Here is a 143,888-nt window from a genome sequence, read left to right on the forward strand (position 1 = left end):
AAGTGCAACTTTTAATAAAAATGCCTTCACGTTAAGATAATCCTGTTTATTGTCATGGTTTTTGCTTTTCTATCTTCAATTTGTTTTCCAATTGTAGCAGAATTAGATTAGACTATCATTGAACAAAATTCTTTATGTCTGCTGGAAACCCCATTATGGGCCCTCCATGGTAATGCTAAATAGTTCTTGTAGTATAATTTATGTTGTAATATATACATTTCCTTTCATTTACTTTAATTCACTAATATCCCTTGTATACAATAGCAGTATCTTCATGTAGTTCAATGTCAGTACTGTGTATGTTATGTCAACTGAGTGGCCTTTTCCTGGTGATATCATCAGTTTCAGTTAAAATCTTTAGTTTTTCCTGGCAACTTTCCTGTTCACAATTTCTCAGAAACTTTTAGGCCAGTGAATTCCATCCCCCCCCCCTTTTTTTCGGAGCTATGAGGAATTTTAAATTTACATGTAATTTTGAACTTCAGAACTGTGAATCTGGATTTAGCACCTTTCCTAAATTGTTATCCTGAAAACTGATATGACATGTCCTTTATTTATGTTCATTTGTAAATTTTTAATTTTACACTTTAACTGAGATGGTCTATTTTTCTTCAAAATCCATTATATATACTTATCATTTTATTATTGTTCCTATTAAATGACAGTTTTACACACTGTAGTCACAATATGATTTCCATTTTACCAGCTTTTGTATTTGTTTCTTGCCTTTGAATTAGTAAGTATCACATATGTATCATTAATATCCCAGAGAAAGGCAATGCTGCTCAACCATCTTGCTTTGCTTCTTCATTGTCGAGGTCATCATTACCAAACTGCTATCTGGTGTGCTCACAGCTTTCTTATTTTGATTTGTCTACACCACCTTTTGCAAATTGATTTATTTTTCCTTCTAGGTCATAAATTTTGTGTTATTCCAGAGATTTCCAAGACTACATCAACTTTCATCTTATCTTTTCTTTTCTGTACATTAATGTTGAATTTGAAATGTGAAGCTCATATTTCTAGTATTTTCCCATTACATTATCCTGAAAATTTGCATAATTTTTGCTTTATTTATCTTTGTTGATATGCTCTTTTATTTCCAATTTCAAAATAATCATAATGGACTACTTTCCACCAAATATCAATTCCTTATAATTTCTTTTACTTCATCTTTTTTTCTAACAAATAAATTCTCACAGTAAAAAAAATGTAGTTTTAATTGTATCAAGTGCTTTCATATCATATTTTGCTTGTGTTTGAAAATCTCAGGGATACAGATATGATCCAGCATATGCAAATCAATAAATACTAAATATTAACTAAATGAGATAAAAACCATATGATTCTTAATAGACTTAAAGAAAGTATTTGATAAAATACAATCTTCCTTCATGACAAAAATCTAAAAAGTTGGGTATATACAAAATGTGCCTCAACACAATAAAGGCAACCTATTGAATATTGGATGTGGAATATTGAATGGGGAAAATCTGGAAGCATTCCCGTCATGAACCGGAACCAGACAGGAATGTATTCTCAAAACACTTTTGTTTTTCAATGAATTGCTGTTAAAATGAGAGAGGGAGGGGAGAGAGAGAAGAGAAAGAGAGAGAGAGAGAGGGAGAAAGGGAGAGGGAGAGAGAAAGAGAGAGGGAGAGAGAGAGAGAGAGAGAATGAATTATGAGAGGGATGATAATTTGGCACAGTGGTTTGAACTGTCTTCTGTGATGCCAGCATCCCGGTCAGAGTGCCAATAAAAGTTCTAGTTACTCCATTTCTTTTTTTTAAGATTTATTTATTTATTTATTTGAAAAGGAGAGAGAGAGAGAGAGAGAGAGATGAAGTCTCCCATCCACTAGTTCACCCCCCAAATGACTGCAATGGCAGGAGCTGAACTGATCTGAAGCCAGGAGCCAGGAGCTTCTTCCAGGTCCCCGACATGGATGTAGGGGCCCAAGGACTTGGGCCATTCTCTAGTGCTTTCTTAAGCCATAGCATAGAGCTGGATGGGAAGTAAAGCAGCTGAGACTCAAACTGGTGCCCATATGGGATGCCAACACTGCAGGCAATAACTTTACATACTATACCAGAGCTGCAGTCCCTGGTGATTTGACATCTGAGCTCACTTCCTTCAAATGTTTTTGGAAAGGTTTTCAAAAATAACCCAAGTAGCACTAGTTTAAATTCCAGCTGTTCTACTTCCATGCCAGCTACTTGATAATGTGCTAGATATGGTAGTTGAAGATAGACCAAATATTTGGACCCTTGTACCCATGTGGAAGACCCAGCTAAAGATCCTGACTTTGGCCTCATCCAACGTTGGCCACTGTGTACATTTGGGGAGTGCACCAGCAAATGGAAAATCTCTCTCTCTCTCTCTCTCTCTCTCTCTCTCTCTCTCTCTCTCTGTTATTCTGACATTCAAATAAATAAATAAGCTTTAAAAATAGCCCAACTGCTTCAACCCTTGTCACCCAGGTTGGAGACCTGGATGGAGTTACTCAGTTTTGGACTCAGTCCTGTTCAGACATGGCTGTTGGGGTCATTTGGGAAATGAAACAGTGGGAGAAATATCTCTATATCTCTCACTATATGTCTCTTTTTGTCTACCTCTCAATGAAATAAATAAAATTTGAAAAAAGCAACTAAGGAGATACAAATTAGAAGTAAGTAAATCAGATTATCTCTATTTGCATAAGACATAATTCTTTATATAAGGGCATAAAAGATCCCACACTATGATTAGTAGAGAATTCAACAAAGTTTCAGAATACAAAATCAACACACAAAATTAATGTAATTCTTAGACATCAAAAGAAATCTGGCTGAGAAAGAACTTATAAAAACTATTCTAGTCTAAATAGCTAGATAAACTTTAAATACATTGGGATAAATTTAATCAAGGATGTGAACGATTTCTACAATGAAAATTAAACATTAATTAAAAATGTAGAAAAAATACAAGAAATGGAAAATATTTCCATGTTCCTGATTTGAAAGAATTAATATTATTAAAATATCCCTAATACCAAAACCAATTTACAGATTCAAATGTGGTGGAGGTGAGGCCTTTGCCTGGGCTGTGGGGCTTCAGCCTTTACATCTGTCACCTCAGAGAGCCCAGAGGCTAAGGAGAGTGGGCGAGGGGCTGGCACAGTGCTAGGGCGGGTTCTGGGCTGGCCACTCAGTGCTGTCGCCATTGGCCCTGGAACCTCCCTTCTCCCAGCTCTAGGCTCCCTGCCTCCTCTGGCCAGGCCAGGCGGGCCCCAGTGGTCCCTGCACTTTGGTCCTGGAGCGCCTTTGTCCCCAGGGCTGCGCACAGAGTTGCTCAGCACATGGCCAGGCTGGACTTCGGCTCTGGACAAAAGCCAAAGGAAGAGATACTGAGCCTGCTACGTCGCCTACGAGGGGGCTGGGGCAGTGGCTCCCAGCTAACAGGCATTTCTCGTCCATGCCTGTTTACATAAAGCACTGTGGAAGACATCAGAACAGCCTCAGGTTCTTGTTAATATGCAATGACGGGGATATGTCAAACTGAACAAGACGGTTTTGGCATAAGTCCGTCCAGGTGATCTTGACGCTAGTGGGAATGCAAGTGCTTTACACATAGCTCCAGGCATCCATCAGATAGGTCTTGAGACTTACACAAGACGTGGAGTTGGGAACCTTGGCGCCACAGCTACCTGTGACTTTACACCAGGACAAGTTGAGCATTTTCGTATCCTCCAGAAGAAGCCCTAGTACCCGTTAGGCAGTCACTGTCCACTCCCCCATTCCCCTAGCTCTGTGCAGCCACTGACCTGTGAAGATTGCAGGTTGGGAATTGTGCTCCTGGTCCAGCAGTTGGTAGAGATCAATCTTCCAGGATGGCAGCCATCAACCAGTGGACTTCCTGGGATGCCTTTACAGACCAGACTTGGGGGATGGCAACTGCTGACCCGTGGCCCTCCTGGGCTCTGTGTTCTCAGGACCCTGCCTGGCACAGGGACGGGAACCCTGACGAAGAGAGGAGGACTTCCAGGCTCCAAAAGCCCCTGTCCAGGAACCAGTAACCTTCAAGGAGGTGGTGGTGGACTTCACTCAAGAAGAGTGGGGCAGTACGACCTTGTTCAGAGGACTCTGTACTATGATGTGATGCTGGAGACCTATGGACATCTGTTGTCCATGGGAAATCAGATCACCAAGCCTGAGGTCATCTCGCTGTCTGGACAGAGAAGAACCATGGTCAGTGGAGTAAGCATACCCTAAAGCACTTGTCCAGAATGGATGAAAAATATTGAAAATAAAACATTGGTCCCAATACAAAGCATATTTGAGGAGGAAAAATCCCATGAAATGAGGTTGGAAAAATACGTATGGGATGATTCTTGGTTCTCCAGGAAAGAAGTTTTAGGCGGTAAAGACCAATTAGAAATATACCACATGAACCAGAGTACAGCTATGAGACAAATGTTCCTTATGCAAAAGCAAGTGCTGTTTCAAAAAGGCTCAGGATTCTGTGAACTTGGGTCAGAGTACAGCCAGAACTTAAACTTTGGTCCTTCACAGAGAGTTTCTCATGTAGAACATTTCTATAAGCCTGAAGCACATGCTGAAAGCTGGAAATGTAACTCAGCCATAATGTATGCAGATAAGGTTATCTGTGAAAATAATTATGACAAATCCTTCTATCAGTCCATTAACCTATTCACACTGCAAGAATGCAAGCTGTAGATAATCTTTTCGAATGTACTGATGCTGTTAAATCTTTCAATCATATAATACATTTTGGTGATCATAAAGGGATCCTTATCAATATAAGGAGTGCCATCAAATTTTTAACCAGAGCCCAACATTTTGTGAACATCCAAGATTTCATATTGGAGAAAACCAGAATGATTACAAAGAATATGAGAATATCTTTTACTTTTCATCCTTCATGGAACATCAAAAATTGGTACTATAGAGAAAGCATATGCATACAAGGAATGGGAAAAAGTCTTTGGATTTGACATTCCCTACTCAATGTACAAGCACTTACAGTTCTGAGAAACACTATGAATATAATGAATGTGGGCCATCTTTCATCTGGAGCTTGTGCCTTATTCAATGTAAGAAATCTCATACTGGAGAGAAATCCTACGCATGTGATAAATGTGGAAAGCTTTTTAGGAATCATTCAGCCCTGACTAAACATGGATGGACCCACACTGGAATAAAACCCTAAGAATGTAATAAATGTGGAAAAGCCTGCAGCTGGAATTCTCATCTTATTGTACACAATAGAATTAATACAGGAGAAAAACCTTTTGTATGTAATGAATGTGGGGAATCTTTCAATTGGAATTCTCGTCTTATTGGACATCAGAGCACTCATACTGGAGAGAAACCTTTTGAATGTACTGAATGTGGGAAATCTTTCAGCTGGAGCTCTCATCCCATTGCCCATATGAGAATGCATACTGGAGAGAAGTCCTTCAAATGTGATGAATGTGAAAAAACCTTTAGGGATTACTGAGCCATTAGTAAACATGAAAGAACTCACTCTGGAGCAAAACCATAAAAATGTACTGAATATGGCAAATCATTCAGCTGGAACTCCCATATTATTGCCCATCAGAGAACTCACACAGGAGAAAAACCCTATAACTGTCAGGAACGTGGCAAAGCATTTAGAGAACACTCAGCTTTTACTAAACATGAAATCATTCATTGTGGAATTAAGCCCTATGAATGTAATAAATGCAGAAAATCTTGCAGCCAGATGGCTCACTTTGTCAGGCATCAAAGAACTCATACTGGAGAAAAGCCTTATGAATGCAATAAATGTGGGAAGTCTTTCAGTCAGAACTGTTACCTTGTTGCTCATTGGAAAATTCACACCAGTGAGAAACCCTATAAATGTAATCAATGTGAAAGATCCTTTAACTGTAGCTCTCATCTCATTGCACACCAGAGAACTCATACTGGAGAGAAACCCTACAGGTGTAATGAATGAGAGTTCTTTCCTTATTGTACCTGAGAAACCAGACTGGAGAAAAATCCTACAAACGCAATCATTGTATATCTATAAAATGTATGTGTATGAAGATCTGAAAGATCCATGAAGAAATTAACCTGGTTAAGATTTTTTCTGAAGTTTTACAAATAGTGCTTACCATATGCTAGGCTTTGTTTTAAATGTTTTTCAAATATTAGCCTTAACTCAATGAGATAGGTACTGTTATTGTACCAGTTTTACAAAGGGGGAAACCAAACGACACATCTAGTAAGGAATGGAGCTAGGATTGTTTGACTCCAGAGTTCATTTTTTAAACTGCTGTGTTATGCTTCCTGTCCAGTGATATTTTTCCTTAATGTTTTTGCCTTTTTGTTTAGTGTTCCTATAGTAGATATTTGGTAATAAAAATCAAGAAAATCCTAAGCACTGAGAAATAAAGTTACCTGGTTCCTGTCTCATGAAGGATTTTTGGTAACATAAGAGCTGAGATTCCTATGGAATATGAAAGAGTCTGAATTGGACATTTAGAATCACATCATTTTCTGGGTCCTGGTTTCCTGGAATTTCATTGCCCACAACTTGGAATTATAGGGCAGCAGGACCAGAACAGTTACTGGAGATTGTGGTAAATCTGAAGAATACTGCTTGACAGGTTTAGAATGCTTCTCCATGAAGCCATGGGCAAGGCTGCGTGTTCTTTTGCACAGACTCTGTGATGTGTGAGAATAGCCTTTCTGAAAGTCTCCCTTGAATTCAGTGTTTATTATTATTTTCACAAGGTAGACAGGTTATTTGATAGGAAGAAGGATTCAGAAGGGGATGGAGTTCATCACTAGTCCACCCCTAGAGTTAGCAATTCTCTGAGTATTCACAAGGGAGAAGGAGTGAAGCTGCAGAGGACTTGGGTGGCTTCTCTCTAGTTCATAAAATATTCCTAAAGTAGGGCTGTATTTAGGGGGCAAAGATTCTTCCTGGATAGGCCCCAGAGTATTGGATGAATAGAAGGTTCATCTAATTTCTCAAGATCCATGATTCACCAGTGGTTGAGAAATAGTTGCATATTGGAGTCATGGGGAGACTGTGTTTACTGTCTGGCTACTGTAGCTTGAGCTCACTGAGCTATGTAACATTTGATTCCTCACTTCAGAGAAGAATGTAATAGTGGTCACCTGACAGATGTTGCAGGAGTGAATTAATGTTTTCCTGGGTTTCTCATGGGATTAATGTAGAGAATAGAGTTAATATTATCTCTGTGAGAGGGGCTGGTCAGCACTGGTCAAGTGTACCTGTGTGTACTGCCTGTTTAGAATGGGGAAGGGATGTTTTGGAGACAGCTTGTTGTTTTGAAGTGGATAAAACCCAAGAGTTTGTACAGATCCCTCCTCCTCCCAGAGAAGACAGGCTCTTGGGTTTGTTGTAAAGTGACTGCTGCATCGATAAAGCTCTTGGCTTCTTAGTAAAAAATAAATAAATAAATAAATAAATAAATAAATAAATTGAAAAATCCACAGTAATCTGTTGTGCAGTGAACTTAGTGCTAAGAAGATAAACAGATGCAGTAATCAAAACATTTGCTACAGTAATAGATTTGTGAATTCTGGGAATGTATCTTTCAGATGTATCACTTAATCTTATTTACCAACTTTGGCTAACTCAACTTTCATTTATGGTCTGATTTCCTTAAGTTGAAAAACCAGGTCACAAGTTTACAACTCAGTCCTCTCAGCACTGCTCTTCCAAGGGGCCTGAGTCAGTTTTCTTGTTGCCAATAACAGAAAAGCACAGACTCAGTAGTTTAGAAAGAAATGGTATTTGTCTCATGGTTTGGGTCCAAGATTTGAGGGCAGCATCTGATGATGGTCATCATGGCAGAGGCTTGGGGTGGCACATAAACCACATGAACAGGTAAGGGAAGTGCAGGAGAGGCAAATACAAAGTGGCTCCCATGGCAGACATCTGGGGATAAGCCAGTAACCCATTAATCACATGAGTGGATTTATCCTAATCACTTCTTATAGGTTCCACCTGTTTGCACTGATTAATTTCTCATAATTGGAATTAAATGAACCCATGAGATTTAGAGGGTGATAAATCTGGAAATAAATCCCTAAATGATTCATGCAATCTGGATTCTCTTAGTTTTATGTAGAGAGTATAAACTTTGTAAAGGCCAAGGAGCAACACACAACCCCAGCTAACTGGTGTGAGCCCTGAGGAGAAAATGCATTGTTGGCACACAGCACTATCATTTTGCATCCAGAGTTGGTTTAGTCAGATCATAGTTTGCACCACTTGAGAATATCTGGGAAGATCAGATTCTGCTGGATGCAAAAGTGTTTTTAAATTTGAGAGTTTATTTGTCACTGGTATAATAAAATAAACTTTTCTCCTCAATTCCTGGCTCCTGGATTTTAAGACCCAGATATGTCCTGAGTGATAGGAGTGGCTATGATTCTGTCAAATTTCAGGCAATAGCTAAGCTTATGCTAGTGAGATAGCTGTAGATAGAATCTCTGGATAACTTCAGAAAGGGGACAGGGATCAGAAAAACAAATGCATACTTTTCACTGATATTTGCCTGGAGTTGTGTGGTGGGACTAAGGTCTGAATCTGTAGCCTTTACTAACACTATATAATGTCAGAATTGAACTGTTTGGAAATTTATAGGTGTTATAGGTATGTTGTTTAATAGTAAACAAACCACACACATTCAGTGTTAGTGATGACAAAAAAGACTGCATACATCACAATCTTAAACTGATTTTGAGTGCTTGATTTCTGGTGATAATTAAGACCTTGGAGGAAGGAGCCAATGCATACTGTTGGTAGGAAAAAGTAGGAAATGTGGAACTCCCAGAATTAAATTTTCTGGCTGCTGAGGTTTGCCACAATGCCTGGGATTGAAACCTCTTAGTCTGCATGTCCTCAGTGTGATCCCCAAAGTCTGGGAACCTGGGGGTCTCCTGGGTCAGTGTTCCCTTGTAAACTTTGGGAGAAATTGTCTGCTTCTGGGGATGGCACCATGGCCCACTAGGTTAATCCTCCACCTGTGGTACCAACATCCCATATAGGCACTGGTTCTAGTCCTCGTTGGTCCTCTTCAAGTCCAGCTCTCTACTGTGGCCTGGAATAGCAGTGGAGGATGGCCCAGGTACTTTGGCCCCTGCACCCACATGGGAGACCTAAAGGATGCTCCTGGGTCCTGGCTTCAGATCAGTGCAGTTCCATTGCGGCTATTTGGGGAGTGAGCCAACAGAAGGAACACCTTTCTCTGTCTCTCTCTCTCTCTCACTGTCTGTAACTCTACCTGTCAAATAAATAAAGAGAATGTTTAAAAAAAAGTCTGCTTCCCAAAGCTGTTTTTTTTTTGATGTCTTGTTAGAAACTTGTTGCCTTTGAATTACACTTTGCCCACTTAGTTAGAAATTGTGTGCCATGATTTCAATGATAGACATGTATATTCTTGCATTGAATCTTAAGATTATCCAATGAAAGGAAAAAGAACTGTTGACATCTTTGTTTTCTTCTAAATTTGAATAAGTAGGTTAACATCCATAGAGTCAATACCGAGGATAATAAATAGACCTTGTCAGTCCAAGTGTTTTCCCAACTTCTTCTACTTCTGCCACCACTGAGGACCAAGACGTGGTTCTTTTTGATGCTTTTGATTGCTTGCATTCTATTTATCTAAACCATGAGTTTGCTTGCTTTATGTTTGATATTTGTGACCATATCTTTCTTGCTTTGTGTTCCTCATCTGCTAATTCTTGGACTTTTTTTATTGTGGAAAATTTCTGTCAGGTTATAGATTGTGGATAAACTCTGGTTTTGCAGGAAATATTGATAGTACAGCTGGATTGTCTATCTTTTCATTCATATAAACTGATTTTTGTGATTTTTCCACTACTTGGGGTGACTTTATTTGTTTTCTCCATTTAGTACTATCTGACATATCTGCACAATGACATATTGATAACTACACATTACCCCTGGTTGGGTATTTATAACACTGTCTTTATCTATACTTATCAACACTGACCAATCTTTGCAGTTTTGTAAGCTTCTTTTCTTACATAATTTGATGCTCTATCTTGGAACACTGATATGAAGTAATGTCTCCTTATAGAACCCTGCTCCTCTCACTATAAAACCCTTGTAATTTTTCTGACATAAATTCTGATTAACCTAAAATGCATATTACTTTTCCAGGCTTCATTGTGCTAATGTTATAATGGACTGTGTTTCTGCATATTTTTCATTTAATCAATCTATATCTTAATTTTATTTTATTTTTGAAATCCATATATATGTATCTTAAGTTTGCAAAAATGTAAGGTACTTAGGAAACTTCTGTAACAAAACACAGAAATTTTTCTTGGGGTTAAACAGAGGCTTTTAGAAAGAACATCATGGGCTAGCACCATGGCAGAGCAGATAAAGCCAGCAGTGCCACATCCCACACGGGCCACCCCCTTAAACACTAGCATCCCACATGAGCACTGGCACTATGGCACAGTGTATAAAGCCACCCCCTGCAGCTCCAGCTTCCCACGTGGGCACTGGTTTGAGCTGGTCCTGGCTGCTCCACTTCCAATCCAGCTCCCTGCTAATGTCTTTGGGAAAGCAGCAGAAGATATGTGGGAGACCCAGATGAGTTCCAGGGTCCTGGCTTGAGTTACCAGCCTTGGATATTGGAGCCATTTGGGGAAGTGAGCCAGCAGATGGTTTTCTGTTCTCTCTCTAACTCTACCTTTCAAATAAATAAATAAATAAATAATTTAGATAAATAATTACTTATCAATAAACATTTGCACATGTATACACACACATATATATAAAAACTTGTACCTGGATGAATCTCAAAAAAACTCATCTGAGGGGCTGGTTCTGTGGTATAGCAGCAGGTGAAGCTACTGCCTGTAATGATGGCATTCTATGTGGGCGCAAGTGTTGTTTTGTGCTGTGTTTTTTTTTTTTTCTTCTTCTTCAGATCTCAAATTCTTTGAGGTGGCAACAAAGAGCATGTGGGCCAGAAGATGAGTGAACTTGACCAGTTGCGGCAGGAGGCCGAGCAGCTGAAGAACCAAATCAGAGTGTGTAGTGTATACTGCCTGGTCTCCTGGGTGTGGAGTTGAGGGCAGGTGTTACCCGTTTCAGGACAGGTGGTTACAGAGTGGTGGGTGTTGACAGTGAATTTGGGTCTCTCTTGGCCCAGTGAATACTAATTATAGATCCAGATACTTGGCCTAGTACTGTCTAGGGGGTTTTATTTTTCTGTGTAATTTGTTATTTGAATCTATGTGAAATGTTTCCTCAGAACTCGGAAATTTCTTTTTGTACTGTTGTCTCATGGTCACTATATCAGTGTGTGTTAACTGCCTTGCTCCCCTTGAAATGATTGCAACTTTTAAGTTGAGGACAGAAAAGCTATTTTCTATGGTGTTGCAAGACAGTGGGTTAAACCCCTGCTAGCACCCGTATCAGAGCACTGGGTCTGGTTCTGGCTGCTCTGCTTCCATCCAGCCCCCTGCTAATGGCTTGGGTAAAGCTGGGGAGGATGGTCCAAGTGCTTGGGCCCCTGCCACCCGAGGGAGAGCCAGATGGAGCTCCTGACTCCTGGCTTCAGCCCAGCCCAGCCTCAGCTGTTATAGCCATTTGGGGAGGGAACCAACAGACGGAAGATCTCTCCCTGTCATTCTGCCTTTTAGATAAATAAAAAAGTCTTTTTTTTTTAAAGATTTATTTATTTATTTGAAAGTCAGAGTTAGAGAGAGAGAGAAGAAGAGGCAGAGAGACAAAGGTCTTCCATCTGTTGATTCACTCCCCAAGTGGCTGCAATGGCTGGAGCTGTGCCAATCTGAAGCCAGGAGTGTCTTCCAGATCTCCCACATGGGTGCAGGGACCAAGGGACTTGGGCCATCTTCTATTGCTTTCCCAGGTCACAGCAGAGAGCTGAATCAGAAGTGGAGCAACCGGGACTCGAACCGGCACCCATATGGGATGCCGGCACCGTAGGGAGCAGCCTTACCTGCTAGACCACAGTGCTGCCCCCCCTACAACTTTTTAACGACACCAAGAAGGGGCCAGCACTGAGATACCAGCCTCCACCTGAGGTACCAGCATCCCTTATGGTTGCTGGTTTGTGTCCCGGTTGCTCCTTTTCCAATCCAGCTCTCTGCTTATGGCCTGAGAAACCAGAGGAAGATGGCCCAAGTGCTTGGGCTCCTGCTCCTATGTGGGAGGCCCAGAAGACGCTCCTGGCTCCTGGCTTTGGGTTGGCCCAGCTCTGGCCATTGCGACCATTTGGAGAGTGAACCAGTAGATTGAAAATCTCTCAGTTTCTGTGTCTCTTCCTTTCTCTCTGTAACTTTGCCTTTGGAATAAAATAAATAAATAAAAAAAAAACTGAGCAGCAGATCTTCCCCACAGGGCTTGACCAGACCATAGCTGGGAGCTCCATCTGGGTTTCCCACGTGGGTGGCAGGGACCTAAGAACTTGGCCATTGTCTGCCTCCCAGGTGTGTTAGCAGGGAGCTGGTCAGGAGCAGAATATCTGAGACTTGGCCTAGCAGCTTGCTGTGGGATGTGGGCACCCCACACAGCATCTGAACCACTGCACCACAACACACACCCACTGAAGCAGCCATGAAAGCCTGAAAGTAGTGTCTTAAACTCTAGTGTGGTTTGTTCTGTTTTAATCCATTTCTTTCTTTAACAATTACATGTGATTCCAAAGTTATTCATAAATATAGGACTCGGATCCATTCACAGTGGTTTGGCAAAGAGGAGAAGACATCCAGATTTAAAGAATAAGATGAAAGAGAGATTACTGCCCTGCCTGTCTGTCCGTCCTGTTGTGAGGCCCGGCTGTCCACGTGCCCAAGCCCGCTGGACCTGCAGGGACATCAGGTGGTGTCTTGTATGTGCTCTTGTGGCCCTCTTTAAAGTGTAAAAGGAAAAGGTAGAATTAATCTCAGCAAGTTGTATTAAGCCAGCATATGTTAAATATCATTTCAGCATGTAATATATATAATTTACTGAAACATTTTGATTTCTTTTTTGGTACTGTCTTCAAAATTCACTCTGTGTTTCATATGCGGCACACTCCAGCTGTCCTTGCTGCGGTCCCCGTGCTCAGCAGGTTCCCATGGGGACAGCGAGACCACGTGCTGGGAGACCTGACGGCATCTTCCCCACAGACAATGTGCAGGTGCCAGGCTGGCTCCTTCCTGAGTTCACTTCCCCAGATGGGAAAGCAACACATCTTTTAAAATAAAAGTAAAGCACAGATTTGTTTGTTTTCCTGACGGCCTAAAGAGCCTGCTCATTCAGCATTACAGAGCACGGTGAATCGGGCAGGAATGGTGGATGCTGCTGCTGGGCATTTTCTTTAATAGATACATATTTTTCATTCTTTTGATTTTATTATTGAAGGGCCACAAACTCCTTGGGACAACACTTGGAGTGGCTGATGGGGCAAGGAAAACTCCACAAAATGGGCAGGCTTTTTTTTACGATGACAGACCAAGCCCCTGCCAGAGAGCACACCTGCCTTGGGTGACGGGCCAGCTGCTCCAGTCTCCCGCACTCAGCAGGACCCAGACTGGGCCTAGGGAGGCCTCCTGAGCATCCTAGGTGTTGGGGATGTGGGGCGCACTCAGATGGCAACACTGGCGGGGTCATTGGAGTACCAGCCTGGCTTGGGTCTGGAGGAGGTGGAAGGATTCCATGGGTAGGGGTGGGCGTGCCAAGGAAGCAGCCACAGAAATAACCAGTCCATCTCAGTCTCAGAGGTGTGTGTTCTGGGAGGCGTTACAGCCACACACACACTTGCCTCAACTGAACACCAAGTTCCTGTTACCTGTGTTCAGTTTTCAAACAGCTTTGCCTTTTGCTTATAGTCTCAGCCTCTTACGAGGGTCATCAAAAAAGTTCATGAGACATGCATATTATGTGGAAAGCATGCATGGGTTTCAAAAAGTTGTTTTGCACAGAAAGTAGCATTTTTCAGTTCCACTTTCCCAAATGGCTCCAATGGATGGAGCTGGGCTGACCCAAAGCCAGGAGCCAGGAGCTTCTTCCAGTTCTCCCATGTGGGTGCAGGGGGCATTGCAGAGAGCTGGATCAGAAGTGGAACAGCTGAACAGCCAGAACTCAAACCGGCGCCCGCATGGGATGCTGACACAGCATGGAAGATTTTTCCATTTTTTGGTATCCTCTTTTATTTCTTTATTTAAGGTTTTGTAATTCTCTTCGTAAAGATCTTTAACATCCTTGGTTAAGTTTATTCCAAGGTATTTGAGTGTTATTTTTATAAATAGAAAGCTTTAAGGAGCTGGCACTGTGGTGTAGCAGATAAAGCTACCATGTTAATTTAAGATTTCAAAATTGTCTAGTTCCTTTGTTCACTTGATGGTAGTAAAATATTATTATTAGTGATGGTGTGTCCTTCCGCAGAGTGTATTGGCTCGTTGAAGCATTTCATCATTTCATGGATAAGAAGGCAGATTGGCAGCCAGGAAGGAGCCAGAAAGTTTCATCTGAATCTATAGTCTGATCAGACCCCTTGCTCTTTTCTGTAAGATTTAAATCCAACAGAGTAATTAATGTTCCCTGGTTATTAGGTCCTTACCAGACCGTTCTCACTGGGTGCCAGCCTCCTGTCCTCCTTGGGTCAGCTGTGCAGGCACTGAGCCAGCGTGGTAGCTCAGAAGCGTTGAAGGCAAAGGCAGCCCCAAGCCCAGGTGCCCTGCCCCAGTGGTGTCCCAGTGCCAGGTTCCACGGTTGCTGTGCTGAAAGAGTCCGCTGTGTTTGGAGTGGCCGAGTGCGGTGGATGGTGGGTGTCGGGGCGGAGGGGGGGTGCTTTCCTTCCACAGTGATGCTGTGAGTCCTAGGTTGCCCTGCCTGGAATACTGCTCATCTCTCTTGTGTTGCTTCCTAGGATGCTAGGAAAGCATGTGCAGATGCAACACTCTCTCAGGAAAGAGCTGGTGTGTGGCCTGGACCCTCTGGAATGAGCTCTGCCTGTGCAGTTGCCAAACCACTGCGGGAGGCATTGTCTTTGCGGAGTTGTCCAGACGTGGGAGGAGACAGTGGGTTCTGTGTATACATCGTCTCTTCAGCCTGAGTAGTGTTCCCTGCCAGAGGCAGAAGCACTGCTGCTTACCCTCAGGTGTCATGTCGCTGCCTTCATGACCAGTCTGCCTCAGAACTGGACGCTGCAGGCCTGCCTGACAGCGCCTGAGACACTTGAACAGCAGCTCCATGGCTCCTTGGGTACCCAAAAGGATTAAAAGCCGGCGTTCAAGCATGTGTTCAATAGAAAACGCACACCCAAGACCCGTTGATGTCTGAAACCTTGTGTACACAGACCCTACAGGGGGGAACATTGAGAACTAATAATAGAATAATCATAAAAACAACACTGCAAGAAATCTATGCATATGATCTGTCTCAAAAAATTAATCTTTCCGTACTTACACTTGTGACAACGACACCTGTGTGAGTAGATGCAGTGAGGCAGACAACACAGGGCTGGGATGCAGCTTAGGTGATGGCACCATGATCTGATAACCTCAATGGGTATAGCATGGGTCCACTGGACAGAGGGCTGATTCACACCCCAGACAGGACAGAGCAGGCCAGTGTAGGATTACATCCTCCTGCTCAGAACGGCTCACAACTTAAAACTTAGGAATTGTTCGTATCTGGAATTTTCTATTTAATAGTTTCAGACTGTGGCCAGCAGCATGGCTCACTAGGCTAATCCTCTGCCTACAGTGCCAGCACTCCGGGTTCTAGTCCCAGTTGGGGCGCCAGTTGTGTCCTGGTTGCTCCTCTTCCAGTCCAGCTCTCTGCTGTGGCCTGGGAAGGCAGTGGAGGATGGCCCAAGTGCTTGGGCCCTGCACCCGCATGGGAGACCAGGAGGAGGCACCTGGCTCCTGGCTTCAGATCGGCGCAGTGCGCCGGCCATGGAGGCAATTTAGGGGATGAACCAACAGAAGGAAGACCCTTTTCTCTGTCTCTCTGTCTCTCTGTCTCTCTGTCTCTCTCTCTCACTGTCTAACTCTGCCTGTCAAATAAAATAGTTTCCGACTACAATTGACCACAGGTAACTGGAGCCATGCATAGCGAAACCAGTTAAAGGAAGATGGCTGTACCCAGTGTTCATAACATCACTGCTCACATAGCCAAGGGAGGAGACCATTCAACTCTCCATAAGTGGATGAGTGTACAAACACGTGGTGGTGTGTTTGCCCAGTGGGATATTATTCAGTGGTGAAAGGGATTGGAGCCACATGCGTGACCTCACAGATGATAAGAAAAACAGCCAGACATGTGTAGCTCTGTGTTTGACAACTCTGTGTGTATGAAATACCCAGAATGGTTAAGTTAAAGACAGGAGATTGGTGGGTGCAGGGATTGTGGGGGTGAGAGGAGGAGGGTGGCTGCTGGGTGGGTAGGGAGCTCCAGATACAGATGAGGAGCTGAGCAGTGGTGATGGCTGCACAGCATGCTGGGTGTGCTGAGTGCCCGAGTGGAGCACTATAACAGAGTTTTAAAAACTTAAAGAATTGAACAGAATAGTGAAAGAAAACTTAGATTCATCCACTGAAGATGACTCAGTTTATCACACTATCCAGACACTTAAGGGGATGCACTTTAAGAAGAAATTTATGGGGCCAGTGCCACGGCTCACTAGGCTAATCCTCTGCCTGTGGCACCAGCACCCTGGGTTCTAGTCTGGGTTGGGGAGCTGGTTCTGTCCCGGTTGCTTTTCTTCCAGTCCAGCTCTCTGCTGTGGCCCAGGATGGCAGTGGAGGATGGCCCAAGTGCTTGGGCCTTGCACCCACATGGGAGACCAGCAGGGGGTGCCTGGCTCCTGGCTTTGGATAACCACAGTGCAGCCATTTGGGGGGTGAACCAACAGAAGGAAGACCTTTCTTTCTGTCTCTCTCTCACTATCTAACTCTGCCTGTCAAAAAAAAAGAAGAAGAAATTTATGAAGCATAGAATTATAACTGTCAGTTCTTGGGCACACTTTGGACTGTCCATTTTTTAAGACTCATTGTTGGGTGTGCTTCGCCCATTTGCCAACCTGGAGTCATTACTGTTGGTATCTACCCTGTGGGGTGGGTGCTGGCATGCAGACACAGATCCTGAATGTTGTCCAGGCCCACACGTGGCCTGAGGTGGGAGCAGCACTGCAGCTGCTAGAGGCTATCCCTGTGGTGGCCCCCAGGCCCCGAGACAGATGAGCAGAGCTGGGCACAGGAAAGGAGCTGCCTTGTGTGTGCACGCCAGGGAGACAGGTGTGTCCTTATGACCCATGGAGATAGTAGATCTGTTCAGAGTCCCAAGGGACCCAGTGGCCCTGAAGAGCTGGAGGATGGCTGGGCCCTGGTGGGTGGGCCAGGAGGAGGGCTCTGGGAAGATCATGTGGTCACAGACGTTAACCTCAGGAACCTTCGTGTTCAAGATCACAAACAACATCGACCTGGTGGGGAGGATCTAGGTGCGCACCAGGAAAATGCTGAGGGTGCACCTGGCAAAGATTTACGCCATGCACTGGGGCACAAACTCCAGGTAACACACAGGCCTCAGCAGCAGCCGGTGCAGGCTACGTAACCGAGTGCTCTGTTGTCTGGGAAGGTCACCCTGATTCATCTGCTGTACTTTGTAGAGAGCAACACGAGGAGGAGGAATAAGATGAGCAGGCCAGGTGTGGCATGTGTGCGGGTCTGTGCTCCATCCGGGGTCCTGCTCACCTGGCCCATTCTGCTCTGCTGTTTCCTCTCTGCTCCAGGCTGGCTTGTGTGACTCAGGTCCTTCTCCCTGGAAAACTCCACCTTCCCTCAGCTCTGCCGTGCTCTGCCGTGACCTTGGGAAGTTACCTTCCTCCGTCCCTGTGTGCTGCACTGCTCAGCTTATTCTGGTGGCTGCTGGCCCTCCTGTGATTTCAGCACCTGCTCCGGGCTGCTGGAAGCCCAGTGAGATAGCCTTAGAGCAGCAGCCTGTGGGGCTGGTGCTGTGCCTGGGTTTCTGTGGTTGGGGCCCACAGCAGGTGCATGGATGTATGTGTTTGCTGTCGCCATCACCCCTCACCCGGTCTTTGTGCCTCTCTGCGGTGTGTTCATTGTCCCAGACACAGCCCCTTGCGGCTCCTGTTTTTCCTCTTCCTGGGATTCTTAACTTCCTGTCCACTCCCCTGTCCCGTGCTCACCCTCTGCTCTGCCTCCGCCCTGCCTCTGCCCACACCTGCCTTGGGCTGTGTGGCTTCACTGTGGGCCACTGTAGAAAGGACATCTGTTAAGCTCTCTTTTCCTGTTGTTTTAGAGGTTCCTAAGTCCATCTCTTACTTTTTCTTTGCAAATGAAGGAGATGCTTTTGATTTGTGGACTGTAGCCTCCTCTTTGAAGTCTGACATGTGATTCTTGACATGCCTGTCTTTGAGTAGCAGCTTTTTCTTCCTTGAGTTGTCAGAGTGGAATTTTCTGCTTGGCTTTCTCTTTTTCATGGAAGTGCTTTGGAGTTAAAGGCTGGAGAATGGAGAACAAAAGATTCTATCTTTAGTTTGTTCTATACAATATCCCATACAATTTCATATGCAAATGACAATGTGAGCCTTTTAATGAGGCTGTAGTCAGAAAGCATAAAAAAGGAAAGGGGAGGAGGGAGAAGGGTGATGTTCAGAGGGCACAGACCACCAGCTGGAAGATGGCTGCATGCACAGGGCTCCGGGCAGCAGTTCAGAACTATTAAATCTCCAGGACTGCTCTGAAACTTGCATTTACTTGAAACACAGCAAGAGAGACAGAACTCTCATCTGTCGGTTTACTACCCAATGCCTGCAATGATCTAGGCTGGGCCAAAGACATTGGCCAGGAACTCAGCCCAGGCCCCCAACTGAGTGGCCTGAAACCCTTTTGATGAGTCTTCAGCACTGCCCAGGGGCTGCGCTGGTGGGAAACTGGGATCAGGAGCCAGGGCCTCATAGCTCAGTTCACAGAGTAAATGCTAAATGTTCTTACCATACACACACACACACACACAAAAAAAAAGGGTATAAGGTGGTGGATGTGTTAACCAGCTTGATATAACTATCCCATAATATAAACATACATCAGAACATCACATTGTATCCCATACGTACACACAATTATTCAATTAAAAATAAAATATATTCAAAATAAATGAGTAAATCAGCAAAATTGTGTTGTGCAAACTTACCTCTTTCAATTTTTTTAATGGTGACTTTTTTTTAGTTATTTGTTTATTAAAAAGCAAAGTTACAGAGAGGTAGAGGCAGAGAGAGAGGGAAGTCTTCCATCTGCTGGTTCATTCCCCAGATGGTTGCAGTGGCTGGAGCTGCGCCAACCAGAAGCCAGGAGCTTCTTCCAGGTCTCCTATGTAGGTGCAGGGGCGCAAGGACTTGAGCCATCTCCTACTGCTTTCCCAGGCCATAGCAGAGAGCTGGATCAGAAGTAGAGCAGCTAGGACTTGAACTGACGCCTATATGGGATGCTGGCACTGAAGGCAGTGGCTTTACCAGCTACTCCACAGTGCCAGCCCCTGAGAATTGGGCTTACACTTGCTCTTTAAGCTGGACAGTTAGATCTCATGCTGCAAGATCACAAATGAAAACCAGGAGGTAATATTAAGGAGGATCTGTGCTGTCCAGAGTATCTTAGGATCATTTCTTTCTTTATTTATTTTTTGAAGATTATTTGAAAGACATAGTTATAGAGAGAGGTAGAGACAGAGAGGGAGAGGTCTTCCATCCACTGGTTCACTCCCCAAATGACTGCAATGGCCAGAGCAGAATTCAGTTGGAATTCAAGGGCCAGGAGCTTCTTCCAGCCCTCCCAAGTGGGTGCAGGGGCCCAAGCACTTGGGCCATCTTCCACTGCCTTTCCAGGTGCATTAGCAGGGAGCTGGATGGGAAGTGGAGCAGCTGGGACACAAACTGTTGCCATATGGGATGCTTGAGCTGCGGGCCTGAGCATTAACCTGCTGAGCCATAGCGCTGGCCCCAGATTATTTGTTTTAAACAGTTATTTTCTGTGTAGGTCTGTGGCTGTTTATTTAAAGCCTAAAATAGTTGTTTTGGAGTTTTGGGGAATGTGTGTTTTCCTGAAGTCATCTTATTTCCTGCCATCATAAACTAAGGTTGTCACACAGACTCTCACACTTTTTCATGGCTCAGGCTGTCTTTTATGAATTGTGAACACTTTGACTTAAGACTGTGGCAGGCCAGGCTGGCACCATGGCTCACTTGGCTAATCCTCCACCTATGGCGCTGGCATCCCATATAGGCACCGGGTTCTAGTCCTGACTGCTCCTCTTCCAGTCCAGCTCTCTGCTGTGGCCCAGGAGGGCAGTGGAGGATGGCCCAGGTGATTGGGTGCCTGCATCGGCTTGGGAGACCAGGAGGAAGCACCTGGCTCCTGTCTTCAGATCAGTGCAGTGCCAGCCATAAAGGCCATTTGGGGGGTGGACCAACAGAAAGAAGACCTCTCTCTCTCTCTCTCACTGTCTAACTCTACCTGTCAAGTAAGTAAAAAAAAAAATCTATGGCAGGCCAACAGTGTTTCTTTCAAAACCACACTAGGGGCCTGTGACACATGCTTGTGTACACACAGATATACAGTATGTAGTAGGAGTGTATCAATATAATACATTCAGGACTGGTGTTGTGCCCTATTAGGCTAAGCCTCTGTCTGCAGTGCCAGCATATATGGAGTGCCAATTCATGTCCCAGCTGCTCCTCTCTGATCCAGCTCTCTGCTATGGCCTGGGAAAGCAGTGGAAGATGGACCAGGTACTGGGCCCCTGCACCCACATGGGAGACCCGAAAGAAGCTCCTGGCTCCTGGCTTCATTCAGATCAACCCAGCTTTGGCTGTTGCAGTCATTTGGGGAGTGAACCAGTGGATGGAAGATCTCCCTCTGTTTCCTACTCTCAATTATACCTCTCAAATAAATACACAAGTCTTTAAAAAGGAAGGAAGGAAGGAAGGAAGGAAGGAAGGAAGGAAGGAAGGAAGGAAGGAAGGAAGAAAACACATTCATTTATACTATAATCTGATTCTTTTAAAAAAGTTATTTACTCAATACGCAGAGTGACAGAGAGACTTCCTTCTGCTGGCTCACTCCCCCAGATGCCTGCAACCCCCTGGGCTGCACCACGCCAAAACCAAGAGCAAGGCACTTGTCTGGCTTTCTCCTGTGGGTAACAAGGCCCCAAGCACTACTAACTCCCCCGGTGCACAGCAGCAGGAAGACAGGGTGGGAATTGAAGCCAGAAGGTGAGCTAGGCTTTACAAGGTGGGAGGCAGGTGTCCCCGTGCCCACCCTTGGCTCTGATTTTCAGTGGCACTTCAGGTACCCTCTCAGTCGCATGGGTCCGTGCTTAGATTTGCTGTGGAAGTCCATGCCTGGGATGGAACACAGCTCTGTGTGGGGTGCAGGGCCCCAGGCGTCTGGGCCATGGCCGCTCCTCAGTGCCCTGGAGCCTGCTGGCGTACTTATTTCTCTGTGTTCTGTGTGGTAGCCCTCAGGGAACTGCCATGTGAACAGGCAGGGCTCCAGGAGGCAAAGTGAAGCCAGGTCTTGACTGGGGGAGGAGGTGTCTCCTGTCACCTTCCGGGGAATTAGCAGCTTATTCCCCCACTCTGACGAGTCAGCACTTGCTGAGCCCTGTGACCAAGAACTCTCTGAAGTTGACCCTACCTGGATGATGAGCTGCTCTACATGGGCTTGGGTTCTGCCTCAGGCTTCAGAATGGCTGGACAAGGAGAGCAGCAGAGGGAGGTGTCTTCACCTACAGGACTGTTGATGACTGGGCTAAGAATTGCATCTAGGGACTGGCACTCACAACACTGGCATCCCACAGGGGTACCAGTTCGTGTCCCAGCTACTCCACTTCCAACCTGTATCAGAGTGCTCTGTGTGTGTGTGTGTGTGTGTGTGTGTGTTTAACATTTTATTTATTTGAGAGGTAGAGTTACACAGGGAGAGACAGAGAGAAAGGTCTTCTTTCGGTTTATTCCCCAAATGGCCACAATGGCTAGAGCTGCACTGATCTGAAGCCAGGAGCCACGAGCTTCTTTCCAGTCTCCCATGTGGGTGCAGGGGCTCAAGCACTTGGGCCGTCTTCTACTGCTTTCCCAGGCCACAGCAGAGAGGTTGATTGGAAGAGGAGCAGCTGGGACTAGATCTGGAGCCCATATGGGATGCCTGCGCCACAGTCAGAGGATTAGCCTAATACGCCACGGTGCTGGCCCCAAGTGCTGGGATTTGAGTCCCAGATCCAGTTCCTATTCCAGCTTCCTGACAATACATGCACCCTGGAAAGCACCAAGTGGTGACTAAAGTCCTTGGTCCCTGCCCTCCATTGGGGACGTCCATGTTGAATGCCAGCTTCCTGGCTTTGATGCCACCCAGCCCAGCTGTTGCTGGCATTTGAGGAGTAAGCCACCAGATGGAAGATTTCACTGTGTCTCTGTGTCTATCTTTGAATAAAATGAGAAATAAATAAAAGCCTTTTAAATTTTTCTGTTGTGATTTCTTAAGTTTTTGTTTATTACTGAGGCGTTCCTTTGCTTCCATGAGTGTGGGGCTCCATGGGATGTGCAGCCATGGAGCCCCCACGTCAAGGTCGGTCTGATAGCTGTTGCTGTGTCTTTATCACAAGGCAGATGTTGCTAGTTTCGGTTAGGGCAATGCTTTCCCACGGTCGGGACTTTCCAGAGGAGTTGAGAATGTTGTAAACAACAAGATGGCGCCGAGGACTGTGCGGTGAGCCTACCTGCTGTGTGACACCTCATCTGATTGGCCCGAGGACGCGTACACACTGCGTGAACAGACAGCGGATTGGAGTGTTCCGTGCATGGACTTGAGCCCGCTTGCAATTGGCCAGATTTTGTATATAAGCTGTGTGCTGAGGAAGGAGGGGGCTTTTCTGTTCACTCTCCTCACTTCATTCTTTCTCTGTCACTGTTATTTTCTCATTAAAAGTCTACTGAAGACCGATAAGCTGTGAACAGTGTCGTTCCTTTGCGGGCAAGGGAGCGGCACATGAGCACAGTTACAGTAGCTGCTGTCGGCTCAGCTTCTGCTGACCTGCTGCAGTACGGGCTGGGAAAGGACATCCTCATGCCCCCTGCCTCCTGGTAAGCAGAGGGATGCAGAGGAAGAAAAAAGTTGTTAGCTAATTCCAGCATCTCATCTTGAGGTTGGTCTTTGGGATGACATTTTGCCAATTTTTCCCATCCTCCCAGGAGGACAGGGACTGCATTAGCTGAGCCATCCCTCTGCCCTCCAGGTCTGCATTAGCAGGAAGCTGGAGTTGGGAACTGGAGTAGGAATCAATCCCAGACGTTCTGATGTGGGATGCGGGCATCCTAGCTGGCATCTTAAAATTAAAAAAAAAAAGACTTATTTTTATTTATTTGAAAGGCAGAGTGAGAGGCAGTGGGAGAGGCAGAGAAAGATCTTTCACTCACTGGTTTATCCCCTGAATGGCCACTCCAGGGTGTAGGTGCCAAGAACTCCATCCTGGTCTTCTGCATGGCTGGCAGGGGCCCAGGTGCTTGTGCCACCTTCCCCTGTCTTCCCAGGCTCATGGGAAGCCAGGTCAGAAGTGGAGCAGCCAGGAGTCAGGTCAGCACCATGATACAGGATGCTGGTGCTTACATGGTTTCCTCCTGCAATGAGAAGCAGGACATTGTGTGTATTCGTGAAAGACAGGATGCAGAAGGAAGCTGCTGCCCTGTAAAGCATCCCCCAGCAGTCACCACTAAGTGACTGGTTATTTCTGTGGCTGCTGCCTCGGCATCCCCACCCCTGTGCTCTTCCGATGCAGTCACAGATGGCCTTGGGCCTTTCCCATGCTTCCCCCATCCCTCGGCCTCCCTCCCAGCCTCCCTTCCATCCGACCAGCATAACAGATACAGCAAAGAAGGAATTTCCCTTCCCTGGGCCCAGAGGGGTCTCAAACCACCTGGGAATCCTTCGGATTCCTTCGTTGGCATGACGTTTTCCACAGTTGTTCTCTGTTGGCCTTAGTGCTCTCTCTGATGTTTCTAGCTGGGGACCTGCAGGCTGTTCTGTCATCTCTTCCTTTCCTGCCCACCTGTGCTCCCCAGCTCCCCTGTACCCCCTTCCCTGCAGGTCTTACTGACAGTTCTTGTCTTGTGTGCAGCCCAGGTGCTCTGTGACATCTGTTAAGTCTGACTCCCTCCAAGTGGCAGTGCCTGCGCTCCTTGGCCTGCTTGCGGGCACCCAGTGGGCTTCCCCAGCTGGGGTCTCTTCCTCGCTCCTCAGCAGATGGGGCTGCTCTCCCAGGTGCAGGCCAGAGTGTAAGCTCAGTGCACATTCAGTGTGGATGTTTTACAAGAGAACTCTGAGTATCTTTCTTTTGTTTTTCACCTACAATTCCACCCAGAACTACGGTGTCACCTTTAAGAAGTTTGGAAAGTTCCATCGTGTGGTTTGCCAACCTGGCCCTTCTGTTGGGCATGCAGGCATTTGCAGATCTCACCGCTTTCTGTATCCCTGCAGCAAAGGCTGGTGTAGGTGGATGATTCTGAAACCCACATTCATGTTATTGGGGCGAGTGGTCTGAGGGGCTGCATGGAGCCATGCTTCCAGGACAGCAGCCCTCTGCACTTGGATATGTGTGTGTGTGTACAGCCCCCTGCACACGGTGTGTGTGTGTGTGTGTGTGTGCGTTTGAGCAGTCCCCTGCACACGGGTGTGTGTGTGTGTGTGTGCACAACCCCCTGCATATGGAGTGTGTGGTGCTTGCGCAACCCCCTGCACACAGGGTGTGTGTTTGTTTGTGTGTGTGCAAGCGCGCACACTTGGGTTATTTTCTTTGTTCCAGTCCTGGTAACTCAGCTTCCTGGGTGGTCCCTGCTACCTCCTAGGAAGGCACCTTCATGCCCCTTCTGCTTCCCACCCTGCCTCCCTTCAAGCCTCATCCCTGTATCTGGTGGGCTGCATGAGGCTCGGAACCTCCACGTGTGTGCAGGCACCTGTGCTCCTGCTACACACCTGCTTTTCTGTTTGGTTTCCATCTGCCCTGCACCTCTGCAGGTCCATGGAAGGCACCAGCATGGCCTTTCGCTGGGGCAGGGAAGGGCCACTTCCCACCTGATGTGCTCCTGCCTCCATCCCTGGGAACATGTTCACTGCTCAGGGGCACCAGACATCACGGCTGCCTCCGTTGGCTGAGGACTTGGGTGGACAGACAGCTCTGCACCTCTCCACAGTTGACACAGGGAGGTGGGGCTTGGGAACAAACCCTCAGAAGCCTCCTGCTAAGAGTGGAGCCTGGAGCCCCTGTTCCTCACCACCGCCTGCCACTGGCCAAGAGGCCCCTGTGGGAAGCACCGAGAGAGAGGCTGGACTCTGCACCCCAACTGCTGCCTGCTACCCTGTGCCATTCTGGGGCCTTTGTTCCCTGGAAGGAACAGCTTTTCTGGAATTATGCAGGACGATGGTTTCCCACCCCTCAAGTATCCACACTTTGAGTCCCCTCCCTGGTGTCATTAGAAGCAGTGTTTGTGTTTTGAAGGCTCTCACCACACAGAGTTACAAAGAGACACTAGAGCAGCCTTCCCAGCCACTCCTTGGCCGCACACCTGGTTCATGTGCCTGACAGCCCCAGGCCACACAAGTGCTGCAGTGCTGCTTCTGGTCTTGATGTGACGTGGCTCACAGGTGGGCAGCACTCGTGCTGTTTGAGGACCACTCCAGAGACCCTCAGGAGTTCTCATGGTTGGCTGCTGTGGGGGAGGGTGTGGTCCATAGAGCCTAGGCCTCTTTCACCTGAGCTGTGGCTCCTGGGTGACAAGTTGGTGGCCATGAGGCCAGCATCCTGAGGTCACAGTTCTTTCCTGCCCTTCTGTGCTCACCCAGTAGGAGTGACACTGTGAGTGACGTTCGAATGGGAGCCTCCTAACCTGGCATGGGGATGCAGGGATTGTTCCCAGAAAGAATTGACAGCTGCAATTGACAGGGAGGAGTGAGCTGGGCACAGGGCTGCATGAGCTGTAGAGGGTGCTGGCTCACCACCAGGCCTGGTGTTGCACATGTGCTTTCCTAGGCACGTAGCTGCTGTCTTGAGATCACCCCTCCATATATCAGTTCTCTGTCCTTACACTCCATGCGGGCTTCTCCTTTCTACATGCTATGTTTCTGCATTTTGCTGATCCACACGGTGTTGCTTGCCTTGGCTGGTGTGCCCCAGCCCTAAGCGGGTATGTCCCTGACAGTGACCAGTGTCCCCAGAATACTCAGGAGGACTGTGCTGGCTCCCACTCTGGCTGTGATAGCTGTGCTGTCCCTGCCCTTTGAGTCCTCGGTGAGTTCTAGGTGTTGGTAAGTGCACTGGTCCTGTGGTCACTTGGACGAGAACAAGAGTGTGAAACAGTAGTAAATCCTGCAAAATCATGACGTGTGGACACGTCCACATTGCATTTCTGTCTTTGCTGTTGCTCATTCCAAAGCTGCTCAGGGCAGGGCTTCTGGGTGTGTCCCATGTGTGCAGAGCCCCCTGGACCTGGTACCCCTCCTTCCCAATGCCCTCTTCCCCCACTGGGCACAGTGTCACTGCCAGAATGCTGTGTTTTCTTTTCCTGTTGCTTTGTTGTTGTTTTTTAAAGATTTTATTTATTTATTTGAGAGGCAAAGTTACAGACAGGGAGAGGGAGAGAGAAAGGTCTTCCATGTGCTGGCTCACTCCCCAAATGCCTGCAAGAGTCAAGGCTGAAGCCAGAAGCTTGGAACTCAATCCAGCTCACCCACATGAGTGACACAGACTCAAGTCCTGAGCCATCATCTGCTATCTCGCAGGGTCCACATTAGCAAGAAGCTGGAATCAGAAGCACAAGTTGGGACTTGAACCCAGGCCCTCCAGGGATGCAGGCATCCTGAGTGGTGTCTTAACCACTGCACCAAATGCCCACTCCTGTTGCCTGGAGGATCCCCTGGGGCCTAGGAGCCCTGGCTACCCTGGCCCGAGGCTCCTCTGGCCTTTCATGCTTGGCACCTCCTTCCCTTCTCAAATGGTTGCCCTGCCCTGCCCTGCCCTGCCCTCACCCACAGGTGGACACATGCTGTGATGGCATCTTCCTTCTCTGCCCCTGGAGTGTGAACTCCAGGGAAACAAGAAGTGTCTCCTTCGTTCAAGAATATGTCCAGGAGGCTGGAAGCTGCGCAGCAGACCTGGGTCAGTTCTTGTTGAGTGGGAGAACAAGTGAGCCAATGAGGGAGAGGAGAGGCTCCCTCAGGGCTGTCTGTTTTCCCAAAAGATCAGAGGAAAGACTATAGGTGTTCTGTAGGTGTGGGGTCCGTTTGAGGCACTGTCACTGTCCTGCTCTCCAGCCTGGCCATAGCCTCAGCCCTGCCTGGCAGTGGTTGCTGACCTGGCCCCATTGTTTGTTCCTCATTGTGCAGGAAGGAAACACGGGGCATCTGTCTGAACTTTGAGATGTGTTCATGACGCCTCCCTGGTTTCTGTGTCTACTAAACCACAGGGTTAGGGTTTGCTTGATACAGGACATCATTTGGATCTGCTCTTTGGCAGGTTACTTGTCTTGCTGTTGATTCCTGGATGACAATCAAATCATCACCAGCTCTGGAGACACTAAATGGTGAGTACTCGAGCCAGGCCTGTTGTGTCTTAGGGTCATGGTCAGAGCCAAAGATTTGGACACAGGAAATGCCATCCTTGACCTTAGCTGGACCATGCATATCATCTGAAATGGCCTTGGGGTTCAAAACACAAAATAACAATGGGTGGACAGTCATACTGCTTGTAGGAAGTGCAGATGTTTGAACTGTAGCTGTGTATCAAGTATCTGCTTATTTTGTTTTTTCTCTGCATATTTCCTTTTTTTAAAAAATTTATTTGTTTGAAAGGCATAGGGGCCAGTGTTGTGGCATAGCAGGTAACATCATCACCTATAGTGCTGACATCCCATATGGGCGCCGGTTCGAGTCCCGCCTGCTCCATTCCCAATCAAGCTCCCTGCTAATGCAGCTGGGAAAGCAGAAGAAGATGGCCCAGTGCTTGGGCTCCTGCCCCAACAGGGGAGATCCTGATGAAGCTCCTAGCTTTGGCCTGGCCCAGGGCTGGCTGTTGTAGCTATCTAGGGAGTGAACCAGTGTCTGGAAGTTCTCTCTCTCTCTCTCTCTCTCTTTCAAAAAATAAATAAGTCTTTAAAAAAAAAGCATAGAGAGACAGAGACAGAAGAGACCCTCCTTTTGTGGGTCACCCCAAAGCTGCCCACAACAAACCAGGGGGACAGGCTCAGTCTGAGTGGCAGGGATTCAAGCACTGGGGCCATCACTGGCTGCCTCCCAGGAATAAGCAGAACTGAGACTCAAATCCAGGCAGCATCTCACCTCCATCACTCACCCACCCCAGCTCTCACATTCTCCCTCCATGGGTGTTGTTTGTAGTCCTGGGAGGAAGCCATCTCTCTGTGAGGCTGAATGCAGCTTCAAATGTCAGGTGTTGCCATCCAAGGGAATTGTTCTCAGCCTTCAGTTTTCTGGAAACCCACGTATATAATCTCTCAAATTTTTTCATTTGTATATAAATGACCAGCATTTAAGTCAGAGTCATTTTAGACAAACTGCCCTGGTAGATTTTCTTTTCCTTCTTTCCTTCTTTCCTTCCTTCCTTCCTTCCTTCCTTCCTTCCTTCCTTCCTTCCTTCCTTCCTTCCTGATTTATTTGAAACAGTAACACAGAGAAGGAGAGGCAGAGAGAGAGAGAGGTCTTCCATCCACTGGTTCACTCCTAAATTGGTCGCAATGGCTGGAGCTGCACCAATCCAAAGCCAGGAGCTTCTTCCATGTCTCTCATGCGGGTGCAGGGGGCCAAGGACTTGGGCCATCTTCTACTGCTTTCTCTGGACACAGCAGAGAGCTGGATTGGAAGTAGAGCAGCCAGTACTCCAACTGTTGCCAGGCAGTTTCTGTTGTCAGCGGCCATCTTGGCATGACCTTTTCACCTCAGTGGCCATCTTGATATGACCTTTTCACCTCACTCTACCACAATGACTCATTTTCCCAGTCACAGAGTCAGCACAGGGCCCAAGTCATCTGCTTCCCTCAGCAACAGAGGAGTTGGTATTACGAAGTGTCAGTCATGTTGATCTCATTGATTTATAGAAGACTTAGAATCCAGAGTCAGTCTCCCAATACTGTATTATTAGAAAGTATGTTGAATTAACCCTTAGGTCTGAGTCATTTCTTCTGACTCCAATGTGGGACTTCCTTTCTGCAGTCCCCAGGCCCTAGAGAGGTAGCTCCCTGGGCAGTAGATGTTGAAATCTTTGGACTGGGTTTGTGTTTTTGGGCTGAGCCAGGTTTTCCTGGGAAGCGGAGATGAAGGCACAGTTTCTGTGGTTGAGGCACAGAGACAGCCCATGACTTTGGCTTTTGAAGCAGATGCCTACCCTGTGCAGGTGCTGTTGCTGTCTCACCTGTGGCCACCCTGAGTCACTGTGCCATGTCCTTTAGCAGGTTTTCTGGAACTCCAAGAGGGGCAGTGTGGGGCCTTAGAATTCCTCTGAGCTGTCTGCTTCCCTAGCATTGTCCCTCAGGTGCAGAAAAGCATGGAAGTGGCTGGCATTGGGAGGCTTCAGGAGCCTTGAGGAGCAGCTGTGGGCAGAATTGGGTTCTCTTTCTGGTCCAGGGCCTTGGTCAGCAGCTTCCTGCTTCCCACTTCCCTCCACACACCTGTCTAGGAGCCCTAGCATCCTTTGTGTGCAAGATTACAGGGTAGAGGCTTGTCTTGAGCAAGCCCTGACATTCTCGAGGTCCTGGGTGGTTGAACATGTGACTCTTGTCTGTGATCATCAGTGCCATGCCCACTTGTCCATTGCTCCTGTTCCAGTGCCCTGTGGGACATTGAGACTGGCCAGCAGACGACCACATTTACCGGACACACTGGGGACATCATGAGCCTGTCTCTTGCCCCTGACATCAGGCTGTTTGTCTCTGGTGCTTGTGATGCCTCAGCCAAGCTCTGGGACATCCAAGAAGGCATGTGCTGGCAGACCTTCACAGGCCATGAGTCTGACATCAATGCCATCTGTGTGAGTCTGGGGGCCGTGGCATACTCTGTGGTCTAGCCTGCAAGCTGTCAGCTATTTTTCCTCTCTGCCATGTAAACGCAACCTGACTCACAGAGTGGGGTACAGAAGACTTCCGACGTGACCCCAGCCAGCTGCCCATGTGTCGGCCATTGCTCTCAGGCATTGGTGGCATGGCAGTCTTGTGACAGGCCCTGTTCCTACGCCTTGCAGGCCCTGGCAGGATGTCCTGGAGCCACTCTGGAGTCCTCTTGAGCCCCTTGGCTGAAGGCAGTGCTTTTGCCTTGCAGCCCCCTGGAGGTTTTTAGATGTGTCTGGATGTATCTGGTGTACTGCAGAGTTGTCCGTTGCCCTGCTCAGTCCCTCCCTCATGCCTGAGTTCAGGCTGAAGACTGGCGGCCACAGAGGAGTGTCAACTGACCACATCTCACTGTTGGGTTGCAGTGAATGCTGCTGTTTGGGGACAGCGGCCGTGGTGTCCCCACCCCGCCCCAGTTCCTGCCAGAGCCCAGCCCTGCTTAGCTTCCTGCTGTGTCCGCGTTGCTGTGTCACTGAGCAGTCACATGCTGCCATGGTTTTCTTCCTCTTCTTGTTCTTTCCAAATGGCAATGTGTTTGCCACCTGCTCAGATGACACCACCTGCAGGCTGTTAGACCTTTGTGCAGACCAGGAGCTCATGACCTACTCCCACGACAACATCATCTGTGGGATCACCTCAGTCTCCTTCTCTAAGAGCAGGTGGCTCCTCCTCCCTGGATACAATTTCAACTGCAACATCTGGGATGTGCTCAAGGCTGACTGGGCAGGTAGGCGGCCGGGGCTGTGACTGACATACATGGGCTGAAGCATTAGGTTTGTGTTGCTCAGGCTATGCATGATGGGGTGGTGGTGATGGAGATGTCCACCATGTCCAGGCCCTGGCCCCTGCCAGTGCTGGCTCAAGGAGTACCAGAAGTTCCTCCCATGTGTAGCTGCAAGCAGAGCGTGGCACAGCAGAGCAGGGACCCTGAGCCCTGGGTGGTCCCTCTGAGCTGCCAGGCTGGAGGGTGGTAGGGCACCCTCTGTTTGAAGTCTTTTTGTTAGATACATGTTTTTATTTTTAAAATGAATTAATTTATTTGAAAGGCAAAGAGACATAGAAAGGGAAGGAGATCAGAGGGGAGAAAGAGATCTTCCACCCACCAACCTATTCCCCAAATGGCTGCAACAGCTAAGGCTGGGCCAGGCCGAAGCCAGGAGCCAGAAGCTCCATCCTAGTCTCCCTTGTGAGTGGCAGGGGCTGAAGCACTTGGGCCATCTTCTGCTGCCTTGCCAGGCACATAACAGGAATCTGGGATCAGAACTAAAGTAGTTGGGATGTGACACTGCAATAAGGCAGCCCGCCTAACCCATTGCACCATAGCACCAACACCCAGTGCATGTGTTTGTTTTGTTTTTTAAGTTTTATTTATTAGAGAGAAGAGTGAATGCCCCCCGAATGGCCTCAGTGGTCAGGGCTGGCCGAAGCCAGGAGTCAAGAGCACATCCAGGTCTCTCATGTGAGTGGCAGCAGTCCAAACACCTGGGCCGTTGTCTGCTGTCTTCCAAGGTGCATTAGCAGGGAGCTGGAATGGAAGCGTAGCAGCTGGGACTGAACCAGCTCTCCCAAGGGTGCCAGTGTTGGAAGTGGTAGCTTAAGCCAGTGCACTACAGTGCTAGCCACTTACTTACGTGCACCACAGTGTGCTCAGGGGCCAGCACGTGTCGCGGGGTGTCACTATGTGTCGGTGCCTTTCCCAGCTCTTTCCCCCACCTTGGTGACCGAATCAAGGCCAGGCCCTGGAGTGTGTGTCCCTGGAGTGTTGTCTTTGCAGAGGAGCAAGGTGCTGTTTGCACCCCTTGGACATGACGGGCACCATTCCTCCTGGCTGCCTAAGGTGTTTTGGGCACACGTGTGGTGACTGTGGCTGTTTGTTCCCTCCCAGGTGTCCTGGCTGGTCATGACAACCGCATCAGCTCCCTGGGAGTGACGGCTGGTGGCATGGCTGTGGACATGGGGTCCTGGGACAGCTTCCTCAAGATCTGGCCGGTAGGTAATGCTGAGCCCGGGAGCCTCCCTGCGGGCTGTGCGTGCTGGTCGTGAGCGCAGGTGGCCCAGTGAGGCTGCGTGCCCCAGCTGCAAACTGCGACGCTGTGCACTGGACTTGGAGTTTCCATTTCTCTTGACACTGATTTGTGCTCTGTTTAAAGCAGCAGGCGGACACAGTGGTGACTGGAAGACCATTCCAACCTTGAAGCATCACAGTGATAGTGCATCCTGTCCAGCCACACTCACGTGGACACCCACACCCCTCAGCAATTCAAAAGGGCAAAGATCTTTTTCCTTCACCTACTGCTGAAACCAAGAGTGCAATCCCCACTCCTAGAAGGACATGTGCCATCAGCCATGAGCCATGCATTCCTCCCGGGGCCATGTTCTTTGTTTTCTTATTTGTCTTGAATGAATTTTAAAAGGAAATACTGTAATAAAAATGTTACCCTGAAGGTAAATGAGTGTAATTGTGAGACAGACACACCTTTTGTTAGTTTGTTTTAGACCAGTGACCCTGTTCTGTGATGTCCACGCAAAACGCGCTGAGGACTCTGCCGAGCTCAGTCCCCTCTGGGTCTGCAGCTGTGAGAGGGGTTTTGGAAGCACCCGTGGCTCCTTCCAGATGCGTCCCCTGAGCCCCTGGCTTTCTGTTGCTTGTCTGGTGTCACCGACCTTTGTTGCACACGAACACACTGAGCAGTGAAGTAAGCAGGCACATGCTGCTGATGGCAGGGGTCCTGGGCCCCCTCCCCTCCCTGCTCTGTCTTTGGCCTCATGGAGGGGGTTCCAGATGGGCCCACACTCCCCGCCAGCTGCCTGCATCAGGAGCGTGTGTCTGCGAGATGCCTGTCAGGTGCTTGGATAGTCACTTACTCACGTCTGAAACAATGTAGAAATCAATGTTTTGAAAATAATGATCTCAGACTTTCTAAGTTAAATTTTAAATAATTGATTGTTTTCCATATCGTATGCTGTAGAAATGCTCAAACGTGCATATAGGATTAAGTCCTTAGATGTTCTTTTTCTTTAAGAAATACCCTCTAAAGTTGTACCCATGGACACCGTGCCCTCACTATCGCCCCTCTGCACACTTCAGAAGCAGCACAGTAGCAGCTCTGTACACTTGGCTAGCGGGAAAGTCCCTGTCTTCTTTATTTCTTAAAACAAACAGAAAGCAAAAAGCCAGTTCTGTTGCAAATGGTTGTCGTTGGATTCTGAGGGAGGGAGAAGGGTGGGCCTGTTGTCCTGGGTGGGTCCCTCGTGCCTCCTCCCAGGGGTCCAGCTGGGCCAAGGTGAAGCATTGCTGTAACTCAGAGCCTCCTGCTCCCACAGTACCCATGTCCACAGTGCTCTGGACCCCTCCCGCCCCCACAGCAGCAGTGGCTTCTCCCTCCTGTGTTGTTCGACCTCTTGTACAAGCCTTTGCTGTTCTGCCATAGGCCTGGACCTGGCAGGGAGAATACAACCAAACCCCTCCCTTTCCACACCCCACAGCTCTGTAGAGCTCTGAACCCTCTGCCCTTTGACCTTTTGTATTTAAGTCTGTGTACTGCAAGGAAGCCCGATGTCAGGTAGATCTGTTAGAGTGTGAGGTTATTTAAGACGTAATAAAGCAGTTTGACATAAGGGGCTCCTGTCGTGATTGCTTACCATCTGTGTCTGCTCCTGGAGGCTGTGCCTGGGCCAGAGGCCACCCTGCAGTGTGGAGAGCCCACCTGCCACCAGACGCCGGCCTCAGTTTCTGCTCCCTCTTCCCCTCCCCTAAACTCTCAGGGTGGGGTGGACTGTGTCTTACTAGAAAAAATGAGCATTTGCCTCAAGAATGTGAATAAAACCAGAGACTTCATGTGTCACTGAGCTGCTTCCTCACAATTGGATGACAGGATTTCCCTGAATCCTACGGAATCTGCAGGACCCACAAGAGGTCCCTGGGGTTTTCGTGGCTCAAAGTGCTGGTCTCAGTGCAAAGCGTCCCCACTGGGGTATCCCAAGGGAGGAGGGGGTCCTGGCTGGCTCTGCTGCTCCAGCTGGGTGTGAGGGGCTCCCTCAGCCACTTAGTTGTCACAGCCCAGGCTGTTGGGTTCATTTGAGATGGGACCCATGCTATAAAGCAGCTGTTCGGACAGGTGAGCATCAACTGTGCCTGCGTGGGGCCACCTGTGCTATTTGAGGCTCTCAGGGTGGGGGTACTTGGCAGGCTGGCATGGGTGGGTTCGCCTGGCTCCGAGCTCCTCCACTTCTTCCTGAAATAACTGTTTTTCATAGATGTGTGGGCTTTAGCCCTGGGGCTATCTCAGAAGAGCCCTGTGTAGAAGAGAGTGTCAGGGAGCACCTGAGGTCCCTCCTGACCCTGCCTGGGCAGGGTCATGCCTTGGGGCAGTGTCTGAGCATAGCTGGTGGCGCTACTAACCACTTCCTCTTGGAATTTCTCCGTCCCACAGCCCAGCTCTTGTCCCTTCCTTCCCCTTAGCTCTGACCTAGGACAGCAGGTGCCTTAGCTCCCCTTAGCAAAGCAGCTGGTGAAACTGGTCCCAAATATGGCATTCAGGCAGTGGCACCTGGCGAGGGCGGGGTGGCAAGGGGGGGGTCGTGGCTGAGCCACACCTCAGGTGGAGGATTCAGGCAGTGGCACCTGGCGAGGGCGGGGTGGCAATGGGGGGGTCATGGCTGAGCCACACCTCAGGTGGAGGATTCAGGCAGTGGCACCTGGCGAGGGTGGGGTGGCAAAGGAAGGGTCGTGGCCGAGCCACACCTTGGGAGCAAGATTCAGACTTCCACAGGTTGAGGGGGGCTGGGAGCCCCTCAACACGTCCCACATGTGCTGCCTGCACCCTGAGTGCCAGGCACCCCTTTTCCTTCCCCATCCCAGTCTGCCTTGCAGCCCCCACAATGCTCGAGAACCTGGCCCTGCCCCACCTGTGGAGGTGTACATACCTGTCAGGTGCTGGCAGGTGCAGGTGAGTGCACCTCCCCTGTCCCTAGCATTTTTCCCCCAGCCTCTTCAGCCTTCTGGCCACTCCAGACTGCCCTGTGTCCTTGGGGCATCTCCGAGGGCCACATCAGCTCCATGCTAAGGATTCTGTGCTGACCCCTGTTGCCCTGCCCCTGGCAGAGCCTGACCCTCAGCAAGGAGCCCACAGCAGGGGCACCCCGTGCTACCCACACACATGACACAAACATGCCACTCAGTGTTGCTGCAGCCACGCCAGTGGTTGGGTTGCCAAGAGGGCTGACCCAGGGCAGCTGTGTTCCTGGGAGAAGCAGGCCTGGCCACACTGCCCCATCCCCCAGCATGGCTCCTCAAAATCCAGGGTAACTTTGGGCAAGTTACTGGGCCTCTGTACCTCAGGATCTAAAGACTTGCTTCATGGGGTAAAGGAGGGGGGCTTGTGGAAATCGCGAGCCCTGCCCAGCCCAGGCACTTGCCATTTGGAGGGATGCTGGTCCCTGGGCAGCCCTGGTCAAGACCGTGCCCCTCCGCTCCCCCTCCTCACTCCCTATGGTCTGCTCCATCCTTGACCTGTCTCATCTGCTGAGCCAGGCACAAGGCAAAGTGTGCCACGACCAAAGCAGCCCAAACAGATGCCTGTCCCATGTGCAGCTGTGGGTGAGGGTCCCAGAGGAGGGCCTTGGGCCTGGGAAGCCGGTCCCAGCCTGGTGACCGAGGGGTGCGCTGACCTGGGGGAAGCTCCTGGCACACCTCCATGGGGAGCCTCAGCCCCTCCTCCTGGCTACTTCCTTTTCTGGGTGCTGAGCCCAACCAGCAGAAGCTTGTTGAGTACAACCCTGAGCTGGGAGTACAACCCCAAGGAAAGCCATAGCCTAGAGAGCCAGGGGCGGCCCTTCCCCCACCCCCACCTCAGCCTGAATGACAGGAGCCAGCACCTGCACCTCCCCCAGCCCCAGGCCTCCAGAGGACAGGCCGAGGTTGGTTTGGTTTGGAGTGTACACGCCCTAGTGCCCATCCCTAAGAGCAGCTCTGGGGCTGGGACCTGCTGCCCCTCCCTCGAAGTCCCTGGGGGGAGGCCCCGTCTCCTCCGCAAGTCCTTGGCCTCTGAGGACTTCCGGGTGCTCCGGTGGCGGCAGCGTGAGCGAGCGCAGGTCGAGTGCCAGGGTGGATGTGAGCCCCTGGCCTCTGAGTCCAGGACCCGGGATTGCGCAATTGAGGTCTTCGGAGGAAGCCACAGCCCTTGTTTTCTCTGAAGTGGGAGGGGCTGCCCTGGCAGCCTGAGACCCAGGGTGGACAGCTCCCCTGGTCAGCGGCCGGGCAGCGCTCCTGCGTCCAGGAGCACGCTGGACAGGTAGGTCATTGGGTAGAGCCCCGCGGCGGCGGCCTCTGCAGACCTTCAGAAGTCTCTGGTGGCCGGCCCCAGTGCCCGTCCTGGGACTAGCCATCCACAAATGCGGCTCAGGGATCCCTCTGTGGCAACGCCGGTGGTCAGCCTGGAGAAGTGGCCGAGTTTACACAACCAGCCAGGGAAAGTTACGCTAAGAAATCCCCCGGCCACCCTCGGTGCCCCTGCTGCCCTTTGGTCCTGGGCCCCGGTGCCCTCAGGGAGACAGCACCAGGCCCAACAGCCTCTGGTAGGCGAAAGCCTGACCACAGCAGGTACGGGGCGGGGGCGGCCCGGGGCTCAATCAGGGAGCGTGTGTGTGTGTGTGTGTGTGTGTGTGTGTGTACGCGCAAAGGAATATTTGGAGGCGAAGCGGCCCTTGGGCATCCGGGCCCAGCGGGTTCCGCCCCTGGCCAGGCGGGGTCCGCAGTTCCACAAGAAGCTCCTGTGGCCTAGTCCGCTTCTTCCCACCTCCAGAGTCCTCCACTCTGCGGACTGCGCATCCCAGAGAAGCCCCAGGCCCAGGGCAGGCGCGGCCAGTTGCAGCCACACAGACCCGCCAGCCTCAGAGAGCCAGGGACCGGCGGGCGCGCACCGCACCCGCACCTGCTCGCCGGCACCGGCCCACATGACCCGGACCTTACCCTGGGATAACGGTCTGCCGGCCAGCGGGGCCGGCTCCTCAACGCGTTGGGCGGCAGGAGGCTCACTTCGCACGCGCAGAGTATGGCCCCGCATCCCCTGGCCCTGCCTGCCCCCGCCCCCGCGCCCGCCCGCCGGCCATCGCCCCTGCTCCTCTGCCGCTCCCGCGCTCGTCCACCACGGCGGCGGCCCCACGTGCGCGGCGGCGCGGCAGGGCGCATGCGTGGGGGGCGCGCATGCGTGGCGGGCGTGCCCGCGCACTCGGCGGTCGCGGCGCAGAGCTGCTCCGCGGCGGCGGCGCCGGCGCCGGCGCCGGCGTTAGGTCCGGGCGGCCTTGGGGCGGCCGGCGGAAGGCGGCCGGAAGGAGGAGGGCCAGGTAGCGGCGGCCGAGCCTGGGGACGGCGCCGGCGGTGAGCGGTGAGCGGTGAGCGGTGAGCGGTGAGCGCCCGAGGGCGCGGGAGCCGGAGTTGGCGCCGGGCAGGGCCGGAACTGGGGACAGGGGGCGGGCCCTGAGGCGGCCGCGGGGTCCCGGAGTGGGACGCGGCGGGGCGCACGGCGCGGCCCCGAGCGAGGTGTCGCTCTGGTCTGGCCCGGCGCGAGGTGGAGCGTGGTCGGCTCCCGAAGGGGCGTCCCCGGACCCCAGGTCGCTCCTGTCCTGGGCGCCTAGGCCGCAGCCCCGGGGACCCTGCCGCTCCGCTCCGCGCAGCTCTGGCCCGGGCTCCCCGCACTCCGCCCGCGTCCTAGGCGGCTCCGCAATCCGGTGGGCGCAGCAGGTCCTGCCGCTCGCGATGGCACCCGGAGCGGGGTTCTCGCTGCTCCCCGTCCAGGCCCTCTCCGTGCCCTGCTGGGTTTGCAGGGCTCCCGCCGCTCCCAATGGAGGAGATGAAGCAGGCCCCGTGTCCTCGGCGGTGGCACTGGACTGTGACGCGCAGTGTTGGCTGCAGGGCCCCCGCAGCCTTGAGACGCCAGGGTTCCACTTTCGCTGTGTGTGCGCCCCTTGTCACTTGGTTTCCTGTGTATGCGCGCTGTGCTCCCGGGGCTCAGTTGTGGGGTAGGTGAGCCCACGAGCACCTGTGGGTGAGCTCATGGCCCGGAAGCCGCCTCAGACACCCAATACCCGCAGCTGGCTGGAGGCGTGGGTGCAGAGCCCGGAACCCCTCAGAGGTGGGGGTGCTGCCCAATGCCACCTGCCCCTGGCCCTCCTGAGAGTGACCTATCTGGGCCTCAGAGCTTGAAGTTCCTGAAAAACTTGTCGGTTCAGGCTGGCGGTGGGGTGGCGGGTGACTGTCTACACACCTGCCCGTGCCTTCCCATAACCTAGGAGAGTGCCAGTGTGCAGGCTGTGGGGCGGCACGCTTGGGCTCTGTGGTCACGTTGCCGTGGAACTGTTCAAATGGTCTCTCTCAGTTGAAATGTAATACTTACTTATTCTTACTTGTTTGGAAGGTAGAACTGCAGAGAGAGAGAGAGGAAGAGAGGGAGGTTCTGTTCGCTGGGTCTCTCCCCAGGTGCCCGGGGCAGCCGGGGCTGCGCCAGGCTAGAGCTGGGAGTTGCACCCTGGTCTCCCACCTGGGTGAGGGTGCAGCTGGGACTCCGTGGGGGATTCTGGTGGTGCGCGGGGGGGGGGGGGGTAACCAGCACGCCAGCCCCTGGACTCGTGTTGAGAGTGTGGGGCTTGGGTTGGGGTTCGTTGGGTGCCTGGCATGCCTGGTTGTTCCTGTGTCTAACCCAACCTGTGTCAGGAAGTCGTGGGGCCTGTGTGGGGGCGCCTCTGGGTCACCTCTCTCTCTCTCTCTGATCTGGGGTTCCTCTGTGGGGGTGAGGGAGTGGCTGAGCTGCAGCCTGGTGTTCCAGTGTGGGCCCAGCACCTCTGTCCAGGATGACTGGCGCCTGTGATGGGGGATCTCCGTTGCAGAACTGCCTCTCTTTGCTCCGGCCTGGGGGCGACACTGTCAGCCCCACTTCCTGTATTCCCGGCCCTCTAACTGCTCTGTGCTCTGGGTGTGCACACAGGGCTCATCAGTGCCGCTTCCTCGGGGCGCTCAGCACTGATGTAGGTCAGTGTGCAGGTCTGGACTGTTTTTAATGCGGTGGTAAAGGATATTTCAGGTCTCAGTATGTAGGAATACAGTTGATTTTTGTGTATTGGATTTGCCTCTCCCGTATTAACTCCAGTAGCTTTGGGGTGACGTCGTGGGGCCGTGTGTTGGGCTGCTGCTTGGGTTGCCTACGTGCTATACCCTGGGCCCTGAGTCGGGGCCAACTTTCCCATCCCTCTTCCCGCTGTGCCCTGGCACAGCACTCTCTCCCTATGTGCCTTGGGCTGCATCCCAGGACTCCAGGGTCGTGACCTCCAGGCCTTCTTATCCGTCCTAGGGTCAGCATCTGTCACCTCTGTGCAGCAAGCTTTCCATCTGTGGTCTTGCCCCTGTGCTACGCCTGCCACCACAAGTGCCACCACAAGGTGCCTTAGCCAATTTGCTGGTTCCCTGTGTGTGGCATCCATCACATCACTGAAACAGTTTCTTCATTACAGCTTCTCTTTGATTCTTTTTTAAGGCTTTATTTTATATTATTTTTTAAAGATTTATTTATCTATTTATTTGAAAGTCACAGTTACACAGAGAGAAGGAGAGGCAGAGAGAGAGAGAGCGAGAGTGAGAGCGCGAGAGCGAGAGAGAGAGAGAGAGAGCTCTTCTATGCACCAGTTCACTCCCCAGATGGCTGCAACAGCCGGAGCTGGGAAGATCAGGAGCCAGGAGTCAGGAGCTTCCTCCAGGTCTCCGATGTAAGTGCAGGGGCCCAAGGACCTGGGCCATCTTCTACTGCTTTCCCAGGTCATAGCAGAGAGCTGGATCAGAAGTGGAGCAGCTGGGACTTGAACCAGTGCCCATATGGGATGCCGGCACTTCAGGTGGAAGCTTTACCCACTACTCCACAGCGCTGTCCTCCAAGATTGTATTTATTTATTTGAGAGATATAGTGACAGATCTTCCATCTGGTGGTTCACTCCCAAACTGCTGGGGCTGGGCTGGGCCAGAGCCAGGATCCGGAGCTCTTAGGGTCTCTGCTGCAGCTCAGGCACAGCAGCTGTGAGCGGCCCCTCCCCTGAGGCATAGCCAGCTGGCGCGTATCTCACCACTTTTGTTCTCGGGACTTTGAGCCTGGCATTAACTGTGAGTAGACTTTTGCTTCAGGTCGGCATCTCCCTCACCTTCCAGGTGCTCTGTGGACTGGCTCTGAGGTTCACTGTTGGCCCTTACCAGGATCGGGAGTGAGTTCAGGAACCCTGTGGTGGGAGTGTGGGGGCCAAATGGCTTTGTCACACTTTTATTATTGTGCTTTTTTTTTTTTTTTTCAAGATTTATTTACTTATTTTGAAAGGATTACAGGGTGAAGGGGATGTCCCATCTGCTGGTTTACTCCCTACATGAGTACAACAGCCAGGGCTGGGTCAGGCCAAAGCCAGGAGCCAGGAGCTTCCTCCAGGTCTCCCACATGGGTGCGGGGGTCCAAGGGCTTGGGCCATCTTCCACTGCTTTTCCAGGCTGTAGCAGAGAGCTGGATGGGAAGTGGAGCAGCCAGAACTGGAACTGGTGCCCATGGGATACCGGCACTGCAGGTTGCAGCTTTACCTGCTGTGCCCCAACGCCAGCCGCACCCTGTTTTTCTTGGCTCTGGGTTCTGCTGTGTTGTGGGCTGAGAGGAGCTTCTCTTCCTTCACCTCTTTTGGAATTTGAGGCTTACCCTGGGTTCAGTATAGGTCGACTTTGGTGAACGTTTCATGAGTGCTGAGTTTAAATGTAGCCTGGTGCAGGGCTTTCCTGGACTGACAGGCACTGTGCAGGGCACTATGTCCTGCCCCGGGCACTGACCCTGTGCCTGGTGTGTGTCAGCAGCGCCGCAGCTCTGGTTCCAGTGCTCCTCTCACTCCTCAGCTTCCATGGCTTCCAGACCCTTTCAGAAGCCCCGGGTTCATGGCTGAGGTCTTTGTTCTCTTTGGGGTGGAAACAGCCTGTTTTCAAAAAACTTTGGTAAATCAGAAATCAGCAGCTTTTCCCTAATGTGTGTGTGCTTTATCACTGTTTCGTGTATCTGTGTTTATTTGTTAATTTATTAACAAATAGACATCAGTGTTTTTCTGTCCAAGGTTATTGCTTACGGGCTACAGAAATGGAACAAGAAAACATAAATGGAAACAAGGAGCTAAGTCCAGACTCCACCACCTACCATTGCTCAGTGTGCCATGGGGATGAGACCTGGGGCCATGGTCTCCCCATCCGGGGCCGGACCAAGTCATGTAGCCTATCGGCCTCACCTGCCTTGGGCAGCACCAAGGAGTTCAGGTATGGGCGTGAGGCCTCTTCCCCTCCCGTTCGTGATGTGATTTATTAATATGGTCATGAAGAATACTCGAGAATTGAATATTGAAGCCGACCAGTGCTACTAGTGTGGTTTCTTTCCAGAAGGTGGACCTAGGTGGCCACCTCCCGAGTCAGTCCAGACCACCCAGCTCAGCTCAGCCCACATTGATTATTGATTCTCTCTCTCTCTCTCTCTCTTTTTTTTTTTTTTAGTGTCAGAGGTAGAGAGAGGTCTTCCACCTGCTGGTTCACTCCCCAGTGACCACAATAGCCAGAACTGAGCCGATCCAGTGCTTCCCCTGGGTCTCCCACATGGGTGCAGGGGCCTGAGCACTTGGGCCATCTTCCTCGGTTCTCCTAGGTCATCAACAGGAATGGGAAGTGGACCAGCCAGGACTGGAACCAGTGCTCATGTGGGATTCCAGCACTTCAGGTGGAGGCTCAGCTGACTGCCTCACAGTGCTGGCCCCCACACTGCCTTTCAGTATTAGACTTGGTGAGGAGACCTCTGTGTTCCTGGTCCTTTAGAGAGGCAAGGGCCGGAGGGCACACCTGGGCAGGGCCTGTCACATATGTGTCTGCCCACCTGCCCCTCCTGTGGGCCACGGCTCTGCTCTTGCTCAATGGTGCTTGGGCAACAGCAGCCAGACCTCGTGTCCAGGAGGCCTGACAAGCATGCGGCTGTGATGGTGACAGTGGAGGCACTGAGCTCACCAGGCCCTGCCCCTCAAGGAGGGCTCACACCTGTGCCAGCCAAGGAAGAATTCTTTGGTGGAAAATGGTTGTAGTTTTTGTTTTGTTGTTTGTTTTTAAAGATTTTTTTGGAAGGCAGAGGAAGAGATCTGTTTTCTAGTTCACTGCCCAAGTAGCCACAATACCCAGGGCTGGGTGAAGCCAAAGCCAGGTGCCTGGAACTCCAGCCTGGTCTCCCACATTGGTGGGTGGCAGGGGCCCAGATACTTGGGCCATCATCCACCACCTTCCCAGGCTCATTAATAGGGAGCTGGATCAGAAGCAGAGCAGCCAGGATTTGAACCCATGCTTTTGATATGGGAGCTGGCATCACAGGTAACAGCTAACCTACTGTGCCACAACCCCAACCCTGGAAAGTGTTTTGTTTTTTTGTTTTTTGTTTTTTTTTTTTTTTTTTTTTTTTGACAGAGTGGACAGTGAGAGCAAGAGACAGAGAGAAAGGTCTTCCTTTTGCCATTGGTTCACCCTCCAATGGCCACCACAGCTGGTGTGCGGCGGCCAGCGCACCGCGCTGATCCAATGGCAGGAACCAGGTGCTTCTCCTGGTCTCCCATGGGGTGCAGGGCCCAAGCACTTGGGCCATCCTCCACTGCACTCCCTGGCCACAGCAGAGAGCTGGCCTGGAAGAGGGGCAACCGGGACAGAATCTGGTGCCCCGACCAGGACTAGAACCTGGTGTGCCGGCGCTGCAAGGCAGAGGATTAGCCTATTGAGCCACGGCGCCGGCCTGGAAAGTGGTTTTTAAAGCAGGCCACATTTGGGGACCAGACTGGAACTTGGTGGGCAGCAGCAGCCGGTCTCTGGCAAGGGTCCTCATGGCGTTGGCACAGTTTGCCCCAGAGCAGCTGCTGTGGTATTGAAACTTGGTCCCTGGTACCTCCAGGCCATGGCGGTGCTCTGGCTTATGCCCCGACAGAGCTGCTTTTTGCTTTTGGTTTCTGTAAGTTTTTTGGCACTGTAGCCTTCCTGTCAGGACCCTGGACCTGGGGATACAGACAGCAGTCAGAGGCAGCCTCTGGAGAGCCCTGAGTGAGACAGGGGAGGGGAGCCAAGCCCCCAAGGTGCCCAGGATGAGTGGAGGAGCCACACACCTGGTTTCTGGTTGTCTTTTAAGTTCCTGGGTCCAGTCTGTGTTTTGCAGTAGTACACTTAATTATCTTTAGAAGACATACGTAAGCCCAGAGCACGCTCGGTCCAGAAAGGCCCCAGGTGTGGCCACAGCCACCAGGTGTCCGCTCTCCAGCGTAGACACTGGGACACTGGTAGTGGTTGAAGACAGAGAGCAGTGGGAAGCTCCCTTCTGGCCGTCATGTCCAGTGCCCCTGGAGCATCCTGCTCCAGTGGTCAGGAGGTCACAGGTGTTGCCTCAGCCCATTGACCCCTGCAAAGGAAGGAGCAGCAGCCTGGGGGCCTTTTCCCAGGATGCCATGAGTCAGGTCACTTTTCACCTGTTGGAAAAGTTGTGCCCTTCAACTGCTGTCTTCATATAGTTCAGGGTAAATGTTTTTGTTAACATTAAGTTTTTTTTTTTTTTTTAATTTTTGTTTTTGAAAGGCAAACAGAAACACACAGAGGTGGGCATAGTGATGTGCCATCCTCTGATTCACTCCTCGGATGCCTTGCAGCAGCTGCCATCCAGGTCTCCCATGTGGGTGTCAGGGGCTCAGGGTCTTGAGTCATCCGCTGCTGCCTCCCAGGGAGTGAGCAGAAGAGGAGCCAGGACTGAAACCCAGGCACTGTAACCCCCATGCCAATGCCTTCCCCTCTCCAGGCCACCTGTGGGTAGGTTCTGACCTCTTGGACCCAGAGACAGGTTCTGGGAGACCTCCAGGAATGCAGACCCCCAGGCTCATCTCAGAGCTGGCATTTCCCTCGTCTGGGCTGGGAGTGTCTCCTTCTGCGCTGAGGAGCCCAGGGCCTCCAGGGCTGGCTCTGGTGCTCCTTGGAGTCTGGGTTGGCCCCTGTCTGTGTCTGTGGCTGCACATGCATGTTCTGATGGTGGCTGCACTGTGTGTGCTCTCTGAAGAAAGACACTCTCTGCATGGCCCATGCCTGGTGACCACTTTTGGACCAAAGGCCTGCATGCTGCATAACCCCAGACCATCATGTGAGTTGGGGTCTCCAGGAGGGTGTGTATCATGGGGTGGCTGTGGTGTGGACAGAGCAGTGTGTGTTTCAAGTCACTTAACAAAGCCACACAACAACCCCGAGTCCTGCTGGCTTCTCTGGTGCCTTCAGAGTGGCGTGAGCCAGCTTCCACCGAGCGCCAGCGTGTCCTGGTTTCTGACTGCTCTGATCTTGGGTGCAGGGTGTAATTATTCTGAAGATAGAGAAACACTAACTGTTTCTATCTGATTGTGCTTGTTTAGAAGATACTCTCTGTCTTGTGGGCGCTGCTTTCACATGCTCTGTGGGGCCACGGGAGGTACTGGCCTGGTCTGGCTGCCTGGTGTTTCGATGGACCAAGGCCTCTCGTGTCACTGGCCTTGACAGCATCCTTAAGGACTTAGCAGTAGTGCTGCCTCATGACACCGGCCGGCCGTCGCCCTCCTTCAGTCTGCTGTGTGCTTGACAGTTCTGCTCCCATGTCCCATGTACCGGTCCTACTGCGGTTTGTGTTTTTAAGGGAAAACTACCAAAGTGATTTAAACATCAGCGTTCCATCTTGGCTCAGAGAGTTTTATTTCACAATTTCTCCAGAGAAATCCTTGGTCTGTGAGCCTCTGGCATTGAGGGGTCGTGTTCTTCAGGCCCGTGTGCAGAAGCCCTGGTGTCCCTGCAGGGTCTCCTTCAGAGAGTTGGGGACAGATCGGGGAGGTTGTGCATGCTTGGATCTGACTCTGTGAAGAGAGGTGTACGTGAGATGCGAGAGGCGCTTTGACATGTAGTGGGGGCTGGGGCTTTGCACCCGGGACCCCCTGGGCAGCACCGTGCATCACCCATTGGCTCCTTGGGGTTAGGACCTCACCATTGGGCTGGATGGGAGCTGTTTGTGGGGCTCTTTAGGCTGCCCCCTGCAGGCTGTGCCCCACCTCGCCCCACTGCAGGGCTGTCCAGGCTTCCTGCTACCCAGTGACAGGGCAGGAGCTTTCCCGCCCCCGTCCATGCACAGCTCCTGTTATTTTGACCCCAACCAGGGAGGGCTGTGTTGTGGGCAGGCCAGCCCTCACCACCTCAGCTCCCAGCTATCTGCTGTGACTCCATGTGGCAGACACGCGGGTCCTCAGGGGCCAGTGTTCCCCAAGGCCAGAGCTGCAGCTTCTCTGTTGCTGCCGGCCTTGCTCAGTCTGCATGGCTATACCACCCTCCCATGTTTGCTCCTGGCCAAGAGTGGCCCCTCCCTGCACTTCTTGGTCTGGGCAGAGGCACCCCCTGGTCACCATTTCATGAGTTAAGTGGTCTTTACCAGCTCAGCTCCTGGGGCCAGGCTCTGCCTTAGGAGCCTGCCCCTGAGATCCTTCGGGCTGAGGTACAGGGTGCTGGGAGCTGCCCCTAGGATCTGTGGCGGCCAGGCCAGTGGCTTGCTCTGCCCACCTCTGGCTGTGCCCTCACTACCTGCCATGGCTTCTGTGGCTGTGGCAATGACTCCCTGGGGACCTAGCCTAGTGGTTTCCCTGAAGGCAGAGGCAGGTGTCATGGGCAGGACAGCTATGAGGAACTTGGACTTCCTGTCTGAGAACCAGCCTAGATTTCACCATGAACTTGGGTTTTTTGTTGGCTGTGCTGTGAGAAATTGCCAGGTCATCTCAGTGGTCAGAACAGAGCTGTCCATGCCGTTGTGACCCCGCTCTGCCTGTCCCGTACCCACAGCTATGGCCCTGCAGGGTCAGCACCCCACATTTCAGATGACCCAGCAGGAAGCAGAGGATCTGGCTGTTGGTCCTCCCCAGGAAGTCCACTGGAGTCAGAGCTTCACTTGTGACCTGGGCGGAGGGCTGCGAGCCACCCACAGGCCCCGAGGCCACTGCCCAGTGCAGATCGATCGAGGGCTGGGGAGTGAATGCCCTTTCACCTGCCAATGGCCTGAGAACTCCCACGGGCTGGGCCAGCTCTACAGGCCAGATGGAGGCTGGCAGAGCTGGGAGGCTGCACACTGTGTGCCACAGCTGGGCCCAGAGCTCAGCAGAGAGCAGGGTAGCTTGTGGCCTCTTGCTTTGTCTGTTTTCACTTACTTGAGAGCCATAAAAGTGGAGAAATCTTCCACCTGCAGTAGCTCAGACCAGCCAAAGCTGGGAGCTGGGAACTCCATCCAGGTCTCCCATGTGTACGGCGGAACCCAGTCACTGGAGCCATTGCTGTGCCTCCCAGGGTCCAGGTCAGCAGGGAGCTGGAGTCCAGAACTGGAGCTGGGCACTGAGTGCAGCTCTCTGATGTGGGACATGGGCATCTTAGCTGCTGGGCTGAACACTGTCCAGACACTGCTTTTCTCGGCAGGTAGGGGATGAGGCAAGAGGACTACGTAAGCAGCAAGAATACTTTATCTTGTTTGATTTTTATAACTTCAGGGACCTCTTGGCCTGTGTTTAGAAGACCTCACCTTTAACAAGCTGCTCTGTAGCATGCTGCTCTTGGTGTTGATGGTGCAGACACTGGGCTGGAAGCGTAAGATGCGCAGTCAGGAGAGTGCTGGTGTGGCAGGGTTGTGCGTGCACCTGTCATTAGCAAAATGTGACCATGATGCCATGGACAGATTGGCTGTCTCCTGGAAGGGGGCAGTGCCTTGCGAACCATGTGACTGACGGGGTGGACAGTGAAGCCCACGGAGGTATCATAGGTGGCTCCACACCCCCCAGAAATGCCTGGACATGGTGAGTGCTAGGACCAGGTTCCCATGGTCATTGGTTCACTGAACATGGCCAGACACTGCTGCTGCCATAGGCGTGTCTTTGTTGCTCCCCTGTGGGGTGCATCAGCACTTTTCCCCACCAGGACAGCACTGGGAAGGAAACTTCCTGCTGGTCTACACTGCTGTTCTGAAACCCAGACAGGGAGCCCCAGTCCACTCCTCCCTCAGCTCCTGGACAGCACGGGACACAGGTGCTGCTCCCACTCATATTCCTGGTGCCCTGGACCTGCACGATAGTGGGATCCCAGCAAGATGGGAGGCCGGGCTCACTGCACGGCGGTTGGCCATCCACACGGCATGGATGGCTGGGTCAGGGCAGTGGCGCTCACACCAGCACTTCCACTGGCTTTAAACCAGAGGTCCTCACTGTGAGAAGTGCAGGGAGCTAGGATAGCACTCTGATGTGGCAGTCAGGCCCTGGCCGGGGCAGCAAGTGCCTGTCCTAAGGGGCCTGAGCGCAGTGTCCCCTACCTGCTGGTTTGGATGTTTTCAGGGGAGTCATTGTCCCTGACGGATGTAGGGTTGCCAGCCACAGGATTCCCCTCAGTGGGCTCTGTGAACAGTTGTCCCGAGGAGGCATCAGGGGCATCACTGAGGGACTAGCAAGTGCTGGTGGGGTTGGGGCTGCTGAGGTGAGTGATGGGCACCGTCAGTAACTGCAGTCTGGTGCGGCTGAACATGGGAACTGAGTGAGCAGGGCAGGGTCTTCCTGCTGGGCCGAACCCTGTGCCTGTTCCCATGGGCCAGGGCTGCACTGCCAGGGACTGCCAGTGAGTGCATTTGTCCAGGGGTGTACCATGTGTCCTGTCCTGTCCTGTCTGAGGGGCAGTATGTGGCTGGCATGAACCCTTACCTCTCCCCAAAGGCATATTCAGGACCCTGCAAGCCAGCAGTTGACGTGGAACAAGCCCCCAAAGAACGTCCTTGTCATCAAGAAGATACGCTACACCCGCCTGCTGCAGCTCTTCAAGGAGTTCTGCGTGTACCTGGTGCAGGCAAGTGAGGCGGGGGCTGGGGACCCCGTGCACTTTGTCCCACTGAGGGCACGCCCAGCCTGGCAGTGGCTCATTTTTTATAGATGGTGTATCCTGGATGTGGTTCTGAGGGTCGCGTCTGGTGACGGCCTTGCTGCCAGAGTCCCAAGGTGGTGCAGGGTGTCATGTGGGACCCATGTCTGCCTATGTCAGCTGGTCTCTCGCCTTACAAAGCCGCACCCTGATGGCTTTATCTAGGCCTGATTGCTTTGCAGGGCTGCACCCCTGTGCCCTGGGCAGGCTGTGGTTCCACCGTCCCACTGCTGCACAGCAACTCTGATGCCCTGACAGCTCCCTCCCAGCTGTGAGTCCTGGTCCGGCACCCCTGCAGGGCAGGCCTCACCTCATTTTTGAATGTTTTTTTTTTTTTATTTGTGGGAGGCAATCTGTACAGACAGTTCTTGCATCTGCTGGGTCCTCAGTGACCTGCAACAGCCAGGGCTGCATCAGGCTGAATCCAGGAGCCAGAGAACACTCTGGGCCTTCCAGCAGGGTGGATGGAAACATTGGAACTGTCATCCCAGCAGGGTGGACGGAAGCGTTGGAACTGTTGTCCCAGCAGGGTGGATGGAAGCGTTGGAACTGTCATCCCAGCAGGGTGGACAGAAGCGTTGAAACTGTTGTCCCAGCTGGGTGGACCAAAGTGTTGGAACCACCGTGGCCGCCTCCCAGGGTGCACATTAGCAGGAAGCTGGGGCCAGAGTCAAGGGCATTTTGCTACGGCATCTGGGTGTCCCCAGCAGTGTCTTCACCCTGTACCCAGCACCACCCTGGGCATCTTGTGCACCAAGAGGTGAGGGGAGGCCCCTGCAGCTCTGCTGGGCATAGTCCCACCTACAGCTCCACTAGGTGTTGCCTGCAGGATGACTGCCTGCTGTCTGGTGGAAGCCACCATGGCCCTGTAGCACTGGCCTTCCGGAAACCATGTGGACCCCAAGTGTGCAGTTGCCACCTGGGCCTGCTTGAATGGCTGTGGCCACAAAGTGCCAGAGTTTCCATTGCACGGTGGCTCTGGGTGGTGAGCCAGAGAGGGGGTTGCAGGCCTCCCAGGACCCTTCTTGGAACAGTTCTGCATCACAGGTCCCTGGCTGGGGCTTCCCTGTCCTGGCACCCACTGACCGCTCTGCAGGAGGCAGCTTGGCCTCACCCACCTGCTTTCCTTCGCTCTGCTGCTTGGCAGGCTTCAAGGTGTCCAGGTCTTCATGCTCTGCCTCCCTTTGACCTCAGATTGCACTGAAGGCAGCCAGAGCCACCCACACAATCCTCCTGAGTCTGTCAGATGCCTCTCTGGCCAGGGTTGCAGCTGTGCCGAGTACCTGATTGCAGAGTCCTCATCCAGGGCAGGGACTTGGCTCCTTCAGGCTGGCCTCTGCTCCCACTCCCCTCCCCCTGGGTCTCCACCCACCCCAGACCCAGCTTTGCCTTGGCCCATGCCTTGCTCCTGACAGTGATCATCTGTCTCCAGGAGGTGTGTTCTGCACTCAGGCTGGGTTTTAATGGATATAGGTTTGCTTGGCCTCCGGTTCTGGTCTGCAGCCCCTTGGCCATACCTGATGATGACCTGGCTGGTGAAGTCCTGAGGCCATATGGGGCCTCATGTGTCAAGAGTGGTCATGTGGCCTCTGGTTCCCTCTTCATGGGGAGCCATGAGACCACATCTCATCCCAATCACCTCCTGAGGCCCTGCCTCCTCCCAGAGGCCCCACTTCCGCACGCTTTAGTTAAGTTTCCACCCTCTTAGCACCACTCATGGTTGTTCACACCTCATGGTACTGGCTGGGCTGGTGGAGGTTGTTCACACCTCACCTCACTGGCTGGGCTGGTGGGGTTGTTCACACCTCACAGCACTGGCTGGGCTGGTGGGGGTTGTTCACACCTCATGGCATAGCCAGGCTGGTGGGGTTGTTCACACCTTATGGCACAGCCGGGCTGGTGGGGTTGTTCACACCGCACGGCACAGCTGAGCTGGTAGGGGTTGTTCACACCTCATGGCACAGCTGGGCTGTGGGGTTGTTCACACCTCATGGCATAGCTGGGCTGGTCGGGGTTGGGGTTGTTCACACCTCATGGCACAGCTGAGCTGGTGAGGGTTGTTCACACCTCATGGCTACATCTGGTCAGGGTTGTTCACCCCTCACAGCTGCATCTGGTCAGGATTGTTCATACCTCACAGCTGCATCTGGTCAGGGTTGTTCATACCTCACAGCACAGCTGGACTGGTCAGGGTTCACACCTCATGGCACAGCTGGGCTGGCCAGGGTTGTTCACACCTCACTATCTCCTTTCTAATGATGTATGCTTGTTAAACTTTTACTCGGCCTATGTGTTTGGGGTCCCATGCACTATTTGTGTTCCCCTCAATAAAAAGTGCTGGCTAAGAGCCATCATCCTCATTGCTCTTCTGATGGAGGCTCCCATGCCTTGTCTTTTCATTTGAAAACCCAGCGATCATATACTTGTTTTACATAATGAAAATACTTACTCTTGTCTTAATTATTCTTATAATAAGCCATGTTATAATTAACTGTTGCCATCATGGTGTACAACAGACCTCTTGAACTTATTCCTACTATGCAAATGAAATGTGTTCTCCTTTGACCAAAATAACTTCAAATCCCCTCCATGTGTCTTTACGTTTCAATGGTTTTCCTATAGACAGCACAAAGTTACATCTTGGTTTAAATTTTCCTATATAAGTCTCTGTCTTTTAATTGCCAATTTAGAAAATGTACATTTAAAATGATTATTGATATAATTGGTATAGTATGTGTTATATTTGCTATGATTTTTTTTATCAGGATTAGTTTTTATGTCTTATTAATTATTCATTTGAAATGCTAAAATGCAAAGGGAAAGAGATCATCCAGCTACTGTTTCACTCCTCAAAACTTTACAACAGCTGTGCTTTGGCTAGGCTTAAGGCAGGAGCCAGGAAGTGCATCCAGGTCTCCTCATGAGTGGGACGGGTCCAAACACTTGAGCCATCAGCTGTTGCCTCCCAGAGGGTGCATTACAGCAAGTTGAATCAGGAGTCTTGTGCAGTACATCTGTAGTAATAGAAAAATAGTGAATATCACCCAAATACTTTTCTGTAGCATAGATTTTATTGACAACATTATGGTTTTTTCTGTGCTATATGGCAACTTATTTGAGCAATCATTCTTAAAATAATAAATCACTTCTTGGCAGCAACATTTTTCACAAAATAAGTAGGAAATGAATGTTTCCATTAACATAAGGATCACTACGTGCTTAACCATTGCCAATCAATGTAATTGTTAGTGCTTTTCAAGGAGGCCTTCCTTGGCCCTTGTCATGTGTAAGGCACTATTCCTGCCCAGGGAAGCTGATGGGTTTTGTTTCTTTAACAAATATATCTGGTATTCTGTATTCCTTTCTATCATGACCTAGCTCCTAGAGTCTAGGAGCAAACCGGACAAGTTCTTTCACACCTCCACTCATCTTCTCTTCCAAGCACCCACTACATGTTTCCAAAGGCAAAGCAAATGAGCACACATCCAGTAAGCCATTTATTTCTCAGTTCATTTTACATTGTGATGTAGCAGCTTTGGAAGATTTTTAATTAAAATGGGGAAAATGAATATGTGATAATGTAAAATTGTCATGATTATGACATTAGAGCTATCAAACCTGATAGCAAATTTGTCTCCAGGTTTTTTGAGGCTATAACCATGACATACTTGTTACATGATTCAAATTGGAACTTAAGAGTTTTCTAAATTTTTGTGGGATAGGAAGCCTGAAATTCTAAGTATTGGTCTTAAGGATGATATGGTGGAAGTGGTTTAGTATGAACCTGGAAATAAACACTCAATATTTTGCAGAGATAGGAGTTACCTAGTGCTAAAAAAAATTACTGAATAAGATATTTTTGTGAATGAATTGCTAAAATAGTGTGGCTCCTAATAGCATTTTGGAGGCTGAATGGGATTCATGGGCAGGACCAGGGATGTATAGAGAATGGAATCAGATACATGTTCTTTTTAAAAATATTTATTGGTTTATTTTAAAGGCAGGGTTACAAAGAGAAAAAGAAAGAGAGATAGATAGATGATAGATTGATAGATTGATAGATGATATATAGACTGATAAAATGAAAAAAATGAGAATGAGGAGGAGGATGAGAATCATCTGCTAGTTCACTCCCCAAATAGTCACAATGGCCAGGATTGGGCCAGATCAAAGTCAGGAGCCAGGAGTTTCATCTGGGTCACCCACCCAAGGACATGGGCCATCATTCATTGCTTTTGCTGGAACATTAGCAGGGATTTGAATTGCAAGTGGTGCCAGTGGGATTTAAACCGTCATCCATATGAGATGCCAGGATTGCAGGTGGTGGCTTAACCTGTAATGCCATGATGCCAGCTCCAGTGACAGATTCTTAAACAGCCTTACATATAATTCTACCAGCCAGGCTATAGATTTAGGTTGTGTTGCAGACTTTCGAAAGTTACATCTTTAGGCAAATCATTCCATTTTCATTTGTACTTAATGAGATTCATATTAGTTTCAATTAAATTATTCATGAAGTATAATCAAAGCCAAAGGCAGTTTTCTAGGTTTTTCTTACTTGAATATTCTTCCACATAAAAATGAATTATATATTTGAGAAGTAGAAACACACAGAAAGAGTGAAGATAAGAAAGATAGCACCATTTTGGCATAATGAGTTAAGCCACTGCCTGCAGTGCTGATATTGCATATTTAGACCAGTTCAAATTCTGTCTGCTTCACTTCCAATCCAGCTTCCTGTTAATGCACTGTGGGTACCAGCAGAAGGTGCCCCAAGTGTTTGGGCCCCTGCCACACACTTGGGAGTCCTGGATGAAGCTCCTGGCTCTAGGCTTCATCCTGGCCCAGCCTTTATTACTGCGGCCATTTGGAGAGTGAACCAGTAGATAGGAGCCCCCCCACCAAAAAAAAAACCTGCTTTTCAAATCAATAAAATAAATCTTAGAAAAGGAAACACAAATGAGAAAGTCACTTAAAAACTGATTCACTCTTCCCAAATATCCACAGTTGCCCAGGCTGACACAAGGTTAAAGCCAAGAGACAGGAATATACTCCTGGATTCCAAAATTGGTAGCAGAAGCCCAGTTACTTGAGCCATCACTAATGCCTCACAACACCTTTATTAATAAAAAGTGAATCAGGAACAAAACCTGGGATCAAACCAGGTAATTTGAAGTAGAATTATTGTGACAAGGAGATATAAAAAGGAAACTTACTGAAAAATAATTCATCACAATTACATAAAAATTGAAAATAAGAATACATGGAAATATATAAAAAGCCATGACAATAATCAGGAAAATTTTCAAGTGAAGTTTCTTGTATCTAGAAATACTCTTTAAAATTTAACAATGGAAGGTGCATTTATTGTTTCATAGAAATCAGGAATATACAAAATATATGTGGGCCTTTAAAGGTAAAATAATCACATAGGATTATGATGTTTCTGATACATGTTTAAATGAAAGTGAACAAGAGAAATTAGAGAACAGTAAGCTCAGGGACCACAGAATTAAAATGTGACAAAGATGCCCTATGATTCACAGACCTAGGAATGGTTGACAGTAGAACAATTATGATGTATAATCTCCTGGAAATAAATTCAAAACAAACCTAAAAATATGGTTATGATTGGCTTTCACTAGGACATTGATGATTTATATAGGTGATAGTAGTAAATCTAAATAATAAAATAAAAAGATATATCTGTTATAAATCATATGCTAATTACTAGAAGTAGTATCCAGAAATAGTATGGGAGCAATAGTAAGGTAGTGGCAGAAAATGGGAATTTGCTGAACAATACTCAGTTACAATTAAATAATAATTAGATGCAAAAAGGCCAAAGAAAACATCAGGCCAGTTATCAGGATAATATTAAAGATACACAAATCAAGAACTATAGCCATTAATTTCATAATTCATAAGTTATAGTCCTATGAAAAAGTAAAGAGTACATCATTTTGAAAGAGAGAAAGGTTACATCTGCTTAAGAGAATGTGTACAGGGTTGATACCCTGATGCAGTGGGATAATCTGCTGTTTGCAACGCCTAGATCCGACATCAGAGTACCAATTGGAGTCCTGGGTACACTTCTTTGGATCCAGATAACTTCTGATGTGCCTGGGCAGGGAGCAGGTGATAAAGTTGTCACATACCTGCCACCACTCATGTGAGAGGGCTGGTGGATTTCATGGCTCCTTGTTTGGTCTGACACAGTCATTTGGGGAGTGAAAGATTAGATAGGAAATCCCCTTCTCTCCCTCTCTCTCTGTATCTCTCTCATTCTCCTTCTTTCTCTGTAACTCTTCCTTTCAAATAAATAAATAAATAAACATTTAAAAAATAAAAGAACTCACATCTAGAAAAGTGTATGCACTCCAAAATGGATACTTATATATAGGATACTAAGTTTCTGGATATAGAACATGGGCATTTTCAGAGACAATGGTCAATTTAGTGTTCCATAAAAATCTTTAGCATATAAAAATATATATGAGCTAGGGGCCGGCGCTGTGGTATAGTGGGTAAAGCTGCCACCTGCAGTGCTGGCATCCCATATGGGTGCTGGTTTGAGTCCCAGCTGCTCCACTTCCAATCCAGCTCTTTGCTATGACCTGGGAAAGTAGTAAAAGGTGCTCCAAGTCCTTGGGCCCCTGCACCCACATGGGACAACCTGGAGGAAGCGTCTGGCTCTTGACTTTGGATCGGTGCAGCTCCAGCCATTGTGGCAAATTGGGGAGTGACGTATGGATGGAAGACTCTCTCTCTCTGCAGGCGTGCACCTTCCGGATAGGTTAATGCCGGCGAGACCTCGGAGACACCAGACGCGTTTATCGGCTTTTCAGCTTCCACTTTATTTTTTCAGCAGACTAGTGTTACATGTCACATACGCCCGCCATCTTTGCCTCCTCCAACCCTGTTATATATCCCACCGTCCACCTGCTTATATATGATTCGCGGAAAACATGTTACCAACTCAGCAAGAAACAAAACTTAGTAAGTGTGGGAAACATGCAATAACAGGATGCTTAAAGTCAAAACAGGATCTTGCAATTAGCAACGGGCAGGGTGGAAAAAGCCCAGCACTAAACTTCTTGTGCTTGTACATGTCGGGAGGGGCACAGCTGGCCAGGCTGTCCCGTTCCCCGACATCTTCCCCTTATTTCTTTGCAAAATGGAGTGGTACTGTGCCTGTCTTAGGTGACCAAGAGCATCTATCGGGCTTACCCGTCATTGGCACATGAACATGAAGTGTGGAGGGAGCGTTCATGCCCTGTGTTAGGTTGCCTTGAAGACCTCCCAGAACTTACCCGTCTTTGACTACCATTCCAGCAGATTCAGCCACACCTGAATCTGTCCATTTTGCATGGGGTACTGGTTATTGAATGTTAGCTGGCTTGTTTAACCACCATTTGCATATTAACAGCCCTTGCAAAATCTGAACAATAATTGATCCTGTTATAAGCACAATAAGAGCCAACCCTATTATGGTGGCCCATTGTTTAATTGGATTCCAACTACCATTTAACATGCTACCCAAAAGACGGGACTGATTAGCGGCAAATGAAAAGTGGTTGTAGGGGTAGGTGGTAACGCAAACTGCAGTAGATCGAATAACACAGGGTATGCCAACCAGGCCTAATCTTGCAATAAATCCATTCATTAACAGCTGAATAGCAGTATATCATCAAGTGCCTGGGCGGTAGATCTTGTGATGCTATCAAGTGTGGACAGTGTGGAGGTTTGGCTCACGGCCATGCCAATAGCGGCCGCACCAGCTGATAACGCCGCAATTACTGCAACAACGACCGCAGTGACTCCAAAGTCTCTCCTGTGTTGAACAGCCATAGAGAAGTCCTTCTCAGACACCGCAACTGGTATAGGAACCCAAATAGGAATCCGCACAACCACCAGTGTTTCCGCTTCACTTAATTTTCCTTTAACACATGAGGAAATAACTCCTGTAGTGCAAGTATTATTAGCAGCATTACAGCGATACCAAAAGAAGGGAGGCTGAAGGCAAACGGGATGATACATGGGTTTCCTTGGGTGACGAAAAGGCAAATCAAGAAGGTGCAAAGAAATTAACATTAAGGAGCAACAGGGAATCGATCAGAGGTGGACAGGCATCTGGAGAATTGGGGGCGCCTGAGGAATGCAAGAAGGAAGTGGATTGGTAGGAGGGTAAGGAGCAAATGGTCTGTGACACTCCTGGCACCTGAGAGGTAGCGACTCAGATCGAAAGGCTTTAAGTTCCCCTGTAATATTGGCTGTGTAAGAACTACCTGACTCATTCCAGTTGATAACATCTCCCATGGAATAAGTGGCCAAATTAATACATGGTGTAGGAAAGCCAGTATAATTATAACCACAAAGATCTGCACCAAACTTAGGCTTATGGAAGCATAGCGCTCCTGAAAGGTGGATGGATAAGTTAACCTGGCCCTGATGGGAAGAATCGACAAGACTGTTGTAAGGCACTCCGAATCTTTCACCTATGGTAGAGTTACGCAAATACACAACTGGCAGAAGGTTAGAAGAATTAGAAACAGGTAGAGGGAGAGGTAGGGCTCTCAAGAGACCCCAATACTCATCCAGCTTGGCCATCGTCGGTGACAGTGGTGTCATTATTAGTAGGAGTAGGATCACGATCATCTTGCCACTCTATTGTTCTTGTCCGTCTTTGTGGAGTCCAGATTGGATTTTTTTCTTCCTGTGGGAGAAAACAAACAGCGCCTCGTAGCCTTCTTATTAATGGGTATGGGCCTTTCCATTTGTTATCTTGTGGGTCTTTCCACATAATCATTTTTCTAACATGTGGCTGAGCTTCTGTCGGTTCATGGGGTTTATTACTATTGGGGGTCTGTTCCAAGATAACATGACATTCTGCCGGGGTGAGACCATCAGCTTTTTTATTTAAAAAATTTATGGTAAGTAAGGCGAGGTTGAGAATGTCTTTAGGGGAACGGGATAGTGCCCCTATTCCCTCTTTTTGTTTTAATACAAAATTTTTCAGATACAGATTAGTGCGTTGCACAACGGCTTGTCCAGTAGGATTATATGGGATGCCGGTTAAATGAGACATATGAAAAGTTGCTAAAAACTCAGCAAAAGCCTTATAAGTATAAGCAGATCCATTATCAGTTTTTATTATATTAGGAATTCTCCAAGAAGCAAAACATTGTAACATATGTTGCATTACATGGGAGGTGGACTCTTTGGTGGTGGCGGTAGCCATAACTACTCCTGAGTAAGTATCCACCGTAACATGGACACAGGATAGCTTGCCAAAGGCAGGGATATGCGTTACATCCATTTGCCAAATGTGACATGGATAAAGGCCCTGGGGATTAGCTCCAGTGGGCATAGTAACAGGCTGATGAATAACACATTTTTCGCAATTTTGGACAATAGATTTAGCTTTACGAATAGGGATATTAAACCTCATACTTAAGGTCTTACTATTAACATGCCAAAGTTTGTGATATTCTGTTGCCTATTCCATGGCAGTGCAAGCTAAAAGGAAGCGGGAATGTTGATCGGCAAGGGTGTTTCCCGCGGTGAGAGGACCTGGCAGGGAGGTATGTGCTCTAATATGGGTGATAAAAATGGGATCTGATCTCCTAAATAAAGCGTGCTGAACAAGCTCAAAATAAGGAAACACTGTAGAATTTTTGGATATTAACGAAGGGGAGCCTAGCCTCTTAACAGCATTAACAACATATAAGCTATCAGAAATGATATTAAGAGGACCCTCAACCATATTTAATAACTTAGCCACTACAGCTAGCTCTGCATGTTGAGGTGAGGGAGACGCAGTAACTGCATGATGCACCTAACCTTGTAAAATAGCCACCCCGGTACCTCCTTTTGCTCCATCAGTAAAAGCTATGGGTGCTTTGGGAATGGGATTAGAATAAACTCTTTTAAAATAGTGTAAGGGTACCGTGTTGCAAAATCTAATAAAGGAATGATTGGGATAATGGTTATCTACACTTATGTCAAGGGTGATGGTGATGTGGGACCATTGCCAAGTTTCCTTAGCCCACTCCTGAATGACTACAGACTCTAATGGAAGAATGCAGGACTGTGGTCTTCTCCCTGCAATTTCTACGACTCGGTTGATGGCTTGTAAAATTAAATTTCCCATAGCCTCCGCACAGGAGGTAATAGATCTGGGCATATGGTTATGTGGGTATATAAACAACAATGGTCCTTCTTGCCAGAGTAAAGCATAGGGATAATGACTTTGTATGAACACCAAAATACTTAAGGGCATAGTGGGGTCACACCGCTGCATAGCGGTGCTCTTAAGGCGCTGTTCACAATTTTTTAATACTGCTTTTGCCTCCTTTGTAAGTTGGGTGAATTTAGGCATGCATCACCTTCCAGAAGTCGGAACAAAGGGTGCATTTCTTCAGTAGTCATTTTACAATAAGGCCGAATCCAGTTTAAATTTCTGCACAATTTTTGTAAGTCATTTAAGGTTTTAACATGATGAGTGGAGATATTAAAATCAAGAGGCTTTACTGTGGTAGGGGTAATCCGTAGTCCTAAATATTGTACTGCAGGAACTCGTTGAATCTTTTCAGGGGATAAGATAAGATTATAATTGTTTAGGGATTGCTCTAACGCAAAGAAGGCTTTATCTAATTCTTCTTGGTTAAGAGCAGCCAATAGAATATCATCCATGTAGTGTACTATTGTCATTTGTGGAAATAATTTTCTTACAGGTGCAATAGCCTTAGCAACATATATTTGACATAATGTGGGACTATTAGTCATTCCTTGTGGCAATACCATCCATTCAAAATGAGCATTGGGTCCTATATGATTTATAGAGGGAATTGTAAAGGCAAAATGTTGTCTATCTTCCTTGGCTAGGGGGATAGAGAAAAAACAATCCTTTATATCAACTACTATTAGTTTCCATTCTCTAGGTAGCATGGTTAAAACGGGGAGGCCGGGTTGAGTGGCCCCCATAGGTTGCATTTGTTTATTTATATCTCTTAAATCATGAAGTAGGTGATATTTACCTGATTTCTTTTTAATCACAAAGATAGGAGTATTCCAAGGAGAAGTAGATGGCTGAAGATGTCCTGCCCCTAATTGTTCCTCTACTAAGGTTTTTACAACAGCCAATTTTTCTTCTGTAAGGGGCCACTGCGAAATCCACACTGGCTTAGAGGAAAGCCAAGTTATAGTGATTGGCTGCAGTGTGGTGGCCCCTCCTGGAAACCCAGTCCATGCCTGTCCTTTTCTCCTTTTGGACTAATGGACGTTGTAATACCCTGTTCCCTAGCTCCCAGGCTTCCACCTTTATATCCCATTTGTGTCATGATGTTCCACGCAGCCTGTGATCCTTGTTGTTTTCCCTTTTCATTAGTCAAGGTAAGTCTTAGTTCCTGTAGGACGTCTCGTCCCCACAGGGTAACTGGCAGCTTACAGATATATGGTTGGAACTGTCCAGAATGGCCTTCATTGTCAGTCCAAGTGAGGATGCTGGCACTCCTAGGTGGAGCATGGGTAGTACCCAACCCTACCAGTGTATTTTCTGACTCTTGTGTTGGCCAGGAGGGAGGCCAGTCATCTGCGGCTATAATACTTACATCAGCCCCAGTATCTAACAAGCCTTGTATTGTTTTTCCCTGAATGACAAGAGGCCAAAGTGGTCTGTTTTCCAATGATAAAGAGAGTGCTGCAAAATTACTTCCTTGTTTAGCTCTCTGATCTCTAATTTTTTCCCAGCATAGTAGTTGTGCTAGGGGTCTGTCATTATCTACAATAGCTGCACCTAAGGTGGCTTGAACGATAACTTTAGGTTTGCATGTGGGGAAAGTTACTATTGCTGGCTGAATTTGGAGTCCGCGCTGAAAATTGGTGGCTCATCCAATCACTAGTCTGAAGCCAGTATTGGGAAGAGAATTTTTAGTAGGGACTACATCAATGATTTGAGGACCCATAGCTGGAGTTAATATTTGAGACTCCGTTGGCTGCAATTTGAAACAGCTTACTGTTCCTGATCCCCTTTTTTGATTGCTGGCGCACCCAATTTTGCTTCGGGCCCTGGTGTGCTGGGGCTCCTCTCCCGGTTTTTGACTCTTGGGGAATGGGGTTTCCTGCTCTATCAGTCTTAGAATAACAATCACTGGCCCAATGATTACCTTTCCCACATTTAAGGCATAATCCTGGCTGCCGTTTGTTGGGCTTACGTTGTCTACATTCCTTTTTTACGTGTCCGGGTTGGCCGCAAGCGAAACATTTGCGGTCACTCGCTCTATTGGCCTTAGCCATTGCCATAGCAGCATGAGCCCCAGAGGCAACATCATCCATGACATCTCTGCAAATTTTCATAAAGGTAGGGATGTCCTTATGTTGCCAAGGCCTTAGCGCGGAGCGACATGTCTTATTAGCATTTTCATACGCCAGTCATCTCAGCAAGGGTGCGGCCTCTTCAGGAGACTCAAACAGATTGCCTGCAGCTTCATAAAGGCGGTTAATAAAATCTGCATAAGGCTCGGTTGGTCCTTGTATTATCTTAGTTAGACTGTGTTTAACTTCCCCTTTTTTTGGCACTACCTTCCAGGCCCTCAAGGCTATATCTCTTATTTGTTGTAATACCTCCCGGGGACACCAAGCTTGCACCGCTTCTGCATGGAATGCTCCCTCTCTGTTTAACATGTCCTCATTCCAGGCAGGTTGTCCATCAGCTCAGTTCTGCGCCGCCTGAGTACGAGCTAGTTCCCTACAAGCGGCTGACCATAAGAGATAACCTCCCCCTGAAAGGACTGCCTTGCAGACATTTCTCCAATCTTCAGGGACTAGGCCCTGAGTGCCTAAGGTTCCTAGGATAGCTTTGGTAAAGTTAGCATGTGGCCCGTAGAGAGTCACTGCCTTTTGCAACTCTTTTAATGCTGTAAAGTTGACCGGAGTCCACCCGCGATTTCCTTGGCGGTCTTCGATCACTGGAAAGATCTAATGGGGGTTAAAGAACTCTGCCCAATTTGGTTTCAGGCGCTGCGGTGGGTGGGGAGTTGAATCCCCAGTATTTATTAAAAAAAGTGGCTTCATCGTCATTACGAGCACTTTCGTTTTCAAGTATTTGCCTTCTAGTCTGTTTCTCTGGCCCAGACTCTAAAACTATGGGCCTCATCTCGCTTGAAGCATTGCTGGCAAAACAGCAACAGTGCATAGGATGAGGGGGTGGTTCGTAAGGAGGAGCAGAGGGCATTAAGGGGAACTCCGGGTAAAGTGGAGGCAATTCCAGCGTCTGCGGATGTTTCGCTTTTGGTCGGGCTCCTCCGCTTGCTTCCATCCTTTGTTCCTCTATATTGTCTCCTTTTTCGCTACTATCACAGGAGTCTTCGCTGAGCTCCTCCAGTAGTTCAGAGCCTTCATCTAAGAGTTCCCCAACCTGGTCATCCTCCGACCATAAAGTAGTATCTATCAGATACCACAAGCGGATCACTCCCTCCTCGACTCCAGCGTTTCGCAATTCACGTCCCACCCATCTCCACCGAACCTGTGATAAATCTCCTTCTTCAACAAACCAAGGAAAAATTTTATATAGTATCCTAGTAAAATTGCACACAGCTACACTCTTTGCAGGTGTCCCCGTTGCCTTTAAAAGGCGGCTAATCAATAGGTGCATTTTCGTGGTGGACTGTGTTCCCCATTGTACCGCGGTATTCCTAGGCTTTTTCCCCTAGACTCCTGTCTATAGACTTTTTTCTTACCTTCTTTCCGCATTGCAGCGATCCGAGTCACGGCACCAGTTGCAGGCGTGCACCTTCCGGATAAGTTAACGCTGGCGAGACCTTGGAGACACCAGACGCGTTTATCGGCTTTTCAGCTTCCACTTTATTTTTTCAGCAGACTCGCGTTACATGTCACATACGCCCACCGTCTTTGCCTCCTCCAACCCTGTTATATATCCCACCGTCCACCTGCTTATATATGATTCGCGGAAAACATGTTACCAACTCAGCAAGAAACAAAACTTAGTAAGTGTGGGAAACATGCAATAACAGGATGCTTAAAGTCAAAACAGGATCTTGCAATTAGCAATGGGCAGGGTGGAAAAAGCCCAGCACTAAACTTCTTGTGCTTGTACATGTCGGGAGGGGCACAGCTGGCCAGGCTGTCCTGTTCCCTGACATATCTCTCTCTCTCTCTCTCTCTCTCTCTCTCTCTCTCTGCTTCTCCTCTCTGTGTAACTCTGACTTTCAAATAAATAAATAAATCTTTAAAAAGTATATGAGCTTCATAGGATTAATCACTACACTGGAAATAAAGACCTCTGATTACTGGGCTTGTGAGAGATGTTAGTGCAAACCAGAGCATTTTCAGTGAGCTCATTATCCCCCATAGAAAAAGCCAGCCAAATTGTTTGCATATTAAGTGCTAGGATTGGCACAAATTGTGAGACTCATGGTGTACACAGGTGATACTAAATAGGACAAGACAAACTAAAAATGAAAATGATTTACATCTTCATATATAATATATATTGTAATCACTGTCAGTAGAATTGAGTATTTTGGTAGGAACAATAATAGAATAACAAAGTGGTATTAAAACATTAGACAAGAAATGCTCAATTAAAATTACAGATATGAAAGAATATTGCAAGATTCCAAGATTTAAAATCAGAAAACATCATTCCTCAGGTTAAAGGAAAACCTTAAAGCAAAGACAATAATATCTGGAATGATACTGTGGAATATTTAAGAATCAAAGTTAAATTGAATCTCATCATAATGCACAAACAGTAAAAGAAAATCAACTTGAATGGGTGAAAGAATATACAAGTCATAGTCAAGAAAAACCACCCATGAATATGACCAGGAAAATTTGGGCATTTTCACTGAGCTAATAAACTCTCAATAGTAGCAATAAACAATCCTACTACTTGCTTGCATTAGCATACTGATTATACACACTAGTGGCAGCAATAAAAATAGAAAATAAACAGTGATGCTTATATAACTGTATAAATAGTGATTACTTTGTGTAGAGTTTAGTGGCTTGGTAGGAGTAACTACAAAGTTCCAAGAAAATATATGGCAATTTAGTGAACATAGTTTTTTTAAGATATGTTTAGAAGACACTATATATTATAGTAACTTAAATCAACAAAAGACAATGCCACTTTACAGAAGAATTTCAAGGAAAAGATTCCCTCATGTAGAATAATACTCTGAAAAATTTAATCACCAGTGATAAATTTTCAGTTCCCTAAAAACCCACAAAATTGAAAAAAGAATGTGATTCTGGTAGCATCATGTAGTACATCAGTACTAGACTACTCAAAGATACTGTGTACATGAGGGATGCCAAGAGAACTTTAAAAATTTTCAGGGATTGATAATCTTACAATATAAAAAGATCAGGGTATCTATGGACTCATAATATTGAGACCAGGGCCAGCACCGTGGCTCAATAGGCTAATCCTCCACCTGCGGCACCAGCACACCAGGTTCTAGTCCTGGTCGGGGTGCCGGATTCTGTTCCAGTTGCTCCTCTTCCAGTCCAGCTCTCTATTGTGGCCAGGAGTGCAGTGGAGGATGGCCCAGGTCCTTGGGCCCTGCACCTGGACGGGAGACCAGGAGGAAGCACCTGGCTCCTGGCTTCGGATCAGTGCAGTGCGCCAGCCACAGTGTGCCAGCCGCAGCAGCCATTGGGGGGTGAACCAATGGAAAAGGAAGACCTTTCTCTCTCTCACTGTCCACTCTGCCTGTCAAAAAAAAAATTGAGACCAATATACAATAACAAAATTCTATGTACTAGGCTGGTGCAGTGGCTCACTAGGCTAATCCTTCACCTGTGCACCAGTACTCCAGGTTCTAGTCCCAGTTGGGGTGCCGGTTATGTCCCAGTTTCTGTCCCAGTTGCTCCTCTTCCAGTCCAGCTCTCTGCTGTGGCCTGGGAAGGCAGTGGAGGATGGGTCCAGTCATTGGGCCCTGCACCAGCATGGGAGACCAGGAAGAAGTGCCTGGCTCCTGGCTTTGGATCAGCACAGTGTGGTGGCCATTTAGGGGGTGAACCAATGGAAGGAAGACCTTTCACTCTTTCTCTCTCACTGTCTAACTCTGCCTGTCAAAAAAAAAAAGAAAAGAAAAGAAATTTTATGTACTTGAATGCACTGAAAGCTCTGAGTGACTATTTTGGTAGGACCAATGAGTGCCAAGAAAATATGAGCAAATATAATGATTAATTATCCATTATTGCTCCATGTAAAATTATATAAAATTTTAGGAACTGAAATCCAGAAATAGCATCTTTCCTGAGTGATCTTAAAGGAACAACACCAACATCTAGAACTATACTATTGAACATTTCAAAATCAATGGGAAACATAGTCCCATAAAAATCCATAAATGGTAAAATGTGTCCTTATAAGAATAAGAGCACCCTGGTCTAAGATGGCTGAGAACTTTTTAAGAGTAAAATGGCTCAGATTTCTTACATTATTTTGAGTGAATTAACAACAAAATGAAAAAGTAAATGTCACAGAGCTAGCACTATGTAAAAGTTTATATAATTTTACAAATTTTATAGAAAATTATATAAAATTTTATACTATATGACATAGGTAATGTTCATAAATTGAAATGCAAAGTAAAGATTAAAAATATTTCTCATATTAGGGTATAAATGTGAGTAATGTGATGAAAGCTATTTTGTAGGAGCAATAATAAAGTGATATGCATATATAATGGAATGTGTTGGAAAACACTGCACTAAATTACCTTTGAAATGGAAAATAAGGAAAAACTAAACAGAAATAAAGCAAAGATCTTGGCAATTACCAGTAAAACAATGAAGGAGAGATATTTGTTTCTACAGTTACACTTTGGAAATTCAAAATGAAAATGTAATTTATAGCCTTCTAGAATTCCAGAAAAACTAACCTAACATAATCCTCAGAAATTGAGAATGATTGAAAAGATCAAGGTGGCTGCAAGAATTTGGGGACATGAAATAGTTACAATTTACATAATTTCTATCAAGTTGTCACAAAATGTCACCCAAAAAAAGCCTAAACTTTAATACTATTGTCTTATAATAGTCTGCTGGTGCTATAAACAGGTCACACTAACAATAACTGAACAATGAATATTTTAAATATAAATATCATTTGGTAATTGTAACAAATTGAGCAAGAATATAGGATAAATAGCAGGGTGATTGCAGAAATAAAGAAATTTGGTGAACAATATTCCCGTAAATCTTAATTTTTTTTCTAAATCAAGAAAAGTAAAGAAAGCAAAGTTGAAAAGCAAAGAATTTTCATAAAATTTATTAAGGTACATTGAAATTGTTAGCCATTTTGAGCTATGGGTCTGTTAGGATTAGCTTACATTGTGAAATATGTGCAGAGAATAGCTGTTCCCACGGATGATTCCTGGCTGCAGGCAGAGAGCCCAACTAGGTGTTCAAATCCTATAGACCTGACAATTATAGCATTTAGAGCAGGTTGGTGAAAGCACAAGGAAAAAGAAATCCAAGATGGTCATGGTTTCTCAGTGCTAGTGTTGGCATAACTAGGTTAATAATGATAGATATGAGTGGCCATAACAAATTCAAAGATATAAAAATAAGAATCTATGCACATGCTACATAATGCATTGTGCTGTGATGATTTTGAGCAAAAATGCATCCTCTGTCAGAAGCAGTAACAGATTCATAAATATTGATGAGGACATTTATGAAAAGCAGTCCTGAAATAGACATTTGGAAATTTGATGATTGTTTACAGACATTGTCTCTTCCATTGAGGAACAGTTTTTTTTTTTCTTTTTTTTCTTTCCTTTTCTTTTTTTCTTCATACTATTTGTTGAAATCTTTTATCGAGGGTAGGGATCTTTAAGTAAACTGAAAATAGATTTTTGTAAAAATTAACAGTGGAATGCGAGAGGGATGAGAAGTAAGATTAGAGTGTGGCAGGCAATGCCATGGCCGAGAAAGAACTTCTAAGATCAATCCCATTCACAATAGCTACAAAAACAAATACCTTGGAACCAACTTAAGGACGTCAAAGATCTCTACAATGAGAATTACATTTTTTTTGACATGCAGAGTTAGAGAGAGAGAAAGGTCTTCCTTCCATTGGTTCACCCCCCAAATGGCCGCTACAGCCAGTGTGCTGCACTGATCCAAAGTCAGGAGCCAGGTGCTTCCTCCTGGTCTGCCATGTGGGGTGCATGACCCAAGGACATGGGCCATCCTACACTGCCTTTTCGGGCTACAGTAGAGAGCTGGACTGGAAGAGGAGCAACCAGGACAGAACCGGCACCCCAAAAAGCACTAGAACCTGGAGTGCTGGCACCGCAGGTGGAGGATTAGCTTAGTGAGTCACAGCGCCACCCAAGAATTACAAAATCTTAAAGGAAGTAATAGAAGTGGATACGAAAAGATGGAAAAATCTTCCATGCTCATGGATTGGAAGAAACAATATCATCAAAATGTCCATTCTCCCAAAAGCAGTTTATAGATTCAATGCAACATCAATCAAATTACCAAAGACATTCTTCTCAGATCTGGAAAAAATGATGCTGAAATTCATATGGAGACACAGTAGACCTCAAATATCAAATAGCTAAAGCAATCTGGTACAACAAAAACAAAGCCAAAGGCATCATGATACCAGATTTCAGGACATACTGCGGGGCACTTATAATCAAAAGAGCATAGTACTGGTACAGAAAAAGATGGATAGAACAATGGAAAAGAATAGAAACACAAGAAATCAATCCAAACATCTACAGCCAACTTATATTTGATCAAGGATCTAAAACCAATTCCTGGAGTAAGAACAGTCTGTTCAACAAATCGTGCTGGAAAATCTGGATTTCCATATGCAGAAGCATGAACCAAGACCCCTACCTTACACCTCACACTAAAATCCCCTCAACATGGATTAAAGATCTAAATCTATGACCCGACAGCATCAAATTATTAGAGAATATTGGAGAAACCCTACAAGATATAGGCACAAAGACTTCTTGGAAAAGATCCTGGAGGCACAGGCAGTAAAAGCCAAAATTAACAATTGGGATTACATCAAATTGAGAAGTTTTTGTACTGCAAAATAAACAAGAAAGTAAAGAGGCAACCAACAGAATGGGAAAAAATATTTGCAAACTATGCAACAGATAAAGGTTTAATAACCAGAATCTACAAAGAGATCAAGAAACTCCACAAAAACAAAACAACCCACTTAAGAGATGGGTAAAGGACCTCAACAGACATTTTTCAGAAGAGGAAATCCAAATGGCCAACAGAAACATGAATAAATGTTCAGGATCACTAGCAATCAGGGAAATGCAAATGAAATCAACAACAAGGTTTCACCTTACCCTGGTTAGAATGGCTTACAAACAGAAATTTACCAACAACAGATGCTGGCGAGGATGTGGGGAAAAAAGGACACTAACCCACTGTTGGTGGGAATACAAACTGGTCAAGCCACTATGGAAATCAGTTTGGAGATTGCTCAGAAATCTGAATATAACCGTACCATACAACCCAGACATCTCATTCCTTGGAATTTACCCAAAGGAATTAAATTGGCAAATGAAAGAGCTGTCTCCACCTCAATGTTTATTGCAGCTCAATTCACAATAGCTAAGACCTGGAATCAATCTAAATGCCCATCGACAGAAGACTGGATAAAGAAATTGTGGGATATGTACTCTACAGAATACCATACAGCATTAAAAAAATGAAGTCCGGTCATTTGCAACAAAATGGAGCAATCTGGAACACATCATGCTGAGTGAAATAAGCCAGTCCCAAAGGGACAAATATCACATGTTCTCCCTGATTGGTGAAAACTAACTGAGCATCTAAAAGGAAACCTGTTGAAAGGGACACTATGAGAAACAGTGACTTGATCAGCCCTTGTCCTGACTTTGGAGGAACAACTTACTGCTTTATTCCTTGTAGTATTTTTTTCCTACTTAATACTATTGGTTGAACTCTTTAATTAACACACAATTATTCTTATGTGTTTAAATATAACTGAAAAGTGGGAATAAGAATGGGAATAAGAGAGGGAGGAGATGTACAGTTAGGCTCATGCTCACTCGGACTTACCCTTAATGGTAGAGTTAAAAACGTTCCAAAGTATTCCAATCCCATCAAGGTGGCATGTTCCAATGCCAGCTCACTAGTCAAAGTGATCAGTTTCAGTTCATAATTAATCGTAATGATAGGATTAAGTGTCAAAGGGATCACATAAACAAAACTAGTGTCTACTAATACTAACTGGTAGAATTAAAAAGGAGAGAACAATCCAGCATGGGAAGCAAGATACTCAACAGACTCATAGACTGGCAGATGTCATAAACAACGTTCTGGCTTCAGAATCAGCCCTTAAGGCATTTGGATCCAGCTAAAAAAGCCCATGAGAGTATTTCAGGCATGAGAAGCCAAGACACTGTGGCAAAGAAAAAAAAAAAAAACCTAAATGAAAGATCTCTCTGAGTGAGATCCCAGTGGAAAGAACTGGTACCTTTCTCTGAAGGGAGGAGAGAACTTCCACTTTTGACTATGGCCTTGTCTAAATAAGATAGGAATTGGCAAACTCAAGAAGCTTCCTTCCATAGCCTTGGCAGCTCACGACAAGAGCCTCAGGTGATTACTGACGTCATAAATAAGAGTGTCAATTGTTAAGTCAACAGTGGGAGTCACTGTGAACTTACTCACTATGTAGGATCTCTGTCCTTAATGTGTTGAGCTGTGTGAATTAACAGTATAACTAGTACTCAAACAGTACTTTATACTTTGTGTTTCTGTGTGGTTGCAAAGTGTTGAAATCTTTGCTTAGTATATAGTAAATTGATCTTCTGTATATAAAGATAATTGAAAATGAATCTTGATGTGAATGGGATGGGAGAGGGATCAGGAGATGGGAGGGATGTGGGTGGGAGGGAGGTTATGGGGGGAAAAAGCTGCTATAATCCAAAAGTTGTACTTTGGAAATTTATATTTATTAAATAAAAGTTGAAAAAAAAAGAATCGGAGTGTGGGCGGAGGGAGGGTAAAGGGAGAAATATCATTAAGCTCCTAAATATGTATATATGAAATACATGAAGCTTGTATAACTTAAATAAAATATTAAGAAGTCACTTTGAGAATACATGTGAATTGCAAGAAATTAAATCTAGAAAAGTGAATGCTTTGTAACTGAATAATCACAAAGGAAGAATACCAACCTAAAGGATAGATAATTCCATAGTCAATGGCTAAGATGGAATCCAATAAATATAAAAAACTGTAAAAAATGTATATATGGTCTGAAAGGGTGAAAGGTGTCACTATCCCTATGGTTTGGGAAATGATACTTGAAAGTAACTAGGAAAACTGGCATATTGTGAATGACTTGAAGGTCTCACAGTGTAAACAAGGAAGATAGCAACAGGTTTCTAATGTTACCTCTGGGATGAACTTTATAATTAATGCTATCCATAAGACAGAGTAATAGATTCAAAAGCAAAACAAAAATTAATAAGAAATGTAGACATTAAGAGATTTCTTGAATTTTGATTGTGAGCAGAAATGAACATTTGAGATGAACTTAATAAAATGTCAAGCAAGAGGACTTTTGTGAAAAAGTTAAGTTTATTTAAAAGACGTTGTAAAGATAATGTTTGAAAATAAGAAAGGATCATGTCATGTGACAGAACAATCCTATAAGAAAGCTACAAATGAAGAATGGCTTGGTGCTTGCTCTATGGCATAGTGAATAAAGCTGGTGCCTACATTGCTGGCATCCCATATGTGCACAAGCTCAAGTTCTGACTTCTTTTCTGATCCAGCTCTTAGTAAGGTCTGGGAAAGCTGTAGAATATGGCCCACATTCTTGGGCCCCTGCACCCATGTGGGAGACCTGGAAGAACACCCTGACTCCTGGTTCCTGGCTTTGGATTGGCCCAGCTCCAGCCATTGTGGCCATTTATGGAGTGAACCAGAGGATGGATGACCCCTGCCTCTTCCTCTGCCTCACTGTAAGTCTGAATTTCAAATAATTAATAAATAAATCTTAAAAATGTTCCCTCGAATATTTTGAAAAATCAAATAATTTGTGGGTTCATAAAACTCCAGAAAGGATAACACTAAGTACCACTAGCAAAGGAGAAGAATGTCAATGGATATGAGTGATTGAGATTAATTGCAATAAATTTAGTGGCTAGAATGACAACCAGAGTTTAGATGCATTTGATGAATTTTTAATAAAGTCAACAAAGATGGCCACCACCTGCCATAATAGTATTGACATTAACTAGATTATTGATGATCAAAGGCAAAAGTAATAAATTCAGGGTCAAAGAGAAAAATAGAAAAGGGATACACATCCTATCATTTACATTGAATTTTCATTTTTGTAGGTAGAAATAAGTAATTTGGTTTGAACACAACTGGAGTGAAACATATTTATAATATCATTGGAAAAGATATCTCTGACAATTAACTCACATTAAAATAAGGCAAAGTTTCATGCACTAAGTCCAAAAAATATGGAAGAATAAGCATAAAGGTGAGATCCCATTATCTCAATCTCAGTTACATCAGATTTAAATTCAATATTGAAATCCAGCTACTCATGATTTTAATTAAAGAAATTATTAAAAAAAAAGAAAATATGATTTGAAGGGCTGAAAGGAGTCCATAGCCTCAAAAAGGTTTTGAGAAAAAATGTATAGATACAATTTAATAGAGTATATTATGGAACTTGAAATGAATTGATGCACTCACAATGAAAAAGCTAGCAGATATACACGTTTTCATGGATATAAAGCCTTGCAGTGAGGCATTAATGACAAAAACAGATAAAACTAATAAAATTGAAGACAAAAAAGATAAGTGGTAGTGGCATGACAAGAAAAATGGTTTTGTGATTCATGTGAGTGGAGCAGTTATTTAGTAGTAGCTGTTAGGAAACTGGCACAGTTTTATCTATGGTGTGATCTACACTCTGATTTACATCCTATGCCGCAGTTCCCGCCACCATTGCTGAAAGGCAGGTAGCCACACGGCCCAACCACTGGTGTCAAGCTCCACCCCATCCTAAAGGGATTAGATATTCCTACTTCCCTTCCCACCCTCTGGCAAAGTTTTAAAAGGGCCTATTCCTGAACACGTGGCTCTCTAGGCTCTGGTCATCTGCTCTCCTCTCCCCCTCTTGTCTCTCTTCTCTCCTCACTAGCTCCTCTCCTCTCTGTTTCTCTCTTATACTTTCATTTTCTCTCTTTCTCTTCTTCACCCCTTCCCTCCAGCCTGCTGGGTTTCCCCAATAAACCCTTTCCCTTACTCCGGTATTTGGTGTGTTTTGTGATGGCCTAACAGAAATACATAACAGTAGGAATAATAGCATGATAAACATGAATAAAGAAATTAGGTGAACAAAAAATAGGGTCTGGCCTTGTGGTATAGCAGGTAAAGCTGCTGTCTGAAAAGTCAGCATCCCATATGGAAACTAATTCAAGTCCCAGCTGTTCCACTTCCAATCCAGCTCTGTGCTAATGCACCTGGGAAAGCAGTAGAGGATGCCCCAAGGGAATGGGCTGCTCCTACCCACATAGGAGACCTGGTTTAAGCTCCTCACTTCTGCACAATTTTGGCCATTTTGGCCATTTGAGGAGTGAACCAGCAGATGGGAGATTTCTCTGTGTCTTCTCTCTCTAGCTTTGTTTTTCAAACAAATCAATAAATCTTTTTAAAAAAACAGACTGTAAAGACAATTTCTAGGTGTGGTGCTGGGGCTAAGGCATAGTGGGCTAAGCCTCCACCCACAGCAGGTACCAGGTAAGGTCCAGACTGCTTCTCTTCCAATCCATATCCTTGCTTATGGCCTGGGAGAGAATAAGATGGCCTGAATCTTTGGGCCCCTGCACCCATGTGGGAGACCTGGAACGAGCTCCTGGCTCCTGTCTTCAGAATAGCTCAACTCTGGCCTTTGCAGCCATCTGGGGAGTGAACCAGCAAAAGGAAGACTGTTCTCTCTGTCTCTCCCTCTCTCTGCAACTCTACCAAATAAATAAATAAAACTTTAGGAAAAGAAAATTTCTGGAAATTAAATGAAGGAAATATGTCATGGAATACTTACATGGAATATATTGTCATGAATATAAAATATTAATTATCAGTGCCATAAGATCCAGAGAAGAATATCCTGCAAAGGAGAAAGATCATTATCCCTGGATGATTCTGGGATGTAGTAAACATGAAAGTTTCTAGGACCAATTGCAGAATTTAGATAAGAGTTGATGACCTAATAATGAAAATTAAAATCCAGGTAGCCACAACCTCCTTGGGTTTGAATTGGAGTCAAGGAATTTACTCATGATACACATGGGTCATTGTAATAAATTAAAAGAAAAAATGAAAAATAAAATAGGTATATGTTATTATATATTGTTCAGTGATAATTCTGAGTAGAAATGAATAATTAGGTAGGGCAGTAATAGATATACAAGCAGACATAATAAGCATTTATAAAAGGTAATTCCCAAATTGCTCTTACTGATTTAAGAGTATGCATATCTGTTTTGAGTCTCATGTATGGACAATATATTGGAATTCAACTAGAAATATAAATTCTGAGACTATAAAATGTACTGCAATGTACAAGATTTTAAAATATGTACAATTATGGGTAAATAGTGGTTAGACTACACATTCATGAATATAGGGCATTTATGTTTTATTCACAGTATGAGACACACAATAGGTGCTCAATTACTGGGCTCATTTTTGTGAAACTAAGGCATTATATAATGTGGAGTTTTTTTCTTTGTAAATTCATTTTAAAAATTAAAATATATACTGTTTTTCGTCTACTAGGAAGACAAAAATAAAAAATATTTGATGGCACATAGGGGGCAAATCTGTGCTCTCATGAACATTGCCAGAGAGAGGACCACCAAAGACAGCTGAGCAGCTTGTGCACTGAAAGCCACCATGCCTGGGGTGTGATGGAAGTGGGGAACAGGGCATATGCAGCCAGGGGACAGCTTATGCAAGCTGAGTAAATCCTGGAAAGGATGTCTTCTGGTAACTTTCAGCCTAGGAGGGCAGGAAAGCTCTTTGCTGCCTTGCTGTTATGGTAGAGGTTTTATATAAGAGTGTGAAGTAGGGCAAGTTATTTCAGAGCAATTTGGAAAAAAATCTAGCAAACTTCAACATCACTCAGAAAAATATTTTACATGTATTCTTACATTTGTAAGTGGAAAGATATGGGCATAAACATTCCTGAGGATAGAAATAGTCTGTAGGATTATAGAGTGATTGCTGATTGGAGAGTATGTACATAATTATTATATTCTGTAAAATTATAGACATAGCAGGGACTACTGTGGAGTGAATCCATAAATGCAAACACATATTCTTTAAAAGATGTTGAGTTAAACAAGGTATAGAAGAAACTTTTCTAATGATTGCATTTCTTAATCAAAAATCTTAAAAATATGACATTGAATTTTAACTTTAGTACTGACAACATTGTATATGTACACATGTACTTGAATATAGATTACTCAGATAACTAAATCTAATTCTATAGGACATTTAGAACATCTCGCACATATCACCACTAAATTTCATTTTAAATGCAAAGAATTGTGTTTTTTTTTTTTGAAGAAAGTAGAAGCATATTACTAATAGAGGTGATTAAATTACTTTTTTTTTAAAGATTGATTTTATTTATTTGAAAGTGAGAGTTACAGAGAGGCAGAGACAGAGAGAAAGATCTTCTATCCACTGGTTCACTCCCCAGATGGCTGCAATGTCCAGAGCTGCGCCAATCCAAAGCCAGGAGCTAGGAGCTTCTTCCAGGTCTCCCATGTGGGTGCAGGGGCCCAAGGACTCGGGCCATCTACTGGTATCCCAGGCCATAGCAGAGAGCTGGATCGGAAGAGGAGCAGCCAGGACTAGAACCGACACCCATATGGGATGCTGGTGCTTCAGACCAGGGTGTTAACCCACTGCACCACAGCGCAAGCACCAAATTACATTTTTCTAAGTTAAATTTTCTTAAGCTTCTCTTTTCTGTCTTGTATTACCTTGAAGTACTTCTCCACACTTCTCACAAAGGCAATAAACAACTTATATCATTGTAAAAATTAAAAGAAAGGGTAAGAAAGGAAGGAGGAGGGAGAATGGAAGTGAGACTAGAGTGGGAAATTCACTATGCTCCTAATTCTCTCTATATGAAATTTGCTCACCTTATATAAATAAAAACTTAATAATAAAATTTTTAAAAGATTTTCACCAATTCCATCTAATTACCTTTCAGTAGCTGCCTGGGCCAGGTTATTTAACATCAATCATAATTTGAGGGGAAAATGTAATTGCTTTTGAAACAGTCTCCATGCCAGGAAGGGAATCCTCAATTTTGAGAAATTAAAAGCAAGGTTATTTTATTGGATAGAAGCAATAATCGGTCCTCTTATTGCTCTCCCTCTGCGAACACATAATTTTAATTTTTCCTCAAATGTAAGCCAAGAGTTAAGTGGAACAGTGTTTTTGCATCCAGGAAGGTGTAGTAATTAGAAAGGACATAGGCATGAAAGGGCAAGCACTGAGTAGCACGTCTATATTCAACATTTTATATATGTATATGTGTGTGTTATATATCCAGCTGATCACTGGGTAAGCATTATGCCTTTTCTTGTTTCAATGTTTAGCCACAAAAACTCAAAATCCATCACATTTAGGGTTTCCTTTCAGTTGCTTTCACATCCACCTAGGTTTAACATTGTTCAACACATCCAAGTCCATAACTGGCTAAGTTTTTTTTTTTTTAATTTAAATGTGTACACAGAATTAGTGCAACTAGGGGAATAAAATTATTTGTTATACATTGTCTACATGATTTTTATAGGTAATGTACATTTCTTAGGGGGAGGCATGGACTTTATTTTTGTTGCAATGCACACTTAACTTGCATCATGTGAAGCAACTAGTGTTCTTTCTTGGATTACAGCTATTGCTTCACATGATGCAAGTTAAGTGTGCCAGTTATGGACTGTGGAAGTGGCTGTTAGGGTTGTTTATAAATGCTGTCAAGCAGAAAATCAGCGAACATCTTCTCCCAGGGTTATTAGGTCAAAAGTTACCTTAGTGGTTAGCCCAGAGTTAGTGGAAATGTGAATTATGTTTACAAAACATGCCTACTTAAAGGGTTTTGCTGCTGCAAAGATGAGCTTGAGATTATATTTAGAAGGTTTAGAGGAATTCATGATTATTCTTGATATATTTCATTTAAAAAACACTTTTGATTGCAACAAGCATGTTAACAGCCACTTCCACAGTTTCATTTGCAAAACTGCATCTACGTCATTATATATATATATATATATATATATAAAGCTCATTCATTCTGCAAAAGGTAGATTCAATCTCTGTATTATTTACACCTAATGCTTTCACTCAGACCTTCAAACAGAGATTTAAAAGAAAGATCCCAGGAGCTAAAAGTTCACATCCACGTGGGGCCGCTTCCTGAGATCCCAGCCTTCATGGCCAGGTCCCTTCCATTGTATTCATTCCTTCTCTGGGGCTTCCTCCCAAGCTAAAAGGCAGGCGACCCGGCCCCTCCAGGGACCAGGCGTAGCTCGCTCAGGGCCCATTGGCAACCCTGAATCCCTGGGCTAATGGGATTTGGCTGCTGCCTTTTTCAGTGGGCTGGGCAAGACTGGAGTCTGAAGACACACACGTATTCTCCTGTACCTCACAGGGGCCAAACCAGTGGTGAGAGGCCCTTGACCCCAGCGTTGCAGACTGAAACAGGTGTCCCCTGTATACAGCCAGGGGTCCCGGTCGGCTGCGCCATGTTCAGGCACAAGGCGCACAGAGAGGCATACCTGGCAGGCACACACGTACCTGTCATGGTCCCTGGGCAGGAGGAGGAAGCTAGGCAGGGAGGGGCATATGTGCCTGCCACCCCACAGCCCCTCTCACTAGCTGTGCAGACATGTGAAATCCTGCAGGCCACCTCACTTGTTGCCCAGCCTGAGGATATGCAGGCGCAGGTGCCCCGCAGCCAGAGCCATCCAGGGAGTCCTAGTTTGGAGAGGTAGTCTCTCCTAGCACAGCACACAGCTTCCCTGCTCTTTCTAGTGGGAGGCCAGGGTAGCACACGTCACAGAAGGCGGGTCTATTGCCTGCCACATTGGTGAGCTGCTTAGCATCGGGGAGGCCCAGCTTTGGAAGCTCTGCAGCTCTAGCAAGGATTCTGCTGCCTTCCTGCCCCTGGCCTCTCTAAACTCCCTTCACACAGGAGCTGCCCAACATCTGGATCATCCTGTGCCCTATGAGAGGGTGAAATTTTACAAATAACACGCATTTTTACATTTTTGCAGACCTCCTGCTCAAAACCATGAATTCCAGTGTTTCACTATACTCTTTGTGAGGACAAGACCACTTCTAGGAAGATGGTAGTGGAGACCCTGAGATCGAGCAAACGCCCTGACAGGATGCTGAAGAGGACTAAGCTGCTGTCACTTTGGGTGCTGTGGGAGCACCAGCCTCACTCCTTAGTTTCTGAAGACTTCACAGTTAAACCATGGTGAAAAACTGATTTGTAAGTGATTTTCCTGAATTGAATGTGCTCGCTCAAATTTAGGGGCCACGAGATACAGAGATTTTCCGCCCTGGGATGATTTCTGAGCCAATTTCCTTGATCATCTTTGACAAAAATTACAATTATTCATGTGCAACAATGTGTTCCTGAAGTAGCACCTTGACGGTAGGGGCTCCATTTTGGAGCACTTGAGACTGCATTCTGGGAACGTAACCCCCCCCCCCCCCCCACTGTGAGACTCTGGTCTGAAACTATGATCTCAAATAGTCAGACAATAGCAGTGCACTACATCATCCTTGACAGAGCACAGAAAACACCTAGCATGATTGCTCAAGCTTGAAAGTAGAAAGGTTGCACCTGGGTTAATGATAAAGATGTGATTTGTCTATGCCTTACATATAATTTGGATTAATGTCAAGATCATAAATGATAATTGTATGATTGTAACTGGTGTTGTCAAGATTATGATGGATATTAATTTCACCTAGGTCTTAGGTTATGTTGACCCCAGTAACTATGTGCTCTCTTTTTGGCCTTAGCAACCGTGTATAGCAACCGTGCATTCCCCCACTCCGGATTTTGTGTTTTTTGCCTTTATAAACCCTATGCTGTAGATCCTCGGGTCTGCTCTGTTCTGGTTTGATCAGAGAGCCCCAGCATGCTGGAAAGGAAAAAAAAAAAAAAAAAAAAAAACTTTTGCAATTTGCATGAGAGAGGTCTTTTGGAGTCATCCCTCGGGCAGTGGGCGTTCTCGACCTTAACATTCCAAAACTAGCCCCAGTTGGCAAAGGACCTTATAGAAGGCAAGTTCTTTGCTTTGAGGAACTTGAAAAGTGTAGCATGAGCTTATAGACAACTGAGAATGTAAACTCATTAAAACATCCACAATAAGAAATTTCATCTATTTAACCTTAGAAATTTTAGAGTATCCTAGCAGTTACTCTAACAACATTCTTACAAAATGGTAGCAGCTGTGAGAATACTGAAATGCAACTCAACATGAAACATGTCTCCTGATAGTCCTTGCACATGATATCTTTTAAAGATTCCAAGCTTTATTTCAGGTATCTCTGCCTTTTAATGCAATGCATATTTCCTTTCTATTGTTTGTGGTAATAAAAATTATTCTCAATACTGTTAAAGGATATTTAGGATGCACACCTGGTTTAGCTGCGTGCAGAACAGGTTATTTAAAAAAAAATCTTAACATTTGTTACATAGTTTTGAATTTGGCATGCAAAAGCAGATTTTGGCGATTAAACACCTGAGTGAGAAGAAGACATTAAATAAAGAAGTGCAGCTTTCAAATTTTTATAATTGACACCTTTGGAGGATCTGATGCATTACACGCTAACTCCTTTGTGAAATGAAGGAGTGAAATGAAGTTTCCAGTGTTATATTATTTGTTTTATTTATATGTTGCAAACATAATACTTCATTACTAAACTATGAAATGTTATTGTAAACCTTTAGATCAAATTGGCTTGCTGCTACACAAATTGATAGTCTCACTTTGGAAATGTATGTCATTTGATATTATTTAGCATTATTGGGAATAAATTAAAATTCATTCTTGGTGTAGTAACTGCATTCCTTTTTCATGGAATTTTACATGAATAGGCTTTCATGACAGTCAAGTTTATTCAGCTCTCAGAATACCATAAATATTCAAGTTCATCATTCAGTCTTTCTTTTACACAGTATTTATAATTATAATTTTACAGATTTTTCAATGTTATATTTTAACTTCAAAATTGTGTAAGAAAATTGATCACTTTTTCTAGGCACATGTTCATACCTTTCTAAATTAACAATTCAATAGCATAGCCTTACATCTAAAGTCATAGTTCTGAAAAACCAAGGATTTTAGTATTGCCAGACATGATAAATATGTCTCCAATATTAAAAAAAAGAATATGAAGCAGTTTTCCATATAGTTAAGTTATCTGAGATTATTATCTTCTTCCTTTTTTCACATCATGAAGGTAAAATCTCTTAGTGTTGATACCTATCTCTTACTGGGTAAATTTACTGGGTAAATCCTTTATAACTTTTTCATAAATCATAAAATTTGGATGTAAATATTATTTGCATTTATTCACTCAATAACTATTTTAAACACCCACTGTTTACTAAGTACAGTGTGGGGATTTGGGATCAACAAACATAGTCCTCATCCTTAATACTTCAAGGAAAAACAACAAAACCAACAACAAAGTCTTCATAAGAGAAAAAACACTAAATATATAAAGCAACTTCAATGTGACAAGAAGTGAACATTTTTTTCCTATCCAGTATTTACATTTAACCATTTTTGTATTCAGCAGTGTAGACTTTTCAGCATTACAAAAGAAAATATTTCTATCTCTTTCTGAAGGCCTTTTTCTGTTCAGAATGTGTATGCCAATTTCCCACTTGCCATAATTATAGTCTCTTCTTCCCAAGGACACCATGTTTCCAGGGAAACGTGAATTCTGTCAAAGTACAGCTAATTAATTATATTAGCACCATTCTAATGGTTTGCTACACAAGATAAGTAGAACTATACACACTCCCAATATTTTCTTTGAGGGTGCTAATAGTATACAAATATTCAAGCTAGATCAAAAATAAATTTGGTCAAATGGGGTATGCAAGCATAAATCTATTTAAAGTGATAATCTTTAGGTAAGAGTTCAAAATTACCTACCAAAATAATGATAAATGTTAATGGCAAGTTTACTAAAATTGTGTGCCTATTGTTGTTTTTAACAGTGATTCTTTTTTAAAGAAATTTTTGTTGCAATCTATATGAAAACAAGTATCCCAAAAGCTCTAAAATCAGAGAGTAATATCCAAATTAATGTCATCAAAGTATTTTCCTATAAAGAGTGATATGCTCCTGGTTGAGGGAATGGGAGAAATAATATCCGTGCTACATATGTTTTGATCTCAGGATACAAACTGGGATCACCTGGGAATCTCGAAAACACTGATTCCTGGTCCCAACTTGAACATTTTGCATTTAATGTTCTTAATTATTCTTAAGTTTATTTAATGAGACTTCAATTCAGGGCTGATGATATTTGGGAAATAGTATGATACAAATATATCAAAAAACTTTAGATAGCTGTTCAGTTTTTTCAAAAATGCTTATTTAACAATGTTCTATTCCCCACTGCTTTGCATATTCTTTTAAAATCATATTTCATCAAAATAGAACTATTTTAGAAGAATTTAAACAAATATCAATTCTATTTATTAAAACTTGGTAATTTGTTTTAGAATTAGACAAACTGTTTTTGCTGTTAATTCAGATGCAGAATGTTTGTTCTAAATCTTAGAATTTTACCAGTTTAATTTTTGAAATTACTTTTTAATATACCAAACCAAACATACCTTTGATGTTAAAATTATCATAAAAATGTCAATGTCTAATTTATAGTAATATAATTTATCACTCAATCTGTTTTCCTAAGGAATTGTATATTTCATTTATAAGAAAACACCTCAGAAGACATTATTTTAGTCAAGTATTTCAATTATATCTAATATATTTTATTTAAATTATGTTCTTCACAATTTAAAAAAATTTACACATTCAAAATATTGGAATATAAAATAGGTATGTATTCAACACTGAGATGTAATAAATGATGTTTTAATAAATTTCTACTCTTTTAAGTAAAAAAGAATAAACATTTACAAAGGGAACTACAGTCTTATTCTTTCTTCATCCTCCCAGAAGAGTAACCTCTAACTGATAATATCAGTTATAATCAGTATCAGTGGGGTCTATGAGTGTCACAGTTGTCTAGTCTGCAGCAGTTCACTGCAGTGCTAGAGTGACTTTGACACAGACATGTGCTTTGAAAGGTGTGTGTTTTCAGTTAACAGAGTTAAGTGTCAGAAACCTGAGGGTTGTGTTAGCTGTAGCCACGATCGTTGTGGTGTGGTATATAGATGGGGTTACCTTGTCCAACTAGGAAAGCCCAAGTGATTCTGGGACTTGTGGCAACAGCAGTTATTGCCCTCAGATTATGTGATGAGTATGGGATCTTCTCCAGGTCCTGTTGGGTGGCCATGGGTAATGCTGGGGTTTATAACACAAAAGCCCTAGTCCCAGCATAGACAATGTGAACAAGAACTTGCCCTGGTCCTACAGGGTGAATACATGTTTTCTGCAGATTGTGTGCCTGAAGAAGTGGAATTCAGATAACATCTTTTCTAGGTCCTGCATTCCAATGACTCTGGGGAATATATTATTAACAGTAATGGTCCCAGTGCTTCAGGGGAGGAATGGTACCTTGTTCAGGTACCATGTCTTTATAAAACTACCTTTTATAATATTTTCAAAAGTTATGGTACTGTATGTTCTCAAGCATCTTATTACTAAAGATCAGCAATTTTATAATTTAACTGTGTTAGTTCATGTTTATTGAAATTATTAATGCTTTGGTTATAAAGTTTCAAAATTTGGGGGGCTTCTTAAAATTTTTGACCATAATTTGTCCCACCCACTTCATTATTTCTCATCAGCCACTTGCAGAACAGTGATTATTCAGGAATATATGTCCTGCTATAGAAGCAGTTGCATAAAAGCTGTTTATCTGCTGTACTTTATTCCATTGTATGAATAAACCAGTCTGTTACTCAGAGATTGTAAGATTGCTTTTTTTTAAAAGGTTTATTTATTCATTTGAAAGTCAGAGTTATAATAGAGAGGAGAGATATATAGAGAGAAATCTTTCATCCACTGGTTCACTCCCCAGATGGCCTCAACAATCAAGGCTGAGCCAGGCTGAAACCAGGAGCCAGGAGATTCTTCTGGGTCTTCTACATGGGTGCAAGTGCTAAAGGACTTGGGCCATCTTCCACTGCTTCCCCAGGCACATTGGCAGGGAGCTGGATTGGAAGTGCAACAGCTAGGACTCAAGCTGGTATCCACATGGGATACCAGCACTGCAGATGGAGGCTTAACCTGCTGTGCCAAAATTCTGGCCCTGTGGTTTCTATGTGCAGTTCCACAACATCTTTTTATGTGACTCTATGTTCATATTGGCCAAAGTACACCAGATTTAGAATTACTGATTGTTAAGCTATAGCAACAACTTTAATAATGTTCATCATACTTATGTCCAAATAATATGTATATATGAATATTGCTACCAGGAACTAATGAGTATTCTTGTTTCCCAAATTATGATTTTGTGGTTTCAGACCAAGAATTGTGACAACCTGAAGGATATCAATGGCTGTGTTGTTTTAATTTTGTAATTCTCTGATATTTTCTTCAGAGGAATTTAATTATAGCAGTACTTCCTCTGTAGTGGAGCCTTTCCCGAGCTTTTTTACTAATTTTTCTATCCTTTTCTTATTAATTTATGAAATGTTCTCATGATTCGGATATGTCTGAATATTTTCTATACATATGTTGCCATGGTCTGTGACTATAAGTTTTTATGCACATATTTTTTTTTATTCTTTTGACAGGCAGAGTGGACAGTGAGAGAGAAAGACAGAGACAAAGGTCTTCCTTTGCCGTTGGTTCACCCTCCAATGGCCACCACAGCCGGCGTGCTGCGGCCAGTGCACCGCGCTGATCCGATGGCAGGAGACAGGTGCTTCTCCTGGTCTCCCATGCGGGTGCAGGGCCCAATGACTTGGGCCATCCTCCACTGCACTCCTGGGCCACAGCAGAGAGCTGGCCTGGAAGAGGGGCAACCGGGACAGAATCCGGAGCCCTGACCAGGACTAGAAGCTGGTGTGCTGGCACCACAAGGCGGAGGATTAGCCTATTGATCCATGGCGCCGTCCCTGCACATAAAATTTTAAATTTAATTTTAGGTGTTTATTTTTACCAAATTATCCCATTATGTATTTTTGTCTCATTTCAGAAATAATTGTCTGATCCTGATACCCTGTTTTCTTTTATGTCTTATTATTTTAATGTTCACATATACTGTTGCTAATTTTTAAAGCTTGGAAGTGAGGCTTCAATTTTAAATTTTACCTATGGATAGGCATTTTTCAAAGTGTTTGAGAGGGAGAGATGGGGGTGTGGGAGAGAGAGGAGAGAGGAAGGAAGGAAGGAAGGAAGGAAGGAAGGAAGGGAAGGGAAGGGAAGGGAAGGGAAGGGAAGGGAAGGGAAGGGAAGGGAAGGGAAGGGAAGGGAAGGGAAGGGAAGGGAAGGGAAGGGAAGGGAAGGGAAGGGAAGGGAAGGGAAGGGAAGGGAAGGGAAGGGAAGGGAAGGGAAGGGAAGGGAAGGGAAGGGAAGGGAAGGGAAGGGAAGGGAAGGGAAGGGAAGGGAAGGCAAGGGAAGGCAAGGGAAGGCAAGGGAAGGCAAGGGAAGGCAAGGGAAGGCAAGGGAAGGCAAGGGAAGGCAAGGGAAGGCAAGGGAAGGCAAGGGAAGGCAAGGGAAGGCAAGGGAAGGCAAGGGAAGGCAAGGGAAGGCAAGGGAAGGCAAGGGAAGGCAAGGGAAGGCAAGGGAAGGCAAGGGAAGGCAAGGGAAGGCAAGGGAAGGCAAGGGAAGGCAAGGGAAGGCAAGGGAAGGCAAGGGAAGGCAAGGGAAGGCAAGGGAAGGCAAGGGAAGGCAAGGGAAGGCAAGGGAAGGCAAGGGAAGGCAAGGGAAGGCAAGGGAAGGCAAGGGAAGGCAAGGGAAGGCAAGGGAAGGCAAGGGAAGGCAAGGGAAGGCAAGGGAAGGCAAGGGAAGGCAAGGGAAGGCAAGGGAAGGCAAGGGAAGGCAAGGGAAGGCAAGGGAAGGCAAGGGAAGGCAAGGGAAGGCAAGGGAAGGCAAGGGAAGGCAAGGGAAGGCAAGGGAAGGCAAGGGAAGGCAAGGGAAGGCAAGGGAAGGCAAGGGAAGGCAAGGGAAGGCAAGGGAAGGCAAGGGAAGGCAAGGCAAGGGAAGGGAAGGCAAGGGAAGGCAAGGGAAGGCAAGGGACTAAAAGGGAAAGGAAAAGAAGAAAAAGGAGGGGCAACATCTCTCTGCTGATTACTGGGGCTCAGGTGCCGGAGCTATCATTTCTGCTTTCCCAGGAACATTAGCAAGAAACTGCAAGACTGCACTGATAAATAATAACTGGGGACTCTTTATTCTGCTTCAGTACTCTATTTGCTTTTGTGGTGGTATCACACTGACTTCTTGCAGCTTTGTAAATTTTAAGTTTGGTAAGATGAGTTCTCTCTGTTTACATCCTCTTTGACATTCTTGCTCTCTTACCATTTGTAGAGATATTTGGACAGTCAAGTTTCATAGAAATTACTATGGGAACAAGATGGCCCAAGTACTTGGGCCGCTGCACCCATGTGGGTTCAGCCACTGATAACCCATGTGGAAATCCTGGATGCAGTTCCAAGCTCCTTGATTCACCCTGGCCTAGTGCTGGCAGTTACAGCCATTTTGGAAGTTATCCAGAAGATGGAAGACCTTTCTGTCTCTCCTCTATCACTCTGCCTTTTAGCTAGATAGATCTATTTTAAAAAAAATTTTTTTAAATGCTTTTCTTAGGAAGAAACAATTTTCAAGATTGATTGTTTGAAACAAATAGATCTGGCACAATGTTACATAAATAAAAGAATAAAATATGTTGATGAAAACTCAGGTTTGCTATTGCAATTTATTTATGAGAAGATCGAAAATGAGTTTGTGAAAGTCCAAACTTTACTCAATAAAATAAATATGTAAAATGTAGAGGCATGCTTAACTCAATTATGGAGTATAACTAAAGCAAAATCATAGAGAAGAAAAATCTTCATAAAGTCTAAAGTTTAAATGGTTTTACAAACCTTAGCAGTCCTAACACATAGCTCAGAAACTACCCCTAAGAGAGGGAGAGGCTGATGAGAGAGTGCATTAGGCTTCTCAGTTCAGCAACAGTTTTTCCTGTTCATATGTTGGCATTCAAGTATAGTTTCACTTTAAAAAATAAAACTGCTATTTATAAGTCAAATCATCTGATTATCAAGTTTAGAACTATTGCACAAAATGGAATCTACCAAGGTCATTCAAAAGTTCTTTATACAAAGAATGTTGATTGAGATCGATTCCTTCAAAGTTTGGATTTCATAGACTATTTTGCAGAAAGTGAATATTCTGAAGTATCAACTATATGCATAATAATATAACTGCAACACATTCCAAAGTCAAATATGTTTTCATACTCATCTTTTGAATTTAATCTCTCACCTTTATTTCTATATATTAGTAAATATTAAAACTCTAATTCCTTAAGTTCCATCTGTTAGAATTACCAATGCATTCATTAAGTGTACAAGAAAGCAGAAGGTGGAGCTTGATGAGTGCACTCATTGTTTAAGATTTACTTATTTATTTTGAAAGTCAGAGTTAGAAAAGGAGAGACACAGAGAGAAATGTTTGCTGGTTCACTCCTGGTCCAGTGCTGGACCAGGTGAAAACTGGGAGCCGGGAGCTTCATCCAGCTATCCTGCATGGGGGGCAGAGAATCAAACACTTGGGCCTTCTTCACTGCTTTTCCCAGGCCATTATCAGGGAGCTGGATCAGAGGTGAAGCACCTGGGAAAGAAAGCAGTGTCTATGTGGGATGGTGAAATCACAGGCAGCGGCTTTACCTGTTATGCCACACGCTGGCCCCACATGTGTTCATTTCTTTCTTTTTTAAAAAATATCCATTCTGTAGCATGTTGTTTTTGGACTTGATTTTTTAAAGATTTATTTATTTATTTGAGAGGCTGAGTTATAGAGATAGGGAGAGACAGAAATGTCTTCCATCTACTGATTCAATCCCGAAATGGCTATGATGGCCAGAGCTAGACCAATTTGAAGCCAGGAGCCAGGAACTTCTTCTGGGTCTCCCATGTGGGTGCTGCAGCCCTAGAATTTGGGCCATCCTCCACTGCTTTTTCAGGCCTTAGACACCAGAAAGCTAGATCAGAAGAGCAGCAGACAGGACACAAGCCAGTGCCCATATGGGATGCTGACACTGCAGGTGGAAACAATCTACTATGCTATAGTGCAGACCCATGTATTGTTAAACCTAAGAAAATATTATTACATTTTACTTTACCATCAAAAGCTAGATATGTTTGTTTTTCTAGTCAGAATATTTGATTTGTTCAGTGTTACTAATGTACTAATGTAACTAATGTAATGATTTAAATATATTATCAAATGTTAATTGTGATAATTTGTTATATTTTAAAAGAAATATAACACTCTATACATACATACTAAATATATGACATTTTAAATTATTTTAAATTTATTACACAAACCTTTTGATATGTTTACACAATATATGAAAATTTGAATTCTATTTATTTAAGCACAATAGAAACTTTTTATTTACTACAATCCAGAAATACACTGTTTTACATATAATATGGATAGCTATAATCTCTACTTATAAGGTAGCTTCAAAAGTTTATGGAAAATTCATAGTATAATTGCATGGCATGCTTCCATGAACCTTTGAAAACCCTCATATACACACCTATGTGCACATTTGTATAAAAGTAAATGTATGAAAATACTCAATTATTCACCTGATATGTAACATATCATGGTTAATCTTTATTCTTTTAAGAGTAATCACATATTTCATATATATGCAATTGATCATTTGTACATGTTCAATGTACATACCAAATAACTCATCAAAATCCTTCATTTTAAGCCGAATAAGTGAAATTTTATGTTACAGTTTCAACAAAGCAGTAATATGCAACATTAGGTTAACCATCATACTTTTGCAGAATAATAGTTCCATATTACTGTTCAATGTCAATAATAAGTAGGAAAACAAATAGAAACTATTACCAACCTAGTAGGCCATCTGAACACTATCAGATCTCCTAAAGCTGCCAGCTGAGAATAAGAGAGCTGTTCCAAGCAAACTGTAAATTTTAACTCTCATTTCCTTTCCAAGGCTCATGATCATCCTGTGTTCTAGATGACCCTCAGCTAGAAGTACATTTTCCAAGTGTAGCTGTCGATGTGAAAAAAAAAAAAAACTGGATAAGTATATTGTCTCTAATATACACAGGCTAATCTATAGGTAATTGTGAAAGTAAAATAATTTGGTCATTGATATCCACAGTTGTCTGTTCTAGAAATGTCCCCCACAAGGTGGCTATTTCTTTTTATAGAAAGTCCTAACTTCTCAAATATCTCTGCTCACATACATATTAAATAAGTTAACCCCACTTGTTATTATTTTAAAGATTTGTTTTATTTATTTGAAAGACAGAGTTACAGAGAGAGGAAGAGACAGAGAGAGAGGTCTTCCATCCACTGGTTTACTCCTCAGATGAATGCAATGGCCAGAGCTGTGCCAATCCAAAGCCAGGAACTAGGAGCTTCTTCTGGGTCTCCCACATGGGTTCAGGGTCCAAGGACTTGGGCCATCCTCTACTGCTTTTCCAGGCCATAGCAGAGAGCTGGATCAGAAGTGGAGCAGCAGGGACTAGAACCAGCTCCTATATGGGATGCCAGTGCTTCAGGCCAGGGCTTTAACCCACTGCACCACAACACCGGCCCCAACCCCACTTGGTATTATACACATTCACCCTAGAATTCAAATAACTGATAGATGTATAATCTTCTAAGTGTATTTGCACTTAAATGGAAAAGAAAATGTTCAAGTCTCAAAATACAATTCTAAATTTCAAATATGGCCAATCCTAAATAGAACACTTATTAAAAAGTCATCACTGTTGTTAGTTAGCAACTCATACACTAGCTGTACATTTCATTACATGTGTTTACCTTATGTACAAAACACTGTGAGGAACTGAGTGCTGTACTCCAAGGATTAAGCTCTCTTTCACTTAGCTTTGTAGCATTATAGAAATTCAAAATGTTCTTAGTGAAAACTTGCGTATAACAAATTTAATGTAATTCAGTGTTTCACAAGGGCACATTTTCTACATGTTAACTAAAAATACAACCTTATATGTTAGAAATAGCCTCATGCTCAGAAAAAATTAATCAGTTCTAAGAAACATATATTCAAATTTAGTATTTCTGTTCTTAATGTTATCTAAAATTTATGCCAATATTTTTCTAATTGTTATACAGAACAAAGGTTTATGGAAAACTGATGTTTGATATTTTCTGCTACTTCAAGGTGGATCTGTTTAAGAAGTTATCATACCTTTCACATTAGCAAAAGCACATTTTGTTGTACTTCATTTTAAATCCTCAATTACTTTAAAAGTTTTAGATATAAAGAATGAGCCTCTATGTAGAAAACATTTATGCATACATTTATCTATTAAATATATAAATGCATAATATAAAAAGCTACACATAAGTCAGTGATGGTTATTTCTTTATAATTTCCAAAGAATAATTATACATTTACTGGATCTTTGCCTGTAGATGAAGACGAAAGGACAAATCTACTGGTTTTTTCCCTATTCAACTTTTTCCATTTGACACATAGTACAGCATAAAAATGATTCTCAGGTATTTTTCTAGAAGAGGGAAACTATTATTAAAATTATGTCATTTTCACAGAATTGAATATTTTGGAGGCCATCTTTTTGCATTGATATCCTATAATTAATCCTCCTGTGGTAACACAGGTAGTGGTTGTGCAGCAACAAAGACAATGTAATAATGTCATGACAAAGAGCAAAGCCTGACAAAGGAGGAGTTGCACACTTTTCTCCATTAGAATGTAACAGCTTCCAAAACACAAATAATAAAATAATTGTTTAAGAGCCTGATTTATTTTTAGACATAGCCATGAATAATTTTTTCCTAGTGTTCACCATTCAGTGCCATGGTGTAAACAGCAGTTTCTGGGTGCCTCCCTTGTACTGGCCCATTTTGTATTAATAAATTTTATTTTTCTTTAAGATGATCTTAAAACTTTGTTTCAAAATTCCCAAATCTGGATCTCCCTTTCTTTATGATTGCCTCGATGTTCAATCTACAACAGTTTGGTGGCTAATTTCCCAAGGGCCTTGTTTAATGCATGCTTGCTATGTTTCTCAAAACAAATGATAATTTGTATAATGCTTAATTCTTCCTATGAGAAATAGCACAGACACATACCATTGAAGATAAAGTTAAAAAGTTCAAATAAGTTGTTCTGGCAACCTCATAACATCATTTTTTTCCAGATAGGTTTTACAAAAATAGTCATCTTGTTGTTTTAAAAGGGAAGTTTACCTAATTGGATACATTATACTTAGAAGGTGAAAGAATAATTACCAAATGATGAAAAAATATCCTGACAAATATATAAAGACACATATCTTAAAGTAATAAAACAGTATGAACTTTAGAATCTCCCACTTGGGATCAATTATGACTGTTCATATAAAAATGCATATAGAATATTATAGATTATGCTACATACAAAATGGCATAACTAATACCTTGCTATGTCTATCATTGGTAAATTCTACACTTTAGCAAAGAACAGATACCTTTATAGTGATATATTCACTGATTTATAAGTAAAATATATCAATGAGACATTTCTGTAAAATAATTCCATTCAACAAATGATTTTAAGGCCTTACTAAATGCAAATTTGGCATAAAGATAACTTTTGAACAATGTATTGTTGTGTTGAAGGAATGCAAGAATCCAAGTTCCACTTCAGAGAATAAGCAAACATAACCCACCATTGTTTTGAAGTCTTCAGCACTAGGTTTAAATATTATTTGTGGTGTTCAGCAGTGGTGGGACCACCTCAGGCCACTCTCACTCTTTCCCATGCCACCAACAGCCCCCAAACTGTAAAGAGAAAAGGACCTAAATTGTACAAAAAGAAGGTAGAAGGCACATTACATTGGAGCTTGGCTTAGCGCCCTCCCTTCCCCACCCTCTCTCTAGCATTCTTGCTGTCTTATTCCAGCTCCTGTCCTCACTCTGCTTGCCTCTCCCAGGCCCTTTTCCTCAACTTGTCCCCTCTATTTGCTCTCGACTGTCAGCTTCCAAGCTCCCTGGCCTCCCTGACTCTGTTCTCCTGGCCATTGTTCGCTCCCTCCAGTGTCCTAACCTTGTCCTCCGCACTTTGTCTTCTTCCACCTGCATGCCGCACTTATCTCGCCAGTCAGCCTCCCAAGCTGAATCCACCACAGGACCAACTCAGGCTCTCAGAGCCCACCCTCTGCTGCAAGTTATGTGACTTTTCAGGGTCTCCGTCCTCACCCTGCCTTGAGCCAGAGAGCACAAAGGATGTGAGTTCTGCAGGTCTTTCCTGGAGCAGCAGTCACTCATACCCCTAGAACAAGTGCAGTGCATCAGTACTCTGGGCCCTCACAGGGTCTCTGGTGTGAGAAGTGCAAGCTTACACTAGTGGTGCCCCCCAGCCTTTAAACTGCATGCAGAACCCTGCCTGCCATCCCAGACACCAATGCCACATGTACATATTACTGCAAAATGCCCAGATACAACCATGTAGAACATCCTGGAGCATCATTTGTGACACTGGGTCAGTGGCAACAAATTCTTTCAGTATCTGTGCATTTTGGAAGGTTTTCCTTTTGTCTTCTTTATAAATGAGTGCTTTCCTGGGTATAATATTCTGAGTTACATTCTTTTAGAACTTGGACTCTCTCTGTATTCTCTCATAGTCTGTAGAGTTGCTGATGAGAAATCATCTGTTTACTCTCATTGGAGATCTTCTGAGAGTAATCTGGCATTTCTCTTGTGCACATTTTAGAATAATTTCTTTATGCTTTACATTTGAAAGTTTGACTATAATGTGTCACAGTGCAGACTTTTTCCAGCCATGTCTTTGAGAAGTTCTATGTCTTTCCTGTACTTGGATGTCCCTTTCTTTCTCCAAATTAGGGCTGTTTTCTGCTATTATTTTAAAGAATAGGCCTTCTAATTTATTCTCTCCTTCCACATCTATAGGAATTCCTCAAATGTGTACTTCTTATCATTTGATAGTATCCCAGAACTCTTGAAACTATTTTCAGTTTTCCTGAATTTTTTCTTCTTCTCTTTTTATTGTTCAGACAATAATATTTCTAAGGATTTGTCTTCTAGCTCACATATTCGTTCTTCTGAATCACCAAGTCTTTTGTTAAGCCTTTTCATTGTATTTTTATTTGACCTATTGAATTTTATATTTCTAATATTTCAGTTTTATTTTTCTGCATATCTATCTCCCTGTAGAATTTTTCATTCATGTCATGTATGGATTCATTTCTTTTTAGGTCAGTATTATGTCATTTATTAAAATATTGCCATGGATTAATAGAAACAGCAAGGAACCAAAGAATTAAAATGCAAGCTATGTAAAATCCCAACTAAAACTCAAAGTGTCTAATGTTTTCATTCATTAGCTAAATGAAAGATAAAGAAAGACAAGACATCCAATATAATAAAGTACTGCAAAATGATTGACAATTTTCAGTTATCAAAATTATGGATTTTGCATTTTGTATCCTTATCTCAATTTAAAAGATTCTTTTTGAGTGTTAAATGACATACATATAAAACAAGATAGAAAAATACATTATAAACTTGTAACAATGGCTGTAAGTACATTATCTTACATGTTTTTCATAGATAGTAGGTTGGTCATGGTACATACATAGCATGAAACTACTAAAAAAGAATAGACAAAAACACATATATGTCAGCTGTACGGTAACACACAAGTGACACTCCCATCTACCCATGCTAAAAAATTACATAACACTGTCAGAAAAGAAGTCTTAAAAACTACATATTTTAATAAGAAATAAATTCAATAAAGAATAATACTGAGAACCAAGGCATTCAGAGATTTCAAAAGTAAAGATTCTTTTTTCAGTTCATCCAAAATTTACTAAGTAAGTTTTCTTTTTCTTTTTCTTTTTTTTTTTTTTTTTTTTTGACAGACAGACTTAGTGAATGAGAGAGAGACAGAGAGAAAGGTATTCCTTTTTCCATTGGTTCACCCCCCCTCCCCCAAGTAGCTGCTATGGCTGGTGCATTGCAGCCAGCACACTCCACTGATCTGAAGCCAGGAGCCAGGTGCTTCCTCCTGGTCCCCCATGCAGTGCAGGGCCCAAAGACCTGGACCTCCTCCACTGCACTCCCAGGCCACAACAGAGAGCTGGACTGGAAGAGGAGCAACCAGGACAGAACTGGTGCCCCGACAAGGAGTAGAATCCGGAGTGCCAGCACCGCAGGCAGAGGATTAGCCTAGTGAGCCACGGCGCTGGCCCCACATTCTTTTAAAATTAAAAAAAAAGGGCCGGCGCCGTGGCTCAATAGGCTAATCCTCCACCTTGCGGCGCCGGCACACCGGGTTCTAGTCCCGGTTGGGGCGCCGGATTCTGTCCCGGTTGCCCCTCTTCCAGGCCAGCTCTCTGCTATGGCCAGGGAGTGCAGTGGAGGATGGCCCAGGTGCTTGGGCCCTGCACCCCATGGGAGACCAGGAAAAGCACCTGGCTCCTGGCTCCTGCCATCGGATCAGCACGGTGCGCCGGCTGCAGCGGCGGCCATTGGAGGGTGAACCAACGGCAAAGGAAGACCTTTCTCTCTCTCTCTCTCTCTCTCACTGTCCACTCTGCCTGTAAAAAAAAAAAATAAAATAAAATAAAAAAATAAAAAAAATTAAAAAAAAAAATTAAAAAAAAAAAGAGGTCAAAAACATGTGTGGGAACAGGAGAGGAAGTTACTAAAACCAGCAAAAAGATGGACAATACAAGTTCTCTGATAATGGTGTAAAGTAGGATGATCAAATTGGGGTAATTTAAAAACAGTTTTTCAGAATGCAAATAATTAAGATTCATTTTTGTGAAAAAGTTTGCTAGCTTACTACTATTCTCCAATTAATAAGAAAAATATCCAATGTCTACCCTTTCTCCAAATAAAATAAAGCTGTAATTCTGATGTTCAAATGATCTCACATAATTTTTATCGCAGAATCCTTTGGGCAAGCATTGGAGATTATAATATCCAAAAGTATTCAATTATGACTTTTAAAAGAATGATGTTTTGAAACTTAACAAGTCAGACATTATAAAAGTTATCAATTTTTTTCACAGTACCATATTTGGCAAATTTGCATCAAGGTAATGTGGCAAAAATCATACATTTGTCTCCCCCTTATCTTCTTTCACATTCTGGATGACTGAGGACGCATTAACTTTTATTTTGAGGGAGAAGCTGCTATTACAAGACATTTGACTAAATTACCATGAAGGAAAATAAAGCACTTTCTTTTATTTTCTTTTTTATTGGACAGGCAGAGTTAGACTGAGAGAGAGGGAGACAGAGAGAAAGGTCTTCCTTCCATTGGTTCACCCCCAAAATGGCCACTACGGCTGGCGTGCTGCGCCGATCCGAAGCCAGGAGCCAGGTGCTTCCTCCTGGTCTCCCATGGGGGTGCAGGGCCCAAGGACTTGGGCCATCCTCCACTGCCCTCCTGGGCCACAGCAGAGAATGGGACTGGAAGAGGAGCAACTGGGACAACAGAACCGGCACCCCAACAGGGACTAGAACCCAAAGTGCCAGTGCTGGAGGCAGAGGATTAGCCTAGTGAGCTGCGGCGCTGGCCCTGCACTTTATTTTCTTGATACTTATTCCAATACTTAAAAAATAAAAAAATAAAGACAGAAATTCTCTTTTGGTCTTTTGTTTCTTGACAACCACCAGAAAACATCATTTAATAAAATAAAGGGCTTCTTTTTTCTCATATATTTTTAATGGAGATGTAAAATAAAGGTTCAGTAATTTAACTCAGATATTTATCTTTTTAAAAATAGTGTTGCAGTATTTTTGCACTAATTTTCCAAACTCCTTGTCATGTTTCCTCTCATGGCACACTATCTTCTCATACTTCAGATTCTGGCAGGTAATGTGAGAAGGCTGCCCCTCGGCCCTTTGAGGGCACAGTAGTGACGGAACCCCATATCGAATTCTGAAAACTTTCTGAAATCACGTCACCAATGACATCCCTGACCAAAGATTCATGCGTGGTGCATCGTCACACAGTACACTCAGAGAAAGCTTTGAGCTCACCATGAGAAGCAAAAGATTCCCAGAAGTCTCTCAGCGACTTCCTCTGTCAATGAGTAGTTAAGGGCCATCTGTTTCCCCTTACCGTTCACTCAGAGGGGTCATTAAAAGACAGTGCTGCGGGATGAATTGGGCCTTATTGCTTTACTACTATTCATTGCAGGTTCTAGAACCATGTGTACTCAAATTGGGGGAAGGGCAGGAAAAAAATCTGAGTTGGAGGATAGCAATTTCTTTGTCTTTTCCTTGGTTAGATGGTAAGATGAATGGACAAGTGCCTCAGCTTGCTGCACTGATGACAGGCAAGCAAAGGCGATTACCAGTTAACTGATCAGCAGGCAGGCATGGTCAGGTCATCATTGGGTGAAGAGTTCAGTGGTCAGAAGGTCATAGGTTAGTTGCAAGTGGCGGCTCGGTCTGTGGTCACATCCTTTGGTAAGGATGGAGACACATAGCATGCTTTTGAACTTTAGTAGTCACCTCATCTAATACACCACTGGGTTAATAGGACATTCAAGGATTAATGTAGCTGGTGTCAACCTGTAGGGGTATTCATAGGGTATGTAAATTAAACCAGCTTCAGGCCCTGGAGGAACTATTGCAGCAGTTGGGTGAGGAGTTCCATTTGGCATGACAGCGGTCTGTATTTGTCTGATCAAAGGCATTATGGGAGGGACAGCTGGCGTAGGAGTAGCAGGGCAGCTGGTGGGAGACTGGGCGCAGGCCCAGGAATGATCCTTGGGGCAGCCTGGGCTGTCGCTGCAAGAGAAAAGGCGAGGGCTGGTGATTTAATGTTGGCATCTCTGGTAGGAGCCATTCAGAATCACAGGCTCCATCAGCGGCATCTTCCTCAGGCTCTCAGGCTGTCTTCCTCTGTACAGGTACCAGTAATGTCCTTACTTCTTCAGCTTGATTTCTGCTCTGTTCTGAGCATCTTCCACAATGACTAGAACATGTGCGTCTTCATTTGGGTGCTCCTGAGTGGACTGGCCTCTATTTTGCTCCTCCATTTTAGGCCTCACTGAGCCTTTGCCTTGGACCATTATTTCACATCCTGTTTCTGCTTCAGGTTGCTTAGCTGTGAGTCCTTTAGGTCCAAGGATTCTCCCAACAAGATTAAAACCTGGATCTTCTTTCACTGGCACAGAAAGTTCTCTTGTAACTGAGCAATAGGTCCCGCAGCATCAGGCAGTTCTGCACTCCTTTTCTCCATACTGCTGTGTAATGTGCCATTGTACCTGTCTTTCCGTACCCTGCTGATTTCTTTGTCCAGGTGGTTGCAGACCCTGCAGAAGTCCCGCAGGCTGTTCACAGGCTTCTTATCGCTCATCAGCTGCATCAGGTAACCTGGACTGGGCTTCGGCTTTGCCTTCCTTTCCACTTCTTATTCCAGGCTCCGCAGCTCTCTGCAGGGGAGGAGAGAGGGAGGGGAGGAAGGAGGGAGGGGAGGAGCCCTGGCCGCCAGCCGCAGGCCACTCAGGACTCAGGTCCTGCTCCGTGTGGCTCACCCTCTGGCTCCAGCAGGGAGCCTCGCGCCAGCTGCTGTGAACTGGGGTCCTGCTCCGCGCGGGCTTCAGCTCCTTTGCTGGGCAGGTCGGCCCCCTCCCCGCTGCCGCCGCTGTGCCGCAAGCTGGGGATCTCTCTGGGCTGGTCGCCAAGGTGCCTCTGCAGCTGCCCCAGAGCTCTGCCTGCGCTCCCCCTCCTCCCCCACCCCATGGATTTCTTTATATCATCTATTTGCTTTTCTGTGCTTTTGAGAATACTTATGAGCATTCCTTTTAATTCAATTTCAGGCATTTCATCAATCTTTCCATCCTCTCTTTCCGTACTGAAGGGTTGTGTTCCTTTTGGAAGTCATATTGTCTTACCCATTCATGCTTTCTGCATTTTATCTTTGTCTTTCCACATTTATTTTAGGCATTTATGGAAACGTTTGTTGTTTTTCTCATCTGAAGTAATTTGTTTTTGAAATACAGCTCTGTGGCTTAGTGGAGTAATCGGTCCTTCAGAGCATATGCTGAGAGGGTTAGGAAGCTCTTGTCAGTTTGAGTATGGGTCAAGGTCCAAGGTGACACCCAAGTTGAGTGTGGTAAATATCACCAGCAGGGATGAAGGTTGGCATGATCACATCAAGCCCTCTCTCCCAAGGTGAACCAATCAAGAGTAAGCATATCTTCAGCTTCCTATTACCCAGATACCTCACCTGTGCAGGCACCTGAACTGCACAAAGGATCCATGCACTCCCCAGTGTGAGTGCAGAGCCCTGAGTCTCGGATGACAGACACAGAGACTTCCTGGAGACTAAGCCACACCCTATTGCCCTATTGCACAAAGAATTCCCACAGCCACAGGGCTCCCCCACAGTCACAGTGAGTGAGGTATCCACTCTTAGCCACACAAGCCACTCCCATGTAATGAAAGATAAGTGGTGTTCCCCTCATCAGCTGCCTAACTGATAAAGGTTGGCAGGTTGAATCCAAGTGCCATGATGGGGGTGGGGAGCTTTACAGTCTTAAGTGGGCTCCCTGCCTCTCACCAAACCGTTAAGTGAAGACTCAAGGTTTTTGGAGACCATGAATATATCTCTCTAATAATATCCCCGACTCATGAACAGACCATATCAGCCTGTACTCACCTTATTAAGATAGTGTTTCCTCCCTGCTGGTTCCTGGGTGCCTTGCTCCAAATAGATGGTGTCCTATTCAGCCACCAGCTTCAGGATTTGCTAGTGATGTCCTGCTCACTGCTGCATGATGGTCCTTGCTGATCCACCTCTCTCTTCTTCTTGTAGAATTTCCACTGCAGACTTCTCTCTGTCCTCTGAGAATGCAGTTGTTGTTGTTGTTGTTTTTTTCTGTTATCTTTCTGTGATCAGAATCAGCACGTCATTTCCCTATTCAACCATCTTGGATCTTCTTCTTCTTTTAAGTAACTTTATTAAGATACAAGTGGCGGCCGGTGCTGCAGCTCACTAGGCTAATCCTCTGCCTTGAGGTGCCGGCACACCGGGTTCTAGTCCCGGTCGGGGTGCTGGATTCTGTCCCAGTTGCCCCTCTTCCAGGCCAGCTCTCTGCTGTGGCCCAGTAGTGCAGTGGAGGATGGCCCAAGTGCTTGGGCCCTGCACCCCAAGGGAGACAAGGAGAAGCACCTGGCTCCTGCCATCGGATCAGCGCGGTGTGCTGGCCGCAGCGCGCCGGCCGTGGCGGCCATTGGAGGGTGAACCAACAGCAAAAGGAAGAACTTTCTCTCTGTCTCTCTCTCTCACTGTCCACTCTGCCTGTCAAAAAATAAAAAAAAAAAAAGATACAAGTGGCACATAAAATCTTTACGTATTTAAAATGCAGAACTTAATGGCTTTAAGGTAAATTATGCACTCATGAAATCATGGAAACATTCACACTAAAACATATCCATCACCTTGCAAGTTTCTTCCTGCCACATTAATATTATTGTAATTAACATAATATTATAATTGGTAATAAAAATTAAAATGGTATCTACCCTATTAGCAGATTTTAAAAATAAAATGCAATATTGTTAGCTCTAGTCACTATGATGTACATTAGAGCTCCTGACCTTATTTATCTTGCAGAAATTCAACATGGCACCTTAAACTGTCACCATCAACTCCTTGCACTATATCAATGAGTTTGGCTACTTTATATTCCATATATAAATGGGATTGAGCAGTGTCTTTCTATATCCAGTTTTCCTCACTTAGAATAGTGTTTTGGTTGTTTCAAATGTTGTAGTTTTATTACTTTATAAAGATAATAATTATTTGTATGTAAATATTATACTTGCCTGATTCATTCACTGGTTGAGAAACAATGTTTCCATTTTGTGGCTAATGTAATAAAGTGGGATAAACAGAGAGTCCAGGTATGTCTTTTATCTTTGAAATCAAGTTTTCAATTCCTTTGGCTGAATACCCAGAAGAAGGATTTCTAGATAATATGCTAGTTTTAAGTTTAACTTTAAGGAGCCACTGTATTCTTTTCCAAAGTGGCTATACTAATTTAAATTCCTACCAACTATGTGCAATTGTTCTGTTTTCGCCATAGCCTCACCATAACTTGTTATCTCCTTTTTTTGTAATAGCCAATCTACTAAAGTGAAGGAATGTGATTGTTGCTATGAAAATGGGTCATTTTGAAAAAGGCATAGGCATAAAAATAGAAACAGAATTACCATATGACCCTGTACAACTGGTCATATGGTCATACATCCAAAGAATTGAATCTGTACTTTAAAAAACTGTCGTCCCTATTATGTTAATTTCCACATTATTAATAATGGTGATGCTATAGAAGCAACCAGAATGTCCATCAAATGATGACTGAATACGACAGTGTAGTATATATTCACATTGGAATTCTATTCAACCTTTAAAAAAATAAGTCTGGTATTTTCCATGATATGTGTGAAACTGAGGGACCTCTATGCTAAGTAAAATAAGCCAAGTAAAAAAACATATTTAGCTGGTGCCACGGCTCACTAAGCTAATCCTCCACCCTGCGGTGCCGGCACACCGGGTTCTAGTCCCAGTCGGGGTGCCGGATTCTATCCCGGTTGCCCCTCTTCCAGGCCAGCTCTCTGCTGTGGCCCGAGAGTGCAGTGGAGGATGGCCCAAGTGCTTGGGCCCTGCACCCCAAGGGAGATCAGGAGAAGCACCTGGCTCCTGCCATCGGATCAGCATGGTGCGCTGGCCGCAGCGCGCTGGCCGCGGCGGCCATTGGAGGGTGAACCAACAGCAAAAGGAAGACCTTTCTCTCTGTCTCTCTATCTCTCACTGTCCACTCTGCCTGTAAAATAAAAAAAAAAATATTTAGGCTGGCGCTGTGGCTCACTAGGCTAATCATCTGCCTGTGGCAGCGGCACCCCAGGTTCTAGTGCCGGTTGGGGCACCGGATTCTGTCTGGGTTGCTTCTCTTCCAGTCCAGCTCTCTGCTGTGGCCCAGGAAGTACAGTGGAGGATGGCCCAAGTGCTTGGGCCCTGCACCCACATGGGAGACCAGGAGGAAGCACCTGGCTCCTGGCTTTGGATTGGTGCAGCGCACCAGCCGCAACACACCAGCCATAGTGCCCATTTGGGGAGTGAACCAATGCCTGTCTCACTGTCTAGCTCTGCCTGTCAAAAAAAAAGAAAAATTAAAAAAAAGAAAATATTTATATGTGGAATTTAAAAAGTCATGCTCACAGAGAGTAGAAAAGTGTTTGTCAAAGGCTGGGGTGATGAGGTGAGTTGGAAAAAAAGGGATATGCTTACCAAAGGGAGCAGACTCTCAGTTAAACTGGAAGAATAAATTTTGGTCCTCTATAGTATTGTTTGTTGACTGTATTAATAATGTATTGTGAGTTGTAAAATTGCTGAAACAATAGATCTTCAAATTGCTCACCACAAAAATTATATTTTGGTGAAATAATGGGTATTAGTTAACTTGTCTTTCTACAATGTATGAAATATTTTTAAAAATAATGTTTACCACAGAACTATACACAAATGTTCTTTGTGAAACACAAATGGAAAATAACCTCATCACCATGGATGACTTTTACGTGCCTGTCTCTGGCTATCACTGCCTTCACTCTGCATGTTCTGGCTCTGATTACTACTCGTGCCCTGCATTCTCACCTTCGGGGCCACGTCTGGGTTCTGGTCAGCTTTCTCCTCACCTGAAGAGATTTCTAGGTGTCCTAACTGCTCTGGTGTGTTTCTCAGAGCTTCCATCCCAACCACAGCTGGAGAGACAGTTTGCATTCTCATAGCCAACAATCACTTTACTTTTCTCTATCATTCTTACACCCCTAGTATGCCATGTCTTCTATCTAAGCTTATTGTTGACCACAGACATTACTCTCTAAAATATCATATCCATTTCCAGGAACTTGATTTAAGCATTTGCTCTGTATAAATCAGATTTCTTTGTGGGTTTAAGTAAACATAGTTTATAGTAGTATTATCTCCATCATTGATCTTGTGGACTTGTTCCGTTTGCTTAAAGTGTCCACTTAGGACCACCTTATTAACACATACTGAGTTATAGACCAGCCAGCTTTCTAAGAATCATTGGAAAAAAGAGGGAAGGGTTGGCATTGCAACACAATGGGTTAAGATGTCAGCTGCGATGCTATTATCCCATATAGGCACTGGCTTAAGACTTAGCTGCTTCACTTCTCATCAGCTCTTTGCTAATGCACCTGGAAAAGCAGCAGACTAAGGCCCAAATGCTTGGATCTCTGAAATGCTATGGGAGACCCAGATGAAACTCCAGGCCCCTGGCTTCAGCCTGGCCCAGCTCTATTTGTTGTGGCCATTTGGGAAGTTCACCAGTGGATTGAAGACATCTCTCTGTAATTCTCTCAAAAAATAAATAAGTCTTTAAAAATAAAGTGTCATCTTCCATCTTTCCTTCCACCATGGTTACCTCCAACTTGTGTTCACTGTCTAATTAGGAGAGCACACAAGTGACATAATCCCTAATTTGTACTCACTGTGTAATGAGACATCATATGTAGAAAAAAAACCACCTAATTATGGAAAACCAACAATAGTGATGTGGGACATCACTGTTGAGACTTCCCTCATGTATTGTTTCACTGAGCAGCACTTATTTGTGGGTGAGAGACATATGAAGGGCAACCGTGAGGATTTTCACTAAAATGCACAAAGGGATTTTTTTCTTGGATAAGGGCTCTCACAGAAACATTTTTTTTTGACAGGCAGAGTGGACAGTGAGAGAGAGAGAGACAGAGAGAAAGGTCTTCCTTTTGCCGTTGGTTCACCCTCCAATGGCCGCCACTGCCAGCGCGCTGCGGCCAGCGCACCATGCTGATCCGATGGCAGGAGCCAGGTGCTTCTCCTGGTCTCCCTTGGGGTGCAGGGCCCAAGCACTTGGGCCATCCTCCACTGCACTACTGGGCCACAGCAGAGAGCTGGCCTGGAAGAGGGGCAACCGGGACAGAATCCAGCGCCCCAACCAGGACTAGAACCCGGTGTGCCGGCACCGCAAGGTGGAGGATTAGCCTAGTGAGCCGCAGCGCTGGCCTCACAGAAACATTTTTATACTAAAGAGAACCTCCGTATTGGTGAGCAGTTTTAAAGTATTTCCCAGTTACTATATTCAAATTAACTACTAAATAATGTAAATTTATTTTGATCATCTGTTTCATATAACTACTAAAGAGAACAACGTGCAAGAGTAAATACGAGTCACAGTTATTTGAGATGGTGACACTGTAGAGAACATACAGATTTAAGGTCACCTGCTCCAGTGCACTGTTCCATAGTTTTTAGTGCTTTCAGATTTGTACATCAGCATGATCTAACTTTAGAACATTTCCATGACCCCCAAAGTAATTTTGCTGCTACAGGCACTTGGGATTAATAATTGACGTAGAGAATCCTTACTCTGATAATGGCTGGTATTACACATCTACATGTGGCACACAGGGGCTATCATTGGTATTGCTGGGCAGGAGGGGGCACAGTTTGCTGGGGAGCAGCAGGGCCAGGCTTCCAGCGTGGCATCTGCTTGAGGCAATGGGCCATTCCCACACCCCAGCGCTGCTCGTGTGAAATCTGTAGGATGGCAGCAGCCACTTTCTGGGGAGAAGATTTATGTGTTTGTCCAGGTCCCAGAGGGTTGTGACTCCCAGCAATGTCAGAACTGCAGCTGGGGGATGTGGGGGCTGGCACAGCCCTGGCTGCTTCCCCCTGGTGTACAGCTAGGGCAGAAAGCCCAGAGAGGAGGGGCTCTGCCAGTGCTCCCCCAGACCGGGTCCCTCTCCCGTGTCCCTGGGCCGGCTCACAGGCACCAGCCTCTGCTCCCTGTCTCATCTGGCTGAGAGCCCATGGACAGGACATGGCTGCTGCTTCCCACAGGCCTTTGCTGTCATGCTCAGGCTGTTTCCAGTCTCATTCATGCCCCTCAGTGGCCGCTCCCTTGCCAGGAGAAGTGGAGGCCTAGAGAGAAGAGGGTGGTGCTGCTGGCTTCTCCTCTTGGGGGAGGAGGGTGGTGCTGGCCTGCAGTTCTGGGCATGGCCCAGCTGGGTCCCAGGCTGCTGCTGCTTCTGCAGGCCCTGCCAGTACAGACCTGGGGCTGTCCCCACCCTCATGCTGCCCCTTATTCAGCTGCTCATCGCAGACCCCTTCCTGGGTGTCGGGGACCCGGCTCAGAGAGGACATCCATGCTGCTCTTGAGGGTCCCTTCCCCAGTCCCAAGAACAGGTAGCTTGGATCTTGGCTGAATGCCCTGGGAATGCCCTCCTGACTTCTCTATGCCCCAATTTTTGGTGGTACCTGGAGGCTGGGCCCTTCTCCCCAGTCTGCAGTCTCTCACTTGGTTCTGAATGGGCAGAGCACCCAGTGTGGGAACTGCAACCACTGCCAGCCACTGCCATTTGGCTGCCAGCCCAAGGCAAGGACAGTGAACAGCGAGTAAGAATATGGAAGCCCCACTGAGAAACAGTGGTGCCAAATGTGATGGGAAGAACCAAGTAAAGAAGCCCATGTGTCTAGGATTCCCACCGGGGCATCACAGGGAAGCAGCGGCCTCCAGGATTAGCTGCTTTCACTTCTCAGTTTCAAAGGAGACTGAGCTCAGAGGCATTTGGGGTTGCAGGGTTGTGCAGATATTCAAAGATGGCTTCACACCCTGAGAGGAGTCAGGGGTAGCACCTGATGGGGAACCTCAAGAAAGTTTCCATAGCCACACATGGGGATGGTCGCAGGAGGTAGGATAAAGATGACAGCATCCAATCCGTTAGCATGGAGCGGTTCAGCTGTGGCCCCCAAAGGAGTCGTGAGAACATGGCAGCCCTGAGAGGTATGCCCTACAGGCACCGAGGGGGCTGTGCACGTGCTCATTGCCAGGAGCACACATGACAGGAAGTTTGCAGACAGGGAAATTGAGGCTGGGAGAGGGTTGAGTAAATGCCCCAAGGCACACAGCCAGACTCCAGTGGACCAGATGTAGGGCCCAGGTCAGGCTGTACTGCTGCACTGTCCAGATCCACCTGGAGCCACGTGTGCTGGTTCCCAGTCAGCTGTTGGCTTCATAGCACAGCATTGGCAGGTTAGCCTCAGTAGGAGCATTCCCACACCCACTTTGCTTGGGATTCAGGGGCGCTGGGGCCAAGCCACCTGGCTGACACCCACCCGCTGTCTGTCTCCGCAGTATTTCACCTGCTGTGTGCTGCTCAGCCTGCTGGCCTGCTCCATGTTCCTGCAGATCAGCTGCATCGGGAAGCTGGTGCTCATGCTGGCCATTGAGCTCACCTACGTGCTCATCATCAAGGTACCCTGTTTCATGCTCTTTGACAATGCTGGCCTGCCATGTATGTTGCCCCTGCCCCAGCCACCAGTCACACACACTCAGATGCACAATGGGTCTCAGACTCCCGGGGGTAGGAGACAGGAAGATCAGGAAGCTTGGCATCCGGGTACTGCAGAGAGCCTGCCAGGAGCCTGCCTGGAAGCTCCCAGCCTGGCCCCCTGAGCACAGCACAGAGGGGGCCTGTGTCTCACACTCTTGCCTCTACCCTTGGTGGTGGATGGCCTCAGGGCAAACAGGCTCCTTGCCTTTCTGCCTCTAGTTTGCCCCTCACTGTGGACCTCAGGCCTCAGTGAGCCATTCCTTGCTGGTCTACAGCAGCCTGAGAGGGGCTGTTTTTGCCTAACTGCAGCTGCCTGCAGTGTCTCAGGGTCCAGCAAGCTACACACAGGGCAGGGTCTGTGGGGAGGGACACCTTTGCTGTTGATGGATCTGCGTCTGGCCTGCAGCCCAACTGCACCTGCAAGTGTGCCTACCCATCCCATCAAAGTGGCCAGCCCAGAAAGCAGGCCCAGCTGGCAAGGGCAGGTGGTTTCTGCACTGCTCCAAGACCCCTGGCCTGGTCATCTCACAACAGAAGGCAGATGTCCAAGGGAGGAGAGCTCTAGCTGTAGGTCAAGTCAAGTTTGAATCTCTGCCTTAGACACATTTGGAAATAATACCCATTGCTGTATAGTTTACATAGAGTGCATGATACAGGAGTGAGTACCTGAGCAGTTAAGTCACCGCTTGGGTTGTGACTTCACCACATCCATATTGGAGTGCCTGGGTCTGAGTCCTGGCTACTTAGTTTCCTGTCCAGCTCCCTGCTCATGGGCATCCTGGGAGGCATTGATCTTGGCTCAAGTACTTGGGTCTCAGCCACCCACATGGGAGACCCAGATTGAGTTTCAGGCTCCTGGATTTGACCAGGCCCAGAGCTGGCTGTTGTGAGCATTTGGGTTGTGAACCAGCAGATGAAAAACTCTCTCTCTCTCTCTCTCTCTCTCTCTCTCTCTCTTTCTCTCTCTCTTTCTCCCTCCTTCCCTCTCTCTCTCTCTCTCCCGCTGTGTGTGTTTCTGTCTCCCTGCCTAAAAAATAAAATGAAGATAATTTTTTGATTGTGGTCATTTTTTTGAAAACTTTTATTTAATAAATATAAATTTTGAAAAGTACAACTTTTGGATTATAGCAGCTTTCCCCCCCATAACCACCCTCTCACCCACAACCATCCCATCACCCACTCCCTCTCAAATCCCATTCTTCATCAAGATTCATTTTTAATTGTCTTTATAAACAGATCAACAATATATACTAAGCAGAAATTTCAACAGATAGCACCTGCACAAAACATAAAGTATTGTTTGAATACTGTTTTAGTGTTAATTCCCATAATACAACACAGTAAGGACAGAGATCCTATATGGGGAGTAGGTGCACAGTGACTCCTTTTGTTGATTTAATAATTGACACTCTTATTTATGACAGTAATCACCCGAGGCTCTTGTCATGAGCTGCCAAGGCTATGGAAGCCTCTTAAGTTCACAAACTCTGACCTTATTTAAACAAGTCCATAGTCAAAGTGGTAGTTCTCTCCTCCCTTCAGAGAAAGATACCTCATTCTTTGATGGCCCCTTTTTTCTGCTGGGATCTCACTCACAGAGATCTTTCATGTAAATCATTTTTGCCAAAGTGTCTTGGCTTACCATGTCTGAGAAACTCTCCTGGGCTTTTTAGCCTGATCTGAATGCCTTAAGGGCTGATTCTGAGGCCAGAGTGCTGTTTAGGGAATTTGCCATTCTATGAGTCTTCTGTGTATCCCACTTCCCATGTTGTATCATTCTCTCTTTTTTAATTCTATCAGTAATTATTAGCAGACACTGGTCTTATTTATGTGATCCCTTTGACACTCAATCCTATCTTTATAATCAAATGAATATTTAAAATAATTTTACAAAATAATAAAATGCTTAATATGTAGTACCCTTCCCATCACCACCCACCCCCCACACACAAATGGACCAGGAAGTGCAAAATGCCGTGAGTGACAGAATGCAACATCCAGCCATCCTTTCATCTATCCATCTGTCCACTTATGCATTCATTCAACAATATTTATTGAGGGTCTACTGTGTGCCAGGCAGCCAAGGCACACCTGTGAGTAGAGCAGAGGATGCCCCATGAAAAGTGTGGCTTTTCTGTGAAGGAGAAGATGGAGGTGCAAGGAGGCATCTAAGGTCCAAGGAAGAACTTCTCAGCAGGTGAATGGGGCTAGAGACAAAGGACAGGAAGATACCGCACCACTGGGAATGGTGCAGGCAAGGAGAAGGTCTGAGACCATTATTTTTATTTATGTATTTCTATTGTATTTGAAAGGCAGAGAGAGAGAGTGAGCTTGGGAGAGAGAGAAAAAGACAAATCCTCCATCTGCTGAGTCAATGCTTATATGCCCACAACAGCTGGGGTTGTGTCAATCTGAAGCCAGAAGCCCAGAACTCAACCTGGGTCTGTCCATTGGGTATCAGGGATCCAAGTACTTGAGCTGCCTCCCAGTATGCACATTCATAGGAAACTGGATCAGAGGTGGTGGAGCAAGGTCTGGAAGCAGGCACTCTGATGTGGCACACGGGTATGCCAGGGAGAGAGCCTCACTGCACACGCTGGGGATCAGGGCTGGAGCAGGGAACTCCACCCTCTTTTATGCCTGCTCCTCCCCCAGCCCCAGCCTCTCCCTGTCCATTGCAGGAGTTGGCAGCAGAGGATGGAGGTCCTTGCTGGGCTGGGGGAGACTCTGGCCTGCCTGTAGGGCAGACCTGTCTGGTAGATACATAATGCAAGCTATGCATGTGATCTAAAGCATTCTAGTAGCTGTATTAAAAAGGCAAAAAGTTCAATTAACTAAGTAATATTTTTACTTCACCAGCACACCCAAAGCACGATATCTTTAATATGGAATCATTGTAAAAAAATTACTAACAAATGATGTCTTCTTTTTCATACTAATCATTCAAAACCTGATGCACAGTTTGCACTCTGGCATAGTTTTAGCCTCCCCTCCCCACCAGTCACGTTTTAAGGCCACTCCTGGACAGCCCAGTGCAGTGCTTCTCCTCTGTGCCTCAGGCTGGCAGCAAAGGGCTGGGGGAGAGGATCTGGCTCCCACGCAGGTGGATGTGCTTGGGGGATGGAGAGGGAGGGGAAGGGACCCAGGTGAAGGCTGGGGGATCTGTGGTCAGGGTGATGAGATGCTGACTGGGCCTTACTGTTTGCAAGGGTCTTTGGGGTGTGTAGGGTGCTAGGGTGGGGGAGCCAAAAGGGCAGTAGTAGTGAGGGCAGCATGCAGACAGCTCTCCTGAGTCATTCTCCCAACTACCCTTCACAAAGACATCAGCAACAACAGGACTTCTCAGTGGTGAGTGGATGCTCTTGCCTGACAGAGAAGGCAGCTGGTGCCCAGGTGGGCAGTGCAGGAGGTGCTAGAGGGGGCCAGGAGGCCTGCTTCATCCTGCCCTGGGGTAGCAGGATGCCCCTGCTTCCTGTCCCCATGCTCTCCAGGTGATGTGTAGATCAGTGGCTGGCTCTGCCAGGGCCTCATTTTAAAGCACCTAGCCCCAGGCTTCCCCAGGAGCAGGAAGTGGGGCCATTTCCCCTGCAGAGGGAGGAACAAAAGCAGGGCCCTCCTGGGCCCACATCCAGGGCTGCTCAGGGCTGGGGTTCTTCACTGGAGCAGGCCTTGGAGCGGCTGCTTTTACTGGGAGAATTTATCTACAACTCAACAAAAATGCAATTTGGCAAAACATGCTCCTTCACCACCACCCCCCCACGGTTTTGTGCAGTCTTGAAGCATGGGTCCTGCTACCCCCACTGTAGAGAAGAACACAAAAGGGCAGGGAGGTTGGGTCTTGCCCAAGTGAGCCCACAGACAGGGTCAGTGTAGCCCACCTGGCTCCCCCATTCCCCAGGTGCCACTGCTTGGGTCCTGTCCATGAAGAAAGACCTGGGAGATACACACTGCCTTTCCTAGTGACTGAGTGCACCTGCTGATGTGACCGGAGAGGGATGTGGGCAGACCCTGGGAGAGGGCAGGCACAGTGTGAGCCAGAGGGGGAGTGTAGTGGAAGGAAGCAAAAACCGCAGGTCAGGAAGGGTCCTCAGAGCTTGCCCAGCTGCCAGAGTCATCTCAGGCTGTCTCCCTCACCCCTGAAGCCCGGAGCATGTGACCAAGGTGGCACGGAAGGCGGTGATGCCCATCATAATCTCTGTCTTTGTGCTGGCCCTGTACCTGCACGCCCAGCAGGTAGAGTCTACCACCCACCTGGACTTCCTCTGTAAACTGCAGGTGGGTGGCCCTGGTTGCAGTAGGAGGTGCCCAGGGAGTAAGCAGTGCACTGAGGCTGCTCATTGGCTGCACTGGGCTGCGCTCACCATGAGCCTCACCCCAGATGCCCAGTGCCCCATGTCCTGTCCCAGCAGGGCTGCTCCCTGCTCCCCGGGGCCAAGAGGCAAACACTGGAGCTTATTCCAAAGCCATGCTGGACAGTGCCACAACAGAGGAGCCCAGAGCTGAGAAAAAGCTGCCTGAGCACTTTCTAAGCTGTGTGTCCTCAGGCAGGGGTGCCCAGCAAGGAGGCAGGGGCTGGGGAGGGCAGGAACCTGGCCTGCATTGTGAGGTGTCCCCAAAGGCTTCTAGGAGGGCTTGCTGTGGTCCAGTCTGGCTGGAGATACACCTGAATGAGGAAGGACTGAAGGAGCATCCAAGGCCATTGACAGGAAGCCCAGCCCAGGGCAGTGTCAGAGGCTGCCCTATAAACAGGAAGCAGCCGCAGCTGGGCATTGTCTGATGTGGTGCCCCATCATCATAGAATGCCCCAGTGTCTCCCTTGCAGCACCCCTGTGTGAAGTCGGCATCAAGGTCCTGCCTGCTGCCCACTGGATGTGGTTCAGGGTCCTCTGCAGTAGGTCCCTGTGCACGTGCTCATCCGTCTCTCCTAGGCCCTTGGTCCTTGTCAGTCTTTTTTTTTTTTAAGATTTTATTTATTTATTTGAAAGACAGAGTTACAGAGAGGAAGAGGCAGTGAGAAGAAGAGGCAGTGAGAGAGAGAGAGAGAGAGAGAGAGATCCTCTATCTGCTAGTTCACTCCCCAGATGGCCGCAATGGCTGGAGTTGTGCAAATATGAAGCCAAGAGCCTCCTGACTTGGGCCATCCTCTACTGCTTTCCCAGGCCTTAGCAGAGAGCTGGACCAGAAGTGGAGCAGCCTGGACTCAAACCGGAGCCCACATGGAATACTGGTGCTGCAGGCAGCAGCTTTACCCACTACCCCACAGCATGGCCCCGGTCCTTGTCAGTCTTAAGGAGCTTGCTATTCTGTGACCCGCAGGTTCCTGTACAGACTCAGGCCATGGCTTCCTGGGCAGATCCAGGCAGTGAGCCCATGCCCTCCTCAGTAGGTCACCCAGGTAGACTCCAGCTTGGTATCTGCCACATGTGTGTACACATGTGGGTGTGTGGGATGGGAGCCTGTCCCTGCTAGCCTGGACCACCCAACTCTACTAAAGTTCCCAGCAGGCTAGCAGGTCTGTCCCTCTCTCATCCTTCTCCTCAAGGGACAAGGTCAAATAAATCCCCATCAGCAGACACATGGGGTGGGGACACAGCCTCTTCCCCAGCCCAGGGGGACCTAGAGCCCAGGTAGGGACTGACAGAGGGAGCCTGGGGCTTCAGCTTCCCAGAAGCACCTGCAGAAGGAGCCCCCTTAGCCACAGGCCTTCTCCTGGCCCAACCAACAGATCTCAGTTCTCAGCAGAGCCTACTCTTGTCCCCTCCTTCAGAATTGACCCTATGAGGGCACCAAGAGGCTGTGGACCCCTGAGCCTTCCCGCCAGGCCAAGATGGAGCCGCACAAGCAGTTGGCAGTGGTGTGTGCTGGGAGGTTCTCCAGAGGTGGAAGGAGCACCTTGCTGGGCCCTGGAGATTGAGCTGTCTGCAGCCTCCACCCTACTCTGCCTGATGCTTTGTGCAGATGCTCTATGGGAAGGACAGTTCCCACTTCTGTCTCCTTCTGGGGGGCAGGGCAGGGCAAAAAGAGCTGAGGTATGCCTGGGTCTGGGGTGGGGCCCAGGCAGGTGGTCTCAGCAGGTGGCAAGAGCCAGGCTGTCAGCCTTCTGCGCATTGGTCCAGGCAGGTGGGTCAGTCGCTGCAGCTCCTCCATGGGACAGCCCCCAGGAGTAGTGGATCCTTGCTCCATCACCCCTTGGCAAACCTGGGAGCAGGAAGCTTATTCCTGGGGTGGGATGTGGCCAAGGTGTCCCCCACCCCACAGAAGCAGAGACCCCTGAGCTGGCAACTCAGGAAAGTGGAAATGTTGAAAGTGGGGATCCTTAGGGTCCAGGAGTCTCCTGATGCATGGCCTCAGTATTCATAGCCCCATGTCCAGTGGACCCTGAAGACCTCATGCTATGGACAGCACGGCCAGGAGATCCGGCCACCTGTGGGGCAAGTTTTGGTATCTGGGCTTTGGGGCTCCAAAGCCTCTGCTCTGGGAGTTTCCCTCCTTGTTGTTCCCAGGTCTTCTTTAAAAGATTTGTGTATTTATTTGGCACACAGAGTGAAGATGTGGAGAGAGAGAGAGCGCGCGCTTTCATCTGCTGGTTCACTCCCCAAATGGCCACAATTGCCTGGACTGGTCAAGGCTGATGCCAGGAGCCAGGGACTCCATCAGGGTCTCTCATGTGGGCACAGGGTCCCAAGCACTTGGGCCAGCCTCCATTGCCTTCCTAGGTGCTTTAGCACGAAGCCTGATCAGAAGCACAGCAGGTGGTATGCAAACCAGCACTCCTAGGTTAACTCACAGCTTAACCTGCTGTGCTACAGTGCTGGTGCCTGGACACAGGTCCTACAGCCTTGGGAAGCTGTGCCACTTCCTTCCCTAGGGAAAGCCCCATATTCCCTCCCACCCACCCCTCCTGGAGAGAGCCAGGGCCCTGAGCTGCAGTCCTGGCCCTGCTTGGGATTCTGGTTGCAGCTGTTAGAAAGGCTTCTATGTTGAACTGAGCAGGCTGGCTGCAGCCTTTAAACAGTCCTGCTAATGGGCCTTCCCTGCCCACTTTCCAGTTCTCACTGCCAGGTAAAGGGTGAGCATCCTGTCTGCCCCCAGGGTGAGGAAGCCGGCTTCCTCTGCCCTGTGGTCCTGTGTCCCCAGAGCACTCTGCTCGGAGTGGCTGTACCAATGCCTCTCTGCATTGGCCCCCTGTGGACCACTATGGACCTTCTGATCAGAGGGCTCAGCACTGGCCCTTTAACTTGGGGGAGAGGTGACTGACCATTAATGCCATTCGTGCAGACCCTGGGCCCAAACTAGGGGAAGCCAAAGCCAGTGGTGGTGTCCTTCTCTAGCCATGGCTGGTACCTCCTGGCCATGTCTGGCTCTATGATGAATCCTCTCTCACAGGAACCCGAGCTTAGACAAGGCTTTGGGGGTCCCTGCCCCACCCAAGGGATCAGTCCTAGGCCCTGGCCACATGCTTTTCTGGTGTACTTTCTGATACTGAGAGGAAAACACAAGGTTCAGAGACTGGGGGAGCCGGAGGGCCATCTGGGGTGTAGGCATTGGACCATGCCTTCCTCTAGTGCTGGGCTCCCCCCAGCCCCTCCTCCAGGACCTGTGCCTTTGTGGGGCTCCCCCTGCTCCAAGGCTCACACCCTCATGGGCATCACTTCCCCAGAGGCAGGCAGGGAGAGTGCATGCCCACCAATGCCTTTCTTCTCCCTTTGCCAAAGGCGTGCTCTTTAGGGAAGGCTTGCCGTAGAGACAGCAGAGAGGGAAGGAGAGCTGGTTGGGGCACATGATGAAACCCTGGGCCTGGTGCGGCCACCTCCCTCTGACCACATCCTGTATCCCCAGGAACAGAGGGGAAGGAGAAGATGGAGGAACTGCAGGCCTACAACTGGTGGCTGCTGCACAATGTCCTGCCCAAGGACATGGCCTCCCACTTCCTGGCCCGGGAGCGGAGCAATGACAAGCTGTACTACCAGTCCTTCGAGTGCGTTGATGTCATGTTCACCTCCATTGCCAGCTTCTCTGAGTTCTAGGTGGAGCTGAGTGTCCACATCTGTTCAACGAGATCATTGTTGGCTTTGACAAGGTGCTGACCCAGGGAGGGTGTCCTGTGGTTCAGTGTTCAGGTATGGACAGTGATGCAGGAGCCCGGCATCACTGTTCTGGGCACTTCACGGGTGCCTTGCATGCATGTTACAGATGAGGGACTGAGGCCATGGACCTTCAGGGTCTTGCCCAAGGTCACTGCCTGTAAGTGGCAAAGCTGAGGGTTCTGCCCAGGCTGTTGGAACTTGAACTTGCAAGCCCTGTCCAGCTGGCTCGCCAGTCACTCCACTGTCCAGTGTCTGTGCTTGGGGCCTAGAGAAGATCAAGAGAAGGAGTGGGGTCATCGCTGAGCCAGGGCAGGGAGCAGAACTTGCAGCTGCTATGGAGGCTTTCCTGATCCACACACAGTGGGGAGAGAGAGGATGAGGGTGTGAGGAGAAGTCCCAGGGTCTTCCCTGGGCTCCTTTGTCACATATCTCACCCTTAATGGATGGGGTGGCATCCTCAAGGCAGAGGCCCTGTGTCAATGTCAGAATAATAGGCTTACATCTGACTCGTTCAGGAAATCTTTGCCCCAGCACTATATTTTCCCTTTCTTCTATTTTGTCATCTTAACCACCCCAGCCTTTTCTCTGGATAAGTTCCAATCCTATAGAGAGCTGAGAGAATGGCCGGCACCAGGGCTCACTAGGCTAATCCTCTGCCTGTGGTGCCAGTACCCTGAGTTCTAGTCCCTGTTGGGCACTGGATTCTGTCCCAGTTGCTCCTCTTCCAGTCCAGCTCTCTGCTGTGGCCCGGGAATGCAGTGGAGGATGGCCCAAGTCCTTGGGCCCTGTACCCACACGGAAGACCAGGAGGAAGCACCTGACTCCTTGCTTCAGATTGGCACAGTGCACCAGCCGTAGCGGCCATTTGGGGGGTGAACCAATGGAAGGAAGACCTTTCTCTCTGTCTCTCTCACTGTCTAACGCTGCCTGTCAAAAAAAAAATGATACAATGAAAATCCTCATGAATCTCTGCACATACCCACCGGCTGCTCTGCCTTGCTGTGTGCACGCCCTGATTTCAGAATCACAGCTCCAAATAGGGTGTCACGCACAGCTCACAGTGATGCTGCCCTGCATCCATGCTTGATGTGGGTCTTACCAAGGAGCACAGTCCTGTGCAGTGTGCCTGTGGCACCAGCACCCAGGGTTCTAGTCCTGGTCGGGGTGCCAGTTCTGTCCCAGTTGCTCCTCTTCCTGTCTGGCTCTCTGCTGTGGCCCAGGAGTGCAGTGGAGGATGGCTCAAGTCCTTGCACCCTGCACCCGCATGGGAGACCAGGAGGAAGCACCTGGCTCCCGGCTTCAGATCAGTGTGGTGTGCCGGCCACAGCACGCCAGCCACAGCGGCCATTGGGGGGTGAACCAACGGAAAAGGAAGACCTTTATCTCTGTCTCTCTCTCTCACTGTCCACTCTGCCTGTCAAAAAATAAAGAAAAAAGAAAAAAAAAGAAACTTAGCTGTGCATGGATCTGGAGGTAGTGGAGGTAAAGGATGCTTCCTGAGAGAGCTGGACTTCAATGCATCATCCACAACCTGTGTGCATCATAAGCTGTAAATGATTCAGATTTCTTTAAAAAGTAGCAGTAATTTGCCAACAAAACATTGGCATTGCAGTTATTAGAAGGAGCACACTGAATGGAAAGATTGGGTGCCTGAGAGACAGTATTGGGAACACAGCCATCCTCCGATCTTTCATTCTGGCCTGAGTGGCGGGATCTGGCTTTCCCTCAAGGAGCTGTTTCCTGCTGTGGTCACAGTGCTTGTGGACTTGTGTTGGCTGCTGGAGAGCCCAGGCACAGCTGGCTGGGGCTTCCTGGACCCACCTGCAGCCTACATTTGTGACTCCTTTGTTCTTGGGTTTGTGCACAGGTGCACTTACTCTTTGCCTCTGCCTCACACCCATCTTGCCCACCTACACTGCTGTGTATTTTCCTCCAGCTGTCTCACCTCCTGTTGGGCCAAGACTGGGAGCTGAGTGACAGAATCTACAAGCTGTAGCAGGCAGTTGGGAGCCTCGTGTGGCCCATGCCTTCTCTTCTCGTCAGGAACCACTCCTCTGGTGGGTGTGGCTTTTGCAAGTCATCTGAAGCCACCTGGAGCTCATTCATGGTAAGGAGGTAGACAGTCCAGTTGGGGAATAGCACGTGGGGTAAAAAGCTATGTGACAGGACCAACCAGGAGGACTTGTGATGCTGTTGACTGTGTGGCCCCCATGGCCTAGGTTGGAGCTTGCTGTGTTCTCAGTCCCACCCCACTGAGAACAAGCAAGCACTAGCAAGAGGGAGACAGTTTATATACTAGGAGGGAATGCCCTGACACTTGGAGATGGGACAGGAAATGTCTGGAAAGGCACGCCGAGCCTGATGGATGAAGGCAGGACCAGCCTGGACACAGGAGGCAGGGAGGATGCTTGGCTGGGAGAAGCAGCTGAGCTCAGACTCCCAGGCAGGTTGTGGTAGTGCCTTGGTGGGGACTGGGAAGGTAGACAGAGCCCAGATGGTGCCCAGAGTTGGTCCCTGCACTATCTACCCTGACTCAGGTTCAGGAGCAGGATGACTTGGAGAGAGATGGTCGGGCAGGGAGATGGGACAGGAACCTGAAGATGGTGGGGAGCAAGTCAGAGGGATGAAGGAGAGAAAAAGTGGGAGTCTTGAGTTAGCAAGCACTTCAGTGGCCACCAAGAGAGGGACTGTCAGGAAAAGGCAACTGGGTTATGGACAAGGACCCTGGAGACCTTGACGAGGATGCTCTTGGCAATGGACTCACAGGATCTGAGCATGAGCTGGGTGGTGAGGACATGGGGGTGAGTTCCTGTGGTCCTGATTCCCAAGTATTTTGTGGGAGCAGGGGAGTGGGAGACTGCAGAGCTGTGTGTGGCCTCAGGTCTGGGGCACCCCTAGTAGACAAGGATTGGTCTTCACTTGATGAGCATGGATGACCTTTGACCCCACAGGACTCAACATTGGCCCTGTGGTGGCTGGGGTGATTGCCCCAGTAGGACATATGACATCTGGGGCAACATGGTGAATGTGGCCAGCCATATGGACAGCATTGGCATGCCTGACCACATCCAGGTGAGTACAGGAGCACCCCAATACCTCACCCAGCCTAGGGCCTCTGTCTGGTGCTAAAGCATCATCAGGGCAGGCCACCTGTAGTTCCCAGTCAAAATTTCTGCAGCAAGATTCAGGGGGGATGAGCAGGTGCGCCCACATGCTGCCTCCAGCTGCATGCCTTTGTCTCAGGCCTTCCTTGATTCTTTCTGCCCCAGTTGGACAACAATGAGGCTGTGAGCAAGGTTCTTGTCCTGCACTGCCCTGTCCCCCAGGTCCCTGCGAGGCTGGGGAGCTCAGCTTCCCTAGCTTTGGTTTCCCCAAGTGCTAACTGTACTGTTTTTAAAAAGGTTTTCAATTGACTACTTATTTTCATTTTATTTGAAAGGCAGGGAAGCACGCACACACACACACACACACAGTGTCGAAGAGACAGAAGATAGATCTACCACATGCTGGTTCACCCCTCAGATGCCCACAACATCCAGGGAAGGGCCAGGCCAAACCCAGGAGCCCAGAACTCAATCCAGGTCTCCCACATGGATGGAAAGGACCCAAGTATTTGAGCCACCACCTGTTGTCTCCCATGGTGTGCATTAGCAGGAAGCTGGAACAGAAGCAGAGGAGCCAGTATTCAAACCCAGGCTCTCCAGTACAAATGCAGGCATCCCCAATGTCAGCTTAACCAACCCTGCTGCTTAGGGCCTTTTTGCCAAAGCCAACACTGCTTAAATGTGCCCCCGCCCCTTTCCCCTGCAGGGGGCTGAGCAAAGGGGCTGACCTGGCATAGGCCTGGCTGGCTGTGCACGCAGCTGAGGGGTTAGAACCAAAAGGCTTCTTCTCTCCTCCATCCCTGTACTGAGGAAGCAAGGAGCTGGTGAGATGGGAATTGGGATCCTGATGAGAGATGGGGGAGAGGGTCCAGTTCACTCGCAGGACTTCTGTCCCACCTGGGGCCAGGCATAGGGTCTCAGTGTGCAATCATCCCAGGAACCCAACACCCACATCCACTGAGGCCACACCACAGCAGGAACCACAGACATGTACCAGGTGCTAGCCACCAACACATACCAGCTGGAGTGCCAGGGTGTGGACAAGGTCAAGGGCAAAGGCGAGATGATGACATACTTCCTCAGTGGCAGACCCTGCTCAGCAGCTGTGCACAGGCACCAGGCAGCCTGGCCTCCGTGGGAAAGGTTGTCAGGAGGGTGCAGGCAGCCTGGCTCCAGCCCCGGGCTGTGTGCCTAAGATCTTCCACTTTGCTTCCAGAAGCAGCTTCTGCCTCTGCTGGTGGGAGTGGCCTCTGTGTTAGGCCCTGAGTACCAGCACCCTGCGAGCACCAAGCTGACATAAGATGTTTCCCTCTGGAGACAGACGCCACTCCACTCGACTGAATCTGGAGCCGTCTGCCTGATGCTGCGGCGTGTGTGGGTGACTGGCCCTGTGGCCCGCAGTGGAGCTGAGGGAGCCTGTACTCTGGCCCCGGGGGACACAGGGATCCTGAGGGGTCTGCTTTTCCTTGTGAGCCTTTCATCTTCAGCAGAGGCTGTGGGCCCAGCCCCGCCCAAGGAGTGTGCGGGCCTGGGCTCTGGCTCCGAGAGGCTGTGGACTTCGCCGCATTTCTCCACCTGCACCACCATGCACAGACCGCACCCGGGAGGGAAGCGGGGCTGACTGAGGAGATCAGAGGATGCCGAGCAAGGAGCAGTGTTCTGACGACAAGAAAATATGTATTAAATTAAATGAGTTTTCTGTGCACTTCATTAGACCATGCTAGTTGTAAGAGACACAAGCAAATGAATGGCACTGGGAGGGAGGCTGGGGACCCCAACTTGTCTCTTTTGTATTTTTTATTTTGTGTTATTGAAAACCTTGGAGATCTCACAGATATGCCAAACTCTATATTTTGTGAATTCTCAAAAGCAGCCGTGCGCAGTGGTGCGTCCGTGATCGCTGGAGCTGTGTGTGTGTCACGGTGTGTGTGCTGGTGTGTGTGTGTGTGGTCACGCTGTGGAACCGCTTTCCTCTGCTTTAGCAGTTTTGGGTTTTCCTAGGTAGAGCCAGAGCAGGGGAGCATGTCCTCCGCCAGCACCTGTGTGTAGATTTAAATCAGAAGGTGCGTGGACGTACCACTCCTGTCTCTCTAACACACACTCATGTATCCAGCCCACATTCCCAGGGGAAGAAGCCAGGGGAGCAGTGGAAAAACAAGAAGCTTTCCCATCTCAGGCTTGTGTGGGAACCAAGGAAGCAGCCTCAACCTGTGGCAGGCAGTGGGACCTCAGACCACGCCCTGACCCCACGCTGCAGGCGTCAGGCGTTGGCTGCCTGCAACAGCCCAGGGCTGGCGGGGTTGGGGTAGCTCTGCTGGCTGGGGGCTGCCTGGCCCTCTCAGTTGGCAGAGGTGCAGGTGGCTGTCCCTGGGGAGGCCACACATGCAGGCTCAGGATTGCAGGGAGGGGCGTGGCCTTGCCCTCCACCAGCAAACCTGATGGAGATCCCAGCCCCAGAGGCCACGAGGACAAAGGCCGACACCAGCACTGGGGGTTGGGGGAAGCTAACTATATGAGGAAAAAAGACTTGTTTACAGCCCATGCAGGAGACATATGGAAAGTGACAGCCACCGCACAAGCTATATTCCAGCAGATCTTGTGCCCAGACCTTTTCATCACTTCTCAGTGCAGAACAGGCCTCGCCTCCAAGAGCTTGCAGGTGGCTGGGCCACTCCCACCATGTCTGCCCGCCTTTGCTCTCCCCACCCCTCAGCCCCCCAATCTGAACATGGCTCCGAAAAGCCAAGCCTAAAACTGATGGAAAACTGCCAAGCCGGAGTCCCTCCCATGCATGCGCGCTCCCTCTGTGCTCTGCTCAGCCATGGGCAGGGGGGCACAGGGGTGCTTGCCCCACCGATTCTCCAGCCCCTGCCCCACATCGCCCCCAGTGGTGGCAAGGTGCTCTTGTTTCTGCTTCCCCACTGAGTATAGCCTGCCTGCGGAGTTCAAGCCCTGTCCCCACTCTGGCAGTGACCACGTGCAGGGCTGGCTCTTCGTTCCCTTTAAGGGTGTGCACTCTTTGTATTCCTGCTCTTGCAAAAACGGATACGATTATGATTTCCCATGGAAATTCAAAAGTCTATTTAAATAATTTAATTATTAAACACTTTCACTGGTAACGAGTCCTGGTCTGATTTACTGCGGTGGCTGTCAGAGTGGGGTGGGGCCTGGTTTTCAGCACACTTCAGGGGACAGCTTGGGCTGACCGCTGTCAAGGCTGGCCACTGGGGAGAACCCAGGTGACCTCAGCAGGGACCAGTTCCCTGGACCAAGGAGGGAAGTGATGAGCCCTAGGGTCCAGGAGTGGAGGGGCAGAGACATCAAATATGGAGCTCCTTAAGACTCAGGGTCAAAAGACGGGTGTTCTAAGACAGGCAAGCCACATATGTTGCTGTGCCACAGGAAAGAAAGGCGCAAACAGGAGTGGAGAGTGGACAATGGAAAAGCCCCAGGTGGCGGGAGGGCTGGGCACGCCATGTGGCCCTCGCTGAATCCTGGCCATCACGGATGATGAATCGGAGGCACAAAGAGGCTGTCCAAGGACATGCAGCTGGAAATCAGCAGAGATGAGTTTGTGAGCCGGTCCGTCTGCTAACTCAGGTCAACATCGCTCCAGCCCGGGAAACCCTCTCCCCTCTGAGAGAAAGGATGGGTGGCAGGGGGAGGCAGGGTCCCATTTCAGCAGTCCCTACTGCAAAGCACTGTTAGATTCAGACTCAGAAAGCTGATTCAGAGGGACTCAGCCAGACTGAGTCTAACACAGGTGTGACTGCAGGCACCCATGAGAAGGACTTCACTGGCGTCACTGCAGCCATGGCCACAAGGGGGCAGCAGTGCAGGTCTGGCAGGCCCCTGCCCTGCAGAAGATGGAAATCTTGGGAGGCGAGAGGACATCATTTTACAGAGGTGGGAGTCTAACTCTGAGACGTGTTCGGCACGGGGTGCATCAGTTAGAAAAGGAGACCAAGAGATAACAGACGTTCAGACCCCAGGGGCCAGCTAGGCTAAGTGGAAACCCCAGCTGCTCAAGAACCCCTCACTGCCCTCGGCCCATGAGCCAGCCCCTGAAGCTGCAGGCAGGTGCGTGCACCCGCCAACACACTGGGACACCAAAGAAACACAACTCAAAACCACACCAAAGTCCTTTCCATCCCCACCCCCAGAGCTAACTGAAGAAGGCGTCATCCTTCCACTCCCACCCCCCACCCCATACGGGCTTCTTTCCAAATGCATTTGCACAGCTGCACTGCTCATGAGCAAACCTCAGGGAGAAGATGTGGCTGATGTGCGGGTGGAGTTTGAAGTGCGCTTTATGCCTTCTGACAGCTCACACCAGCAGAGCCATGAGCAGACTGCAGCCATCATGGTGGTGACTCGACTGTGGTGTGATGTTAGCAACCAAGTAGCAGAGGGCACAGCGAATCCTGGTGCACTGGGGAAGCTGAAGCTAAACATTCACCAGGGAGCTGCGTTTTTTTAAGCTTTCCAAGGTACAGAACTTTCTGAAAGCCAAGGATCACCTGATCGGCATATGGTTCAGTGATGCCACCCAGATAATAGAACATTACTATGATGGTTAGATTCAGACTTGGAAACCTGTTTCAGAGGGACTTGGCCAGACTAAGTCTAACACAGGTGTGACTGCAGGCACCCATGACTTCACTAGTGTCACTGCAGCAATGGCTACGAGGGGACAGCAATCCAAAATAACCTGTAGAACATGGGGGCTAAAAGAGGTGCTGAGCCCACTCACTGCAGGGCAGCAAAGCTCTCTGGGCTTGGCCCTGGCAGTGCTGAGTCAACTCTGTCTGCCCTCAGTGACACAACTGTAATGGCAGCCACAAGAGCACTCTGTCACCCTGCAGCGTTTGAATCTGTCCAAATCACACAACACCCTGAAGATAACCAATGCTTTTGTAAGCAAGGGAAGTGGCAAGGCTGAGCCATGCTGGCCTTGGCCACCCCATCTAGCACACGTGTCAGGAGATGTGTCCATGGGGCTGCTGTTACCCACACGAGCAGCATGGGCTACTGACAGTCCCCTGTAGACAAACTTAACGGTGCACACAGTGCCTGCACACGTCTCCTCTCTTGAGACTCACCCAGGTCCAGAGACATGTGTGCATGCCCCGGGGCAGCATGGGTACAGGGGGATCAGCAGCCTGGACTCCCATTTGGAGAGGGGCCTTGCCACCCAGTCACCCAAGGGTGCCTCTCTTATCCTTCCAGGTTTTCTTTTCTTCTTTTTTTATTTGACAGATAGAGAGAGAGAGAGAGAGAGAGAGAGAGAGAGAGAGAGAGAGAGGTCTTCCTTCCATTGTTTCACCGCCCCCCCCAAATGGTTGCTATGGCCAGAGCTACACTGATCTGAAGCCAGGAGCCAGGTTCTTCCCCCTGGTCTCCCATGCAGGTGCAGGGCCTAAGGACTTGGGCCATCCTCCACTGCCTTCCTGGGCCACAGCAGAGAGCTGGACTGGAAGAGGAGCAGTTGGGACCAGAACCTGGTGACCATATTAGATGCCATCGCCACAGGCGGAGGATTAGCCAAGTGAGCCATGGAGCCGGCCCCTCCAGATTTTCAATAGAGCGGTGCAGTGGTTCAAGAAGGCAGATGTGCTCCGTGCTCTCCTATGCTCCCTCCCCAAGTGCAGGCTCACAGCTCCACGAGACACAGGAACAGAGCCAAATGCAGGCTGCTTGCCACTGCAAGGTCTCCTTCTCTTCTAGTGTTCTTGGGCTCTCTGTGTGTGTCTAACTGTTTATCCAGTCTTCAAAGGCTGGATCACATGTATGGTGAAAATGAAACACAGTTTAATTAAGATTTGGAAATTTAAGGACCAAACACACAGGTTCAAGAGAGCTGAGAGCTTCATGCCTCCCTATGTGGCTATGCAGGCAGACCACTCACTGTCCACAGGTGGAGGCAGCCCCACTCCCACCCCAGGGCCTCCACACAGCCAGCCAGCAGCTTCGATAGGAGCCTTTCCCATCCAGGTTCCCAAGCCATGGGCTGGGCAGGACCAGTGTGGGTTCCCAGAGCAAGCAAAGTCCAGAAAGATAAGGCAAAGGTGAGGAAAACAGAAGGAAGTTACACACCTAGGACTGAGCATCAAGGGGGCAGCTTCTTGTGCCCACCATGAACACAGCAGGGTCACCTGGCACTCAGAGACAGCATGTCTGTTCCCAGGGCCCCTTCCAACTGCCAGTCTGTTGGACACATGAATGTACAGACTTCCCCTAGGGGGCCTGCATCATCATTGTTTTTCCTTTGGCCAGTTTCTAATTTAGACCTGGCCAGAATCTTGGCTTGTCAGTCTCAGGTTAGCTCCAAGAATTACTAGTCTTCCAGTGTTGGGAAACCTGCCAGTGAATTTTGTGGCACTCCCTCCTGCCCCCATGGGCATTTTGCTCCAGATGAACCTTTCAAATTCATGGCACATTTCTGCTTTGAAAGGATGCCTTTCAGCTCTCCCTCCCTCAGTGCCCAAAGGTTATTGTAGGTTGAAGGCTGCTGGCCCCCTGCCCCTCATTTCTCCATCCACACACACTCAGGAGGAGACCTTGAGAGTGGTGCTAGGGCAGCTGTCATCCAACAGTGTCCAGCAGTTCAGATTAGAATATCATAGTGAGGTGTGTAAGGGCCAAAATGCTAGTGAGGCTCCCAGAGATACCTTCCTCTCACACCTGTGCTCCAGGGCCTTGGGGACCGTGGGTACTGGAGGGTACAGCTGAGTCAAGATATTGTATGTAAAGCACTGGGTATACAGCAGGTGTTTGGCAAGTGCAAGTCCACTGGTTCCCTTCTTGTCTGGATACATCCCCAGTGCTCTACGCAGAAGTCTGCACATGGGGCTGGCCCCCTGCCTGCTCAGTGTAACCAGCAGATTTTGCCTCAAGTGGCCATTTTGGAACAACTCTGCAAGCACAGGTCACATTGGGGTGTCTGTAATTTAGAAGACTCGGCCCACTTTTCAAGTAACAGCTGCAGCACCAAGACCACCCCTGGTGGTGGCCATGGCTTTCCTAGCACCATGTGCTTCCTGACTCATCCCTCACAGTGGCCCCACATCACCCATGAAGAAGCTGAGGCAGAAAGGCTAAATGATGCGCTGGGGTCTCAGTGCTGCCAGAGTGAAGGCTAAGGAGGCTGGCTCTGAACCCTTAATCATAATTCTATGATGCAAAGAGTTACCTCCTCTCTTTTGGTTAATGTTTTCAGTACAGGGACCACTTGAACCAGAATTCCCACAGAGTGACTTCAAGTCAAAGGACAAGTCTAAGGGAATGGTGCTGTGGTGTAGTGGGTAAAGCCACCAACTGTGGTGCTGGCATCCCATGTGGGCACTGGTTTGAGTCCTGACCGTTCCACTTCTGATCCAGCTTCCTGCTAATGTGCTGGGGGAAGCAGCAGAGGATGGTCCAAGTGTTTGGGCCCCTGAAACCTCATGGGAGACCCAGAAGAAGCTCCTGGCTCCTGGCTTCAGCCTGGCTCAGTGCTGGCCATGGCAGCTATCTGGGGAATGAACCGGCAGGCAGAAGCGCTCCCTCTCTCTAGCTCTTTCAGATAAATAAATAAGCATTTCTTAAAAATAGAATCACTACTACAAATACTGAACTGGATCCTTCTTTCCCTTCACACCTAAGGGGCCCACAGGTCTCTCTATGGCCTCTAAGCCATCTGTCCTCTATCACTGTCACACATGCAGGGATTTTAGGAAGTGACTTATTGTCTGGAATAGTTACACAGCTGGAGTTAGCACTCTTCTGGTTAAAAAGTAATGTCTGGGTCCTGTATACATGGTCCTTACACACTTAAACATGGGTTGTTATCCAGCTGAAACTCACTTGATGCTGATGAGCCAGAGCTGTGGGTAAGATGGATCTGGACCAAAGTCCTGAGACCACAAGGGCTAGACTGTGGGTGTGGCCAGGTTGCTCAGTGCCCTTGGGACTCTGGTGGCTTCAGGAGAGTTCACTGTGGGGAGCACACTCTCAGCATCACTGTGGTGTTACACAGAATACACTGCCTTTGCACCTCCACATCTGCTTCTGCAGCTCTCGCTGCTGCTGCACCAGTGAGAATACACAGAGGCATGGTGGCATGGAAAAATGAGCAGCAGCTTTTCAATCACCTACACCTGTATCCCAGCCTTGACCTCCACACCCACACACTAGTGTGACACCACCCCCAGCACAGGCCTGTTTCTCAAGTGCAGATGAGACTGTGTCCTCCCTGCAGCGCAGGCCATCATAAGGATTAACCATGAGGACCCAGCACTGGCTCACAGACAGTGTGAGTGAGCATCCTCGTCACTAGTCCCAGGCACCAGAAGAACTCAGAGCACAAGGGCAAAGCCTTTTGCCGCCACCTTAAAGAAAGCACCTGGCATGGAGCAGGCCACCAAGCCACAAATGTGCATGGGCACCAGGTGCAAACAGGAATTGGGAGGCCGGCACCGTGGCTCACTAGGCTAATCCTCCGCCTTGCGGCACCGGTTCTAGTCCCGGTCGGGGCACCGGATTCTGTCCCAGTTGCCCTTCTTCCAGGCCAGCTCTCTGCTGTGGCCAGGGAGTGCAGTGGAGGATGGCCCAAGTCCTTGGGCCCTGCACCCCATGGGAGACCAGGATAAGTACCTGGCTCCTGCCATCGGATCGGCGCGGTGCACTGGTTGCAGCGCGCCACCTTTCTCTGTCTCTCTCTCTCACTGTCCACTCCTGCCTGTCAAAAAATAATAATAATAAAAAAAAACAGGAAATGGGACATGTGAGTCCTGTGCTCTGTGAGCCTGCCAGGTGACAGTCCTGCTGCTGGGCTGTGGGGCGCAGGAGCAAAGGGCACATGTGAACTGGGGGTGAGGCTGCACTGAAGGTTGTCATGGAAACAGAACATTGTAAGGCTGGGGAAACTGAATTCAGGAACTCTGAGAATTAAGCCTGTTCTCTTCCCGAGTTTCCCATAGCCCCAAGCTCTTCGCTGACACACAGGACACTTGTGTGCCCACGTGTCAGCACCACTCACTGCTAAAAAGCAAGAGGAAAACCACATGGCTTCCAACTACAGTGTGACTCCAAACACAAAGTACCCTATGAAGCCTGGTCCCTCAGGAATGAGACCTGGCAGGAGTGGCGGCCACAGCTATGGCTTGTCTTTGGCAAACACAGTGTTGTACAGGAGGCTGCCATCCAACAGCATTTGGCAGCAGTCCCAGGACACCAGTAAAGATGATTAGACACCCCCAAGCTAATCAATGCTGCAGCTGACTCAGCTTCCAGACTCATGTGGAACCTGTGCAGCTGGAGGGATTTTTTTTCCATTCTTACCAAGAATAGATAAATTAAACCAAAGTTTGGGTTTTATTTTAACAGAGTAGTTTTCAGTGGAAAGCCTTATTTTTCTTAGAGATCATAAAACTGGGAAGTTCCAAGAAGCCTTGACCGTGGACCAAGAATGTAGCCTGAAAGAATGACCTACAATTTGTGGTAAGGCAAAGCATTAACAAACGTGATCTGAGTGGGGTGCCTTTGAAATAATTGTATTCTTTTATCATAGACTCTACATTAGCTCTGCCTCTTAATTCTGTTAACACAATGAAGAAGACAAAGACACACACACACACACACACACATGCTCTTCATGGTGCCCTTTGGAAATCCAAATCAGTGCATCCTTGGGTTACTTAGTGAGCTTTCTGGAGCAGAGGGCCAGCAAGTGCCTGGCTGCAGGGTGACTACCTCCTCTGTGATGTGGAGGGTACTTCTTGTGTGCAGACCTGCACCAAAGCAGGAGCCAAAGGGGATTCCAAACATGTGGCCCAGCAGAAATGAAGCCAGACATTTCTCCAGACCAGATGCACTGTGGACAGCGCCACACTGAGAGCTGATCCAGGGACAGCACACTCACTCCACACAAATTACAAAACTACAGAACTGCCACAGGTTCTCCATGATTCATGGCATTTGTCTAAGCTGGGTTTCCAAGCTTTAACAGATGCCTGTTTTTAGCTTAGGGCAAGAATTTATACTGATGGGAACAAAATTCTCTATTAACTCTGCCCCCCCACAACACAGACACATGTACACATGTGTATGTGCACACACATGTGTGCACACCCCTGGAATGGAAGCCTTTGAAAGTTGACACATCAAGGATCCACAGCACAACCATACCATGCAAATTTGTGTTAAAATACTGAGAGTTTTCCTCATTTGAGCACCTTACAGGACCCCTAAGTTAGAACATTTGTGCAATAACTCACTAACTGGGAAGACTTACCTAAGCAACTGGTATGCTTTTGATCCATTGATACAGCTGTGTGTAGCTCATTTCCATCCTTCTGGTCTTAGAGGCCCTGGAACAAGGCAATGACCCCTCTTCCCATTTTCACAGATCTTAACTCTATCCCTCTTCTGTTCATATTTTATCAATATCACTGTGTATGCCTTTTCAAACAGCACTGGGAAAGATGCCAGGGATAAATGCATTTTGAATGCCAACCAAAAAAGCAAGGAACTGTTGCAATTGTTTCTAATATTAAAAAAGCTTCTTTGATCTTATGACACACTGTAATCAAAATGTGGTATTTAAGGTTCAGGCATTTGGTGTGGTGGTTAAGCCACTTGGGATGTCCCCATCATGTATCAGAGTGCCTGGGTTAATGCATGCCCCCACTCTCAATTCCAGCTTCTGGCTAATGTACACCCAGGGAGGCCACACATGATGGCTCAAGTACCTGGGGCCCTGCCACCTACCTGGGAGACCAGGACCAAATTCCAGGCTCTTGGCTTCAATGTGGCCCAGACTCACATTTTGCCAATATCTGGGGAGTGAACCAGCAGATGCAAGATCTATGTCTGCTTCTAATTAAATAAAAATATGTAACAGGCAGTATTTCAGAAATACTTGAACCAAGATAAAGCACACCAACAACAGGCCTGGGCTGACTTCAGAAGACCTCAATTCCTCGATTTTTACCAAGAACCAGTAATAATAGTCCCTGAATACAAACCTGTCACCTTTCCATGCCAGGGGGAAGAGCCCTGTGCTTAGAGTTGCATGTGCTTAGCTCTGTGTCATTGATGACCCACTACCTTTGTCTCTTCCCTGTGATCATGAGGGCGGCTAATACTCTGCTACAAAACTCACTGCCATTAAGTCAACTCAGACTTCCTCTTACAAGTGAAAGTGCAATACAAATATAAGATATTAGCAGCATCCTCTTTAGAGGCCCACGTGATTCTTCCTTAACAGTCTAAGGACTTCTGTACACTCATGGCCAAATTTCACTTTCTAGACTCACAGATTCTTTGGCAGCCACATGATACAGTGATGTTTGAAAAGGCATACACAGTGATGTTGATAAAATATGAACAGAAGAGGGAGGAAGTTAAGATCTCTGAAAATGGAGAGAAGGGTCATCGCCTTGTGTCAGGGCAGCCAAGACCAGGTCACATAAACACTCAGAGAAGCAGGCACTAAATAATGCAAGCAAGCACTGTATGCATAATCCATTATTTATACCCATTTTCATTTTTTCACATTACAGTGTAAACATTGACCTATCCAAAATACTTGCTGAAAAAACAAAAACACAAACCAAACTGAGCTTTTAAAAACAGCTGCTGAGTACTTCTCAAGTGCCTTGGGCCACCCGATGCAATCATCACACGCTATAACTCGCCAATCCCACATGGAGGAGCTCCTGATGCAAACTGATCTGGGAGCTAGGAAACACCAGCACAGCTAACTGGATGCACCAGCTTCCAGGGTGACTGTTCACAAGAAAAATCTGCTCTAACCATTCCTTTAGAAAATCTTTCTCTTTTTTTAATTTATTTTTTATTTAGTAAATATAAATTTCCAAAGTACAGTTAATGGATTACAATGGCTCCCCCCCCCATAATTTCCCTACCACTCACCCCCCTCACATCTCCTGCTCCCTCTCCCATTCCATTCACATCAAGATTCATTTTCAATTATCTTTATATACAGAAGATTGATTTAGTATATATTAAGTAAAGATTTCATCAGTTTGCACCCACACAGAAACACAAAGTGTAAAATACTGTTTCAGTACTAGCTATAGTATTACTTCACATTGGACAACATACTAAGGACAGATCCCACATGAGAAGTAAGTAATCCTTTAGAAAATCTTTCTAAATTGAACCACTTTCCTGCCTGGCTCAGGAAGTAAAAAAGGCCAAATATAATTGAAGTAGTTTTGATGATGCAGAATGTTGCGCCACCTTGGATACTTCTCTGAGCACACAGGATTTCTGGGCAGCCTTTTCAGAAGCAGCAACCTGCAGTGACTCAGGTGACCCCTGGCATCACAAGCACAGTGTCCCTCTTTTCCCTCATTTTCCTGAGAGGGTGGTGCAAAGGTCCAGGGAAGTGAGGTTGCACAGCTCTCACATACCCTTGGGACTCCCACTGCTACCTAGGAAGCCGGCCAGCAATATGAATCCCCTGTAATGAGGCCCTGTTTTCTTAGGGTGATATCAAATTTCAGTACCTTATGAATTTCTTGTTTGGGCCCTTTTAAAACAACAACAACAACAATAACAACAAAAGAAAACCACTCATGGAGATGATTTCTAAAACAGGAGAGTTGAATATTTTGCCAGTGAATCTAACTGTGCTTCTATATTAATTCTTAATTGCTTGAACAATCTTTTACAATGGTACCAAAAAGCAAGTGAGTTCTTCCAGCTACCAGCTGCTTAACTCCCCAAGGCCATTAACAGGAAGTGCTAGGAAGGTCTCCTGATTTTCTCAGGGCAGGCCAGTGCTTGTTCCATGCAGGACCCAGTGAACTGGAGGTCCACAAGAGGGTTCTATGTGGTGCACAGCATGGAATTAAATAACACTAAATCACAGTGACAATGCTGTTCCCCTCATAGTGTTCTTTTAGCTTTTGCTTAAGCCATGGGGAGAGCCCTGGATTGGTGCTGGATAGGATCTCATTCACTGCCACGAACAGCAGGCCTCTTAGATTCAGAGCCTGCAGAGGCACCAGTATTGAGCTAGAATCATATATTCTTTATGTTAATCTCATTTATTTTGTGTTTATCTTTTATTTATGGAAAACTGATATTGGTTACTGGTTTTCAACTTGGAGTGTAACATTTCTTTTTAAAATGCTTTAAAATTTAACCAATTACATAAAAGTCTATGTAGTACTTAAGTAACTAAAATTCAGGAAACAATGGCTCTAGTCTAGTGAGTCCAAGTTTTTAAGTGCCTTTAAAACAAATGACCTGGTCAGGGCGCCAGATTCTGTCCCAGTTGCCCCTCTTCCAGGTCAGCTCTCTGCTGTGGCCAGGGAGTGCAGTGGAGGATGGCCCAAGTGCTTGGGCCCTGCACCCCCTGGGAGACCAGGATAAGTACCTGGCTCCTGCCATTGGATCATCACAGTGTGCTGGCCACAGCACGCCGGCTGCGCCGGCCGCGCCGGCCATTGGAGGGTGAACCAACAGCAAAAGGAAGACCTTTCTCTCTGTCTCTCTATCTCTCACTGTCCACTCTGCCTGTCAAAAAAACAAAAACAAAAACAAAAACACACAAATGACAAGCATGGTTTAGAAGGAAACACATGTCACTGTATTTGCAATATTTGTGATGTTTCACAGATGAGCTCACCACAGCCTCCTCTTAGACAAGATTCAAGCAAAAATATAAAAGAAAAAAAAGTCAATCCATACCATCCCGGACTTTACAAGCTCTTGGTACCCTTATGTGTACAAATAATCTGATATCTAGCAGTCATTTGTTGAAAACATGAACGTCCCAATTTCTTCAGTGTCTTTTCATTTGGTCTGTACTAATGCCTCACAAAGGCAAACTCAGGTTGTGGCATGCCTTCTCAGTCCTCAGGGCAGGTTCCACACTCATTTTTTTTTTGCATGAATGCTTCAGCAAGGATTCAGGCAGCATCTGACTGTGCTTCCTGTTCCCATCTGCAGAGACAGGCCTCTGCCTCAGGGCCAGTGATCCTTGGGGGCTGGGCAGAGCTTTCCCAGCAGGTCTTTCTTGCTCTCAGCATGCCATGGTAAGTGAAGAAGTGGAGTAGGTGAGAAACAGAGCAGAGCTTCTCCTTAGCAGTGAGCACCTTCTCCATCACAGTGGCAGGCAGGATGTGCTCACTCCTCTCCCCTAGGGCCAAGGCAGTAGGTCTGAAGGGAGGGGTCAGATGTCATGATCCAGAGCCTTGCCCTGGGCTTGTCTGAGCCAGCTCTGCAGGGTAACAAATGCACCCACGGTCACCTGAAAGAAAAGCTGCCAGAGGTTGTACAGTCCACACAGATGCATGATGCACAGACAGATCAAGCCAAAAGTCAGAAACGACTTGACCACCAGCTGGTGTACTACACAAGTAAATAACACTGTTCAAAACAGAAGAACAAAAGATGATTAGGCTGCAGGAAAACAGACAGCTGTTTCTAACAGAAAAGCAGAACTGGCCAGAGAGTAAGACTCTGATAAGGGAGTAAGGGTATTTTTCATCTGGCAATAACATACCGTATCTAAGACACCCATCTATGAGGGCTACATGGCTTGAAAGGAAATGAGATTCCTCCTCATACATTGTCCACCTTTTCTGAAGGAAAGCACTTTGCATCCTATTTTAAATGGAGGTACAAGGGGTGACTCCCTTGCAAACAGGCTGGGAAACCGCTGAGGGCACAGGCGCCTGACTAAGCAGTGTTTCTGGGTCTGAGAAGGTCCCATGCGCACCTGACCAAGGCTCACCCACGCTGATCAGGACAATGCAACTCACAGAACCTCAGGCTACATGTCAATGAAATCAACAAAATTGTACTGGTCCCCACTGGATGCAAGGAATGACACTAGGAAAGTGCTGCTCATCACAGGGCAGCAGGTCCAATAGAGCTCCTCAGGGCCAGCCTGGGGAGCTCAGGGGCGGAGTGGGATGATGAGTGTTGGCAGCAAAGGAACCACACCAGAGCCAGGAGATCAGTCAACGCCCAGGGCACAGCTGGGTTCTCGACTTTATTGGGAGTGGAAGAGCTTTTATAGACACAGAAAGGGGGCTGTCCAGGGCATAAAGGAACTGAGCCAACCAGCTGAAAGGTAAGGCAGGACACGAGCCAGGCACGCCCTCAAGGGCCTATCACAGCCGAGGACACATACTGTCCATGAATATGGAAGTCTCCTGTCAGGCCAGGTACCTCCCCCAGGGGCCATCTTAGATTGTTGGAAATGCTGAGTCACTGAGATGCGGAAGTGCGGCAAACTGGAGCAAAGGCTTAGCGGCCTTGTCCAGCGAAGGCTTAGCAACTTTGTTTCCTTTTCGGTTGGAGCCCCCCATAAAAAGCATGAGGGAACTTCTGAGGGAGAATTCATCCAGTGAAGGTGGACGGAGGCCCTCAGCTGGCTGCTGTGAGGAAAACAAAGTGCTCACACACAGCTTATGTTCTAGCAAGGTGGATTATAAACAGACTTTAAATACAGCACTCAACCAGCTATGTCATGGGAAAGGTAAAGCAAGGAAGAGAGTGAGTGAGACGGTTGAGTGCTCCCTGGCGTGCACCCTTGCTGCCTTCATGTTCTCCACAACATACTCTACACACGTGAACAACATGCCCACTGCTGCCATCATGTACAGCCTTCCAAGGAAATCTAAGTTTCATTCAGGATGACATTTTTACTGCTTCACTCATTTATCTCCAGTGCTCAGGACAGGTCTCGGCACATAACAAGTATTCCATGATGGAAGATGGAGCTTTTTCTAGACTGTGTCTCAAAGTCACAACCTGGTAATGGAGGGTTAAATGTGATCACAAAGTCCTAAGAAGGATGCACGGGTTGGTGTCAGATTGTATCCAGGCTTCATGAAGTGAATGATGCTAGTGTGCTGCTAAGTGTGTTTAGTTCTTACACAAATTAGGACTTTGCTAATTTAAAAAGAGGACCACTATCCAAGCAAAATGAATCATAAGATTTTATCTGAATGACTTTCATTGAAGAAGACTGAAAAAAAAAAACAAAAATAACTTCCTTTGAAATTTTAGATTCAGAAAAAAATACAAAAACAGTAGTTCCTGCATTCTCTTCACCTTGTTCCCCTTGGTGTTATCCTCTTACATAACTGCAGTGAAATTATCAGAAATGAGCACTGACCCAAACTTTATTTGCATTTTGCCAGCTGTCCCATTAGGGTGTCTTTTCTGATCCAGAATCCAATCCAGGATACTTGCATTTGGTAGTCAAGTCTCATCTAAGTTGTAATAGTCCCTTAGTTTCTTTTTTCCCACAAACTTAATAGTCTTTAAAAATATTATATTGTAGAACGTCCCTCAATTTGGGTGTGTCCAGTATTTTCTGAGGAATACCACCAAGGTGACAGGGAATGTGTCTCATTACTAGTGGTATTTACCTTGATCACTTGGTAAGGCTGTGTCTTCCCTGTGAAGTCAACATTATTCCCCTCTGTGACTATGAGCATCTTGTAAATGTGTGTGGGGGCTGTAGGGAGGGATGAGATTATATTTTAGCCCAGTAATTTTAGTACCTATTGATGATCTCTACAATAATCACTACTGTGTTGATTTTGCATTTCCATCCATTTATTAATTGGAATTCTACTGTGCAGAGGAGCTGGCAGGGGGCGATGCTGGGTATAGTAGGTTAAGTCTCTGCCTGTGGTGCTGGCAACCCAAATGGGCGCCAATTCGGGTTTCAGCTGCTCCACTTCCAGTCTGACCCTCTGCTAATGGCCTGGGAAAGCAATAAAAGATAGCTTAATTGTTTTTAGGCCCCTGCACCAATGTGGGAGGGCCAGAGGAAGCTCCTGGCTCCTGGCTTCAGATTGGTGCAGCTCCTGCCATTGCAACCATTTGGGGAGTGAACTAGTGGATGGAAGACCTTTCTCTGTCCATAACTCTGCCTCTCAAATAAATAAATAAATCTTTTTTTAAAAAAGACTAGCTTTTACGATATTAAAAATTGATATTTAATTCATGTTTTTGGAAGTTTTTTAAAGGATTTATTTTATTTATTTGAAAGATAGAGTTACAGAGTGAGGTAGAGACACAGAGAGAGGTCTTTCATCCTCTGGTTCACTCTCCAGATGGCTGCAACAGCTGCAGTTGCACCAATATGAAGCCAAAACCCAGGAGCTTTTTCTGGGTCTCCCACATGGGTGCAGGGGCCCAGGGACTTGGGCCATAATCTACTGCTTTCCCAGGTCATAGCAGAGAGCTGGATCAGAAGTGAGCAGCTGGGTCTCTAACAAATGGTCTTGGAGCCATTTAAAGTCAGGGGCTGTGGAGGCCATTTGCATTACATAGGTTTGTTTGCCAACATTTTTGTAAAACAAGCTGGTCTCAGCAGCATTGAAAACCTGCTTTCCAACATAGCCCTTTTCATGTGGAACACCCAGCAGGTATTTTTTAAATTCTTCTGCAGCCTCTTGGTCTGCAGAACCATCCTTGCTTGCAAATTTAAAATTGTTCATGCTATACTGTCTTTTGAAATGAGCCATCCAGCCTGCACTAGCTGAGAAGGGCTTCCTGTGTTCTTGACCTGAGTAATGTGGCTGTAGATCTCTTTGGCTTTCATCCTCACGACAATGCTGTCTACTGTGCTTTGTTATTGGTCAGCATCTCATGAAGCCACAAATTCCATTGTTTTTCCATCTTCTCCATAGCTTCACGATGCACTATAGATGTGACCGTAGCACTGTCTGGAGTGGCCTCACGTACAGGTTGATGGATCTCCTCCTCCTTTTTCTGGATGTATCTTATTGTTGACTCATTAACATGGAACTCATAGCCAACAGCACTGATCTAACACACGTATTTCCTCTGTGAGGCACATCACAACCTTCTTGCATTTGGGACCACCAGACAGCACTTCAGCACTATGCTTGGGGACCATTTAACACAGCAAAGTCATTAACAAAATGTTCATACATGTGAAGAACATGGCACTAGATACACCGAGGAAAGGACATGTATTTACAGAGAGGTTAAACAAGAAAACAGAGCATGGCCTTGTCCCAAGGTCAGCTGGGCATGTGCATGTAAAGCAGTTCACGTTTTAGCAGCCAGGTGAGGTCACAAATACAGAAGCTGTGAATTAATGATGACTGCATTTGTGTGGGTCCCTTGCAAAATGACATCATGCATAAGAACAGATTACATTAGGATGCGGTTCTATGGGGGAAGTGGAATGAAAATGAGTAAAAAAAAAATTCTGACTTTTGAAGAAGAGTTTGTTTATAAAATTTTTAGTTAGAGGCTAGGTATTACATGTATTTTGTTTAGATTCCATTGGGTGTTTAAAAAAATGTAATTTTTTTTTTAAAACGTCATTGTGTGAATGTCTGATACTAAATTTGCAGCTATGTAAAGCCATGGTGAAAAAGTTCTGGTTTGAGCTACGTGTCTGGTACATAATTTTTGAGAACAGCAAAATGGGCCAGAGCTCATCCCACTGATCAGAAATCCACTCTGTTTGGAGGGAGACATGTCAGCACTGTGTCCTAAGAACTGTTCAACTTTGGGGGGTGGGGGAGAAGCAGCTTCAATCCGAGATAGCCCTGGTATCTCTGAACACCAGGTTTTGGTATGGGATTCTAGGCGACCCACGCGGTTTGGAGATGGACCCACAGTATTCCTGAGAGGCCTGGAGGAATCGCGTTATTTCCCTCTACTGGACAGGTGGCAAAACACACCGCAACCATTCCCAAGTGCCACAGTTCTGGGATGCCTTACACCTAGCGTCCTCCCACAGCAGTTTGGGAAATTTCTTTGTAACAGGGTACACAGCCTTCAGCCGCCCCTCATCTCCCGGGCTTCTCCTCAGGTGGTCCCCGGTTTCTCGGTTTCCGTGGGCAAGGCCGGCACCTGCTCACGCCTGCAGCCCTGCATGCACGCTCGGGCCGTAGCCGGCTGTTTTACCATTCCTGGGGCACAGGACCGGTGCTGGGGAAGAGGACAGCCACGCGCTCCAATCCCAAAGTGCGGAGTTCACGTGCTCATCCAGCAAAGCCACAGTATTAGGAGGGCCCCCGCACTCGCCCTCGGCGTGGCGGGTCCGGGCCCAGCCCTTCACGTTATGCCCAAGCAGCCTATGCCGAGCTCTCAGGAACCCTCCCGGCCGGGCGGCATCTGCCTGGGTGAGGCCCAGGTCCTGGCTCCGGGCGGAGGCGGTGGCCGCACATGCAGAGCTGTGTCTGCGGGGCCGATGACCACGCACCAAGAGAAGGCAGCTGCGTGCGCTGGAAGAGCTCTCGAGAGCTAAAAGAAAAGAGCTATCAATCCAGAAGCTTATATCCAACAAGAACATCCTTTAGGAACAAAGGGACAATAAAAAACATTCTCAGATGAGAGAAGGCTGAGAGAATTTGCTGCCAAGGGATGTGCTATGGTTTGGACCTTAGCTTGGGTGTGTTCTGGAAAGGTCCATGTGTAAGACTTGGCCCTCAGAGTCTTAGGTTAACGGTCCAAAGAGGGTGGAAATTTGATCCAATTATGGTGTTTAGAAGTGGGGCCTTCAGAAGAGTTCTTATTGGACCAGGTTGTTGGGGCAGGGTCTCCATGACTGAATCATGGTGACTACATAAAGACAGATCCAGCCAGATACGTGTTCTTTCTAGCTATGTGATATCTGGGGACAGTACCAGCAAGAATGCCATCACCAGATGCCAAACCAATAGGGACACCTGATTTTGGCCTGTGAAATCTCCAGGATCATGAGCCAAAATAAACCTCCTCCCCTCCTAAGTAGCTTGTCTTCAGTATTTTGTTGCAATCATAAAAAGCTGACTAATATTGAATAGATGAAGGAAGCTCTCTAGACACTGAGGAAATGATAAAAAGAAGGACTCTTGGGAACACTGAGAAAGAAAGAACATGGCAAGCAAAAATATGTTTAGGCATGATAGCCTTTCCTTTTCCTTTTGAATTTTCTCAATTCTGTCTAATGGTTGAAGCAAAAGTTGCTGTAAGATTGTCTGATGTGGCTTCAAAATATGTGTAGATGAAATATTTAAGGCAATTATGAATAGGTGAAGGCAAAATGACATCTATAGAGGTAAAACGGCTACCTTCCTTTCATTAGAACTGTTAAATGGTGACAAAAGGAGACTGATAAACAACCACCTAATAAGCTATGGAGATGCCCTCAAAGACATGACAGGTAAGTTGAAATATAATTCTAAACAAAATATTTAAGTAATCCACACATGGGAAGACAGGAAAAAAAAAATGAAAGGTAAACCCTAACATCCATAATTATTACAAATGTCATTGACCTGAATTTAGCAATCAAAACACAGATATGGGCAGAGTAGGTTAAAACCATGAACTGACTCTGCTAACACACACACACACACACACACTGTAAATGTCATAACTCACTTTAAATGATACAGCAAGTCAAAAGTAAGAGGACGGAATAGTATATATCACACATGCATTAATCAAAATAAAGCAAGGTATATTAATATCAAATAAATAAAAAAAAACAACTTTTCAAAGCAATAAAATAACCAGAGAGGGAAATTAGACAATGACAAATGGGTCAATCCACCAAGATGACGCAGCAATCCTAAATGTTTATGAACCAAACAACTTAGCTGAAAAATATGAGAAGCAAAAGTAGAACTCAAATGAGAAACTGAAAAATTCACATTTCAATACTCTTCTCTGAACAAGATCAGAAAATCAATAAAATTAAAAACAATAGGAAAAAAATCTAGGAAATCAAGAGCTGGTTCTCTGAAAAGAGATGAAATTAACAAGTAAGACTGACAACAAAAGAGAAAACAGAAACGACTGGTATCATAAAGGAATCAGGGTATCATTACAGACTGTAGACATCAAAAGGTTGGTGAGAGAACACTACAACCAACTTTACACACATAAGTGTGTCAATAAATTGAAACAGATCACTTCCTCAAAAACCACAGCTTTCATAATTTACCCAATATGACACAGATAATTTGGACAACCCCATAACTACTAAGGAAATTGAATTTAAAACTGAATACAAAGCTACAGTAATTAAGATTGTGGGAGGCTGGCACTGTGCTGCAGTGGGTTAAAGCCCCAGACTGCAGCACTGGCATCCCATATGGGTGCCAGTTCAAATCTGGCTGCTCCTCTTCTGATCCAGCTCCCTGGTAACATGCCTGGGAAAAGCATCGGATGATGGCTCAAGTCCTTGGGCCCCTACACCCATGTGGGAGACCAGAAATAAGCTACTGGCTCCTGGCTTCAGATTGGCTCAGCTCTGGCTATTGTGGATATTTGGGGAGTAAGCCAGCAGATGGAAGACTTCTCTCTCTGTCTGTCTCTACCTCTCTCTGCAACTCTGTCTTTCAAATAAAGAAAAAAAAAACTGCAGTTCTCGTGAAGTGATACACATTCGATCAATGGAACAGAATACAGAATCACAGAACAGTACCACACAAATATGCCCATTCAGATTTTTGGCAAAGGTGTGAAAGCAATTATATGATGGAAAAAATAGCCATTTCAACAAATAGTGCCACCTGTAGGCCAACTTAAAAAAAAAAAAAAAAACCTGAGAGAACTAAATCTCTCTATTAATATATAAAAATTCGATTCTTATCTTTTTTTTATCTTTTATTTAATGAATATAAATTTCCAAAGTACGACTCATGGGTTACAATGGCTTCCCCCCCACATACCGTCCCTCCCACCCACAACCCTCCCCTTTCCCAATCCCTCTCCCCTTCCATTCACATCAAGATTCATTTTCGATTATCTTAATATACAGAAGATCAGCTTAGTATACCTTAAGTAAGGATTTCAACAGTTTGCTCCCACACAGAAACATAAAGTGAAAAATAATAGATGATTTTTTTTAAAATGATGATGAAATCAGATCAGACCTATTGTCATGTTTAATCCCAGTGAGAGTCAAGTTGGGAATTGATAATTTCTTTTTTTTTTTTTTTTTACAGAAGATCAGTTTAGTGTACATTAAGTAAAGATTTCAATCGTTTGCACCCCCATAGAAACACAAAGTGAAATATACTGTTTGAGTACTCGTTATAGCATTAAGCCTCAGTGTACAGCACATTAAGGACAGAGATCCTACATGAGGAGTAAGTGCACAGTGACTCCTGTTGATGACTTTACAAATTGACACTCCTGTTTATGGCATCAGTAATCTCCCTATGCACCAGTCATGAGTTTCCAAGGCTATGGAAGCCCCTTGAGTTCTCCGACTCTTATCTTGTTTAGACACGGTCATAGTCAAAGTGGAGGTTCTACCTCCCTTCAGAGAAAGGCACCTCCCTCTTTGAAGACCTGTTCTTTCCACTGGGATCTCACTCACAGAGATCTTTTTGCCAGAGTGCCTTGGCTTTCCATGCCTGAAATACTCTCATGGGCTTTTCAGCCAGATCCGAGTGCCTTTAGGGCTGATTCTGAGGCCAGAGTGCTATTTAGGACATCTGCCATTCTATGAGTCTGCTGAGTATCTCACTTCCCATGTTGGATCACTCTCCCCTTTATTTATTCTATCGGTTAGTGTTAGCAGATACTAGACTTGTTTATGTGCTCCCTTTGACTCTTAGTCCTTTCATTATGAGCAATTGTGAACTGAAATTGATCACTTGGAATAGTGAGATGGCATTGGCACATGCCACCTTGATGGGATTGAATTGGAATCCCCTGGTATGTTTCCAACTCTACCAATTGGGGCAAGTCAGCCCGAGCATGCCCCAAATTATACATCTCTTCCCTCTCTTATTCCCACTCTTATGTTTAACAGGGATCACATTTCAGTTAATTTTCAACACTTAAGAATAACTGTGTGATAATTACAGAATTAAACCAGTCATATTAAGTAGAACAGACAAAAAAAAATACTATGAGGGATAATGTATTAAGTTGTCCATCAGCAGTCAGGGCTATGCTGATCAAGTCACCATTTCTCATAGTGTCCATTTCACTTCAGGAGGTTTCCTTTTTGGTGTTCAGTCAGTTGTCACCGATCAGGGAGAACATATGGTATTTGTCCCTTTGGGACTGGCTTACTTCACTCAGCATGATGTGTTCCAAATTCCTCCATTTTGTTGCAAATGACTGGATTTCGTTGTTTCTTACTGCGGTATAGTATTCTAAAGAATACATATCCCATAATTTCTTTATCCAGTCTACCATTGATGGGCATTTAGGTTGGTTCCAGGTCTTGGCTATTGTGAATTGTGCTGCAATAAACATTAGGGTGCAGACCTCTTTTTTGTTTGCCAATTTAAACTCCTTTGGGTAAATTCCAAGGAGTGGGATGGCTGGGTCGAACGGTAGGGTTATATTCAGGTTTCTGAGGAATCTCCAGACTGATTTCCATAGTGGCTTGACCAGTTTGCATTCCCACCAACAGTGGGTTAGTGTCCCTTTTTCCCCACATCCTCGCCAGCATCTGTTGTTGGTAGATTTCTGTATGTGAGCCATTCTAACTGGGGTGAGGTGAAACCTCATTGTGGTTTTGATTTGCATTTCCCTGATTGCTAGTGACCTTGAACATTTTTTCATGTGCCTGTTGGCCATTTGGATTTCCTCTTTTGAAAAATGTCTATTGAGGTCCATGGCCCATCTCTTAAGTGGGTTGTTGGTTTTGTTTTTGTGGAGTTTCTTGATCTCTTTGTAGATTCTGGTTATTAACCCTTTATCTGTTGCATAGTTTGCAAATATTTTTTCCCATTCTGTCGGTTGTCTCTTCACTCTCCTGACTGTTTCTTTTGCAGTACAGAAACTTCTCAATTTGATGCAATCCCAATAGTTGATTTTGGCTTTGACTGTCTGCCTCCCGGGTCTTTTCCAGAAATTCTTTGCCTGTGCCAATATCTTGAAGGGTTTCTCCAATGTTCTCTAAGAACTTAATGGTGTCAGGATGTAGATTTAGGTCTTTAATCCACGTTGAGTGGATTTTTGTGTAAGGTGTAAGGTAGGGGTCTTGCTTCATGCTTCTGCACGTGGAAATCCAGTTTTCCCAGCACCATTTATTGAATAGACTGTCCTTGCTCCAGGAATTAGTTTTAGATCCTTGATCAAATATAAGTTGGCTGTAGATGTTTGGGTTGATTTCTGGTGTTTCAATTCTGTTCCATTGGTCTATCCATCTGTTTCTGTACCAGTACCATGCTGTTTTGAGTACAACTGCCCTGTAGTATGTCCTGAAGTCTGGTATTGTGATGCCTCCGGCTTTGTTTTTGTTGTACAAGATTGCTTTAGCTATTCGAGGTCTCTTGTGCCTCCATATGCATTTCAGCATCATTTTTTCTAGATCTGCGAAGAATGTCTTTGGTATCTTGATTGGGATTGCATTGAATCTATAAATTGCTTTTGGGAGAATGGACATTTTGATGATGTTGATTCTTCCAATCCATGAGCATGGAAGATTTTTCCATTTTTTGGTATCCTCTTCTATTTCTTTCTTTAAGGTTTTGTAATTTTCATCGTAGAGATCTTTAACGTCCTTGGTTAAGTTTATTCCAAGGTATTTGATTGTTTTTGTAGCTATTGTGAATGGGATTGATCTTAGAAGTTCTTCCTCAGCCATGGGATTGTCTGTGTATACAAAGGCTGTTGATTTTTGTGCATTGATTTTATATCCTGCCACTTTGCCAAACTCCTCTATGAGTTCCAATAGTCTCTTAGTAGAGTTCTTTGGATCCTCTAAGTACAGAATCATATCGTCTGCAAAGAGGGATAGTTTGACTTCTTCCTTCTTGATTTGTATTCCTTTGATTTCTTTTTCTTGTCTGATTGCTCTGGCTAAAACTTCCAGAACTATGTTAAATAGCAGTGGTGAGAGTGGGCATCCCTGCCTGGTGCCAGATTTCAGTGGAAATGCTTCCAACTTTTCCCCATTCAATAGGATGCTGGCTGTGGGTTTTTTATAATTTGCTTTGATTATATTGAGGAATGTTCCTTCTATACCCAATTTGCTTAGAGTTTTCATCATGAAAGGGTGTTGAATTTTATCAAATGCTTCCTCTGCATCAATTGAGATAACCATATGGTTTTTCTTCTGCAGTCTGTTAATGTGGTGAATCACATTGATTGATTTGCGAATGTTGAACCATCCCTGCATACCAGGGATGAATCCCACTTGGTCTGGGTGGATGATTTTCCTGATGTGTTGTTGTATTCTATTGGCCAGAATTTTATTGAGGATTTTTGCATCTATGTTCATCAGGGATATTGGTCTGTAATTTTCTTTCAGTGCTGCATCTTTCTCTGGCTTAGGGATTAAGGTGTTGCTGGCTTCATAGAAAGAATTTGGGAGGATTCCCTCTTTTTCGATCGTTCTGAATAGTTTGAGAAGAAATGGGATTAGTTCTTCTTTAAATGTCTGGTAGAATTCAGCAGTGAATCCATCTGGTCCTGGGCTTTTCTTTGTTGGGAGGGCCTTTATTACTGTTTCAATTTCTGTTTCAGTTATGGGTCTATTTAGGTTTTCTATGTCTTCATGGTTCGATTTTGGTAGATTGCATGTGTCCAGGAATCTATCCATTTCTGATACGTTTTCCTGTTTGCTGGCATACAGGTCCTTGTAGTAATTTCTGATGATTCTTTTTATTTCTGTGGTGTCTGTTGTTACGTTTCCTTTTTCATCTCTGATTTTATTGATTTGGGTCTTTTCTCTTCTTTTTTTAGTTAGTTGGGCCAATGGGGTGTCAATTTTGTTTATTTTTTCAAAAAACCAGCTTCTCGCTTGGCTGATTTTTTGTAATGTTTTTTTGGATTCAATCCTGTTAATTTCTTCTCTGGTTTTAATTATTTCTCTTCTCCTACTAGATTTGGGTTTGGTTTGCTGCAGTTTTTCTAGGTCCTTGAGGTGCGCTGAAAGCTCATTTATTTGGTACCTTTCCAATTTCTTGGTATAGGCACCTATTGCTATAAATTTGCCTCTCAATACTGCTTTTGCTGTATCCCATAAGTTTTGATATGTTGTGTTGTTGTCTTCATTTACTTCCAGAAAGTTTTTGATTTCTCTTTTGATTTCTTGAATGACCCAGTGTTCATTCAGGAGCATGTTGTTCAGTCTCCATGTGTTTGCATACTTTCTGGGGTTTCCTGAGTTGCTAATTTCCAGCTTCATCCCGCGTGGTCTGAGAAGCTGCATGGTATGATTCTAATTCTTTTGAATTTGCTGAGACTTGCTTTATGGCCTAGTATGTGATCAATCCTAGAGAAGGTTCCATGCGCTGCTGAGAAGAATGTGAAGTCTGTAGATGTAGGGTTGAAAGTTCTGTAGATATCTGTTAGATCCATTTGGGCAATAGTGTCAATTAAATCTGCTGTTTCCTTGTTGATCTTCTGTCCGGATGATCTGTCTATTTCTGAGAGTGGAGTATTGAAGTACCCCAGTACTATTGTATTGGAATCTAAATCTCCCTTTAAGTCCCTTAACATATCTTTTAAATAGACCGGTGCCCTGTAATTAGGTGCATATACATTTATAATAGTTACATCTTCCTGTTGAATTGAACCCTTAATCATTATATAGTGTCCCTCTTTGTCTCTCTTAACAGTTTTTGTATTAAAGTTTATTTTGTCTGATATTAATATGGCTACACCTGCTTTTTTTTGGTTTCTGTTGGCATGGAATATCTTTTTCCAACCTTTCACTTTCAGTCTGCATGCCTCTTTGTTAGAGAGATGTGTTTCTTGTAGGCAACAAATAGTTGGGTTGTGTTCTGTGAGCCAGTCAGCCAAACGGTGTCTTTTAACTGAAGAATTCAGACCATTAATGTTCAATGTGACTATTGATACGTAGTGACTTTGCCCTGCCATTTTCCCGGAAATATTTTCTAGTATAGGCTTTGAGCTTCCCATGCTCTTTTACTGGTAGGTGTTCTTCCTTTCCCTTCTTTCATATTGATGGCCGTGTTTCTGTGTTTCTGAGTGTAGCACATCTGTAAGTATCTTTTGCAGGGCCGGACGAGTGGCCACAAAGTCTTTCAATTTCTGTTTGCTATGAAAGGTCTTTATTTCACCTTCATTCACAAATGAGAGCTTGGCAGGATATAATATTCTGGGCTGGCAATTTTTCTCTCTTAGCACCTGTGCTATGTCTCGCCATTCCCTCCTAGCTTGTAGGGTTTCTGATGAGAAGTCAGCTGTGAGTCTGATTGGAGATCCTCTGAGAGTAATCTGACATTTCTCTCTTGCACATTTTAGGATCTTTTCTTTATGTTTCATTGTGGTAAGTTTAATTACCACGTGTCGTGGTGAGGATCTCTTTTGGTCATATTTATTGGGGGTTCTATGAGCTTCCTGTACTAGGATATCTCTGTCCTTCTCCAAACCTGGAAAGTTCTCTGCTAGTATCTCACTAAAAAGGCCTTCCAATCCTTTCTCTCTCTCCATGCCTTCAGGAACTCCTAGAACTCGAATGTTGGTTTTTTTAATAGTATCCTGTAGATTCCCAACAATATTTTTTAGGTTTCTAATTTCCTCTTCTTTTCTTTGGTTTGACTGTATGTTTTCCTGTGCTCTATCTTCTAAGTCCGATATTCTCTCTTCTGCTTCACCCATTCTGTTTTTAAGGCTTTCTAATGTGTTTGTCATTTGATCTATTGAGCTCTTCATTTCATTTGATTTCTCTTGACTATTACACTTTCCTGTTCTACTAGTTTCTGAGTTTCATTTTGACTCTTCCTTAAAATTTCATTTTCACGAGAGAGATTTTCAATCTTGTCCATTAAGGATTTCTGTAGTTCAAGGATTTGCTTTTGAAAACTTCTAAATGTTCTTATCATAAATTTTTTGAAATCCATATCTTGCATTTCTTCTATCTCATCATCTTCATACTCTTGGCTTGGGATGTTTTGCTTATTTGGAGGCATCATAGTGTCATCGTTGATCTTGCTCCCTCTATTTCTGTGTTTGTTACTTGGCATAGTTAATTCTTCTTGCGTCACTGTGCGTTTTTTTTTTTTTTTTATACTGTGTCCGTGTTAAGTGGACTGCCTGCTGTTGGAGGAGCCTTGGAGGCTTGAGATGGGTGCGGCCTGAGAGCTCTGCCTGGTTCTTCCTGGTTAAGGGTGTGCAAAGGTGACACCCTCAGGTTATGCGTGGTAAATCTCTCTCTTTTTATTTATTTCTTTATTTAATTTATTCAGGGGGTAATTAACACCGCAGGGCAGGGCTGTGCAGAATTGATGGTATTTAGCTTCCAGTCTTTGGCTCCTCTGGACTCCCACTGGGTTGCCTAGGCTACTGAATTTTAGTGACTCAGTTCCTTAACTCTCCCCCATTGATATGTAAATCCAGAGAGGAGGCCTGCTCTTTGTCTCTTGGGAATTCTTCAAGCCTTGCAGCCTTGTAACCTTTGCAAGGTTAGGGGGAAGAGAAACCCCAAAGCTTTTTTTTTTCCTTCTTTCCGGTAGTGAGTTTGCTGCACTTTCCGGCCCCCCTCTAGATTCTGACCCCCGTTTCCCCACCAATGTCTCGGGTTATTGAGCTCACCTCCCCTTCCAGCGCCGATGTGTGGACTCGGAGCCCTGAGCGTCCCAAGTCTCCCCGCTGTTGTCTGTGTGGCATGCACTCCCCTTGGAGCACTGGCGCGCAGACCCTGGGGCTTCTGCGGCTCGGTCCCGCGACTTGGCTTCCGCGCGGTGGGCGACCTTGTTCTCCCAGTAGGTCCTCCGATTCACGACTGCTCCATCCAGAAGGGTTTCCCCTGCAATTTTTTTTTTTTTTGGTTCTATTTTCTGCGGCTACCGTATCTCCCCTTTTATTAAACTAAATTTTCCCGGACTATCGGTGCGCACCCTCACTATTCCGCCATCCCGATTCTTATCTTGTTTAGACAAGGTCATAGTCAAAGTGGAGGTTCTCTCCTCCCTTCAGAGAAAGGTACCTCCTTCTTTGAAGACCTGTTCTTTCCACTGGGATCTCACTCGCAGAGATCTTTTGCCAGAGTGTCTTGGCTTTCCATGCCTGAAATACTCTCATGGGCTTTTCAGCCAGATCTGAATGCCTTTAGGGCTGATTCTGAGGCCAGATTGCTGTTTAGGACATCTGCCATTCTATGAGTCTGCTGAGTATCTCGCTTCCCATGTTGGATCACTCTCCCCTTTATTCTATCGGTTAGTGTTAGCAGGTACTAGACTTGTTTATGTGCTCCCTTTGACTCTTAGTCCTTTCATTATGATCAATTGTGAACTGAAATTGATCACTTGGAATAGTGAGATGGCATTGGTACATGCCACCTTGATGGGATTGATTTGGAATCCCCTGGTATGTTTTTAACTCTACCATTTGGGGCAAGTCAGCTTGAGCATGTTCCAAATTATACATCTCTTCCCTCTCTTATTCCCACTCTTATGTTTAACAGGGATCACATTTCAGTTAATTTTTAACACTTAAGAATAACTGTGTATTAATTACTTGTCTAAACAAGATAAGAATAGGAGAACTCAGAGGGCTTCCATAGCCTTGGAAACTCATGACTGGAGCATAGGGAGATTACTGATGCCATAGACAGGAGTGTCAATTGGTAAAGTCAACAACAGGAGTCACTGTGCACTTACTCCTCATGTAGGATCTCTGTCCTTAATGTGCTGTACATTGAGACTTAATGCTATAACGAGTACTCA

The 143,888-nt window shown here is 46.4% G+C and overlaps 1 protein-coding gene, 2 long non-coding RNA genes and 2 pseudogenes across 26 annotated transcripts; 2 read left to right on the forward strand and 3 right to left on the reverse strand.

Moving 5' to 3' along the window:
• Nucleotides 1–1,158: 1,158 nt before the first annotated feature.
• On the forward strand, nucleotides 1,159–10,940 carry LOC138843370 (zinc finger protein 606 pseudogene; annotated as a pseudogene).
• Nucleotides 10,941–37,396: 26,456 nt separating this feature from the next.
• On the forward strand, nucleotides 37,397–117,392 carry LOC103345692 (NAD kinase). Of its 24 annotated transcripts, XR_011378173.1 has the most exons (10): nucleotides 37,397–37,561; nucleotides 41,295–41,490; nucleotides 44,288–44,368; nucleotides 44,631–48,102; nucleotides 70,002–70,190; nucleotides 76,545–76,765; nucleotides 102,884–103,003; nucleotides 113,106–113,276; nucleotides 114,121–114,241; nucleotides 115,490–117,392. XR_011378173.1 is itself a non-coding variant. In XM_070047356.1 (9 exons), coding segments are annotated over exons 3-6 (450 nt in total). In that variant the 5' UTR covers nucleotides 37,397–37,561; nucleotides 41,295–41,490; nucleotides 44,288–44,366; the 3' UTR covers nucleotides 111,120–111,162; nucleotides 113,106–113,276; nucleotides 114,121–114,241; nucleotides 115,490–117,392. The 24 variants fall into 24 exon arrangements, 8 of the variants coding, with proteins under 8 accessions (XP_069903457.1, XP_069903452.1, XP_069903455.1 ...); XR_011378172.1 differs by having other exon boundaries at nucleotides 41,295–44,368; XR_011378181.1 differs by lacking the exon at nucleotides 44,631–48,102.
• LOC138843471 (uncharacterized) lies at nucleotides 42,621–68,993 on the reverse strand. The gene is made up of 3 exons (XR_011378190.1): nucleotides 68,278–68,993; nucleotides 61,914–61,994; nucleotides 42,621–56,890 (listed from the first exon to the last, which is right to left on the reverse strand). It is a non-coding gene; the product is annotated as an uncharacterized lncRNA (long non-coding RNA).
• On the reverse strand, nucleotides 86,398–100,416 carry LOC138843472 (uncharacterized). Its single transcript, XR_011378191.1, has 4 exons — nucleotides 96,340–100,416; nucleotides 89,740–89,964; nucleotides 89,363–89,474; nucleotides 86,398–86,709 (listed from the first exon to the last, which is right to left on the reverse strand). It is a non-coding gene; the product is annotated as an uncharacterized lncRNA (long non-coding RNA).
• On the reverse strand, nucleotides 93,484–95,501 carry LOC100355994 (KH domain-containing RNA-binding protein QKI pseudogene; annotated as a pseudogene).
• Nucleotides 117,393–143,888: the final 26,496 nt, after the last annotated feature.

The sequence above is a fragment of the Oryctolagus cuniculus genome, chromosome 8 (genome assembly GCF_964237555.1).
Source record: "Oryctolagus cuniculus chromosome 8, mOryCun1.1, whole genome shotgun sequence".
NCBI classification, from domain to species: Eukaryota; Metazoa; Chordata; class Mammalia; order Lagomorpha; family Leporidae; genus Oryctolagus; species Oryctolagus cuniculus.

Excerpts from the sequence above, each read along its gene's own strand:
- LOC103345692 (XM_070047350.1), top strand. The coding sequence starts at position 41,318 with ATGGAACAAGAAAACATAAATGGAAACAAGGAGCTAAGTCCAGACTCC. Across the intron at positions 48,103-102,883 it reads TCTGCGTGTACCTGGTGCAG|TATTTCACCTGCTGTGTGCT; the intron begins GCAAGTGAGGCG and ends CTGTCTCCGCAG. Across the intron at positions 103,004-110,921 it reads CCTACGTGCTCATCATCAAG|GAACAGAGGGGAAGGAGAAG; the intron begins GTACCCTGTTTC and ends CTGTATCCCCAG.